We start from the raw sequence: 144179 nt of genomic DNA, 5'->3' as shown, positions 1-144179 counted from the left end.
ATTGTACCTCACTCTCTGTCTTAGATGCTCAGAGCAGTCTATGTTATAATTTGTTTTATTCTTTGTAGTCCACCCTTCCTCCAAGGACCTCAAGGCAGCACACACGGTTCCTTACCATCACAAAATCCCTGCGAGGTAGGTTAGGATGAATGACGGCCCTACAGTCAGTTCCAGGATGTGAACGCTGGCCTTAGATAAGTGGAGACTGGTGGCTCTGATGTCAGCAGGGCGGTGTATCTGCTCCAGATTTCAGACAGTCTACTCCACACCTTGGATAGCTACTTTAGAGTTCTGACTGGTTCTGACTGAAACTCTGAGCAGATTCACTGCCTCGTTGACATCAGAGCCACCAGCCTCTACTGCCTTAGTTCCAGGGTTCTAACCACTACACCCACATTGTTTCTCTTCTGAATGGCTCCCGGGCAGTGTCTCACCCAGACAGCCCAGACAGTGTCTCACCCAGACAGCTACGATGCTTACGAAGGGTAAGCATCGTAGGGCACCTGTCAAGGTGCACACCTCAGCAGGGGCCCACTGACAAGATCCCCCTGGAATTGCTCGTCCTCTTTGCCATTGCATCCTGCTTGTTCACCTGCCTTTCACTCTGGCCCAGACAACGGTAGCGGTGAGAAGGAGGAGCAGTAGATGCCACAGCCTACTTGCTCCCTGGCTGTCTGCCTGTCAAGCAAGGAAGCGGTAGCAATAATGAGAAAGAGGACGAGGAATAATAACAGCGGGTGACAATGGCAGTGAGAAGGTAGACTCACTGAGGGAGGGGGCCCACTGAAGGTGTCTTGCCCAAGGACCCTCCAAAACCTGAAACTGGCAACTGCATCTTGTGCTATTTTGGTCTGCAGGTACCTTATCGATTTTGGCATATAGCACACTCTGGGGTTGGGTGTAAAGAGAGCCCAGTGTGCTAGTTAGTGCTTCATTTCCCCAGGCGCTAAGAGGTTCTGGAAAGAGCAACATGGCTGAGTGAGTGGCAGGGTGCAGTGGACTCTGGGAGGTGTAGTTCATTTAAGACTCAATGGTAAGGGAGAACGAAAAGGCAGGGAGCGTGTTTGGGCACTGGGTATACGTGGGGACATGCTGTCAGGGTGGTGGGAAAGCAGTGGAGGTGTGGAACAGAGCCACGCCTTCCAAACAGTTTGCCTCAGGAACTTTCCCAGGTTTTCCCTGATTTTAGCAGGGGGTGGGGCAAGGAAGGAGCCCTGGGGAAGAAAACCCAGCCAAATCAAAGTGAGGCTTGGAAGCTTTGCCCATCTCTAGCTTTGAATGCAAGTCCCCATGTTTAAAGAACAAAACACAAATAACTCCAACTCCCTGAAAGTAGAAAAGTAGCCGATGAGGGAGAGATGGTCCAGCTTAGCCCTCTGCCTGCTTTGCTGGCTTTGATTTTGCAGCAAGGTCTTGATGTAAGGGGAGAATTAAAAATAACATGTCCTATCCCCAACACACACACGCACGCGCGCGCACACACACACACTGCAGTCTGAAGTGGTGTATTCCACTCTGCCACTTTGGTATTCTACCACCTCATTTGCGGCATGTCTAGACCAGGCCAGAGTCACCATTCAAGCCATTGTAGTTCAAATGGAAAATGTATGTAATGTGGTAAGGTTAAGCCTGCAATCCTATAACACTTACCTGGGAGTAAGTCCCACTGAATTCATTGGGACTTACGTCTAAGTAGACATGCGCTGTCAGCGTATGAGCCATAAATTAGGAAGTCCCTAGTTCAAGTCTTTCCTCAGGCATTGATTCAGTCGATGGCCTTCTGAAGAAAGCTATTTAGGCAGCCTCAGCTCACCCCGCCTCCTGCAATTTGCAATATAGTACTGGCCTACATTCCAGGGTGGTTTGTACAGGAGCAACTTTAAACACTTTGGGTAGTATCCTGTTGTGCCCATGTGCTCGTGGGACGCTTCTAAAAATAATAAAAAATGAGCAGAAATGCTTGTTTCAGGATTGGGGCAGGTCAGCGGAGCTTGCAGATGGGAGTTCTGCAGACCTGTTCCGATCCAGAAATGAGCATTTCTGCTCATTTCCAAGGTTATTTTTAGAGGTGCAAAAGCCCCATTGTGCAAGGTGTGGGTACCACAAGTGTAATGAAATCAGCAAAGGCAGCATGGCCCCACTGGATACTGCCCTTCGAAGGCCCTATGTAAGTACTAAGTGCACTATTCTTTGTAAGAACAGAATGCCATGCCAAGTGAATGAAAGATTAGGAAACGTGTGTCTGTGTGTTGCTGTGGGGCGGGGCATCACAGTGTCAGGCTTCTGTTCAGTCTTTGTAACAAATGTTCATAGGTCAGGGGGCAGAGCCTGTTGTCCTCTCCATGCACATTCAATCTATGCATATAATAATACCTGAAAAGGGCACATAAGGACAAAGAATTCTCCTCTTGGCTCAAGAGGGCATCATTAAACTTTTCGTAAGGTCATGCATTTGAGTGCAGATGGAAAGGAAAACATGGGTTCCTCCCACCGTTTCCCCCCTTAAGCCTTAAAAAAAAAAGATCACTGGCAACATTCTTAAAATAAAATATGATAGGTACCCAAAATGTGTATGTTGATCAAAGCGATGTTGCAAAATTGATCAACCCCTCTTCTTCAAAAAGCATCTTTTCCTTTTGGCTTTCTCCCCCTGCCCCTCCAGACTGCCCAGCCTTGTTCTTCTGTGTAATAAGGAAACATCCCAAAGGATTTCCCTTTAGGAATCCAGATCTCCACATGAAACTGAGTAACACAATTTATGTTGACATCACCAGCTCTCTTTTTCCTTTTCAGACCAAAAATGGCTTCATCTCATCAGGTAATGCCATCACGAAATAGTGCAGTAGAAATTTAAACATTTGGATGAGTTCATGGAGACAGATAGCCATGCACACACGCACGCACGCACACATACACAGAATCTGTTTCAAAGCATTATGCTGTCCTTAGACAGGAACAAGGGAAATGAATATTAAAACAACAAAGTATCATCAGGAGTTTTGGGTGTGACGGCTGTAATGGACATTCAGCTTTGGCCAATGAGACTCCATTTTAAGTTAGCAGCCATAATGAAATATAAAGAAAGTCAGTAAGACTGAACACTTATTGAAAGCTTAGCTTAATGCAGGAGGTGAAGAATAACAGGATGTAATTTGTGGGTTTCTCTAGTTTCCTATAAAGCTTATAGTTAAGCTAGCGTTTTCCTGTCAGCTGTTGTAACCTTTACGAAGCTACGTTTGATTTTAAGCAAGAGATGTAATACCTTAGCTTTCTTGTATGAGAAACCGCAATGATGAATAGCAAATGCAGGAGGGGGGAGCACGGAGGAATGTGGTTTAGCATACGTTGTTTATCGCCTATATCAGAGGGTTGGAACTTCCATTCTGTGTCACTCAAATGTTTGAGGTGAACCAGTGCGGTGATTCAATACTCCGTCCGGAATAAAGCTTTTTGCTTGTGCAGACCATGTTAGTGTGGTCCTTGAAAGTCCAGCTAAGCCGCTGACCACGATATGGGGCTGGGCCTCGGCACTATGCTGATACTCAGCTCCATTTCTCCTTTTCAGCCGATGCCAAGAAGACTGTGGAAATCATTCATTCATTCATTCATTTATTTATGACACTTATATACCACTCAGTATAATAAAATCCCTCAGCAGTTCACAATAAATATGTCTGGGTGCAGTGAGGGACTGGATACAGGCAAACAAACTGAGGCTCAAACCAGACACTACAGAGGTCCTGCTGGTCAATTGACAGGTCAACTCAGAGCATGACCTGTTGTGGATGGGGTAGCACTCCCTCTGAACAGTCTTGTGGTGCTCTTAGATCCAGTGCTGCTCCTAGATGGTTAGCTGACGGCAGTGACCAGGACTGCCTTTGCCCGCTTCAGTTGGTGTGCCAGCTGCAACCTTTCCTGGAGAAGGTGGATCTGGCCACAGTGATCCATGCCTTAATCTCATGTTTAGATAACTGTAATGCATTCTACGTAGGGCTGTCCTCGAAGAGTGTCTGGAAACTTCAGCTAGTGCAAAACACAACAGCCATACTTTTATCTGATGTGCATTTTATAGACCACATAACAACAGCTTTGAAACAGCTGCACTGGCTTCCAGCTGGTTTCCAAGCTCAATTCAAGGTGCTGGTTCTTACCTATAAAACCCTAAATGGCTTGGGGCCAGGGTATTTGAAAGACCGCCTCTTCCCATATGGGCCCACCTGAAATTTGTCCTCATCATCTGACGTCTTGTTGCATGTCTCACCTCATAGGGAGGTGAGGTTGGTGGGAACTCATAACAGGGCCTTTGTGTAACAGCACCCCAGTTGTGGAACTCCTCAGATAGGTTAGGCCAGCCTGCTCCTTAGTGCCCTTCATTCAGTTGGTGAAGACGATATTGTACCTCTGAGCTTTTAGTATTTAATGCCACTTTCTGGTTTTATCATTAATCCCCAGTTTTAAAATATGTTTCAGGGTTTTGTATTTATTGATTATTACATTTATACCCTGCTCGTTTTCCTCTTGTAAGGAATCCAAGGCAGCTTACATGGTCCCCCACCTCTCCTTTTTCCCCTCACAACAACCCTGTGAAGTAGATTAGGCCGAGAGTCAGTGACTGGCTCAAAGTCACCCAATGGGCTTCATGGCTGAGTGGGGACTAGAACCCAAATCTCCCAAGTCCCAGTCCAACACTCTAACCACTGTACCACAAGTACACTGGTATTGTAGTATGTGTGTGTCTGTGTATGTGTATGTATGCATGTGTGTGTGTGTGTGTGTGTGTGTATACACACACACACACACACATTTTACTGTACACTGCCTCAACATTCATTTTGTGGAGGGGTAATCCAAAAATATTCTAATTAAATAAATAAGAATACCAGGCATTCGCATAAATGGCATGAATCCGGCTCACAAGTGATTTAAGATGGGGGTGGGCAGAAAGTAGATCTCTAGTTTGGACTTCAACTCCCAGAATTCCTGATCAGTAGCAACATTGGCAGGGGCCTCTGGGTGTTGAAGTTCTAAACATCTGGAGATCTACCTTCTGCCCACCCCTGATTTAGAATCTGTGAAAATGCTCTGAGCCAGCAAAAGTCAGGGACCTAGGGTGGCCAAGTCTCCTATTTTACAGAGGATGGCCCTCTATTTCAAGGGCTGCCCTCTATTTGAAGGGCTGTCTTGTCTAAGTCCAGTTTAAACATAAAGAACCATCAGGGGGAAGAGCTGGGCCTCTAAACTGGCTGCCCATCAGCAACCCTGGGGAAGCTGACTGTGGAAGGCACACAGGTCACCTGGCCATAGTCTTCCACACTATGGTGAGATGTACTTTATTTCTATCTAAATTATAATAATTATTTCTAAAATTGCACATAAATTAGCACATGTAAATAATCCACACCCTTGTTTTGTGTGAACCATTTCTTCTTTTTGGGCGATTTGTAAGTGGCCACCCTACATACAACTCCAGTGGGTCTATGACTTGCATGCAGGCCAAGCATCACCACTGGGCATCCTGGGGCAGCTGCTTGGGTCCACTGATGTCTGTGGAGCCCTCTGGGCAACTCTGGCTACCAGTGGCACCATACCTGAGGGTCCTCTCAACCCTGGAGCTGGCTCTGAGATATACAGGCGTGACACCCTTTGCTTTTTATCCATAGGATAAGCAAAATTATTCCTTGCTCTTGTCTCGGCCCCTTCTAAAGGTGCTCTCCATCCCAGCTGGAGAAACACACTCGATAGTTTTCACTGCATACAAAAGTACAAGTGCATTTTAAATGGATATAAGTGATCCTGGCATCCCCAGCCCTTTTAACGTCTTGTTTGTGCTACCCTCTCCTTCGCGTTTCAGCATTCATGAATACATCCAATCATCCGAAGCCACATAAACACATAAATTCATGAAACAGCCCACGCTGCTCCTTTTATTTTTAGGAGAATGTATAAAATATTTATGACCTTCCCTGCCTATCCCGTCGCTTTCTTTTTTGTTCCAAAATATATATGAAAGGTGATTAAAAATTTACAGCACTACAAAACAATACGGTTAGCTTATACATCGTCACGTGCTCTCTTTGTGCAGCATGATCCTAACCACATTCACTCAGAGGTCCAGTGAGTTCAGTGGGGCTTACTTTCAAGTAAGTGAATAGGGTTGCAGCCTGGGCCAAACACACATTATGTCAAGAGAGCTGCAAGATAATCTAATTGAATCGAATCGATCTCTCTAAGTGAAGCCTGGGGGCTGCTAATTTGACTGAGGAAGCAACAGAGGGTGGGGGAAATCCTTTCCCGAATCTAAATTACTCCCCTGAAGCTGCTGTTTGTTCTGAGTGGGAATACAGGTATGATGCAGGCACAAAAAAACACAGCCATAAATATTCATTTTGTTATGTGCTTGGGGTCAGTCTATATTACCTCCACTCCATTCGGTGCTGCTGAGTACAAAGAGACTGAAGATTTCCCCCAATGCAGTCTTTTGGGCAAGTTACCCAAAGGTTATCTTGAATTTGTAACCTTTGTACTACAAGGCTTGAGGGGGTAGGAGGAAATGGGCTCTAGGGAAAGGTGAACCTAAGACAAAAGGACAGCAGCTTTTGTCTTGCAGAAGATCGCTGGGGAGTGGAGAGGAAGCAGGGATTGCTTGGAGTGGTGATGTTGTAGGCCTTCATCCTGAGCACAGTGCAAATAAACCTTTATAAAAGAAACACCACAAGTCTCGACTGCCCTCCTTCCAGGAAACTGAAGTCTGTGTAAGTGCTGAAGCCCCTGCAAGTTCTCCCCTCTCAAGACTGGGGTACATATATATGTATGGGTTGGATCCAGGATCTGCCTTCTGTAGGCAGGAGAGCTCTCCTCAGGGAAGATGTTTCTGCCCAATTTTCAGGGAGCCTCCCTCCCCCACCCCGTACTACAGCTCAGCCCATACAGCAGGGTCCCCCAACCCTCTGTGTAGAATCATAGAATAGTAGGTTTGGAAGGGGCCTTCAAGGCCATCCAGTCCAACCCCCTGCTCAGTGCAGGAATCCAAGTCAGAGCATCCCTGACAGATGGCTGTCCAGCTTCATCTTGAATGCCTCCAGGGTGGGAGAGCCCACCACCTCCCTAGGTCATTGGTTCCATTATCGTATTGCTCTAACAGTCAGGAAGTTTTTTCTGATGTTCAGCTGGAATCTGGCTTCCTGTAACTTGAGTAGTATTTTCAAGGAGCTGGAGAGATTGCAATGGAGAGAAGGGGGCAAGGAAGTCTGCTTCCACCAACCAAGTTGCACACCGCTAAATCTGGATCCAAGCATAAGAAGAGCCCTACTGGATCAGACCAAGGGTCCATCTTGTCCAGCATTCTGTTCACACAGTGGCCAACCAGCTGTCGACTGGGAACCCAAAAGCAGGACATGAACGCAACAGCACCCTCCCACCCATGTTCCCCAGCAACTGGTGTACATAGGCTCACTGCCTCTGGTACTGGAGGTAGCACATAGCCATAAAGACTAGTAGCCATTGATAGCCTTTTCCTCCAAGAATTTGTCCAATCCCCTTTTAAAGCCATCCAAATTGGTGGCCATCACTACATCCTGTGGTAGTGAATTCCATAGTTTAACTATATCTATATTTCCCTGAAAACAGCCAGACATGCAGAACCTCAGACCTGGGGGCCAAAAGTGGCCCTCCAAGGGTTCTAATCCAGCTCTACTCCTTCTCCTGGCCTCACCCCGTTTTCCCCAAACACCCATCATTTGGTGGTTTCCCGGCTTTTGTGCAGTTTTTTCCCATCCTAAAAGACTGAAATCTCCCTCTTAAGGCTCAGTTACTGGCAGTTTTAAGCTAAAATATGCCAAGGATAGGGGGTCTATTTTTGATTTGGGGGCCCGCCCCTTTTGCCTTCAGCCCCACCCACTACTGGAATGCACCTCCCCCCGCCCCGAGCTTCTCTGAAACTGAATTCGGTGCTGGAACTGAAAGAGATTCAATGCCTTTGGCGCAGGGTCTCCACAGAATTAAATCTGGGCCTGCCAAAATAGAGTAGCACTTTGCAGGGACCACTGGAGCTAATTGTTGCTTTCAAGCAAATATTTTCACATTGCCACTTGAAATGATTTCACAAATATTTTCCCTCCAACCCATTTACAATTAAAATTCAAATAGGTTCAGGTATCATTAGCTATTTATGGAAAAGAAAGAATCTTAAATTAAATACTTTTCTGCTTTGTCAACAAGCCAGGTAACCAAAGGGACCTTCAATTTCTTTTAATTGCTGCAAAAAAACCCACCAAAAAATGTTATAATGCTCCAGGTGGATAAAATAACAAAAACAATCACTATTCATTTGGGTGCCATTATTACACATAAAAATAAGGTGCTCTCTGTGTTCCCCAAGATACTTCTTTCTAATCCCATAAAAGCATCTGTCTTTGATTTCAAGTGGAATTCCTGCTGTGCAGGTTGCAATGCAAATCCAATTTGTGTGTAACAAAACCAAATGGGTTGAAATGAACTCTGCATTCCAAAGATGTTTTTGTTTAATCATTGCCTTCTCTTGTCTTTATAATGAATGCATAATCAAGTTATACTTCAAGGGGGGAAAAATAAGGAAAGCAAAAGAAAAATGGAGTGATGTGTGTGCGCATGCGCATAGGGTTGATATCTTAGCAGTATCTGCTACCCATGATTCTTGTTATAGCCTTCTGTTGACACGAAGGAAGAAAAAGGAAGAAAATCAAATGCATGTGAATTGTGTATGTCATTTCAAAATACCTGATAAGAGTAGCTGCTTCTTTCAGATGGGAACACAGCATAAGTGCAAGAAGAGGTGCCCATGCAAGCAGCCATGTTGCTGATGGTGCTATTGATGTATGATGGTGCTTTAGGCTACATTCTCTAGGTTTTCAGCATCCCAAAGCCTGAGACTCAGAAGGTAGAGCTTGGTGATGTCACAAGGCAGGATGTAGTGATATCACATGAAAGGGACTGATGATGAGGTCATGTGGCAGTGCCTGATGACGTCACAGTTTTCAACAAGTCTTGAAAGTCAAAAATCTGGAGCATGAGTTGGGCATGGGACCGTGACCCAGTGGCAAAAGGGACGGGGGTAGAGATGTGAAAAGCTCTGCCCCCCAAATGGAAATCTGGGAGGTGTGAATAGGGTGGCCACTTATGAATCACCAAAAAACAGAAAATGCATAATCCAAAAAGAGGATGGAATAGGACAAAGATCTGGGTAAAATTTGCATAGGTCCATTTATTTGTATAGATGCAAATTTAGAAATAATTACTATAACTTAAATAGAAATACAATACATAAATCATCAAAAAACCTGCTGGTTTAAAAGACGAGATGATAAGGCTATCTCACATTGGTCCAAACTCCACAAAGCCAGGAAATAGGAAGCTAAGGCTGATGCCTTATCTGACGTGCCCCGTGATCAGTCATGAGGTTGTGCAATGTCACAAATTCTGCTTGCTTACAACTTACCCTCCATGCACCCACATTTTTCCTGGGTCTTTCAGTCTCAAATCCAGATTGGGAGGATGGAGTGACTGGGACCAGCAAACACGTTCCATGTTGTCCTGGTCCTGTATTGTCTTATGAAACATCCGAGCCTCAGCATGACACTCTATTGTCATCAAACTGTCAACCATAAGCCTAAGGTCTCTGTCTTAGTCAATCATGAGTAGGGATGTACGGATTCCCCACCGTCCGTTCCGGTGGGGAATCCGCAGGGTGTGTGTGATCCGTTCTTCCCCTCCGGACTCATCGCGGAGTGGCTCTGCTCTGCGAGGATTCCTCAGAGCCGAGGGCCGCCCCGTTCCGCTGACCGCATGCCCCGGATTCCCCCATTTTTTTTGGCTCCCCAAACTTACGTAAATAATTCCACAATACTGCCGAAAAATCCTTTTCTTGCGCCCGCCGTCGGTCTCCGTAAGAGTAAAGCCCTTCGCAGGGATTCCCCACGTAACTTCTGGTCACCTGACCTCACCTCACCTGACCTCACCTTACCTCCACAGACAATAAACAGAAAAGATGGAGTATTTCTGTGGACTTTGCGACTCAGCCCCAGCGAAAGAAAGCCTTGGGAAAACGCCTCGTAAAAAGGGTAAAGCTGTTCGCATTCTTCTTCCTCCATTTCTGATTTACAGATTTCTTTTTGTAATTATTTTCGTAAAATCCACCGTTCGGTGGACAAAAAAAAAGGGTCCACGTGAGCTCCAATCCAGGTTGACCGGGCCGCCCTGTTCCGAGGAGGATTCTGCGGACCGGATTTGTCAGAATTCGATCCCATTTAAAAATCGGGCAGAATTCTCTGACATCCCTAGTCACGAGCATACAAGTGAAGTTGGGATTTCCCTGTCCCCCGACCCCAATGTGCATCACTTTACATTTGCTTACATAGAACTGCATTTGCCATTTTGATGTCCATTTTTCCACTACGGAGTGACCCTTTTGGAGCTCTTCGCAATCCCTCTTTAACTGCCCTAAAGAATTTGGTGTAATCAGCAATCTTGGCCACCTTGCTGCTTAGTCCTAGTTCCAGATCATTTATTATTATTACTATTACTACTACTATTATTATTTTTTACTTTTGTTACTATTTCATTTATATCCTGCCCCTTTTCCTCTTGCAAGTAACCCAAGGCAGCTTCCATTGGCACCCTCCTCCTCCATTTCATCCTCACAACAACCCTGTGAGGTAGGTTAGGCTCAGAGTCAGTGAGTGGCCCAAAGCCACCCACTGAGCTTCATGGCCAAGTAAGGACTAGAACCCAGATCTCCCGGGTTCCAGTCCAACACTCTAACCACTGTACCACACTGTCTTTATGAACAAGTTCAATATGTTTGAAAAGTTCAATATGTTTGAAATATATTTTAAAACTTAAGCAGGAAAACAGTGAATACACTTTGAAGTTATTAAACAAATGAAAGCATGCCACATGAGAAGTCTCAAGATATGAATGGTTTATAAAGAAAATTAAATGCAAAAGAACATCATATATGGAAGTAAAGTGTGAAACATGCAATGATTACAAAGAAAATACATGTGTACGCTATGCAAAAGGCCTATTAAAAAAAACACCCCAATGTTAGTAGGCCCAGTAGGCCCAAAACAATGTTAGTAGGCCCAAGTAAGCCCAGCAGCAGTTTCAGTGGTACTTAGCTGTGCTTAAACTTCCAGCAATCCAAACTAGTTAAACGCAGTGTTTGAAGCTTTCAGCTATATAGCAGTATGATCTAAACTTTTAGAGAAAAGGAAGAGAGTGAAGGGGGGGGGGCGGTAAAGCAATGTATAGCTACCTCTGCAGATCCCAAGCAGAGATGGACCCAGAGATGGCCTTTGTGGACCCAGAGGAAGGTTGAAAGAGACCTCTCCTAGAATCCAGAGTGTAGAACTCAGCAAAGTCCAGGTAGGGAAAATTAATCCAGGTAGAGAGTGAAGACAATATCTGAAACTGAAAAGTGTTGTGAAGCCCATGTTTCACCAGAGACTGAAATAAAATAGTGGACAAAAGCTAGACCAAGTTGCTCAGGTACCTGGCTCAGAGAAACTGACTTGGGAAAAGATAGCCCCAAATAGTCTCAAAGCCAAGAGAAAACATGTTTGAAAAGAGGACTTGTCTTCTCCCCAAAGGAAGGCAAGAATGAAAAAAGCTTTCAAAACAAAACAAAATTTGCTAATAAAGTTCAGCATTAAGCAAAGGGTAAAAACCAAGCAAGCCAGGTTGGAACAAATGTGGTTCTTGTCTTTTTCACAGGGCGCTGTTGCTTTCTTTAATCCCCTGGCAACCCTCAATTTTCTGTTTTTAGATTGGCTCTTTTCTGTAGTTGCTAACTGGAAAATTTGGTTCTGAATGACATATGGGGTGGGGTGGGGCCAGGCAGAAACCTGCAGGGACAGTTTTTCATTGTTTGGGGCAACTGATGTTACTCTAGGCCTTATCAGGATACATGGGAACAGTCCGAACTCATGGAGCTGCTAGCTGCAGGGAATAACAACTGTAACTTCTTCTCATACTGCTCCATTGTTCCATGGATTGACCACAGCTTTGGCTGAATCTACACATAGCAGTTATACCGTTATCATACCGTTATCATAACTATTGGTGCCCATTGGTGTCATGTGTACCAATAGTTATGATAACAGTATAACTACTACGTGCAGATTCAGCATATGTCAGCACAACTGCCTGCTTCTCAAATTCCAGGCAGCAAAACTTTCTGCCCTCAAGGAAAGAGAGGCCTGCTTATGAAGCAAAGTTTCACTCCCATTCCATGCCATACCTTCCTTCTCAGGCCTCTGTTCCCAGCACTTGAATCCAAAAAGGGACCTTAGTAACGATTAGGGGAAAGGTGGGGGAGCAGAGAAAGAAGGGGAACAGCTGGGAGTGCAGACCTGTAAACGGAAGCAATGGGGTCTAGTCATGCTGAGAGGATTGTTTGTCTGCATACACACATACAGAGGACCCAGAAACTCAGTTGGCTGCTGCTTTTTCTCTATACAGCAGTTATTCCCCTCCCCTGCTAGACATTCCGAGTGCTGCCTTATGAAATCTCATAGGGATTCATTATAGCAATAAAAATTATTTTTAAAATAAGAAATTTGAATTAAAAAAAAAATTCCATTCCACCAGCTACAATAGAAAGGGCATATGAAAACATATATGTTTTTCATATATAGCCTCCAGCTTTTTGGCAAATGATGGAAACAAATGGTTACCAACGCATGTTTTCAGTGCCAATATTGCATGACCGAGTTTTTATTTATCTTTTTCTGTTAACTTCCCTTTCTCCCTCAGTCTTTAACCAATCTTCCTGAAATTTTCAAGTTATGTAAAATAGACATGTCTGTCTGGCATGTGCAATTTTCAGGAAGATTGGTGAAACCCCTTCGATTTTATTAAGGTTAGAATAACCCACCCCCTGATTTTCATTTAACATGGCAGAATCCTTTTTTGACTGATCACCTTATCTATTGGAGGCACAGCTGTGCCTCCAGTAATCAACATAGCCAGGAAGCTTGTGGCCAGGTAAACTGTGTGCCTGCTCAGTCTTTTGATGGGCATCTTCAAAGCTCCTACTTGCTCTTCCTTCTTATGGTTCTTTATCTTTACCCTGGACTCAGTGGACTTTCCATCTTGGATAGTTCCCTTTAGAGTTCTGACTGAAACCCAGAGCGGATGTACTGCCCCACTGACATCGGAGCCACCAGCCTCCACTGCAACTAGACAGCTCTTCAGATGTCACCTTCAAAATAGAGGACAGTCCTTTGGCAGCCTTTCAAATAGAGGAATGTCCTTGGTAAAAGAGGACACCTGGCCACCCTGGACCTAATCTTGGTTCTGCCCTCCTAACAAGACAGAAGTGGTTCTGCTACATTCTCTTGCCTAATGTATCAATCACTGAGACTAATAAGTTATTTGTCCCTGCCCACACCCCAACAAAAGTCACCCCACCAGAGTCAACCAAAGAGGTCAATTTCCAAAGGTTGTCATATGATAGACAGATACTTGCATGTGCCCAATGAGTACCAATTTGGGATATTTTTTTAAAGCACTACAGACTCATTTTAAGTAAGCTGTCACAGAGCTAGCAGGCAGTAACTTGTACCTACCAACTGTCCCTATATATTCATATATTTCACATGCCAGAAAGAAAAAAATAGCTATTATTTTCCCCATTCTCTCCCTCTATATTTCTCCCAGTTCCCTAACTTGTGGTAGAATTATAAATTCAAATGTGTGCCCTGCAATCTTCTCCAAAAGGTTCCATTTAGAGATTTCATGTGTAGGCGAACAAACAGGCACACTGAAAATCTGAATGACATTTCATGGAACTGATGACCTGGTGAAAAATGGTGTTTCATAATACTGAAGAACGCAGCTGCAAATAATTAAACCATGTGACCACTGGATGTCCTCGCAGTTCTTCCAATGTAGCTTGGGCTGGAATGGATCCCAAAGATAATGGGTTGTATCTAGAATAGCATTTAGAGTGCTGCTCGTAATGGAGGAAGGGGTGGGGACAGTGCCACCTCTAGGTTTTGGGTAAGACACTCTCAATGGGTCCTCTCCCTCAGTGACTCTATCTTCTTCTCACCACCATTGCCACCTGCTGCTATTGTTCCTTATTCTCTTTCTCACCACTTGCTTGCATTGCTACGCCTTGGTTGCTTGACAGGCAACGAGCCAGTGAGCAAGTCAGCAGTGGTATCTACTGCTCCTCCTCATCTTGGCCAGGGTGAGAGGCGGGTGAATAAGGCTGCAGTAGTGAAGTGTCAAGCATCTTCAGGGGGTTCTTGTCAGTGGGCCCCTGCTGGGATGTAGTTCTTCAGCAGGTGCCCCACCATGCCTACCCTTGATGGCGGCCCTGGGTGGAGAGGCAATCTTTGCTATTCCCTCTTCCCTCGGCAGCTCCCTGTGCTTCCTGAAAGGTTGCCCCCGGGGGCTGCGGGACCCTCTGAAGCAGCATGAAAACGGCTGCAGGGGGAAGGGGGAACTGGTGAGGATCACTTCCCCACTCCCGTCTTCCAGCCTCCACTGGATCTGGTGCCTTTGATGAACAGAAGGAGCCCTCCCATTCGTGGAATGTCTAATATGGATCCAAACCATGGTTTGTGGCTATGACTTAGGCCACCTTCACACCTTGGTTTTTTAGCGTAGTCATTCTTCTTTCATCACTGGTTTTCCTAGGAGCTTTAAACACCGCCGCTGCTCTCTTCCTGCTACTATCTCACAACTTTCCCTCCCTCTGCCTGTGTTATCCGAGAACAGGGAAAACCTGGCATTTTCTGTGCTTGCCATTGAAATCGCCATTTCCCCCCGTGTATTATTTCCCCTGTAGCGCTTTGTCCCGCATTGTGTGGGTGTGTGCTAGGGGTTGTTGCTGGGAGGTGTTGAATAACATTGTCATGACAACAAATTGGCGGGAGGGACGGAGGGTGGGGCAGGTCACTGACTGCTCTTCAAGTGACCGTTTCTGCCTCTCTCCCATTCCACTACGGGCACTTTAACTGTAAAGTGGTTAACCATCCCAAATGCTTCTCCGAGATCCCCCTGAACACAGCAATGCTTACTTCTGAGTAAGCCCATTGGCTGTAAGGCTGTACTTGTTTTTTAAAGGGCACAGGGATGTCCTCTCTTTCTCCACAAACCTTGTGCTTTACTCCTATAGTCTTCAAACTGTTCAGCGGCCAGTGTAAGTTCTAACTGCAACAGGAAGAAAATCTACATTAAAAGATAGAGTTTTGCTGAACTGACTTGTAGATGTGAAGTGGAGCTCAGGCTGTGGCTTCGTAAATACTCCTGACCCTTTCCTTTCCTGTGAGTAAGTGTAATTGAAATCTGTGTGGCTTGCTTCTGAGTAGGCATGCATAGGAGCGCACTGAAAGTCTACTAAGAGTAGCAGTCTTAAGGTCACCCATCCCCTTCAATGCATTTACTTGGAACCTCCCCCTCCCATTGACTTCACTGACAGCTTCTTCTCCCTTTTGCTCACCAGTTTGATGGGATTTTTCCTCCAAGGGTGGATGGGGGAGTCTCCCTTCTCAGCCACCCTTCTCAGCCATGCAGGAGAAAGGCTTCACAGTTAGGCTTTCAATGGGTATTAAAAGTGCCCTTTCTCCTCCCCTGAATAAATTCATAATGCAGAGCTTGGAATGGGCATTTTTAATGGTTTCTTTTGTGTGTGCGGAGTTGTTTTAGATAAGGCAGAAATGCTGAGGTGGTTTTCCATAGTCCTCCCTCCCACCTACAGCAAAACACCGCAATCGCTGCCACAAGGTCTTCTGAGTGGCAACTGTCTAGGATGGCATGGAAGAAGGTGGGGTAGACATCTGCACAGGATTGGCATGTACGTGTATGCAGCCATTGAACTGACTTGCACTCATGCCTGTGAAAACATCCGTATGATTGGGAAGCCAGCCAGCCACTATATTTTCTTTTAGCCCACCTTACAGGGTCGTTGGGAAGCCAGAATAAGGGGGAAGAGCAACAACAGTGCAGTTTGGTGGGAAGCAAGCCGGGTCTAATGAAGAAGGTGTCCCCGTGAAGCGGTTGTCTGGGGGTAGGGGTGGGGCTGCTAGGGATGACTTGGTTCATTGTATATAACTCTGTTTGTAGATTTCTTACTTCTGTAGTTGGGAACCCGGAAATCGGTATATCTTTCGAACTCAGTAGTGCAAGCAATGTACTGCGTATCCATCACACACTGACATATTTAGTAGAGAAGGACTAGCATCACCAGCAACCTTGTCAGCTGCTATTGCAGCAGTCGGGGTAAGCTGCCAAGAAGACTCTCTCCCTCGCCACAAAGTCGGGGGCCAGAAGGGGGGGCTAGTTCCCATAGCCCACTATCCTGGTCACTAGAAGGGCTTCCGACTTCCCTCCTGCTGTGGAGGAGTGGAGAGACAAGTGAAGCTACCCATCATGTTATAGGAACCAGTGATCAGTAGAGGGGAGGGGGCAAGGGGCCAGCAGCCCCCTTCTGTCCTGATTTTTCCGTGTAGCTCCGCCCAGCCATGAAAAGGTATAGAGCGGAGGGACGCGCTGTGAGAGATGCCTACATACAGGGCCAGTCTAAATCCCAGAAAGGATGTGGAATCAAAAGGACTGGTTTGTAGTGGGATAAAATGCCAGGTGTGAAGAGAGCCTTATTTCCCAGTACCATTGAAATAAAGTAATAAAAAGTCAGAAAGCCAGGGGTGTGGGAAGGGGAATGAGAAGCCATGAATGCATGTCTAGAAGCGTAACAGATGTATCGGACAGTTTGCAAGTTCCAAAATAATTCATCCTTTTGAATCATTTTATGTACTGCCTTCTGAAATCACTCAGGCTTTGTCTGCAATCCTATGCATGTTTAGAAAGAAAAGGACTACAACTCCCAGTATTTTGCTGGCTGGGGAATGCTGGGAGTCGTAGGCCTTTTTTCTGTCTAAACATTGGTAGGATTGTGCTCTTAGGCAGCAGTGCAAGATTATTCTCATTTTCTTCACCTGTCCAACATCGTCCTCTGTAGTGTCATACTTGAATATACAGTGAAAGGGTTTACTTAAACTGCAACAAGCTGAAAGAAGGAAAACAGAGCCCATGGATATTTAGGGGCTCTTGACTCTCCTGTGGTTCATCTTGGCATAAACAATGACACTGCATTTTTCTCAAATAAGTGGAGGTAGATGGAGTTAGGGACTACTAATTATTCAGCAACTCTTTTCACAAATAAATGCATGCAAGCAGTTACCAAGATAAAATGGATTGCCTGCCCATGGAAACAAGAATGGCTAATTCAGGATACCTTTGAACAACAACTTCTGCAAAGCGCAAACTCTGTGATTTAGTGAAGGGTAGAGAAATGTATAGGAACAGCTATATGAACTGATGTTCAGATTGATCCTATGCATGTTTATTCAGAAGTACATCCCACTGAATTCACTGGGATTTCCTTCCAGGTAACTGTGTATAGGATTGCAACTTTAGAAATGTATCCCCAAAACTCAGTCTGAGTAAACACACATACTGTATGTTTGTGCTGGGAAAGATGGGAAACAAAGGGATGGGAAACCAGCCCCCTTTCTAACCTGATGCTGCGCAGGATCCGGTGATTGAAGGTGGAAGTAGTTACTTCCAAATGGCAATAAACCAAACATCAGAGAATCACAGCTCCAGTAAGCGCTTTACAGCCGTTAGGGAATTAGTGCTTTAAAATCTGCTATTTCAATTGATGGGGATCTCTGTAAAAGCTGGTGCGTGCATTCAGGGGACAAGCTTCATTGACCACAATGTGAGTTACTTCTGAGTAGACACTAATTGGTTTGTTTTGGGAAACAGAGGGACAGGAAACACCCCTTGACTGGGGTCACAGTGAAACCCCTGGACAGGACTAGCATACCCGAGGTAAATGCAGGGGTTGGAGCACACAACAACTATATGACAGAGAACCTAACTTAAGGAAAATAATTGGTCTTTAAGCAGTCTCAGGAAATCCGGTTTTTCTGTGACAAGCTCTGGGGTGGCTGCAGGACGGCCACGACATCCGTATCCCTAACGACCTCCACACGCAGCCAGCTCGGAGTAAATTGTTCATGGAGACACCTCCCCGAAGACTAAAAGTATCTGACATCAAACGTAAGTATTTTACATACATAAGGCCTTTTTACCCCTTTCTCTTCTTACACTTTACCCCGCTTTAATTAACATCTAACCCCTCCTTTGTCACAACATTATGAACCTCTCAAATTTGTGACATACTTAATGAATGACTGACTGAGATGCTTCATAAGCACAACTGAACATTCCAAAACTGTGTGTGTGTGTGTGTGGGGGGGGCTCTTCATCCACTATTTTCGTATTTCCTTAATTAATTTATATTCTGCACACATGTTGAAAACACTCGAGGCAGAGAGATTATAAATCCCAAACCTCAGTTGTTGTTTTTCAAATAAAAAGAAAACCACATTGAATTATGTACATACTCAGAATATCAAGGATGTTTGATGACGATGGGCTTCTGTTTGAAGCAGCTTCTTTAGAAAGTTCAGCAGGGCTAGATTAAACATAACGTTCAGCATCATGTTCAGGGCCAGATTAAACATGTTCAGCATCATGTTCAGGGCCAGATTAAACGTCATGTTCAGCATGCTATGGAATAGGGAGATTAGCTAAATATAAGGCCCACACTGTAGTGTGATTAACCATGTATGTCAAGGTGCTTATCCTGCTGTCTGTGCTGTGCTTTCAAACATTCAACAGCTCATAAAACAGTAGAAGTTCTCTCACCCTATCACAGAAAAGCCACTACTCTGCATCCCCATAGTGGTGAAATGTGAACCATTGGTTGCATAAGGGACAGAGTTAGACCCAGCACGAGAAACAGAATTAATGTGCTTCCTTCTCATCCATGTGGCATGTAGAAAGGGCAAGACATTTGGGTTTGAAAGGAGATGAGAGAAAGAGCATGATTCAGGATAGAGCTTGCATTTTCTTTACTGGCTTTCAGCACGAAAAGATGATAAGTATGTAGACTGGACTGCTGTAATGTTCTGTAGGATGCTCTATATAGGTCCATAGCTCAGTGGCAGAGTATGTGCTTTTCATGCCAAGGGTTCAGTCCCTGGAATTTTCAGTTAATAGGATCAGATGACATGTGATTTGGGATGTACAGATTTTGTTAAATCTGTTCCATCTATGTTTTGTGGATTGTCAGGCATCTTTCCCCCCTGTCATCCACTCATGAACAGCACTGCATTTTTTAGGGATGTATGTAAATGTTGTTCCTGTTTGCAAATGCATATTTGTGCTAATGCGCACTTGCACAAGCACGCATTAGCGCTAATGCTCATTTGCACAAGTGCGCACATGCGCAAGTGAACAAATGTGCACACACACCTGCAAAAGTGGGGGAAAAAATAGTCTGCAAGCCCATTGAATCTGCTGAACTTGAAAAAAGCCGGTTTGCTGTGGAATCTTTAGGTCGGATTCATAGAAATCTAAACTTATTTGAATCTGTTGTGGATTTCTCTGACACCCCTGCAGCAAAGACTGGAAGCATGTTAGATAGCTACAAAGGTTAGGGTCTTCTCAGCAGTGGTGCTGAAGTTGTGGAACCCCTGCTGCCCCCTGGGATACGCACCTTGCTCCTTCCCCGCACTCATCTGAGCGGTTGGCTAAGGCAGCATTGTTCAGTCCAACTTTGGGGGTTTTGTGATTATCCTGATTTTGTTCTGTTTTTTGTTCATTTGCTTGCTGCTGTTGCCAATCCTGATATTTTGAGTTGTCGCTTCCAGTGCTTGCTTGCATTATTATTATTGTTCTTGTTTTGAATATTTGTGTGGGATTTTTGTGATTGTTATCCATCCACCTTGTGGATTTTTTTAATAGAAAGGTGGGATATTGATGTAGAAATTAGTATTAATTGTAATAATAATGAAGTGAAGATGTTTATGCTGAGAATTGATTACCTTTACAGAAGCAAACAATCTCAACTTGTTCCTCCTAATTCTCTGCCTCTAAGAACTACTAATTGAGTGAGGATAGATTCTAGCTGTCCCCCACTTGGTTCATCTTCCTTCGTGATGGTTCTATTGCCTGGCTGGGGCTTTGAAGATTTGCCCAGTCAAGACATTGGCCTCATCCCAGACCAGGAAGTTCTGTGTTGGGCTCATCACATTCAAAGCCATTTTTGGAGGGCAGAGAGTGGTTGGAGGGAATAGATTGAAGATTAACGCTAGCGGTGCCCACACCCCATTTGTGTCGTCTTTGTTTAATTTTCCTTGGATTGTCAAAATCTTCACCCCATTTGGGGAATCTCATAGGACTGAAAAATGGTCCAGAAATAACCTAAATAAAACATAAATAATAGCTTCCAGAGGCACAGAGTGAAGTAAATGCATGGAGTAGATGGGACAAGGAAGTTGCCACTAGACCTTACCCAGTTCTTCACTTCTTTTTTTTTCCTCAAAGCTAAGATTTTAAATCCACTAGTTCTTGTTTAGAACATTTAGAAAATACTTATTTAGCAGTCTCCTCTTCATTTCTTTGAATTTATCCCATCTAAATGCCGTAACATTCAACCCAGTTAAGCCGGTAATGAATTTGGCCCAAAGATTTTATGGGATATTAGACGAAATATTAGTGATCTACAGTAAATATATCTATCAAATTGCCTACTTCTATTATTTTACTTTTTTTGAGGACAGTCCTATTATCCTGAAATGTATTGACAGAGCCATTTTTATCTAATAAACTCAAGGAAAGCTAGTCGGGCAGCGGAAAACATTTGGTTGCGAATTCAGCTCAGCCTTGGTATAAACAGATTGCTTGTTGGGTTGTGTTATTATTAGTGCAAGCTGGACAGCTTGAGTGTGAGAGTAATTTATTCCCTGTGCACTTCTAATTACAGCAAAAGAGGTTCGATCAGTGACACACTTGTCCATCTTGTTCTTTCTTGTCTTTCAGGCATGGCTGGTTGCAGTTAAGGAGACAGACCAGCGCAAAGCATACGAGAAACACAACTCTTGTCAGAAAAGGACTGAAGTGTTACCGTTAATTATTCTGGACCATGTGCTCGTTTACAACCCATCTAACATGAGAAATTGTCTCTGAGGTGTCAAACAGCATCACTTACGTAAGTGCAGGGGAAGCAATAACAAAATGTTTGAGTGACTGGATTTGGGTGACCTGCCAGAGACCCTCACCAGAAGCTTTGAGATTTAGCTCCCAATTTGTGTCTTCAAGTTTGAAGCAGAATTTAAATTGGGACTTTCTCTTGAAGTGTTTGGTTTTTTAAGGGGGGGAAAATCCCCATGAGGATTTAACTGATTCATTGTTAAGAGTGGCGAGTTATGCCTTTGCCATCATTTGCTTAAATAAAACTAAGGGACATTACTATCCCTTCCTCTTCATTTCTCACAAAACAAACAGAAGGAACAATTATCGTTTTGTAGCAAACCACTTTTATGAGCATTAAGTTAGCATATAAATGAAAAGATGCTAAGGAGGAAACTGAAGGTGAAAATACAATCTTTGTGGAACAGTTTGCCTTCTTAACAATGATACATACTTCTATTTCTCAAAAGCTGTGCTACCTGTTACACTTGCCTTATGAAATGCTCTCCAGTTCTGCCTGCTGAAAATGCTCCTTTCCTAGAAAGCAAGGATGGATGGATGGATGGATAGATAGATAGATAGATATATGTTATATATGGACTTATATCCCACCCTTCTAGTAGTTACACACCACTCAGGGAGGCTTACAACTATTAAAACCATTGTTAAATACAATAACCTTCCCTTAAAAATAACAATACAATAAAACAGAGAGTTCAGCAGATAAGCAAAGATATTGGATAGGTATGGGGGTGGGGGTAAGGCAAGCCATTTAGGAAGCAAGGTAATCATGAACACTTTACATTGTGTCCAGAAACAGATTATTAACCAGTGTGGCTGTTGCCGAGCACTTTTGATATGCTCTTGGAATGCTCACTAACATCGCCCCTGCCACATTCTGGACCAATTGAAGTTCATAAGTTTAGCTGAGTGAGACAACTTTCCCTGTTGGCTGGGGGAAGAGCAAAGAACATAAGCCATGTGACACATCTTCTTTCTGTGGTTATCGCTGGCTCTTTCTCTCTCTTCTGTGCTCATTCCCCTGTCAACAGGGAAGATTAGCTGGAAGAGATAACTGAAGGGAAAAGTCCAGCCAACAACTTCTTCCGTTTGAGCTTAGCTTCTAGCCCCATGGCTGTGGAGAGGAAGCCTCCAGAGTTCTGAAACTGGCAGGGAACAAATCAAGATAGGAAAAAAAGAGGTTGTCCTTATTAAAACTGGGTTGAAATTCTCACTAGTTTCTCCCAAATCTTATCCTCCTGTAAGAAACAGGTGCCAATTTTCTTCTAATTTCTTATAAGGGGGAGGGAACAGAATTTTGCCAAAAATTTCAGAGGGAGGTTGCTGTTTAATTTTATGAGGTGTTTGAGGGTTTTCAATGTTTTTCCTTGCTTTTGAAACTTAAAAACAACAGCAATGCATGCTCCTCACATAGGTGCAAGGCTCTCTGCAGCTTCCTGCCAGCTGTACTTCCTGGAATATCTTGCAAGTGATGCAGCAACATTGCATCACTCCAAAAACATTCCAGGAAGTGTGGCTGGTGGAAAGCTGTGGAGAAAGTCTCACACCACTTCCCACTGGCTGCTCTTCCCAGAATGCAAAGGGAGCAATGTCATGTGATATGATGGTGCCTCAAATGCATTCTAGGGCACTGCCAGTGGGAAGCTGCAGAGAGGGACTTATGCCACTGTGACAGGGACTTATGCCACTTATGCCCTTTTATAAGCTCAAAAGCAAGAAAAAGAAACAGAAAACCCTCAAGCACCTCGTAAAGTTAGGCAAGAGATAAATGGCAAAACCACCACCTGAAATTTCAGAGAGCTCCCTCACCACCTCCCACTACACACACGGTCTTTCAGGGGATAAATTCACCTACATACACCCAACAAATAAGCTAGAAAGAGAGAGACGTGTTTGGAATTTTCAACCCAGCCTTAATCCTTAGATTAATTTTATGAACGACACTAGGTACAAAACCAATACAAGCCAAATCAGGCAGGAGCTATGGCAACATTCTTCCCAGTGGCTATTATGCAATAGTAATTGCTACGTGTCACTGAGATACGAGGCATTTTGAACATCAACAGGACTTCTTGGCATGAATATATCCCAAATGTTATTACAGGTGTGCGGAACGGCCTACGGTCATTCAGGGAGCCTTGGGTTACCTCACTTAACCTCCTCAGCAAACTTGCAGCAACAGTAGGAGCTTTCTCGAAGCAAACTTTATGATAAAGAGGATTTGGGGTTACCCTGTCAACTTGCCACCCGGCTGTGTGGTGCTGTTGTTGAATGCCAGGCTGGAATTTATCATCCATGATTTAATCAAGGATGAGGTGGTTGACCTGGCATGTATAACTGAAACCTAGGAGGATGAAGTGGGTAGTGTGGATCGATCCCAGCTCTTTCCACCTGTTTAGCATTGCTTAGAGGGCCGGGGGGAGAGTGTCACTGGCAGCCCTAAAGAATCTGTCTCCCTCACCAGCAGACCAATCTGCTGAGCCAGAGAGACAGATCCGGGATTCTGCTGGTGTCCTGGCCATCCCACTGCCCATCAGTCTCTAGGGTTGCCACTTCGGAATTGTCAAAGAAGAGGTCACGCGTCGCCAAAAAAAGAGGGCACAATTTGCATAAAATTTGCATATGCTAATTTATATGTAAGTTTAGAAATAATCATTATAATTTAAATAGGAAAATAGTACATCTCACAATAGTGTGAAAGACTGTGAACAGGTGATGTGTGCCTGGCTCAAGCTGCTGTTCAAGTGCTGTTGATGGGCCCCTCTTCTCCTGGCTTCTGATGTTTCTTTATCTTTATACCAGACTTGGACTGGACAGCCCTTCAAACAGAGGACTGTCCTCTGTAAAAGAGGATGCATGGCCACCCTATCAGCCTCCCTGCCTGAGCTGGCTGATGATGTGGCATTGGAAAAATGCCAAGATGCATGCCTTGTGGTTCTGATCCTCCCTCCAGGGTCAGTTTCAGAAGGTAGTATTGAGAGACTTTTGCTGAAACCCCTGGCTTTTGGGTCCATGTTGAGTTCACTCTTGCTTTTTAACATCTATATGAAACCTTTGTGTGAGGTCACCTGTGAATTTGGAGTGAGGAGTCATCATTATGCTGATGATATCCAGCTCTGTTTCTCAGTATCATCTGAATTAGGTGAGGCTATGGAGGTGTTGAACCATTTCCTAGACTCGATAAGGGGATGGATGAGGGGCCATAAACTTAAGCTGGTGTTCAACCTATACTTGAGGGGGTTGTAATCCCCCTGAAGGAGCAGGTGTGTAGTTTGGGGGTGCTCCTTGATCCAATTTTGTCACTAGAGGCCCCCGTGGCTTGGATCACCTCTTTCCAATTTTGGTACCAAAGCAGAGACCTTTCATGAATAAGGAACCTCCAAATTGGATTATTGTAATGTGTTATATGTGGGGCTGCCCTTGGAAATGGTTTGGAAGCTTAAACTGGTTCAGAATTGAGGTGCTAGGATTCTAATGCAGCCACATTACACCAATTCTAACTCACATTGGCTCCCAATTTGCTTTCATGCCCAGTTCAAGGTATTGTTGATCACCTTTAAAGTACTAAATGGTGTGTGGCCCAGATATCTGAAGGAAGGCCTCCTCTTGAACCATCCTGACCATGCATTGGGATCATCAGAGAAGGGCTTTCTGTGTGCACCATCTTTAGGAGAAGTGCATCTATTAAACGCAGGGACCTCTCTGTGGTGGCACCCCAGCTGCAGGAAGCCCTTCTAAAGAACCTAAGATTGGTGCCAACTCTGTACTGTTTTTGTTACCAGATAAAAATATGCCTGTTTGCCCAGGAATTTTAAATTTTAAAACTTATACACTTAATACGATCTAAATGGATTTTAGATTGACTGAATGATTTTTGTTTGCTGGTTTTATGCTTTTATGCCTCTGTCTAATTTTTATTGTTATATGCTATTGCTTTTATAATTTTATGTACACCACCCTGGGATCACCTTTGGTGATGAAGGAGCAATATAGAAACATTTTAAATAATTAAATAAATAAATAAAGAGACCCATCTATCCTCTCCAAAAACAGCAGGTATCAGTAAAGAAAGCTTTCCTTTCAGCTAATTGGTATGACGATAAGACTACCCTGTTCTTATTTACAAAACTACAGATTTATGTCAAGCAAAGCCAATTATGCTTAATGTTTAAACTATTGCAGGTGCTGAATGACTTTGTTGCTAGGCACTGGGAATGAAAAATGCTCTTTTAACGCATCTCATTGCAACGGAGAGCATGTGCTCCATCATCAGTGCAAACTCAACAGATGGATAGCTTAATCCCTGCCGCTGATCTCTCTACACCCCTTCTTTCTACCCCCTCTCCCCCAGCATTCTACCTGAAACAATGTCCCACATGCTTTGTTTTCCCTGTAGTACCTGGAAAATGGTTCATTAAAAAAATAAAGCCACATCTTATGTCTTTCATCAAATATATTTAACTTGTTCAGAACATGCCTTGGCCATTTGCTGCGATATAAAAGGAAGTTTGCTTTGTCTGTTGCTGTGCAAACTAAAGAGGTTTAACGTCTAGTTACTGGGTTAAGATATCTTGATGGTGGATAATATATCTACGCTGTGGGGTAGTTTAGTCTCCCTTTCTCCAGGGAACTCTGGAAACTAGACCCCAAGATAGGAGCTAGAGAAGTGTAACAGAGAATTATCGGTACCTTCACCAAAGCTAAAATTCCCAGGACTCCTTGAGGGAATCTGATGAATTAGGCTCTAGTCCAGTCTTTCCCAACAAGCCACCCTCCAGATGTGTTAGACTGCAACTCCCATAATTCCCTGGTTGGGAACACGTCTGGAGGGGACTAGGTTGGGAAGGCTGCTCTGTTCCATGAATGCTTATGCTGTAATTCATTCCTTGGTCAGAAGGAATGCTGTAATTCATTCCTTGGTCAGGTGGCAGAAGACTCTGTTGCGTTTGCTGTGACAGATTAACACATCTACTCCTCTGGAACTTGGTATATGTTTGTAGCTTATGGCTAGTGAGAATAAGGCACTCCCCCAGACATTTTTGTGATCCAGGCAGAAAACGCAGAACATGCCACTTTTCATTTTCTTAAGCAACTTACTAATCTTGCTGGATAGTGAACATAAAAACCACTGTGTGCCAAAAGCTTAGAGAGCCTGTACAAATAAACACTGCTGACCAGGGCTCATGGAAATTGTTGTCCACCAACATCTGGAGTGCCACATGTTCCCTACCCTCAGCCTAGGGAGATGCTGTAACCTGCAGTTCAGTGACAGGGTGGGTATGCACAGACTCGTAGTTCATGTCTCAGCAGTTCCTGACAGAATGGTCCTTCTACTAGAATATATCCACTTTTCTGCCTTGATGTGGGACCCAAACACTTCTGATAATGACCTAGAATGACCTCAGACCAGCATCAGCTGCCCAGCCTGTCTCACAGACCCTGAATCTATCCAAAGTTGATTCTCAGGGAACTCTTTGAAAACCTCTCTGAAGAAGATGAGTAACTGGACACAGATCCTTATATGTGGAAATGCAGCTGTTTCAGACCCTTCATCCAAATAAATGCATAACCAATCGAAGGCTGTTTGCTCTCCTAAAAGCTATTCAACAGTGCATGGTTCCAGATCAGAGCACAGCCCCTTGGAGCTTGATGGAGGGGTGGGGCTCTGGCAATCATCAGTTCTCCCTAGGTGATACAAAGACTCAGCTAGTGTTTGGATGTTAGCTTCCTGCTGTCTCCATGAGCTACCTCAAGTCTTTCATAAGATTGGCATGGCACATTCAGCAGGGCACATGGAATGTCCAAGTCCAAATTTGTTACTGCAGTATAAAGCAAGGTTAGGGGTTGAGAAATTTGCAACTGAGACGTTATGGGAGTTTTGCTTTCTCTAGCATTCAGTTTTTAAACCTTTCTCTCCCAGATATGAACTGTGCAAATTTTTTTTCTCAAAAACACACTAAAACAAAACTCTCACTCATTTGCACCAGCCAAATTCAACAGGTACAGCTAATCCCAGCATGGAAAGGACGGTGATATATCTGTCTGACATACAGCTGTTAAAGATGAAGAGGCTGTCAGAAGAAAAAGAGGTGGCAACCCCAGTTCAGCACTAACATGGCTGAATATGTCCTTATATTCAAACCCAGGCATTTAAGAGCAAAGCAGTCAAAACCCTGGGCCTGAATGGACAAATCTGTCAGTTTTGGTTTCTCTCACATTTGACTTTTTCAGATCTCAACTTCTTTTTGTCCCAAATATGGGGAGTTTTGTGAATTTTGGTAAATTCTTATCAAAACCAAACAAACGAATTTCTCATCCATCCCTAGTGGGAGGGGGTTCTTTTCCCCTATCTGGACTTCTGGGAAATGTTTAGCAGGCAGTCAGGTAAAAGTCAAAGGACAGGTTACAGAGGGTGGGTGAAGCGTCAACTCTCCTCCTTCTTCCCAGTGCTTCTCTCATGCAACTGCACTCCCCCGCCCCCTGCTGCTGCTTTGCAAATCATCAGAAAACCACAGGATTGGGTGCTTGGTGCCAATACTTGTTGTTCTACACTAAATTAACCAGCGCATTACTCCGGGAGAGAGCGCAGGAGAGGAAGGCCTGGTGTGCTGTGGTCCATGGGGTCACGAAGAGTCGGACACGACTGAACGACTGAACGACAACCACCACCAGTGCATTATTCCTATTCCATGCTGCTGCCTGCTACCGCTTGTTTTCAGTTTCCCTGGATTTCACCCAGCACCCCACAGGTATCCAGACTGCTGGAACAGGAGACTTGTACAGCAGAATACAGGACTGTGTTTAAGGTGACTTTATTAAATACAAAAGTCCTTTTTTAGAATGAGTTCACGCATACATATGCAACAAGATGTTATAAGTGTTCCTCTTGCCCAATTAAAAGGTTCTGTCACTCATGGGGGTCTCATTAACAGTAAAGGGAGTTGAGACATATGGAACAGCTAAGGATCAGGGCCTAAGTCTGAATGATCTTGCAGAGATTTTAAAAAATATCAAGGCATGAAAAAGATAAACAACAATCCATTATTGTTAAGTCAGTTCATAAACACAGAAAGGAACATATCATTAAAATCTGACAGACAATACTCCGATGACTGACTACACCGAGTGCTCAACCAGTCATTTTCAGAGCAGGATTTCACAGAAGAGTCTCCACGGGGGACAAAGGCGATGGACAATCCAGGATACTGTCATAAAATTTAAGCGATTTCTCATGCTGTAAAAGCTGCTCTTGAAGAAGACTCCCTCCAAATCCTTCATCGTCATCTTGCTGTAGATTACTGAATCTGCAAAACAAAAATAAATTAAGCCTCCCTTGCAATATAGTGGAATACAATATTCAGGCTATCAACTATGTTTAATGTAATCAACGTCCAATTTTTTTTAAAAGTCACAGAGGAAGAGAGAGGGATACGTTGAACTGCCTTATAGGGCTGGCCCAAGACATTTCGTTGCCTAATAAAAAGGACAAGACGGCACCCCTCCCATGTCATACACAAAAGCCGACTGGACTGGCAGATGAATCTCTCCTCAACACTGATGATCGGATGCCATCCTCCACTGCACCTGAAAGCAGCAGGGTAACTTACGGGGTGTGGGGCAGGTTGCAGGGCACACAGCTCTCTCCTCCAACATCTTGCTGCCATCTCCCAGCATCTGCTGCTTGAGGCAACTGCTTCACTCTGCCTAACGATAGGGCCGGCCCTGCTGCCTTACATCATATCGAGCCAATGGTCCATCCAACCCAGTACCAGACATGACCCTGGGGATCAGACTCCCTGCAGCCCATGTTGGGTGATGATGCTATGGACTCAGAGGAGGTGTTGGGCTGAGAAGGAGTTCCCCCCCTCAATGTCAACCCAGAAAAAATGTCAGTTGCCTGGGAACCCCTCTGCATCAGGAGCCTGTCTTGATACCATCTCCCTGGACTGTGGAGGTTGTGCTGCCATCCTCTGGATCCTCTGGCCCAGAAGCTGAAACAAACCACGGTCTCCCCTGCATTATTGAAGTCAACAGCTCCTTGAACAAGTAAATTACCCCTTAACTGGAAGTGGCTTCTTCCAATGGAGTTGCATCTAGCCACCCAGAGTGAGCTGAACCCCTCTTTAGGTCTCTATCTGGGGTTGTCTGTTGCTGAAGGAACACAGTATTGCCTGCAGGTATGAAGCTCCAGGTGGAGCTCCACATCAAGCCACCCAGGGTGCTACTTGGAACTTGAACTTAGCTTTGCCTTGCCAGACCCTGAACTTTGCCTTCCTTTGCTTTACTTTGTGTTGCTGGAATCCAAACCTTGGCCACTTGCACTGGAACACCATCAGGCTGAAACTACCTGGGATAAAACCGTATCTTAGTACTCTTGCCTGGCAGATGCCCTCCAAGGTTTCAGGCTGAGGATTTTCCCAGCTCTGTGACAAAAGATGAAGATTCTACAGATGAAGCCTTTTATATGCAAAACATGTCCTCATTTCTGCTTGTTTAAGTTTCAGTTTAAAATATTTTGTTTAAGCCCAGCTATTACAGCCGTGTATTCTGAAAGACGCTGCTCTGTTCTCTCGTTCTTATCCTTCTAGTGCTGTGGGTCTCAGCCTAATTTCAAAACCCCTCTGCAAGCCATCAGTTCATACCTCTGGCAAGAGCAGTGTGTCCCTTCCCTGGAAGGGGAGAGAAAAGAGTGACCGAGAGAGAGAGAGAGAGAGAGAGAAGGGGGTAGCTTTGTAGTCCTGCAAAGGAATGCACACAGAGAACTTATTCCCCCACTGACATGAAAAGGAACGCCATTGCAAGCAGAGGATTCTTGCATCCGAACGAACACTGCAGCTGGAAGGCATTGGTGATTTGGGACTGGGAAAGGTCTCTGCTTTATTCGGTCTCTCCTCCCTCACCTTTGAGGGGAAGACTTACAGCACAGGACATAATTTGCATGCAGAAGGCCCCAGGTTCAATCCCTGGTATCTTTAGGTAGGGCTGGGAAAGACCCCCCTCTCTGAAACCCTGGAGAGCTGCTGCCAATTGGTATAAACCCCAGTGGGCTAACTGTGGCCCTCAGCCTAAGTCCATGCAGCCTTAGCCTAATTTCAAAAGTCCCTCTGCATGCGATCAGTTCAGACTCCTGGCTGCCCACTGGATGGGAAGGAAAAGGGAGAGAGAGAGAAAAGAGGGTTGCAGAAAGAGAAAAGGGGTGACAAAACACTGAGATGTCAGGTGCTGAATATCCAAGGACTCACCTGTGTGAAATGGTCCAGAAGCCCAAAGTATTAATCATCATCAATGAGGCCAAGAAGAAGTAAAATCTCTCCAATTTGCCCTCATTTAGCATATTTGGAAACCAGTCACCTATGTGAGGGAAAAATAATATATACTGAGAAGAATTCCAAGAAATCAAACAGTGGTTATGTAGCTGAATAGCCCACATGGTACTTCAACTTCCCTCGGGCATTCCTTGAACTGGAGTGGGAGGGGGTCGTCTGAATCCCTCTGCCAGCAAGTTACAAAGCACAGTGGCCAGAAAGCATGCTGTACAAGTCCAATAAGGAAAGAGAGGGGCAAAATGCTAGAATGGGTGGAGCGTTAGGACCAATGCACATCTAATATGTACATCAAGGTTTGTTGTTTAGCATGCCAACCTGTGTAGCCTTCCACAACCTGGCGCCCTCTAGATGTTTTGGACTGCAACTCCCATCACCCCCTACCATTGGTCATGCTGGCTGGCACTGATGGGAGTTGTGGTCCAAAACATCAGATGGCACCAGGTTGGGGAAGGCCTGCTGCAATGCTATTAAGGAGAAATGAGCATCTGCTCCAGGATGTGTAGACGAGGCACTGTGCATCCCTGTCTTTGGAGCCGCTTGTCTCCTCCTCACAGCTTAACGATGCTTAGCACTTTTGTACATATAAAAGCACACTTGCCAGGTAAGGTGTGAATTGGCCCTCGGAGTCGGGAGAGATTCTAGGGGTTTCCCCTGGCTGGAAAATGTATGCAAACTAATTTCACACAGCAGCTTACGATGAAGGAGAAACTCAAATGATCCAGTAAAAATAGGAGAGGAAAAAAGAGAAAACGCTTCTATCTGTCTCACAGGGGATTGCAAATATTCCTTTGTTAAGCAAATGTCTTCCTCTGGATCCAGAAGAATAAACTGTCTATTTCTAGCCAGCTGCCTGCCAGCATAATTTTCTCTCACCCATGAATTGGTTCCTCAGACAAAACCCGCTTTCATTTGTCAGCAAGCAGCACAGCACTGCCCACCCTCCACCCCTGCCCCTTCACTCCCCTTGTCCTACTTCTAAAGTATGGTTCAAGTCTGTGGCATATTCCCAGAGCTGGGTTGAAAACATATCATTTAAGACTGTCAGCTGACTGAGCTCTTAGGTACTATAAACCTCCATTTTAGTAGCTTATAAACTTTTAGAGCCATCATTCACAATCAAGCAGTCTTTCATTTTACACATCCCTGCAGCTGCAAGGACTCAAGGAGAGAGCAAGTGTATGTGATGGAACAGAAGCATTATATATGGGGCTGTGTGAACCCATCAGGGTTCAGTAGAAAACAGCTTAGAGTTTAAGAACGGAAACTAGAAGCCAGAACTGTATGCGTAGAACCGACAAGGTGAACTGGTACTATTTTCACACCTAGTTGTGAAGCCTGTTCCTATTTCAGTTCTACTTTTGTTTGGTCGGCAGGATGTAGTTACAATTCAGGCTCTGTTTCAGCCCAAACACTCAAAATTACTCCCAACCCTGTTAAAATGTTACCTGTATTTAAGAATAGACAAATGCTATAGCTAGAAGCGATTTTATAATGACTATTAAATATATCTCCTGCCTTATCATTGAACAAAATCAAGACAACCAATAAAAAGCTGAAGTGTGTGTACTTTGCTGATCCATCAGATTGGCAGTTGAGGCGCTCTTCCATATTCTCTCATTTACTGAGGTAAAAATTGTGAGGGTGTAGACACCCACTCTGTTGAATTTATTACCTGAAATATATGCTAGGCCTTTGACAATTTATTCACAGCACTGTCAGGTCAAAACATTGTTATTTAGTATGGCCATTTAAAAAAGAACACAGTCTGAATTGCTATTATTATTATTATTATTATTTTACAGCTGGTTTTAGCATTGCTTTAGTTTGTGTTGATGAAATATTGTTTTCTCTCAGATGTTTCATGAGTTGTACATCACTATGGGTATTTTTTTTTTAAGACTGAGAAATAAAACACAAATGTTCTAAATAAAATCAAGTTAAAAAAAACACAACTGGCTGATGGCCACAATAATAATAAAAAAACAATCAATACAGAAAGCGATAACTGGAAACCAAAAACTTAAAAAAAAAATATGAACAGACCCCCCCCCCAACCTTAAACTCAGCCACACTGAATGCAAAAGATTCATAACATTTCTTAAAGGTAGGGAGCTGAACATTGGTGATTCTCAAAAGGAAGTAAGTTGCAGAGCCCTAGAGCCAAGATAGCTGCAAGGCCCCTGTCAAAAATCTCATCATCTTCATGTCCCTTCAAAGGGCAAATGTTGAGCAAAGCTCCAATAGATAAGGTGAGATTATTTGGATGCATTTTCTGAGATACACATGACCTAAGTTCTGCAGGGCTTTGAAATGCCGATTCAAGGCCTAAGCCCATGGTTGCCGCCCATCTATATATAGGCTAGACCAGAAGTAGGGAATATTTTTTCTGTTGAGTGGCACATTCCCTTTGTGTCTATCACAGGTGGTGGTGTCCAGGGCCAAAGCCAAAACTGTGTAGGGACACCCCTTTGCTCTCTTTCTTTCACTCTCTTTCTGACACCCCTCTCTTTCACTCTCTCCCTTTCTTCCTAGCAGGATACCAGGCACTGGCACTTTTGCCAGTGATCTGAACTGATCACTCACAGAGGACTTCTCCCCATCCTCTTTCCTCCACTCCATCTGCTTCAGGTCTCCCCCTACTTTCACCCTCTGCTCCTCTTTCTCTCCCTCTAGGATCCCTACCACCACCTGCATGAAATCAGGCCAAAGACCACATAAAATAGGGCCAAGTGGGGGAAGTGGCATAGGTAGTCCACCTGGGCAAGACCTCTGAAGGAGATGGAAGAGAAGAATCATACATGGGTTGTCCCTTACGGTGACAAGATGCCCTACTTTACGGAGGACAGTCCTCTATTTTGGAGAGCTGGCAGAGGACAGTCCTCTATTTTGGAGAGCTGGCAGAGGACAGTCCTCTATTTGAAGGTGCCCTATATTTGATAGACTTCTAGTCAAACTCTGGTTTAAAGTCAAAGAACCATAAGAAGGCGAGAGCAGCAGGGGCCTTGAAATTGCTGATCCGCAGTTAGTACCTGAAGAGCAGACTGAACAGGTATGGAGGTCACCTAATCCAGTCTTCTTCACCATGGTGATATGTACTATATTTCTATTTGAATGATAGTCACTGTTTCTAAGTTTGAACCTATACACAGATATTCGCATATACTAATGTTATGCAAACCGGTGTCCTCTTTTGGGTGATGCATTTCTTTTTCTTTGGCACTCTATTTCGGCTGTGTCAGTCCGGGATATGCAGTGCTAGAACAGGGATATTACACATCCCTGGGATAACACTCATGGTAAGAAGTGTGTAAGACAAGATATCCACCACATGGAGCAACCACCTCAGAGCAATACTTTCCAGCAGCCTCCAGATGGGGACAATACTGTATACATTATCCAAACATGAGACAAATGGTTAAACACCCATTTTAATGAGGCACATATTTCCACAAGCCTTTGCCTAGCGGATGAACGACAAAGCATTCTCAATAATTGCTATGAAAGCTCACAGCTAGCGTATTTAATTTTTATTGCTTCCCTGTTTAATTCTCAGCACATGCCATAGTTTGACATCTGGGTTTTATTGATTACATAAGTATCAAGAGATCCCACCCACAACCTGAGGTGAGGTGGTGGGGATGGAAACCAAACAATCTTTTGCTGCTTTCAGGTTTGGTATTCATTCTAAGGGGCTTCAGCTGAAGAGACTTTGCACATGAATTACTCAATGGAGGGAAGATTTTAAACATTCTGCCAAAGTCTAGCTTGATGGGAACATAAGAACTGTAAGGCCCAATTAGTTCAGCAGTCTAACTATCTCCAGTTGGTGACTCTGCAAAGCTCACATACAGGGCACAAAGGGAATGACTTCTCCCTACAGTTTAAGTCCAGCATTTGGTATTTAGAGGTACACTGTTCCTGTACATGGTGATTCCATTTAGGTGTCAACAGAAATAGCTGTCAAAGAACCTGACTCCCATGAATTTGTCAAATCCCACACCACACAAACCATCTCACTTCTCTTTCCCTTCCTGTTCTTTCTTCTCCTTTCCCTCCTCTACCCTATTCCCTCCCCATGTCTCTCTTCCCCCTTAAGAATCCCATAATAATTAAATGGTAAATCAATGTGCTCCAAGTGAAATACAAAACTGTGAAACAGAGTTTGGAGTGGGGGTGAGTTGAGTTGTGAGTAGGGAGAGAAATTAGGGAATTTTAGTTAAATTTGTTAAAAAACTGAAAAATCAGAAATAAACTTTTAACAACAACAACAACAACAACAACAAAAAGAGATATCCAAGCTGGAAGTTACCAGTCAGTGCATATTGTGGAGAAGTAGTCATGGAGTAAATAGTGCTAGACCCACTACAGACACCACAGTTCCACTTAGATCTCTCTTCTCAGCAACTGCTACCATCACTGCACACTGGTAGCCAGGATCTACCTCATGATGAATGATACCACCACCACCAAGAGGGAGTCAAAAGGAAATGGGTTCAGGCCAGTCTCTTTCACTCTTAGCCACCAACCCAAACCTTGCGATACATATTTCCATTGCAACTTTTAGAGAAACTTATTCCCATAACAAGTAGCACAGGGGGATAGGTTTTGTCATGTGTCTCATTAAAATGTCAAGGGAGGTATAAAGAGCCTTAAGAAATCAGTTTTCTCCGCTTGTACTGAAAATATCACTGTCACCCGTCATCTGTTTGCACTCATCAAATTTCCAAGAAGTCTTATTTTATCATATTCACACCATCCTTCATAGATGCATTAAAAAAAAAAAAAAGATTAACGCCACTTAAGGCTCTGGGTGACTATCTTATCCACTTTGCCAGCAAAACGCAACTCTAGACGAACAAGATGCTACAGAATGCAAATAAGGCTTAAATAGTCTAGTTGAAACTTCTTCAAAATCCTGTTCCACTGTGGGTCTGGGAAATCTAGGTTCCAGTCCCCAGTCAGTCTCAGATCCAATGGATGGAGATACTGGGAAGCATTCAAAGGTGTCCATGTGTCAGCGCTATTGACGTTATGCTATAAGAAACCAACGTTTGTGCAACAATAGCATTTGCTAGTGTGACATGTTTCCTTGTGCCAGGCAAAGACCTTCTCATTTTCCCAGGCTTTTACTGCTAAACTTTAAAAATGTTTAATTCTTTTAATCTGCTTTGAGGATTTTATTAATTGGAGATTTTATCCTATGGTGATGTTTTATTGATTTATTTGTTTTATAAATTTGTATTTTTTAAACTCCTTTGTAATAGGATAAAATGCCAATTGGTCATTGAACGACAGGGTATACATTTTCAAAAATAAAATAAATTATTCTTAGTGCTGCTATTTAGCATATTTTGGGTAGTTTTTAGAGCTGCTGCCTGGACTGACTTCAAGGGAAAAAATCCAAGTCAAGCTTCATGCTAGATAATGGGCAACTTTACATTTACTTAGGTTTCAACAAATCTATGTAAATTTACTTGTTGCATTACATTTTTATCCCAACTTTCTTCCAAGGGGAGTTTCCAGGATTCTTTCCCATCACACACACACACGCTATTCTCACAATAACCCTGTGAAGTAGGGTAAGAGATGGTGACTGGCCCAAAGTCACCCAGTTAGCTTCATGGATGATTGGGGATTTGAACCCAATTCTCTCTAGTTGTAGTCAGCCATTCTAACTCAGTTTCCCCAATCAGGTGTTCTTCAGGTGTGTTGGACTGCAACTCTAGATGTGTTGGACTGCCAGCTGAGAATGATGGAAGTTGCAGTCCAACTCTTCCCTTTTTATGTGTCCCCTCAAGTGCCTAAAAATCCCAACACCTAATGGAAGGAAAAAATAATCTTATGACTTGACACATTTTCAGTGCAGTAAAATGATACCATACTACCTCACATTTAAAATTTGCAACACACACACTCCTACGCCCAAACCTACTGGCAGAATGCATCACGATTTCTTGGCACCCTGGGGAGATTTTTGACCTTAACATTTAGCAAAGAGGAGAGCAGTAAAAATGATAAATTAATTTAGAAAAAAGAGCATCAAGAACAGTCAGGAGCAACCAGGTATTTTTAATAAAAAGGAAAAAAAAAACAGGAAAAAAACGATGAAGAGTAAATGGGGAGCTTGACATAAATTCTCAAATATTTAAAAAGCCTGCCAGAAAATAGATTCAAAACAACTCTTCCCCCATAGTTACTAATCCTTCATGTCCCAGCAAGCACATTCCTTCCTCTTTTGGCTTCTCAGGAATAAGATCCACATATTCTAGGGCTTCTAAGGCTGATACCTTTATACAGATCTATGGTGTGACCACATTTGGAATACAGTGCAAAGTTCTGGTCATCACAGGTGAAAAAGGATACCGAATAGCCAGAAAAGGTACAGAAGAGGGGTAAACAAAAATGATCAGTAGGATGAAGCAACTCCACTATGAGGAAAGGGTATAATGTTTGGGGATTTTTAGGTTAGAAAAAAGACAAGTAAGGGGGGGACATGAAAGAGGTCCATAAAATTATGCATGGTATAGAGAAATAGAGAAAGGGGATAGGGGTAGGTTTTTCTCCCTGCTGGATCAGACCAGAGGCCTACCTAGCCCACCATTCTGTTGCCACAATGGCCAACCAGATACCTCTGGGAAGCCCACAAGTAGGACATGTGGTCAATACAGTTTTCTTCTTGTGTTCCCCATGTATTGCCCTTCTGATGTTGCATTTCTGCATCTCCTTAAGATGCTGGTGTGGTTCCAAAGAGCAGATTTGTGTCTTTGAACTAACATGAGAGGCACACCTGAGTGTACCTATTCTTCATATGTGGAACGCTAGAGGATACAATGCTTTAAGAATGCCAGGTAGTACTTAGAGCAAGGGATCAGTATCTGTTTATACATACCATTTTCTAAGTAGACATGAAGCAATGTGGTGCAGTGTTGACTAGAACTTAACCACCACCAACATCTTCCTCTTAAATCATTACCTGTTTGATGTTTGATCTAACTCACACTGCAAATTGTTGTTGTTCAGTCGTTAAGTTGTGTCCGACTCTTCGTGACCCCATGGACCATAGCACGCCAGGCCTTCCTGGCCTCCACTCTCTCCCAGAGTGTGCTCAAGTTCATATTCATTGCATCAGTGATGCTATCTAGCCATCTCACCCTCTGCCGTCCCCTTCTCCTTTTGCCTTCAATCCTTCCCAGCATCAGGGTCTTTTCCAGTGACTTCTCTCTTTGCATTAGATGGCCAAAATATTTGAGCTTCAGCTTCAGTATCTGTCCTTCCAATGAGCACTCAGGGTTGATTTCCTTTAGGATGGACTGATTTGACCTCCTTGCAGTCCAGGGGACTCGTAAGAGTCTTCTCCAGCACCACAGTTCAAAAGCATCAGTTCTTCGGTGCTCAGCCTTCCTTATAGTCCAGCTCTCACAGACATACGTTACTACTGGGAAAACCATAGCTTTGATTATGCGGACCTTTGTCGGCAAGGTGATGTCTCTGCTTCTGACTATGCTGTCTGGGTTTGCCATAGCTTTCCTCCCAAGGAGCAAGTGTCTTTTAATTTCATGGCTACAGTCACCGTCTGCGGTGATCTTGGAGCCCAAAAAAATAAAATCTGTCACTGCTTCCATTTCTTCCCCTTCTCTATGCCAGGAAGTGATGAGGCCAGATGCCATGATCTTCGTTTTTTTTAATGTTGAGTTTCAAACCAGCTTTTGTACTCTCCACTTTCACCCTCAACAAGAGGCTCTTGAGATCCTCTTCGCTTTCTGCCATTAGGGTGGTATCGTCTGCGTATCTGAGGTTGTTGATAATTCTCCCGGCAATCTTAATTCCAACCTGTGATTCATCCAACCCAGCATTTCTCATGATGTACTCTGCATATAAGTTAAACAAGCAGGGTGACAATATGCAGCCTTGTCGTACTCCTTTCCCAATTTGGAAGCGGTCGCTTGTTCCATGTCTGGTTCTTACTGTTGCTTCTTGACCCTCGTACAGGTTTCTCAGGAGACAGGTAAGGTGGTCTGGTACTCCCATCTCTTTAAGAATTTGCCACAGTTTGTTGTGATCCACACAATCAAAGGCTTCAGCATAGTCAATGAAGCAGAAATAGACGTTTTTCTGGAATTCTCTTGCTTTCTCCATGATCCAGCGAATGTTGGCGATTTGATCTCTAGTTCCTCTGCCTCTTCGAAACCCAGCTTGTACTTCCGGTAGTTCTCTCTCTGGCTGTGAGAGCTGGACTATAAGGAAGGCTGAGTGCCGAAGAATTGATGCTTTCGAACTGTGGTGCTGGAGAAGACTCTTACGAGTCCCCTGGAATGCAAGGAGGTCAAATCAGTCCATCCTAAAGGAAATCAACCCTGAGTGCTCATTGGAAGGACAGATACTGAAACTGAAGCTCAAATATTTTGGCCACCTAATGAGAAGAGAAAACTCTCTGGAAAAGACCCTGATGCTGGGAAAGACTGAAGGCAAAAGGAGAAGGGGACGGCAGAGGATGAGATGGCTAGATAGCATGACCGATGCAATGAATATGAACTTGAGCACACTCCGGGAGAGAGCGGAGGACAGGAAGGCCTGGCATGTTATGGTCCATGGGGTCACGAAGAGTCGGACACGACTGAACAACAACAACAACAACAACAATTATTTTCTTTTACCAGACCCTAAAGAATTGCTAAATTTCAATCTGCCTTTGGATAAAGATGGTTAAAAAAAAACCCTAATACTGCTCTTGATTGATTTTTTTTTTAATTATACTTTTGAGTCTGTGTTAGATCCTTGCTTTGATGTGTTTTACGCTGCCCTTTTGGTCTTTGATTTTTTTTAGTTTTTACTATTTTCATACTGATGTTATTGAATTATTTTTTGTTTAAAAATTGCTTACTGTAAATCACCTTGGGGAAAATGTTTTGTTTTGAAAGATGACATAAAAGTTTCTAAAAATAAATACATAAAACATTTTTCCTGGGCTTTGCCCACCCCTAGCTCAAGCCTATTTAAATAATCCCTTGGCAAATAATAATCCCTCTTTAACTCACCCACCCCTAAAAAAAGCTGTGGTCTTGGAGGATTCCTATCCCATTTCTAGAGAAGGACGCCCTGTAAAGACACCACGCACTAATTATTCCATCTTTTAGAATAGGAATAATGCATTACATTTTGATGAATCCCGCTGCAACATAGTGACCTATCTTAATCCTGAAAGAGAGATCAATAAACTCCTGGCATCTAGGCTTAGTTATATGCTTCTAATGGAAGTCAATAGGAAGAGGACAAAAATTCCTACTGAGAGAAAAATACACACACACACATACCTTCACTATGCATGAGTATTGCTTTACCTTGTGAGCCAATGTAAGCTGCTTGAACAAGAAAGGCCCCCATAATACAGCCAGCTCCACTGAAGAATGTCAAGGCTTGCATGGCAATCCCACGAATTCTGCCTGGTACAAACTTGAATATAGTGAAGGAACCTTAGCAAAGCAAGAAAGAAACTGGTATAATGGGGAAGAATAGCAGGGCATTTCCTGCTGCTCCATACATGTGATGCTTCACAATGCAGCATTCACATGGTAAGTGAAACTACATTATTTATTGCATTTTTAATAGAGCTGTGCACAAATAGTCTCTCAAAATTCTCCACCTGATTTGTGGGCAGAGACAATTTGGGAGACAATTTCACTCATTTTCTCCAGAGGCAGGAGAAATTCTCAACGGTTTCTCATAGGTAGGGCTCCCCATTGGCAGGGCTTGTAGCACAGCTGCTGCTTCTTTTTTTCATAAGGGCGCTTGTAGGGATGTTAGAGAATTCTGCCATGGACTCCAATGAGGCCGGATACTAAAGAATCCGGCCCCTCGGAGTCCGTGGCGGAACAGACCACCCACCTCCGCCACCCCACAAAGTTTCCCCGAAACGGATCCTACCTGCCACCAGCCGGGGCTGGTCCATCCGCTGCCATCCTCTGCCTTCCTGCGGAAGCAAATGGCATCTGGCGTAGCGAATGCCATTTGCGTCCCTTCTGTTCACCATGATAGGCTACGTAAATCTTTACGTAGCCTATCACGGCAAAGAGAAGGGACGCAAATGGTGTCCACTATGCCAGAGGTCATTTGCTTCCACAGGATGGCAGCGGACAGCAGTCCTGCTGCGGATGGACCCGGCCAGCAGCTCTGCAGACTTGCTGCGGAGCGGAGCCGGCCAGGGAAGATTCTGGGGGGAGGGACGGATCACCTCCCCCTGCGGACCCCCCCAGTGGACTGGTGAGTGGGTTTCGTATACCCCTAGGTGCTTGGTTTCTTTGTACTGCAACAGCATCAACTGTGTTGGCAGACTGGACCCCATTTTGCATTCACCACAATGCAAGTGTCTGTGGGTGGGCAGTGTTGTATCTAGCTGAAGGGAAGAGTTACTGCTGAGCCAAAATCTGTCCTCCAGTCTCTTGAAATTTTTCTTCCCCCATGAAAGAGGCTTCCATTGTTCTGCCTCATTCCCAAGGTGTTTTATAGTTCTTTTTTGTGGTGTTTTTGAGCTTACCTAATCACTCCTACCCTCCCAAGCTGCCTGCACCTCCTGATCTGAAAAGGTCCTATGGGAGGCATTACCTCATGATGCCTTCCCCTGGGCTTTAATTGAAGTGAAGGAAACCGAGGAGGCTACAGGCTGCTGGAGAGATGATTGTAAAACGGAACACTTGTGCTCACTCCTCAGCCACCTCCTAAATAAGGTAAGCCCAAGAAACCCAAACCCAACCCATGAGAATTTCTCTGAATTTTTTTCACCATTGAATTACTTTTCGAAAGCAATTTCATTTCTATCAAATTCAATGAGAATAGTCGAAAAAATGAGGGAGAAATTTTCGGCACAGCACTAATTTTTAGTCTATCAATAACAGTTTAGGCAATAACAAAAAGTACTCTGCACAGATTACACGATAATGTGCAATAATCCCCTGAGCTGATTGCATGTTATTGGTGGGGGAGGGTGCGGGGAGAAGGGTGAGAATATGTCACAGGGAAGTCATTTTGGTTGTTTGCTGAAACTTGTAACCTGGCCCACACCTGGGTTAATTAGAAGGGTTAATTTCAAATTAGGTTAAATCTTAAACCCTGTTGAGGCATTTTGCCCAAACAGGGTATGTAAATGCATGTAAGGGACCCGGGGTCATGCGTTTCGGCTGCATCCCCCAACATCCCTGCATGCACTGGCCCCACTTCCTCAGTCCCCAGGTGGGATATCTGAAGGGGACTGCTCCTTGCATTCACTTGAATGGGAGTGGAAACCCCTGCATGCAATGGGAAACTCTTGTTCAGGTAAACACAAGCAGAACTTCGCTTCAGACCTTGCCAGTTATTGGGGACAGGGTGGGCAGGTCTGGGGATGATGGAAGCAAGGCATGTGCAGCCCTATGCCCCTTACATACATTTACATATCTGGTTTGGGCTTAACATCCAAATAGTCTCTGTACCGTTTGATATGGGTGACCTGTCCTTGGGTGGGCCTCCATCCTTAAAATTGCCACTGAATGATCCTAGAAAGGAACATTTGGTTGACCACTGAGTGGTGAGATTGGCATCTGTGGACTTGCATCGCCCCCTAGGATGGAAGTCCTGTTTTGAGTGATGTAACGGATGGAAAGCCCCACCAGGGGTGGCAAAGTAGACATTCCTCCTAACCACAAAGAACATTATTATTCTGTGAGCAGTAACCACAAGGATGACAGATGAAGCTTTTTCTGTGTAAATGATGAATGAGCCTGTTCAGGAAAGACCACCAGGGGTGAAGAGTCTGATGAAAGCTACTCAAACCATCCCCTGTTCAAACAGATGTCATTCCATGCTCAAGTCAGTTTTTTAAGACTAGAAAATGAAATAAAGCAGTATTCTTACAGGTGGGAGTCACCAGAGCTTCTGCCACACCAAGCAAGATGTATTGGGGGGCCAGATGGAGGCACGGCATGGAGGAAACAAGGAGAACTTTGCCTGAAAGAGTCTGTTCCACCACAGGGAAATGTTTCCTGTGTACCTCAAAGAACCCAGCAACCATCACAGAGAGAGTGGCAGATGTGTAACCTACAACTGGGCACAAAAGGCACAAAACAATTAAAAATTGTTGATCAATTATATATCACATTCTCAATTACACCTGGTATGCTGGAGGAAAAAACAGAAACACTCCATTTATACCCTTGGACTCGACTGAATTTTCACAGTGTTTGACTTTTAGCCCGTAAAAGGCAGTTTTTCACCAAATATGCTGTCTCCTCAGCTTTTTGTTCAAATATCTTGTGCTGCCTTTTTAGACTAACATTTTCTAGAATTCGCTAGGCTTTCAACCATTTTCACAGGTATCACTTTTCAAAGCCTTTTAAGCTCTTCTTCTGCCACAACCAGTTTCCTTCTTCCTCCCACAAATGGGGTCTTTGTTGTTGTTAAGTCGTGTCCGACTCTTCGTGACCCCATGGACCATAGCACGCCAGGCCTTCCTGTCCTCCGCTCTCTCCCGGAGTCTGCTCAAATTCATATTCATTGCATTGGTGATGCTATCTAGCCATCTCATCCTCTGCCGTCCCCTTCTCCTTTTGCCTGTTTCCTGCCTCCCAGCTGAGCAGAGCAGAGCAGAGCAAGCTGCTCCAGCTGGTCCAGGGACTACAGAAGCAAGCAAGCTCCCAGAGAGAGCCGACAGGGGGAGCAAATAGGAGTTGGCCAGGGGAGTTCGGCAGGGGAGGTCAAGGGGGAGGCCCCTAACATTTTTTTTCATTTTTTATTTTATTTTATTTTTTAACTAACTTTTTTCCATTTATTTGTCTTGTAACACACACTTCCACACCAGTGGGACTCTGCTTTTAACCTCTACTGAGTAGAGGAGCAGGCACAGGCTAGTCTAGAACAATCACAAAGCTAGACACAAACAGGGAAAAGAGGCAATGGAAGGACAAGACTCTCCAGTGGTGGTGGCCTGCAAGGTGTGTGCAATGTTTGTTTTCTTGCCTGAGAACAACATGGCCTACACCTGCAACAAGTGCAAGTTGATCACGCTGCTGGAAGAAAAAGTAAGTGGACTGGAGCAGCGACTGCCGACCCTCCGGGGAATAAGAGAACACGAAGAGTTCTTGGACAGAATGGGGGAACTACAGCAGCAAAGGGCAGACCAGAAGCTTGAAGAGCAAAAGCAAGATGAGGCAGTGGGAAATGCTGAGGTGAAGAAAAATGGAGTAGAGGATACTCCTTGGAAAAGGGTGACAGTTAGGAGAAGAAGAACTAGACGCCACTCTGCACCAGTGGAAGCAGTGGAGCTGTGGAACCGATTCCAGGTACTTGCGGATGAGACTAGAGGACAGCCTGCAGAGGAAGAATCCCAGGGGAACCTACATGAGAGTGAGCAAGAGGCTGAAGGTCAGTCAAACAGAGGCGATGAAACCCAGGCCTACAACAACAACAAGAGAAGAGTGGTAGTAGTGGGAGACTCCTTTCTGCGTGGGATCGAGACCTAAGTATGTCACGAAGACCCGTGGACTCACCAGGTATGTTGTCTCCTGGGAGGACGAATTAGAGATGTGACTGAAAGGTTGCCTGCACTCATTAAGCCCACTGACAGGTATCCCTTTCTTCTCATCCATGTGGGAACAAATGATACCGCCAAGCGGAGCTATGAAGAAATCACATCAGACTTTGAAGTTTTGGGAAGGAAACTCAAGAACTTTGGGGCCCAGATAGTTTTCTCATCCATCCTTCCAGTAGTTAGAAGAGGGATAGAAAGGGAACGAAAAATACTCCGGGTGAATGACTGGCTACGAAGGTGGTGCCAACGAGAGAGATTTGGATTCTGGGACCACGGGCTATGCTTCCTGGAAGATGGGCTGTTGGCAAGGGATGGGTTGCACCTCACAAAGGATGGGAAGAATGTGTTTGGCCACAGCATGAAGAACTTCATCAGGAGGGCTTTAAACTGAATCCTACGGGGCAGGGAGATATAAAGTTGGGGGTAGCAATGGACGTAGGCGCATGCACTGCAACGGAGAGAACAGCTCTGATAGCGCCCAATAATAGTCTTCAGACACATGTAGGAAGAAAGCCAGACTATGAAGCACATGGTCTTCGATGTCTATATACTAATGCCCAGAGTATGGGAAACAAACAGAACGAACTTCAACTCTTAATACAGGACGGAAATTATGACTTGATAGGTATAACTGAGACTTGGTGGGATGACTCTCATGACTGGAATACAGCAATTGAAGGATATAACTTGTTCAAAAAGAACAGGAGGAACAGAAAGGGAGGTGGGGTTGCACTGTATGTGAAAAGTACATATCTCTGCACAGAAATACAGGAGGACGAGCTTGGTAGCCCCATCGAGAGCATCTGGATCAAAATAAACGGAGCAAAGAATAAAAGGAGCCTGGTGGTCGGAGTCTACTACCGGCCACCCAACCAAGGAGAAGACGAGGATGAAACTTTTGAAAAGCAAATAGCCAATGTTTCAAGGAAGCATGATGTAGTAGTAATGGGGGACTTCAATTTCCCCAATATTTGTTGGGAGACAAATTCTGCAAAACATGCCCCCTCCAGGAAATTCCTGACTTGTGTGGTGGATAACTTCCTCCTACAGAAAGTAGAGGAAGCAACTAGAGGATCGGCTATCCTTGACTTGATCCTAACCAACTTAGTGGATAAAGTAGCAGTTACAGGAACGCAGAACACATCATGCGATGTACTGGGCTTGATGAAGCCAAGGCTGGAGTTAAAATCGCTGGAAGAAACATTAACAATCTCAGATATGCAGATGATACCACTTTGATGGCTGAAAGCGAGGGGGAGCTGAGGAACCTCATGACGAAGGTGAAAGAAGAAAGTGCAAAAGCTGGGTTGCAGTTAAACCTCAAAAAAACCAAGATTATGGCAACCAGCTTGATTGTAGGGATGGACAAAAGTCCCTTACCTGTCCTCGAAGCTTGCTTCGCGGTGGGGGGGAGGCGCTTCGCTTCTCCCCCCGAAGTTCATGCGAGGGGGGGGAGGCACCCCGCCTCGCCCGGCCGAAATTCAGGCCGGGCGGGAGGCGCCCCATCCCTCGCCAGCGAAATTCAGGCCGGGTAGAAGCGCCCCGTCTACCCAGCCGCGAAAAAAACAAAAACAAAAACCACACCCGTGATAGGCTACGTAACGATTAACGTAGCCTATCACGGCTAGATTTCCAAAGTCAGCCGTGATAGGCTACGTAAATCGTTACATAGCCTATCACGGGTGACTTTGAAAAAAAAAAAAAGCGCGTACGCAAATGGCGGCCCCCACAGGGAGCCGCCATTTGCGTTCCTTATTTGGTCCCTGTAGTCTACGTAAAGATTTACGCAGACTACGGCGAAAATAAGGGCAACGCAAATAGCCGAAGGTAAGTCCCATCCCGGGGGGGTGGCAGACCGTTTCTCCACCAATTTCGGGGGGCTGAATGCGTTGGCATTCGCCCCCCCCGGAGATTCGTGGAGAAATTCTCTGATATTCTGGAGGTGATGGACTCGACCTTGAGGGAGCTGGGGGTAGCAACGGCCGACAGGAAGCTCTGGCGTGGGCTGGTCCATGAAGTCACGAAGAGTCGGAAGTGACTGAACGAATAAACAACAACAAAGGAACTCTGGGGGAAAGCGACCATGTTGTACTTGAGTTCTTGGTTCTAAGGGAAGCAAAAGCCAAGTGTAGTCAAACGCGTACCCTGGATTTTAGGAAAGCTGATTTTAATAAACTCAGAACAATGATCGGTAAGGTCCCATGGCAAGTGACGCTAACGAGAAAAGGAGTCCAAGATGGGTGGGAGCTTTTAAAAAAGGAAATTCTCAAGACACAATCACAAACAATTCCAACAAGAAGAAAAGGTGGAAGACAACAGAAGAAGCCAATGTGGCTTCACAAAAAGCTTAGGGATGACCTGAAAACAAAAAAGGACACATATAGGAAGTGGAAAGAAGGCCAAGTAACAAATGAAGAGTACAGGCAGGTAGCACAGAATTGCAGGGATGGCGTCAGGAAGGCTAAAGCTGAGAACGAGCTGAGGTTAGCGAGGGATGCTAAAAACAACCAAAAGCCTTTCTTCAGCTACGTGCATAGTAAAAGGCAGAGGAAAGAAATGGTTGTTCAGCTATTAAATAAGGATGGCAAAACGATAACAGATGACAAAGAAAAGGCAGAGGTGCTCAATTCCTACTTTGGCTCAGTCTTCTCCCAAAAGAGGGTCTATGATGCCCCTGGCAAAGGCGAAGTACAGGCTGAAGGGGCAGGATTGCAGCTTGAGATAGATAGGCATATGGTCAAGGAAAACCTGATTACCTTGAATGAGCTCAAATCGCCAGGGCCAGATGAACTGCATCCTAGTGTAATAAAGGAACTGGCAGAAGAACTCTCAGAACCGCTGTCTATTCTCTTTGAGAAATCATGGAGGACGGGGGAAGTGCCAGATGACTGGAGGACGGCTAATGTTGTCCCTATCTTCAAAAAGGGTAAAAAGGAGGAACCTGGGAGCTACAGACCAGTCAGTCTGACATCAATCCCTGGGAAAATTCTGGAGCAGATGATAAAGCAATCCATCTGGAAGCACCTTGAAAACAATGCCATGATTACTTGAAGCCAACATGGATTTGTCAAAAACAAGTCCTGCCAGACAAATCTGATCTCATTTTTTGATCAAGTAACCTCCCTTGTGGACCGTGGGAATGCTGTGGACATAATATACCTCGACTTCAGCAAAGCTTTCGACAAAGTGCCCCATGATATCCTGATGAGCAAACTAGCTCAAAGTGGGCTAGATGAAACAACGATCCAGTGGATCCACAGTTGGCTACAGAATCGGACTCAAAGAGTGCTTATCAATGGGACCTTCTCAAACTGGGGAGAGGTAATGAGTGGGGTACCGCATGGCTCAGTCCTGGGCCCAGTGCTCTTCAACATTTTTATTAATGACTTGGAGGAGGAGGTGCAGGGAATGCTGATCAAATTTGCAGATGACACCAAATTGGGCGGGATAGCTAATACTTTGGAAGACAGAAACAAAATTCAAAGTGATCAGGATATACTGGAGCGCTGGGCAGAAAACAACAGAATGACATTGAATAGGGAGAAATGCCAACTTCTGCATCTAGGAAAAAGAAACCAAATGCATAGTTACAAGATGGGGGATATGTGGCTCAACAACACTAAGTGAGAAAGATCTTGGAATTGTTGTCGATCACAAGCTGAATATGAGCCAACAATGTGATGTGGCTGCAAAAAAGGCAAATGCTCTTTTGGGCTGCATTCATAGAAGCATAGCTTCCAAATCCCGGGAAGTACTAGTTCCCCTCTACTCAGCACTGGTTAGGCCTCATCTGGAGTACTGTGTCCAGTTCTGGGCACCACACTTGAAGAAGGATGCAGACAAACTGGAGAGGGTTCAGAGGAGGGCAAGAAAGATGAGCAGGGGACTGGAAACAAAGCCCTATGAAGAGAGACTGAAAGAACTGGGCATGTTTAGCTTTGAGAAGACTGAGGGGAGATATGATAGCGCTCTTCAAGTACTTGAAAGGTTGTCACAGAGAGGAAGGCCAGCATCTCTTCTCAATCATCCCAGAGTGCAGGACACGGAATAATGGGCTCAAGTTAGAGGAAGCCAGATTCTGGCTGAACATCAGGAAAAACTTAGAGCAATACGACAATGGAACCAATTACCCAGGGAGGTGGTGGGCTCTCCCACACTGGAGGCATTCAAGACGAGGCTGGACAGCCATCTGTCAGGGATGCTCTGACTTGGATTCCTGCATTGAACAGGGGGTTGGACTCGATGGCCTTGTAGGCCCCTTCCAACCCTACTATTCTATGATTCTGTTCTATGATTCTATGCCTTCAATCTTTCCCAGCATCAGGGTCTTTTCCAAGCCAATAAAGTAACACACAGGAAATGTTAAGCCATCACATGGTGGCATCGCTACATCAAGGAGTGTCAGTACAGTAACCGCATGGGTCAAAAGAAGTTGCACACAGCTCTTATGCTGCTGTGTCATAACATTAACTATGTGATGACTGCAGGAGTGGACATACCATTCAAAATACAATTGAACAATCTGAATAAAATCCTAGAAACCAGAGGCAATTTTCGGCAAAGCTGAATTTTTTTAAAAAAAATCAAACATGGGCAAGTACTTTCAGCACCGCCCTGCTAAATATGGATATTATTAATTAAAAGATTCCTTTGTGATTATTGCTTTGAGGGGAGCACCTACATTATAAATTCAAACTGCTTTAACTATTAAGTTCTTTGTCCTCTACCATACATAGGATGGGAGAGATGCAAGCTTGATTGTAAGAGATGCAGGGCCTGATTGAAAGAATGAAACAAGAGTGTAAATAGTACTCTGTTTAGCTGTGAATTAACATGGTTTAGTGGTCAAGTTTTCATTGTTTAGGAAGTACATGAAAAAGCATTCACAGGAACAATTAAATCAATGATTTTAAATCAGCTTTTTTTCTTGCCAATTTAAATCAATCCACCCTGTTCTGTAGTGCTATGCCAGGTGCACATGCTATAAAGCTGAGAACCTTCCCCAGACATAAAAATGACTAATTTCATCAACTGATTCATCTCTCAAGCATTGGGTTCAAGGATTTCTCTTTGATGCTAGGCCACCATTTGATGAACACTGTCTCAGTAACCAGACCGGACACCAAGATAATTGCAGCAAGAAAAGAAACAGGATGCTAGGAGAGCAGATTACATTACTTCATATTGCATGTGACAGCATGCACCATGCCAGGAAACGTGGCTTCAAAGAACCAAGGAGCCAGTCATGAAACACCCACTGCACGACACCCGGTGAAACATTTAACCTTTCGAACTTTTTCAGCATCATTAGACGTCAGGATGTAACCAGAAGAACTACCAGCATCATTACTATCTGAATGTTCTTTTCTGCAGCTCAGTCGAGACGTTATTTTATTTTAAATCCTGAGTAATTGCCACCTGCTGTTTCATACGCTTCTACTTTGCACAAAGCTTAACAACAAACTTAATTAGGCTAATTCTACTCAGATTAATACTTCCTGTCTTTCGGCACTGGCTGTGCAACATGCTATGGGGTGCCAACTTAGCCTAAGAGTACAGGAAATGCTGATTTCTAAGTGTGTGCGTGTGTCTTAAACTGCACTGCAGGATGGGAGATAGTTTAAACTCGGAAGAGCACTCAAGTTGTTAAAGTCATGCAAATGGGAATTGATTTCCAAATAGAAAAATAGTAGACTGCTCTTTATTCTAGAAATATGCACTAACTAGAAATGAGGAGATTCTCATCTCTTCCCTGTGCTGGATTTCTCAATCTAGTATAGAGGCAAGTCAGACAACACAAATATTAGTCAAGCTCTTCAAATATATTCTCTGAGTAATCCCTATAAGAACCCTCTAAGTAGGTCAATTTTTTTAACTCCATACTGCAGATGAGGAGCTGAGGCCACCTACTGACTTTCTGGCATAGGCAAGTGTGAAGGTTTGAGGCCTACAGAGGCAAAAGGGAAAAAACCGTCAAGCTGAGAGGCCTGGAGTTTTCTCTTGGAAGGGGGTAACCCTGAGAGGAGTCGTCTCATTTCTCTGGCTAAGTGTCAGTTTCATTTCTCCAATTAAGTTTCATTTCTTCAGGTTTGAAGCAGTACTTTCGGTTTTGAGGGAGGAGGGTATATAAAGAGAGCGAGAGAGCCAGTAAGAGCAGAGAGACAGCCAGAGTCTGAAGTGAGAGCAGAGTCTGAAAAGTGAGCAGGAAGAAGCAGGCTAGAAAAAACCTAAGGACAACTAGGGTGCAGAAACTTGCATTTTGCAAATTTTCTTTTCTTTTAAGGCCTTTTGTATCACTCAGCTATATTGTGTAAATACCTTTAGTTGTCATTTGTTTGTTTTAAATCTACTAAGTAAACTGTTGTGGTGTGTCTTGTGTCTAGACTGTCAGTCACCTCACGTCTACAGTGTAAAACCCACATTATTGGGGAGGGGACTGTGTTGTTACTGGGAAGGGGAGTTTAAAAGAAGGAAGGTGGGACTCTTAAGGAGGCAAGAGATCCTTAAGAAGTTGCTCAGGGGGTCCAGGTCATAAGGGGAACCTTGACAGCAAGATTTGAATGAGGGGCTCCAATGCATCTGCACTGGAGGCAATTCTTTTTTCAGTTTGTCAAACCATTGTTTGGTTTGCCATACCACTGGATCAGATTGCTGTCCTCACTCATGCTTCTCCTCCAGAATTCAACAGAAGGGGAGGTGGGAACCCTTTTGTTTAGCTACACTGGATAACAATAGAGCTTTCAACTCAAAACTAGGAAGCTGGTCACAAGTATGTTCCATCTGACCGCACTCCCAAAACACACGGCTGTGCCTAAACAGTAACAAGTTCTCCATGGTGGCCAACTGCAGCAAACTGAAATAGCAGTTTGAGGGTGGAGGGAGCTCTGGAGGGGTTCAGTTTCCCTCCACCTGGCTAAACTTCATTTTTTAAAAAAAATAAATCACCCCATCCCAACATTTTATAGGGATTTGGTAGCGGATCCAGTTGTGCACATGAGTCTGACTTCATATCTAGTTTCAGCGTAGGTGGGGATTTGAACTCACGTCATCCCAGCCCAAGTTCAACACTACCCCACAATGATAGCTTACAGCCTGGCATGTATATTCTCAACATGGACCACTGAACCTACTTCTATGCAAAGCATAGCTGTCCAGATGTTATTTGTAAAAGTGCACTCTTACTTGATCTTGTTGAACATGACAGGGCATGGAGTAGGGGGAAGGATTGCCTAGGACCCAAGTTGCCTAAGACAGAAGGCTTAAGTCCTTTGGGGGAGGGACCTGTCCTCTTGCACTGTGCAAAGCACCATGAACAGTAATGGTATGATATAAAATAATATTTTTTAAAAAATGCGAACTCTAGAACAACCATCTAGAACAACTCTAGAACAACTTGGTGCCCTCCAGATGTGTTGGACTATAACTTCTATCATACCCAGCCAGCATGGCCATTGCTGGCTGGGGGTGATGGGGGCTGTAGTCTAACAGATCTAGCAGGCATCAGGTTGGGGAAAGCTGATTAAAAACCTATGCTTCTGGGAATGTTGCCCTACGTTTGTGTCTTGTTCAAAAAGAGAGGACTCTGTAACTCTTCCCATTTTAGACATATGTGTATCTTATGATACCAGTGCAATCCTAATGCACACATACTTGAATTTTAAAAGCAATGTGGGAAAAGGTGAAAACTTGTAATAGAGTTAACTAATTTTCATTCTGACACTATGACAGCCTTTACATTGCGCTACTAGGGCCGCGGTGGCTTAGTGGTTAAGACGCTGAACTGCAGACCAGAAGGTCGGCAGGTCAGCAGTTCGAGACCCGAGTGCTGCGTGACGGAGTGAGCTCCCGTCTTCAGTCCCAGCTCCTGCCAACCTAGCAGTTCGAAAGCAAGAAATTGCAAGTAGATAAATAGGTACCGCTTCGGCGGGAAAGGTAACAGCGTTCCGTGCACCTCGGTGTTCAGTCATGCCGGCCACATGACCACGGAAGCGTCTTCGGACAGCGCTGGCTCTTCGGCTTAGAAACGGGGATGAACACCGCACCCTAGAGTCGGACACGACTGGTTGGGGACACCTTTACCTTTTACCTTTTTATACCTCTGGCTTACAGCTGAAACTGCTGCAGTGCTCATAATTCAGATGTGATGCTTTTTAACTGTTACATCTGCGTTCGTTTCTATGGGCTCGATCTTTCAGCAGCATGAAGGACTCCCAGAGAATTAACATTTAAGGGTAAGGCAGACTGCTGCAAGATTCATAGCAATTTCTCTTACGCCCCATTCCTCCCCCCGCCCAAGCAGGAATGATTGGGAAGGGAGAGTTATGGAATGTGCAGAAGGCCAAGCAGAATTTTGCAGTTCAACCCATTACCCTGAACCACAGATTTCCATGGAAAAATCTGGGTAGTTTGTCAGTTTCCATCTCCTCCATTTGTTACCCTGCTACCTAGACTAGCAAGGAACTACGTTTTGTTAGTCCACAAGCCATAACAAAGGCTTCCTATACTGAACTATACAGGCCCCATATATTTTTGTGTATATATCACTCACTTACTTTCACATGTATTATAAGTGTTATAGTCTATCCCTGCTGCATATACAGATGGCAGCTCTCATACGTGCATGCAAAATAAGCATGCATTAAGACTATAGAAGTATAATCCTAGGACAGACTACAGTAACGTATAATTATAATTTAATGAGGTTCTATATATGGTCCTAGGTCATCCTTGAGCCACCTAACGCCCAGAGTCATAAACTGTGAAGGTGTTCTCCAAGTCACACATAAAGCAAAAGGTAGCTGTTTGCCATAAGCAAAATTCCAAAATCCGTATTAGTGTAATAAATTTATTAGGCCAACAAAAGCTCACAAAAGATGTGCAAGCTTTCAAGATCTCGTCATCAGGCAAGATGTTACGAAAAGCAGGTTAGGGCAGGGTCATATTTCTCTCTCTCTCTCTCTCTCTCTCTCTCTGCCCCTTCTTTGTGTAACGTCTTGACCAATGAGGAACTCTGCAGATCTCAAAAGCTTGCACATTTTTTAATGAAGTTTTGGTTGGCCTAAGTTATTACATTAGTATGGATTTTGGAATTGTGAAGCTTAGCTACCCATCCAGAAAGCCTGGAAATCAATTTTGACTGGGTCCACTTACAAACCTGGAGTGTATTAATTAATGTGTTTAATTCAACATATTTTTTTAAAAAAGAGAACAAAATTAGAAAAAAAAACAACCCACAATTCCTTCCCTTCCCCAAGATGTCCCAGAGTCTGCTATATTTCTTGCAAGTGAACAGCTGCTGCAATCCAGGTGGTAAGTCAGCAGGCTGGCTACTCTTAGAAGGATAGTCTGGAAAATGCTTGAAGGCACAGCCTGGGGTTGCATCTGGAGCTTTAGAACTGCAGCAGGGTCAGGATTTCAGTTCTTTCTTCTGTTGCAGAAACACAGTTCTGCTGGAGTTGTCCTGCTGCCTTGTTGTCTTCTCTCTGCAGGTAGTTTGCCCAGCTTCTGTTGCTGATCCTTGAGAAACAGTTATGTCCCCGAGCCATTTCCTGAAGAGCAACCCACATTTTGGCCTACTGATTCTTCTAATGATAGCAATGCGATTTCGGCCAGGAAGAAACAGAATGCTGCGAACAGAATGCTGGACTAGACGGACCCTTAGTCTGATCCAGCATGGCTCTTCTTATGTTCTCAAGAAGCTCTCAGCCCCTTTGAAGTTTTCAACAACTTTCTTGGGCTTCCAATGTTGGTTTAGTTATGCAGGAGGCCATTCAGGCCTTCCTCGGGCAAATCCCTCTCTAGAAAGCTGATCCACACTTAAGATACCCCAAATACATTGAGAACAAAGCCTTCTGCTCTGTAGCCCAATTCCAGCGGTTCTTTTGTGCTCCCTCCCAGTGTGCAAATAGACACCTTTTGAGGCTTAGCATTTGTTTATTTATTACAAGGGTGGGCAGAAGGTAGAGCTGGATCTACTGGCAGATTTCCAGGTGATCTGCAGTAGACAGGCAAGGATTTCTGGGCCCCAATAGTTTAACGATAGCAGCAACATGATTGCAGTGTGGTTAACAAGCAGCTCTTCTTCCTCGGTGTGTGTGGTGGGGTTTACTGGTCATACCATTCCTTTCCGCAAAGACTTACGGGGCTCGTTTTCAAATGAAGTATCCTCTCTACTTCCTAACTCAGTGCAAGGCAAAGCTGGTGTGAGCAAGGTGCTAGATCTGGGTATGGGGAACCCAGGCTCAGATCTCTGCTTGGCTCTGATTAACTGGATAGCCTCAGCCACTCCATTATTTCCAGTGGCACAGCTATTTAATTTTAGACCCTGGACCTAATGGTCGTAGCCACTCCACTTTTTAGATGGCCCTGTTGCATTACTGCATTTGTGGAGCACACACCTAACCTAATACTGCTCTTCCTTCCGACCCCCACTGCTATCCCATGCCTTACAACTTCTTCTACATTCCCGACATGTTAGAGCAAACGAAACAAAAACGTGCTTGCTAACCCTGATTAAGAAAACTAATACTTTCAGCACGTGCAGTTTCGCATTGTAAACTCACTTAAATTATAGCACCATCATGACCGCAGGAATGAAATGGCGCTTCGCTTCTGCTGCCCTCATGCTGAACACATGACTTGGGAATAAGCAGCATTTTGCTGTAGAAAGAGGTAATATATTTAAAAGGAAAAATAATAACACGAAGATCTGTATCCATATGCATGCCTGCCCACCCCCGATGATAATTCCTTTTTGAAATAAGAAAAAAGAAAGAATGCCGTGGCAAGCAGCATCAGCTCCGGGTTCTAGTCCCCACTCGGCCATGGAAACTCGCTGGGTGACTTTGGGCCAAGTCACAGAATCCCAGCCCAACCTACCTCACAGGGTTGTTGTTGTGAGGATAAAATGAAGAGAAGGAAGATAATGTAAGCTGCCTTGGGTTCCTTGCAGGAGGAAAAAAGTCAGGATATAAATGCAATAAATAAATAAAGCAAGCAAGCAAGCAAGCAAGCAAGCCCAGGCTGGCCCAGGTGTCTGCTAGCCCCTCTCCCCATCACCTGCTGCTCTCTGGGTTATGGGAGGGGGGGGGGCTGGACTGCAAGGCCTTAGTCTTTGGCCCCAGGGTGCAGCCCTACAGGTATCACTGATTATCTCTCCGTCTAACCTGCCTCCCAGGGTGGTTGTGCAGCTAAAATCACACCTCTGAGCTCCTTACAGGCAGGCAAGCTACAAATGCAATAAATAAAATAATCATAACATTTTCTCAATTGAAAATATATGGTGTTCAGATGCTGAAGAAGTACTTAACAATGTTGGTCCCCAAAAAGTATGCAGTCAGGGTTAGGTATCAATGAAGCCACACTGTCATTTAGGCCCAGTTAATTTAGGTAACAGATTCTCCACATCTCACCTCAAAACAATTAAGCAATTTACAAATAGTATTTTGGTGCCAATAAACACAAAGCAATAGCTCTTGCCTACAGAAAGTAGCATACATATATATATATATATATATACACACACACATACATATACATATACATATACACACATATAGTACTCACCAATACAGACTGTAGGGGACCGTCCACTAGTTTTGGCATTAAAGAGACAAGTGTTGAGACACTCCAGAATGGGAGCCAGAATTAAGAATGGCAGGATGCTTATCACATTCATGGCTGCTATTGGCAAGAGGAATCCATTCAAATTCAAATTCGAATTCATTGTCTGCAGATAATATCCTGAAGGTATCTAAAATGAAAGGGGAAATCAGTTTGTTTGCTGACCCATTGTGCTCCAGTTTATGGGAGGGAAAGGTTCACTCATAAGGGGGAGGGGAGCAGCACTCAGGGGAAGCCCCAACATTATCTCCAATCTAAGAGTGGAGATAACAGCAAGGATTCCTCCGGGGGGATTCCCCCTCCCACCCCCAGAGGAACCCAGTGAGGCTGGAGGTTCCACATCCCTGGTTTACACCCATTTTAAAGGTGCATGCTTTTTTCTAGGCTAAAACTGAAGAAATGGGAAGGTTCATCAGGAATGAACTGAGGGGGAAGGGGAACATATTATAATAATTTATACCCCATTTAAAAAAAAAAAATCCATAGCAGCTTACAAGAGGGGAGAAAATCTCAAGTATAACAACAATAAACATTTCATTTTATAAAATAAATATTTTAGCTGGAAGAATGCTGATTGCACAAAACTGGAGGAATGTGAAAAGTTTGTCTTTGCATGAGTGGCTTCATAAAACATGGTATAATGTTTATGGACAAAATTAGGGTGACTGTACATTACAGAATGTACAGAGTGCTTACAAAGTGCTATAAAGGCACAATCCTTTGCATATTTAGACAGAAAAAAGGCCTATAAATCCCAGTATGCTCCAGCCAGTCAGCATGTAGAGCTTAGACCTTAGGCAAATGTAGACCTTAGGCAAATGTAGAAATGCTCTGTAGAGAGCATCTACAGAGACCTTTGCCTAAGACTTGGGACAAGGGATCTGAGTTTTACTACTCTTAAATATAGACTCGCCTGTTTGTTTGTTTTAGAAGATGTATATACCGCTTTCCGTTGTAAAAATCCTGAAGAGGTTCACAACACATTACAAAACAATACATCATTAAAAGCATAACAGCATTTAGATAAGTTGTTGTTGCTGTTCAGTCGTTAAGTCATGTCCGACTCTTCGTGACCCCATGGACCATAGCACACCAGGCCCTCCTGTCCTCCGCTCTCTCCCGGGGTGTGCTCAAGTTCATATTCAATGCATCGGTGATGCTATCCAGCCATCTCGTCCTCTGCCATCCCCTTCTCCTTTTGCCTTCAATCTTTCCCAGCATCAGGGTCTTTTCCAGTGCATTTTCTCTTCGCATTAGGTGGCCAAAATATTTGAGCTTCAGCTTCAGTATCTGTCCTTCCAATGAACAGTCAGGGTTGATTTCCTTTAGGATTGACTGATTTGACCTCCTTGCAGTCCAGGGGACTCGTAAGAGTCTTCTCCAGCACCACAGTTCGAAAGCATCAATTCTTTGGCACTCAGCCTTCCTTATGGTCCAGCTCTCACAGCCATACATTACTACTAGGAAAACCATAGCTTTGATTATACGAACCTTTGTCGGCAAGTTGATGTCTCTGCTTCTTGCTATGCTGTCTAGGTTTGCCATAGCTTTCCTCCCAAGGAGCAAGCGTCTTTTAATTTCATGGCTGCAGTCACCGTCTGCGGTGATCTTGGAGCCCAACAAAATAAAATCTGTCACTGCTTCCATTTCTTCCCCTTCTATATGCTAGGAAGTGATGGGGCCAGATGCCATGATCTTAGTCTTTTTAATGTTGAGTTTCAAACCAGCTTTTGCACTCTCCACTTTCACCCTCAACAAGAGGCTCTTGAGATCCTCTTCGCTTTCTGCCATTAGGGTGGTATCGTCTGCGTATCTGAGGTTGTTGATAATTCTCCCGGCAATCTTAATTCCAACCTGTGATTCATCCAACCCAGCATTTCTCATGATGTACTCTGCATATAAGTTAAACAAGCAGGGTGACAATATGCAACCTTGTCGTACTCCTTTCCCAATTTGGAACCAATCCGTTGTTCCATGTCTGGTCCTTACTGTTGCTTCTTGACCCTTGTACAGGTTTCTCAGGAGACAGATAAGGTGTTCTGGTACTCCCATCTCTTTAAGAATTTGCCACAGTTTGTTGTGATCCACACAATCAAAGGCTTTAGCGTAGTCAATGAAGCAGAAATAGACGTTTTTCTGGAATTCTCTTGCTTTCTCCATGATCCAGTGAATGTTGGCGATTTGATCTCTAGTTCCTCTGCTGCTTCGAAACCCAGCTTGTACTTCCGGTAGTTCTCGGTTCACATACTGCTGAAGCCTAGCTTGTAGGATTTTGAGCATCACCTTGCTGGCATGTGAAATGAGCGCAATTGTATGGTAGTTAGATAAGTTACCTTTAGATTAAGTTAAGGTGCCTCACCTGATGGTATGATGACTTCCTTTGTACAACCTTCTTCATATTATATTTCCTTTAACTGTACCTCTGCCCAGTACCCATTCCTCCCACTCCCCTCCATACCTTATCCTACCCTTTTATTTGGTTTTTGGAACATTTATTATTAGATAGTGTGAAAGTTGTTCTAAAACTTGAAGACATATTCAATAAAAGGTATAAATAAAAATAGTCCCCCTTCCAACCCACATCCACAAGCCAAGGAGCCCTCTACACAGCACCACTTTCAACCCTCACTCTGTTGTAACTGCAGCATTGCAGCTGCGAATTAACTTCTGCTGCGGTAGAACATGCAATCTACTGTGGACTTCTCCAACAGGAAAATCCACTGTGCCCTGACAACATAGCTGTTGAAGCGAAGTAAACTGCAAAAGTCGTGCTATTCTTCTCTTTTTTTTACCATTATATTTAAATACACAGCTGTGCAGGCACATGAGGGCAGGGGTGCGACACTTTGGGTTTTTAGTGGCTGTTTTGTATTTTAGGGGTTCTTTTGTGTCTATCTGTTCCTCTGTAGGTAAAATGTGGGTGGTCTGCTCCTTTTTACCATGCCAACTGTTTGGCAGTTCTCCAGCCCAAGACTCTCACAGTGGTTTACACATGCCAAGTGTGTGCCCATGAGAGGTACTTGCCTACCCATCATTCCAAACTGGTGGCTGGAGTGAAGTTGGTCCTGGACCTTCTGCTCCCCTGTCCTGCCCCCTGGCCCTTGGCCACTAGGGGTGTACAGATTCCCCACCATCTGTTCTGGTAGGGAATCGGGGGGGGAGGCGATCCGTTCCTCCCCTCCCCCCCGGAATCCTCCGGAGTGGCTCGGCTCCACAAGGATTCCACGGAGCCGCACTGGCTATAGGGCCGCTTACCTTGCCGGCCAGAGCTGTTCGCCTCCTCCGCACCGATCGCCATTTCTTTCTTTAAAAAAAAAAAGGCCATCGGCAGGATGTGCCCATAGACTTTTACGCAAAATAGAGCCGTGAATCTTGCGCATAAGCCTATGGACACATAGGCTTATATGCAAGATTCACGGCTCTATTTTGCGTATAAGTCTATGGGCACATAGACTTATACGCAGAGTCTGGTCCTTACTGTTGCGCAGAGTCCTCATTTGAATCTGCGGCGGATTTCTCTAACTTCCCTATTAGCCACTGACTCCAAAGCAGCCACTGCGAAGATATGAAGGTGTGGTTGAAGAAATGAGCACGCTTCTCCATGCCTCTGTAACTGCGCAGCTGCGATGGAATGGGGAGGAGTGAAGGGGCGTCACAGAGTGACACAAGCACTAGGCACGCCAACCACACACCCACCACAAAATGCGAAGTTGGTTCGGGGAAGGGACAGACAGTTCGCACCCGCAGGAAACCTGCAGCAAAGCAAAAACATTGAAGCAAAACGCCTCTTTGGAAATCCACATTTTCCAGGCGAAAACCACAGCTGGGCTGCAACGTGGTGACTGTGTCATATGTCTAGAAGAGCAAAAGCCTCGAATCTCAGCAGCCCCAGAGTAAATGGCTCGTGTAGATGGGACCCTGCAGTCCAATCCGTAAGGACTCCTTTCATGGGAAACAAGAAAAGCAGGTGTGCAAAGCACTTGTATCTCTGCTTCTCACCACTTCCCATAATGTCCAAAGCTACTCTAAAGATGAACACATCCACACTGTAACTGACAAAAAAGAGCATTGGTTCCAAGTTTCCCTTAATGTTTGGTTTTACAGGGGGAAAAAAGACTGGGGGAAAGGTGGACAGAGGGGAGAGATGGAAGCAAGTATAATTTCCGTTCGCCCATGTGTTGGTCTCAGAAGTAAGTGCTTAATGAACCCACCCTATCGTCAGTGTATCAACAAGGCAAAGTAAAATCTGAAACAAAGCCAAAGCAATGTATAACTGTGTTTGCTCCATCTTCTCTTGCTTACGCTTGCTCCTCCTGTTTCCCTCCCTTTGTTGTGTTATTGCCCACTTTTGAAATTTAGTTTGCAAGCTTCTTGGGGCAGAGAGAGTTGTGATTTTAGTTTTTTTGTATTGCTTACTTTAGCCTGTGGAGCACCATGCACATAGATGTTGCTGTATAAATTATGGTACTTTAATGTCTGCAAAAAAGCTGATAAGAAATTAATATATCCAGGTGTAAAGATAGAACAGTTTCTTCTCAGGTTTTCCTAGCATTTCCTTTACAAATTATTTCAAGGTTCCTCCTGTCTAATCTTTTAAATAAGATCAGGTGTTACTGAATTGACCAAGGTCTACTCTCTCTATAGACTTTCGAACCGTAGTCAGCAAGACACTTCTGGGTATACACGATCAGGGGACGAAGGCAATGACTTTCTCTGGTTGTTTCCCCCACAACCTGGTATTTAGAGATGCACTTCCTTTGCATAGGGCATTTCCATTTAGCTTTCATGGCAAATTAAGTTTATATTGGAGTGGGCTAATATTGGCCAGGTTGACAAAAGGAGCTTCCAATCTGACACGATTAGCTTCCATTTTAAAGAAGGCACAACTCAATTTTGGAGAGTCAACAACAAGAGTGTTTAGACTGCAAACCTCTCTATCCCACCTTTTTACCCATGGCCTAATCCAGCCTTGTAAATACACTGTCTAAAGTTACCAGCCTGCAGAAAAAAATTATACTAGCCTGCTAAGAGGCTAGTAGTTTGCTTTTCCATGGTGGTTGCAGAGGAAAGAGCCTTTCTTCCTCTGTGGCTGTCATAGGCTGGTAGAGGGGCACAGAGTGATTTGTCTCTCTTCCACTAGCCTTCTCACTTGCCTGAACTGAATTCCTGGTCACCTACGGTGACCAGGTGGGTTGTCACATGCAAGACTGGCCTAATCCTTGTTGAGTATCTTGAATTACTTAAGATTTCTCAGGTTGCTCGATGGTCTACTGGGGAGAAGTGTCAGGCACAAATTCTTTTTCCTCTTCTACATGAGGATTATTAAGTATTTAGATTCAAATTATTCACGATTAGCATAGAGCAGCGGTGGGGAACCTTTGGCTCTCAGACCAGATGTGGCCTGCTGGCACAGCCATAAATCCCACCAAGGCTCAGCCAAGGCTCCATCCCTTCCTGAAGCTCCACCTCTTGGGAAAGGCAAGCTAGCTTTGCTGGGAACCACTTCTTCGACATGCCTGGAAAGCCTTGAAGGGGCAGCTCCTGATAGTGTCACTGGCTCCTCACGTTTCCTAGGGACTAGACCTCTGCACCTACCTACATGCATAGATGCTCCGCTGTACTATATACTACTAGTATGTGGATATTTTGGTTTTATGCAGAATTGAGGAAGTCACAAATGCCTAGATGGCAGAAAGAAAAATATTAATAATTATGACCCCTTCGGGGTGGTGGCAGCTGGTGATTGTAGCGTGTGTGTGTGTGTGTGTGTGTGTGAACTCTTAGTGCATATGGCCTTAAACTGAAGGACAATTCATAAGCTTTATACCAGTCATACCCTCCAAAGACCCTGCAAGGATAGTCCCCTATAAAACATATTGCCATGGTCACCTCCCAAGATGACAAGAGCATGAGTGAGTTGCTAGGGTTGAATCAGACACAGCATTCAGTTATGGCAGGATCCTGTGATACAATGGGCACTATAGGGCATGTTATAATAGTTTGCTCTGGAACATATTCTAAAATGCATTTAAGACCAGAAGAGTCGCTCACTCACCTGCATAACACACAATCTATAGAAGACTTGGAAGGCAAAGAGGGGAAAGAGACGGACAAGCGATTTTGTGCTTTCCACTTGACTTTCACTGTACTGGCCACCATAGTTTTCCTTGGCATGGTCTAGCCAGTTTGTGACATCCCCACTGAAGTATCGACATTTTACAAAACACACTTTCAGTGCATTAGCAACTATGCCACAGACTGTCAACAGGCAACTACCTGTGGAAAAGCAAGAGACATCAATGCACCACAACAGAGTCCATGCATGTGTGAAAATTACCGCCATATCATAAGGCACTCCATGCCATATAAGTGCTGGCATCGTCAGGTTCCAATAGCCGAAGAGGCTGCTGAGGAGATGGGCTGGAATGGAGTTCATAGCCCAGACAGGCAACCATTGCTGCCATTTCTAGGTTAAAGGACATAGCAATGGAAGGCTTGTAGCTCAGTGGCAGCACACATGCTTTGTATGCCAAAGTCCTGGGTTCAATCCCCCAGCATCTCTAGGAAGGGTTGGAAAAACTCCTGCCTGAAACCCTAGAGAGCTGCTGCCAGTCAGTGTCGACAATACCGGGCTAGATGGACCAATGGTTTGACTCAGTACAAGGCAGCCTCCTATTTTCTTGTGTCCCTAACAGGGTGCCTAACAGGAAGCAGGGGAAGGAGGCAAAAGGCAGAAGAAAAGAGACTGCAAGGGCAAAGCGGCAGCCTAGTAGCTTCCTTCAATGATACTGCCCAGACTGAGAGAATGGTGGAGCATGTTTTGCAGCTATACAGCAGGAAGTGCAGGACAGGAAGGCCTGGCGTGCTATGGTCCATGGGGTCACGAAGAGTCGGACATGACTGAACGACTGAACAACAAAAGTAGGAAGTGGCACAGGACTGGTTTTCTTGAGTCAACTTCCTCCAGGCAGGGGCCAGGAGAATTCCAGTCTGCAGTGCCTGTAATTCCTTCTATCAAACAGTGACCCTGGTGACAAGGAATGGACAAGTCTATCCACTTTGGTTTCTCTCCATTTCTCATTTGCCCAGTCTTGACTTCATTTTATCCCATTTCCAATAAAAGTTCGCATGAACATTTGTACACATTTTTGTGCACATTTTTTCTGATGTACACATTTTTGTACACAGTTTTATATAATATACACATTTTTGCCAGCAATTACCCCTATGCAATGCGTTTTTGTACATTATTTCCAATAATATATGCATTTATGCACACTTTTCTCTAATATACACAAATGTATGCATTTTTTAATTGGACAACTGCATCGAAAAATTGAAGGAAGCACACATGCTGAAGGATAACTGCATTTTGGCTCACATATTGGCTTGAGAAGTACAAACTAGGTCGGTTCGCATTAAAATGCAAACTGAACAAATTTCTCCCCCTTCCCTACTGGTGGCAAAGGTGTACGGAATTCACTCTCAATATTCAACTCTGCAGTTCCTGACACTTAGGCACCTGGCAATCTATAGAGCACCCGACATCAGTTCTCAGTTGATATTCTTTTGCATTCAAAACTTACAGAAACCAGAGTACAAAATACTAAGACCTCTTGTCAAGCGTAAAAGGAGCAGGCGTGCGGAATTTAGCACATCTTCCTTTAAGCACAGGCATAATAGTTTCCCAACCATCACTTGTATTTTAAAAGAGACACATCTCCAATTTTATATGCACACTAACTTCATGTTTGACAAGAGGTTAAAGTATTTAACATCTTAGGTATCTATACCCAGGCGCAAAGTGAGAATCAGGCCTCAGACATCTTGTACACATCAAGCATGCTTTAATCTGGGGAGGAAATAAAGGTATCTCCCCAAAAGCAAGGAGGCTGTGCAAACCAGGGCTATGAAATTACTAAAAAAAATCCCAGGTATATAGACCACGTAACTCACAATCATTCAGAGATGGTGTGTTTGCTTTGTTGAAGTTGAGACACAGTGGTAGGGCATGGTACAGTTGTAAATTTGTTGACTCTGGGCAGAAATCTGTACCTTTGCATGATGTAATGGCAATGCAGTATGGGAGTTTCCTTTGGTTTCCAAATTCTTGGCTGTCAGGTTGGGGATTATTTTCAGAGCACATTTTTAGACCCAGTCCTCTCCCCCTTACATGTAATAATTTCAAGAGTTTAGAGTTTCACTCTGATCCAGAGAATCCTTTCAGATAGCTCCAGTATACACATCGGAGGTTCTTAGCCTCCAATGGTTTCTTCATTCGCTTCAACCAAAGAAGCAACTCTGTGCAGACAAATGATTACAAACATGTACTTCCCTCCACTGAAGTGAATGGGAAATCCCATTTCATTGGACCTCCGTGAATACACTGGAGTTTGCAGAGGATTCCAGATTAGGTCATATATATTTTACATATGTACTCATGCACATACACAGTTACAGTCACTTGTTGGAATTTGGTGGCAAAACTACAGGAGTAGATTAAAACATGTTTTAGTAGCAATATTCCTCTCCAACCCCCACCTTTCTCCTTAAAATCTTGGCTCCGATCTTCTTCTCCTCTGACCTTGAGCTAATCTATGCTACTTAATTATGGTTCTTTAAAAGTCTACATGGCTCTCTAGATGACTTCCCCCCTCTCCCAATCTTTGGTCAACTGCCAATTGTCAAAATTATAGCTGGATGAATAAATGCAAATGAAATCCCTGCTTCACATATGCATGGCCCACATTTTTTTTAAAAAAGAGAGCTAAAAAAAATGCAATCATTTCTTTAAGGTCACCTACGGACTTAAATTATTGACTTGGGGGAGAATTCTAGATGACTCCTCTTATTGGAAGAGGCAAAAACAAAGTTATAAACTGGTTATTAAGAAGTGGGGAAAAAGAGTCCTGATGGAATAGTACTCAAGGCAGGTCCAAAAAGAGAAACAAAGAAGAAGAAGAAGAAGAAGAAGAAGAAGAAGAAGAAGAAGAAGAAGAAGAAGAAGAAGAAGAAGAAGAAGCAGCAGCAGCAGCAGCAGCACAAGAAGAGATGATGATGATGGAACAAAAATAATAGTGTATACCAAATCTGCCATGACATGAAGACCTATACTGTCCAGAGAAGATAGTATTGGATTCAAACTGGGAAACTTTGGCCCAAATTCCACTGCTTCCACAAACTCACAGGGGCCATTCTCTAACAGTATTATTAAGCACTTATGAAGTGCTAGAGGGAGCAATCCTATGGCAGCTAGACAGCGGCTAGACAGCCATAGGATATAGTGTTTTCCAGGAACCAATCTCAGAGCCTGTGCTCTGAGGTCCATTCCCAGAGAACCAACCTCCCCCCACTTCCGCGCTGCCTCAGAGGCAGCACGGAACAGCCCCATCCTCCGCGCTTGCAAGAGGAGTGCAGAGTGGCCGGAAAGGGACATGGCAGGGGTGTGCTGTGGTGGGGACAACGTAGCTGCCTGTACGACACAACCTATGTGTTGCACAGCAGCCTCCTTCCCTGCTCCATGCTCCCATGGCTAGACAGCTGCAATCGGAAAGAGCAGGGCAGGAGGAGCGCAGAGGGAACAATCCCCTCCATGCTTCTCCTGCTCTGCTTTGGATAGGCAGTCACCTCTGAGTTCGGAGGCGGCCGCCTATCTCGACAGGATTGTGCCCTAACTTGCATAGGGATGATGCAACAATAAATTGTAGTCTCAATTCATGGTCTCTAAAATGGGAACAACAGCACCCTAATTCACAGGTTCACTGGGGAATGCATATACAATAAACACTATAAAGGACTTTGCACACATATAACTGAGAAGTTGGATGGAAGCAGTAAAGAGAACTGAGACTACCGTCAAATTCAGAGGACAACCGCCAAATAACTGTATTGAACTAAACATTCAGCCAAATAATACATGCAGGCAGAGGGAAAATAGGAGAAGTTATCATTGTAACTGTAGTGTTCTGAAACCGTAGTTTTGTTCGAATCATGTGTAAACCTGAAATACGGCATTGACATCAGCCCTGTTCAGTCGTTCTGAAGAATGTGAATAGAGCAAACGTGTGCGGAGAGGGAGGGCTGCTGTGCCATCCTCCTCCTTCGTCATATGTGTTGCCTTCATGGAGCGTGACTTTCTAAAGAGGGGAGCCTCCTGTATCTGTGGCTGCTCTTGACACGCGCCAGAACACTGGAGAATTTAAGGCTGCAATTTTTACAACTAGGGTGTTTCCCCCTTGATTTAAAAACAACAACACATAATGTAATGGCTTACCTTTGGGGGGCTGGTAAATCATTTCACTGCGTGCCATGTGAATTGTGATCAGAGTCATCAGGACAGACACAAAGGGAATAAGAAAGCCAAGGTTTTTGGCCACCAACTGCTGGATGTACGAAATGCTGACAAAGACAACAGCTGAACTTAAATTTACCAGCCAATAAAACCTACAGGGAGAAATGCAGTGAATAGTCAGTTCTGGAGGGATATGAGGAACAACCATTATTCATTAGAAGAGGCCAGTTCATTTTAAAATGGAATTCATAGGGTAGCTTTGGACAGCCCAGTCCTGGACAGCCAGCCAAATGCATGGCTGCTCCTGAATTTGGTTGGTGGTGCTTCTGTTTCATGACCAAAAGGGGGGCAGTCTCTATACACATCTGGGGATGTATGTAGCTATCCAAGATAGGTAAAACTAGGTTGATAGATGTGGCCATTTTCTCTACATCTCTCCCTTCCTATTCTCTGGAGCCCACTTTTTTTGCATGGGGCGTAGCTGATCTGCATGCTGAAAACTACAGTGTGAATGCCAAAGTATAAACGTCCCACATGCAGTTCTAACAGAGTTCAGGTATCTGCCTATCCTGCCTGCTCATGTACCCTGCCCCTTGAGAAACTGGTTTAACTTTGCAACGAGCAAAGTCGGATGAAAAAGCAGATGGGAATAGACCAACCTGCTATGGCCCCCATGGTAGACACAAAGCACTGGCACTCAGCACTGGAACCACCTCCCATCCACTGGGAAACTCCATTCCCAATTGCCAAGTAAAAGCCCCCTTTTTCCCTGCAGAAGAATTTTAAGCACTCATGCCTTTTATTTGAGCAAGCCAGAAATATGAACTGACATCATGGTTACAAATTACAAGATTGGGATTAGTATTCTAAAACAGCAGGACCTGCAACAGAATGTTGTAGTGTAACCCAACTCCCTAAAAAACTTTTGCTGCTTGAGGCAAAACAGCCAAGCAGCCGCCCCACTTGTGGCCTCACTCACAGCACACCTACTGGTATGGACAGAACGTAGTGGGATGTGCACATAGCTAAAGCAGAAAACTCCTGATAGCATGGAAAGCTAATTGCAATTCTGCTTGTGGTTTACAGTGAAAGAGCAAGGATTGGGTAGAGGCATTTCTACATGAGGTTTTTATCCTGCACCTCTACCAGGGCTTCTGCTTCCAGTTTCTTTGCGAGATTAAGAGCCGCTCCTTTACATGAGCTTTTTTCTTGGCACTTTCCTTCTGTTTCATTATACAGCCCCTAGATGGGCACTGTGGTATAGCGGAATTGTGCAATTACACACTATAAATATAATGCCATTCAGAAAAATACTGCACTTTCCTTGATCTAACCCCCGCCCCCCTGCAATAATGGTTGCAAAGCACAGGGGACCCCTGGAGGATGACGATGTTGTGTAAAGGACCCACAAACTACCGTGAGTGCGCAATCACAAGCGCACAATAAAAGCCTCCTGTAGAAAGGCTCTAGCTCTAGGAGGTACCTGTCTGAAACCAGCCAGGCACACGACCACCCACCTTCACTATTAGAGGGAACAAATTGGAACTGAATAGGATGTCCACTTATGAATCGCCAAAAAAGAAGGAATGCTTCACTAAAAAAAGGGGACACCAACTTGCATACAATTTGCATATGCTATGTCATATGCATAGATGCACATTTAGAGATGATGATGGTTTAAATAGAAATACATGACTTGTCACCTTAGTAGGGAGCCTGTGGCCAGGTGACCTGTGTACCTGCTCAGTCTGCTGCTGTCTAGGCGCTAAGTATTGATGAGCAACTTTGAGGCCCCGACCTGCTCTCCCTTCTTACAGTTCTTCATCTTGAAAATTGGACTTGGATTGGACAGCCTTTCAAATAAATAACACCTTCAAAATAGAGGACAGCCTTTCAAATAGAGGACTGTCCTCTGTAAAAGAGGACACATGGCCACCCTAGAAAAATGTTCACCCTGTTAGAAGAATGCTCCTGTTCAGGGCTCCAGCCACCTTGGAACAGGAGCCTTGTACTGCTGTTCACACCTCTCGGGAGGGTTTCAGGAGGAGGGGGAAAGGAAAAAGAACCTCACCTGCTGTGCTCCATAGCACAAAGAGTTCAGGTTTGGAGCAGGTTCCCAGCCCAAACCTGATCCTTTTATAGTTATATGGCCAAGGTGAGGAGGGAGCATTCTGGAGAGTGGGAAAGGTATAGTTTTTCCTTCCCTTCCTCCTGAACTAGGGCTGTTGGAGAAATCCGATTCGGGGGTGGAGTTCAATGAGTTTTCCTAGGTTCAGCACCCTGGACTTTGTTTCTGAGCAATTTGCACAAATTGCTCAGAAATCTGTGTAAATTGCAGAACCTGCAAAAATACACAAAAAAAGTTCCCAGAGTTTGGGAAAAAGTCTGCAGCTCAGCTCTCAAACACAAATCAAGCCATACAGACCGCGGAACTCCACTGAGGGAAAAAAGAACCAGATTTCCCAGCAATGGACATCCCTACCTGAAATGACTCTATACAGCTCAAAGAAGTTGTGGTTTTTTAAAAACCTTGTGACATGCCCCCCGCAATCCTAATCTTCACCCCTCCAGGATGAAGCTGTTAGGACCTTAAGCAGACCAATTCACTCTTCACTCTCGCCTGCCCCATTTCTTATCCCCTCTCTCAACTGCTGCCTCAACATTCCATAAGTCCTGTAAGCTTCTGGGTCCTTGTCAAGCTGTCTGGTTTAGGCTTAGTTTAATTTACTTTAAATTGACAAACATACTTCTGTCCCTTGGAAGTTTCTCAAGTAGGTAGAAGTCACTACTTTATTTTTTGTGGGGGCTGTTTCAGTTCCAAACTGACTGGTGCTCAATCACCCAAGGGCGATGATGGGCTACAGTGTCAATTAATCAATTAAAAAGGTGCCCCAGATTTAAACTGAGGGAGCACATTTTTTTTTAAAAAAATGTTTAAACATAGAAGAGTTGCAAGTCGCAATTGCCACCTTTAGAAGAGTTATTCTATTCCACTTCTTCCACAAACAAAAAATGCCCCTAGCTTGGTACTTGCTGCGACACATCCATGCATCACCCAAGTAGAAAAAAAGCATGCTTATTTCCCTTCAAAATTATTATTTTATTCATATGGAACTGTATTTGGATTTAATCAGTTAAAATTCATACAATTCATCAACTAAGGGTACAATCCTATAGTCTCCATAGGGGACATCATAGGGGTCATAGGATGTTGCAGAAATGAAATCTCTCTCTGGCTGACTGTATGTTTCAAAGCCAGTTCAAGGTACTCGTCTTGACCTATAAAGCCCTACACGGCTTGGGACTGCAATACCTGATGGGGAGCCTTTCCCAGTATGAACCTACTGTGGTCAACATCTGAGGCTCTCCTCTGAGTGCCTCTTCCAAGGGAGAGGGTGTTTTCAGTGGTGGCCCCCCGGTTATGGAACACTCTCCCCAATGAGGTCTGCCTGGCACCAACACTGTCATCTTTAAGGTGCCAGGTAAAGACTTTCCTCTTCTCCCAGGCATTTGACAGCATATGATGGGGTGTTTCCGTTTCTTATCAGGTCCTGGTAGTTTTATTGTCAATTTTTAATTTGTTTGAAAACTGTTTTAAATTTCTGAGTGTTACAGGGTTTTTTTTTTAATTATGTTTTATCATGCTGTGAACTGGCCAGAGAGCTTTGGCTATTGGGTGGTACAGAAATCTAATAAATAAAATGAATATGGGTGGAGAAGGGGTTGCTCAATGAGAAGAAGAGTTGTGCCACTGGAGGCCTCCTTGTTCCAACTCCCTCCCCTCCCCCTGCTCCTCTGGAGCTCTGGAGGTGGATCGAGGGAGGCCTTAGATTTGCAGGATGCAACGCCCCTACATGCCCACCAAACAGGGAAAAAACTACAGCAGCCCTGAAGGTGAAGCAGTGAAACGGGCCCCTCCACCTCTCCCAGCACACACACATTCAGCCCTGGCTGGCATGGGCCCAGTGAGGCAGTACCTCCTTCACTAAGGTGGCCATTTATGCATTGCCAAAAAAGAAAAGAGGACAACAGTTTGCATATGCTAATTTATATGTATATTTGTGAATTTACAAATACTATCTCAGCATAGTGTGATCAGGTGATCTGTGTGCCTGCTCAGTCTGGGGTCCTGCTGCTAACTGAAGATGGGCAAATGTAAGGCCTCTGCCTGCTTGCTTTACTTCTGGTTCTTTATCTTTAAATTGGACTTGGACTGGACTGCCCTTCAATTAGAGGACTGTCCTTGGTAAGGTAGGACACCCGGCCGCCTTACCGCCACAGGATTGCTTTGCCTGATTTCTTTAATCAGGTTGACAGCCATAATTCTAAAGTGTTTTTAAAGGCCAGTAATTTAAGATCAAGAGCATTTAAGGACTCCAAAGGTCAGGGCAGAACCTTTATATCTCGGAGGCCCTGAGAGTGCAAGAATCCCCCAGTTGGTTTTAAACTCTGAACAAAATCATCTTTCATCTTGTTAGAGCAGAGAATGACAGTGGCAGAGCTGAAGCAGTACATCTGCACAGCATGCTGAGCAGAATACGGACAGCAGCCAAAGGAAAGAACAATGACAGATCCAATTTGAGTGAATTTAGTGCTGCTGAGAACCCTTTGGCGGCTGTCAAGGGTGCCAGCAAAATGTCTGAGTGCCAGGAAACCGAGCTTCCCATCCACCAAGGTCACCCTTGAAAGCCCTGAGAATTTCAACATTTTTCTTCTTCTTCTTCTAGCAGCCTGTTTCGGCTTCCCTTTAAAACATTTGTACTACAAGAAGCTGTGTGAGTTATCTGGCAATGTTTGGCCTTAAAGATTAGTAAGTCTGTCACAAAAAACAAGGGGAAAAAGTAACTGTTCTCCCTTGGCTCCAGAAATGAAGAGAACATAGCATACTCCATTTGTAAATAGCTGAGATTTTAGGGCAGAATAAGCCAGTACAAGAAACACAGGTGTGTCGCCAAAACCAGACTAGTTCCCTGCCCTGTCCCCTGTAATGTGAAATCATGAAATGCAGGATCCGATTTTATCATGCCATGTGCACCTCTTCCTCCCATAGCAGCCACTGGTGAAGAATGGTGAGAATCAATGTGATAATGTCACAGGTTATCTGAGAGACTGCCTTCTCCTGTATAGGCTGCCCCGGCCTGTACGTTCTGAGGGGGAGGGCTTGCTGACCATAGCGTGGCCTACTGAGGTTGATTTGGCTGTGGCATGGAGGAGGGCCTTTTCAATTGTGGCACACAACATGGGGGAAAGATCTCCCCATTGGGATCAGGCGGGCTCCTAGTGTGGACTGCTTCTGCCGACAACTGAAGACACGCTCGTTTGGCTAGGCGTTTCCCCATCTGCTAGCATTGTCAGGCACCCGGGGTCATTTTAATGAAATTGTATTGCTTTTATAATTGTTTTGTTTTAACAATTAGTTTTATTGTATTTTATCATGATTTTATTTTGTAAACCGCTTTGGGATTTATTTATTTATTAAAAAGAAAAGCAGTATAGAAATCTCAGAAAGAGAGAGACAGAGAGAAAGAACAGCCCTGCTGGATGGATCAGACCAAAGGTCTACCAAATCCAGCACCTTGTTTCCCCATAGCAGCCAGCCAGAGACCTATGGAAAAGCCACAAGCAGGCCACAAAAGCAATGTCCAAACCCTGAATGGTTTTCTATAGAACTGAGTTGAACAACAAGCATAGCTTGTTTACGTAGCTGCTTTTTCTGGGCAACGAAAGTTGCTAAGTATTTCACTGAAAAAAGAAACATGCTGGCCCTTCAAGTCAGTATCTATGATGGGAACACTGTGATGGGAACACAGTCAGTATCTGTGATGGGAACTACCTAAAAACACTGTAGTTCAATTACACAAAGGATCATTCTTTTTCTACAGCAACACTTCAGGCAGTTAAAAATTAATGTGAAGATAATGACATAGAGGTCAAAACCTGGAGTTTGCTTAGAGTGGATGGAATCCACAGTTCTCATTCCAGCAACAGTGACTCAGCTCTTTGTAAAAGGAGAGGAGGTGGTGGGGGAGAACACAGACAATTTAAGCATACTAGGAAAACAATGGGGGGGGGGTTCCCCTCCCCACAAGAAAGATGCTTGAAGATGGGAGTCAGAATTGTGGGTTCACTGAGTACACGACCTCAGTTTTAAATTGGGCTGCAGCCCAATTAAATACATTTTAAGTCCATCGATCATACAAGTTTTAGCTGATCATACAAGTTTCATGAATTGATGAAATTTGCATATGGGTAAAAAAATAATATTTCTGAAGCTTCTTTCTTAGAAGTTTGTGGATTGCAATCCATATGTGGATTGCAGAAGGCATCATGTTAGAAGAAGCATTCCCCAAAGGCATCATGTTAGAAGAAGCATTCCCCAAAGGCATCATGTTAGAAGAAGCATTCCCCAAAGGCATCATGTTAGAAGAAGCATTCCCCAAAGTGTGTGTGTCTGGGGGGGGGGGAGAAGGGGAAATCCAAGCATAGGGACATGCCTTATACTGAGTCAGACCGTTGGTCCATCTCACCCAGTACTGTTGGCGCTCAGCAGCTCTCCAGAGTTTCAGGCAGGATTCTTCCCTAGCCCTACTTTGGAGATGCTGGGTCATAGGATTGAGTGGAATTCCCCCTCAGAGGTCCTAGATGAAACTCCAGCCTCAGAAAGGGAGATCCAATCCCTGAGCCCCCCGCTGGCCTCTCCCAGCCACAATGGAGGTTTCTTTGGTGGTTCTCTGTATGACAGGGGTGGGCAACTGCGGGAGGTCCATGGACACTCCCCCCCTCAGACCACGCTGGGAGGGGGGGAATCAATGCCAATTCACTGCATAGCACTCAATCCAATCCCTGAGCCCCCTGCTGGCCTCTCCCAGCCACAATGGAAGTTTCTGTGGTGGTTCTCTGTATGACAGGGGTGGGCAACTGCAGGAGGTCCATGGACACCCCCCCTTCGGACCATGCTGGGAGGGGGGGGGATCAATGCCAGTTCACTGCATAGCACTCAATAGCACTAAAGAGGCTAAAATTAGCCTGCTATCAAGCAAAATGTGACCCTTTTAGCAGCGCCATCTTGTTCCTAAAAAAAAGTTCAAGGGGAAGCAGGAGCCCTATGTACTTCTGCTCTAGTAAGTCAGAACTCCAACCTCTTACAGTGGGGAAAAGAGGCATGTTCAGGAAGGGACCAGAGCCCTCCCCCAAACCTTCCGTCCTGCCGGCAAGAGCCCAGCAGGACTCTATAGATCAGAGGCTCTGAGATTGGAGCACTCCATTATATGTGCTCCTCACACTTAGGGTTGGGCTCTACAGGATAGAGTTAAATACTGAACACAGCTAAACCACAAACACATTCAGCTACCTGTTTTGCAGTGGTCCCGTTAGGCCCACCTCGCCACAAAATGTCTGGCTGTGGGCCTATATGTGGGAGCAACAGCAGATACCTGAACACCTCCCTTTTCCTTGGCGCCGTGAGTGTTAAGACAGCCAACTTTCTGGAATTAATGGTCAGCTTCAAGGCCTGCTTTGCCAGTAAGTTCTCTTTTCAAAGCATATAGATTATACACATTCTTGTGACCAACTAGTATCAAGTAAAGGAGGCATCACCTATAATTACACCTTACAATGACGCAGCCAAAGACTAAGCTTCATTCTGATAGATTTGGAATGAGTCATGCGCTCTTTTTTCTGACCAAATGCTGCTATAGAAATCAGGGTGTTGTTTTTATCACCTGCCTTTTCTGGTCTTGCCAAAGCCCCAAGCAATGCCCTGCTTGGATTACCCCAAGGATATATTTTATACCCCTTAATCTTTCCCTTTGTAATCAACACCAGAAAAAAATGTCACTTTGATTAAACAGAAACTCTGAATTACTAGGACTGCAGTACAATAAATTGTCCTGAGCAATGGTTCAGATTGGTGTTCAGCCTTAATTCTCTGGAGTCTTATTTAATCAAAATGATGTTGCTAATTAAGGATTAAAACCCAGAATTGAATTTTTAAAAAGGAAGACTTCTCTCTCTCATTCTCTCCTTTGGGTAGGTCAAGGAGGAAGAATTTGCTTCAAGAAACCAAACAATCTTTTCACCCTCAGTAAAGTTGCAATATTTAGGAATGTTCAAGTTTAATCTAAAAAGCAGATATATCAGCATAATTTGGGGTGGCGGGGAGAGAAAACATATTGAGAAAATTGGCCCCACAGGAACAGAGTTAATACATTTTCATTAACACTTTCATTACCAATATTAAAATATACTAAACTCCCATAAAGCATTTTGTTCTCTCAAGCTCCCCTGCCCCCATGCAAACACAGAATTAACGTCTTTGCTTTCCAGTGCTGAGACCAGATCACATGACCAATTTTGAGGCAGGAAAAAACAACCACAGAATTCGCCTTTTCTTCTACTTTTACATTGCAGGTCTTGCTGAAAACATTCCTACATGGTAAGGTTGCAAGTTGGTTACCACATGTACAGTTTTTCAGTGTTTTTCAGGATGTGGTAAAACCCACCTTACCAGATGACGGCTGAACAACTGTAGATACTAAAACATGGTACACAGATGGGGAGGTATTTGGGAAAGTTATTTTAATCGGAGCTAACTAAAATTATATGAGTTTTAATCAGAGTTACCTAAAATTATATGGACAGCCATTTACTATGGCTTCCCTAAGAAATCCTGTATGGAGCTATCCAGAGTTCATAAAGCATTGTAGCTAGACTCCGTTTACTGTCTAGGGACCCAGAAAAAAGCCAGAGTTAGACAATGTGATCATGTTTATTTATTTGTTACATTTCTATCCTGCCTTTTCTCCAAGGACCTCAAGGTAACGCATATGGTTCTCACCCTCCCCTTTCATCCTCACAACAACCTTGTGAGGTAGATTAGGCTGAGAGACTGGCTCAAAGTCGCCCAGACTTCCCCAAGTGGGGATTTGAACCTGGGTCTCCAGAGTCCTAGTTCAACACTCTAACTACTATACCACACTGGCTCTTTTCTATTCATATATTTCTGTTCTAATATGCTCCCTATTATGATGTATTTTCATAAGGGGATTCTCTACACCAGGGTTTTATCCTGCAGTTTTACCAAGGCTCCTGCTTCTGGATTCTTTGCAGAATTAAGATCAGCTCCTTTACACAGGCTGACACATGCTGGGTGTGTGTGTGTCTTTCTTTGCAAGTTCTGTATGTTTCATTATACAGCTACTAGATGGCACTGTGGTATAGTGCAATTGTAAAAGTTCACACAGCCATTAAAGAGCTTCAACACGCTCCTAGAGAAAATGCGGCACTTTCCCTGATCTTAGAAAAGCCGGGATAAAGGTCATAAAGCATAGAAGAGGCCCTAGAGGTTGATGATATTGTGTAAAGGACCCGCAAACTTCTGTGAGTGACCAGTCATGAGTACATGATAAAGCCTCATGTAGAGAAGGCCAAGATCTCATTGTTTAAATGTCAGAATTAGTGTTGTTAGCTCTTTTGCTAACATGTTTTCCCGTGACTTCTGGTTAGGCTTGCCAGGCAGAAGGTGGCCCTGAAGATCAGACTGTAAGCCTGGAAGAAGCTAGGAAGCCACAATGTTTATCCTAGATTTCCCAGAATGCCTAGCCATAAAGAGCCATTCTGAGGAAAGCAGCAGTAATGCCCTGGTGCATGCTGGGTACACGCTGAACCAGTCCTTCAAAACCATCACCACTCACCCAGATCTTCACTGAGCATGAAATAAATATACTGAATAGGAGTGACACAATATAACCACTACTTTTGGTACTATTCCTGCATTGAGCAGAGGGTTGGACTCGATAGTCTTGTAGGCCCCTTCCATAGAATCCTACTATTTTATGATTCTGTGATATGATTCTAATACCAAAAGTACACCTCTCCAGTTCTGATGTGGGCACTCACAGAGATCTGTGCCAAACTGGCTCTTAGTACTGCTCATATTTGTTCCAGCATCTCTTCCCCATCCGGGAATAGGAAAGGAGCTGGAAAGGGAAGGACTTGGAGGGGACAAATGACAGGAAGGCTAAGTTAAGCTTCCTCCACAGCTCTTGCTCAAAGCCCAAAGGATTCCATTTTAAAAACAACAACAGCCAAATCCACATAATACGCAGAAAGAAACACACAGCTGCATGCTATACCTAGTCTGTCTGGCAGAGCCTTTGTAATTGGCTAGGACAGGTTTTGAAATCCAAGATCTGTGTAGGCATTGTTTAGATTCACTCACCGGGGAGTAAGTCCCATCGAGCTAAGTTGAGCTAACTTCCGAGTAGACCTGTAGAGGACTGCACTATTAAAGACCTGCTTCGACTTTAAAAGCTTCCGCCTTAAAGGAGCAAGGAAAGAGGACAGAGAGAAAGGGAAGGCGACAAAAGGGCTTGCAGAGAGAAAACAGTAACTGTGATTTGCTACACCAGTGGATTGTAATGAATTACCCATGTCCTTTCCGCATGCTTTTTGCTTTTTAACAAACAAACAAAAAGCACCGAAGCAATCAGCTGAGGACCTAGAATCGTACTCTTAATGTTCAATGCATGTTTAGGCAGAAAAAAGTCCTGCGACTCCCAGCATTCCCCAGCCAGCTGGGAGTTGTAGGACTTTTTTCTGCCTAAACATGCATGGGATTGAGCCCTTAGGATCACAGGAAGCTGCCTTACCCTGAATGAGACCACTGGCCTATTTAGCTCAGTACTGTCGACACTGACTGGCAGCAGCTCTCCAAGGTTTCCAGGCAGGAGTTTTTCTAGCCCTACCTGGAGTAGGCAAAGCCTCCAGCTTTGCTCTTTCTCTTCCTTCTACCACTTTGCCTTGCTATTTCCTCCTCCCCTCCAGCCTCTAGCTCCCTTAGCTCACTTTCGACTAGCCTCACTGCAGTCATTATGCGACAAGCCACATCTTTTGCGGGAGCCATTTTGTAATGATGCCCACAGCAGTTTCTCAAATTCTCAAATAGTCTCACAGGTCCAAAGAAGGTTGGGGATGTCTGAATACGACCAAAGTTTCTCTAGGGGTAATATTGTGTTTTCAACTGTTGAGATCTCCCCAAAATGACACCCACCCACCCAGAGTTATTCTCCCACTGCAACGTTGTGGAGCAGCACTAACCAGTTGAAAAATGACAGAAGCTCCTTTTGTCCGTGTTCATCAAGATTGTATATGCTTAAGGGACACACTATGGCTCTTATTCCTCCTGAGCCCAGGCAGGTGGCAAACAGTCCTACATAAAAGAGAGCCTTCTGCTCCCTTTTAGCCAAGGTGTGAAGGACGTAGCGTTTATCTATGAAAAAGTCTTCAAAGGGGAAGGCAACGACAGGTAACAGGGCTGTACCTGCAACAAGAAGATGAGACAATAGCAGGATAAAAATGTAATAAAGAAAATATATCCTCGGAAGAACCTGCGAATCTGCTGAGTCTTTGCCTGTTGCCACCAGCATCCATTGCAGGACTACCAGTTACCGGCCATGTCACGTCCATGGCAGGTGATGCAAAAGTGGTGCCTTTGGTTATTGCAAAGCATCCAGTGTATTAAATTCCTGAAACTTCATTTTGGTACAGAAGCACCAAGCACAATTTGGAAAGCCATCTGAGCACACCCTACATTTTAAATGTCTGTCAAAGAAAATAACCACCCCAAGCCAAGTAGTAGTAGTACGAGATACCTACCTATAAAATGCAGGAATGCGCAAATATACACCAATCTGATCCGCCCCACCGGACATTCCGCAAGCCAGCCCATGAGAATGGGCGTCACCATACAGGCACCCACAAAACACAGATTGATCACGGCTGCCTGGTAATTGTGATAGCCAAGCTTGACGGTGCAGAAAAGGATCATATTGCAGACAATGCCATAGAAAGCGAACTTCTCACAGAGGTCCACCAGCAATAAGCAAATCGTCACCTGGAGTTCTTTCTTAAACTTTGAGCCAGCTTGGTTGGGTGTAGATTTTCTTCTCTCCTCCTTGGAGATGTGGTTTAGAAGTTGCTCTTCTTGAATGAGTCTTACATCTAAGAGAGGCATTGCTTGGTGTTGCTGGACAATACTAGTTTGGAGCAATACAAGTTGTGTGTGTGTGCACTTCAGTTACCCCTTTCTGTAATTAACACACAAGTAAGACCTTTGCGTTAAATTCCACACCTTGCCACAACAGCTCTCAGAACGTCTCTTATTTTCATGTTTTGAAATCCAAGACATCGATATTAACTTATTTGAGTGCACAACTTTTGCGGAAACCAATCTATTTTATTAGCTTGTTATGTGGCAAAAACAATCTTGCCCACCCTCCTCTGCCCACCCTCAAACAATTGCCTATTAAAAATATGTGAATCCAATACAATGTGCAGCAAACTTTATCTGCCTGTTACAGATAAAGGTTTAAATACTGAGGACGGCTAAAGCACCTCAGCAAAATTCAAATATTAGGATCGAGAAAATAATGTGGGGCTAATATTCCGATACTTTAATTAAGCAACCACGAATGAAACTGGAAGCAAAGAGATAAAGACACGAAGGATACATGTTAGCAGATGAACAATAGCTTATCGTCATTACATTTCTTGTTATTTTTTTGAGTTAAATTCAGATAAGAAAGTTAATTAGAAAAAAGGAGTATATGCCACTAGATTTAAGTGTAATAAATAGTATCTCCATCAACACCCCTCCCGCCAAATAACTGCAATGTGCTAATGAAAAGTGGCGGAGGAGGTTTTGAGGAAAATCGTCACGGAGGTCTCCAAGCAAAAACTATTTCTCTGTTGCAAGTATGCTCTAGTCTCAACCATTTGCTGGGATTCAGAAGAGAGAAAACACATTTTTGGTGGGTTTAACTGGAAGCAATGCTTGGTGTGAGTCAAAGATACAAGCAGAGAAAAATTTCTTGCACATTAAACTGGTACTGGCATTATTAGACCCACTACATCAAGGCCCATTTAGCTCCACCTCTTCCATCTTTGGCCATGCCTCCTCTTTAAAGAAACTGATATGAAGCAGTGTGCGTGTATGTACTTTGCCTCTGAGCTTGTACGAAGTATCTTTCCCTCCTTACTAAGCAACTGTTGCCTGTCCCAACATATTTAGAATTAAGTAGCAAGGCCTCCTTCCAGGCCACAACCTCCACAGCACCTCTTGTTTTAAAAAAATAAGCATGGCCCCATCATCCCATGACATAATATTGGCCAGGGCATAATGAAGAGAAGTCTATTCCATGTTTTTCTAGTAGTTCTAACATACAAGTATCAGGTTTTATGTAGGGCTCAGTCTCTCTCCCTCTCTTCACAAACTAGACCTGCTCAGACAGCCATGGTGGGTGGGGTGGGGCCAAGAGAGATTCTGGTAGGCCTCACTCTTAAGCCTTTGTTCATATTAAAATTCATTTTAATGACCTTTGACATCATCACTTGTCTCTGCTTTCCTGGGTCCCTGAAAAAAACACACACCTTTCTATTCCTTAGTGCATCTGAGACTGCAAAGTATAAGATTCTTCCAGAAACCCAGAAAAACTGCTGGGTTTTTCATAAAATTCTGAAGATGTTTTTATTTCAGTCTGTGCTTGCCTAATCTGCTTAGTGCCACTTCTAGTTTTAACTTAATGATGTTAAACGTCATTCACTTATTACATTTCTATACTGCCCAATAGCCAAAGCTCTCTGGGTGGTTCACAGCATGATTAAACACAATAAAAAAAACCCTTTAACATCCAGAAATTTAAAACAGTTTTAAAACAAATTAAAAACAATTGACAATAAAACTACCAGGACCTGATAAGAAATGAAAACAACACATCATATGCTGTCAAATGCATGGGAGAAGAGGAAAGTCTTGACCTGGGACCAAAAAGATGACAATGTTGATGCCAGGTGGACCTCACTGGGGAGAGTGTTCCAAAATTGGAGGGCCACCACTGAAAATGCCTTCTCCCTTGCTGCTCCCCTCCAAACCCCTCTTGGAGGAGGCACTCAGAGGAGAGCCTCAGATGCTGACCATAGTGTATGGGTAGGTTCCTACTGGGAAAGGCACCTCATCAGGTATGCCATGTAAGGTTTTACAGGTCAATAGCAGCACCTCGAATTGGGTTTGAAACATACAGGTAGCCAGTGCAATCAGGCCAGAATCAGTGTTAAATTTTCAGACCTTCTGATCCCCGTTATCAACCTGGCAGCCACGTTTTGTATAGCTTCCTAATGCAACCATCTTCAAGGGGAGCCCAGATAGAGTGCATTGCAGTAATCTAACTTGGAGGTTACCAGAGCAGAGACAACTTCATGGTTGACATTATAATTGTTGTGAGGGAAGTATTCCACGAAAGGCAGGTTAGAAATTCTTTGAATGAAAAAACCTAAACAGACGTAAATGAATACAAATACCTTCGCTTAAAAACAAATAAAAGAGCTTGCATGGATAATGCAAGTAGTACTAGTAATACAGCCTTGACTTTATTTAAGACTGGGCTTTGACCGTCATTAGAATTTCCAACAATGGCCTCAAAATCGCTGTGGGGCATTACGGGAAATTAAAATGGGGGCTCCGAACTAGCTGGTACTCATCACAGCTTCTGCCCAATGCCAGGTAATCTGGGGGCCCATTGAAGAGTACTATGCCAAGGGCTCCCTCAAACCTCATTGCCTAATCCCAAATGAGTGCAGGATGGCTGAAATGGCTGCCTTGTGAGTGAAAGAAGGACCCCTTGCAGATGCTCAAGAGCAACCTTGTTCAGAGGTTCTTCTCACATATTCCAGGGCAGAGCACTGGTATTTAAAACAGATCCCAGAACAGAATTCTGGCTCACAATAAACCCTAGCCTACTCTCTCATAATTCTGACTCTAAAGGACCACTTTCATCTGGAAAAGACCCTGATGCTGGGAAAGACTGAAGGCAAAAGGAGAAGGGGACGGCAGAGGTTGAGATGGCTAGATAGCATCACCGATGCAATGAATATGAACTTGAGCACACTCCGGGAGAGAGCGCAGGACAGGAAGGCCTGGCGTGCTATGGTCCATGGGGTCACGAAGAGTCAGACACGACTGAACGACTGAACAACAACAACAACAAAATCCAAAGAGGCACAGGAACCGAGGGCTTTGCAAAGCCAAGAAAGGAAAGAGGGGCATCTTTAAACAGTAATAAACAATGCAAAATGTCCCTCACAGCTTGCCTCCACTCTCCAGTGCTCAAATTATAGGAGGAACGGTGAGGGGGCTCTTAAGAAAATCTACAAGGCCCATTCTCGGGTTTCCTGCTGTAGCTGTCCAAAAACAACAGCTGAGGAGACTCACTAAAAAAAGGTCCGTCCGTCCCCCACCCCACCCCAGAACTGTCATTCACCTCTCATCCCAAGGAATTTTCTTCTATACATTTAATAATAAGTACTATTTCCCTGAAGAGAACTCAGCCTTCAGAAACCATGATGGTGTTAGCCCATATCTAATAAGAAAAGAAATAAGACAGTAAGAATCCTTGAATATTTTTGGGAAAACAGAGTCTGAGGCAGATATTTTGTTGGAATGGAAGCAAGGTTCTCATCCTGCTTCTGGAAATTTGTAGGACTGGATACTCTAATGGTAGGTACAGGCCGCAAATATGGTCTTACCTGTCTTCTGTTGTCAGCTTCTGACAACTGGAGACTTCAAAGCTGAAATGCTTCCTGGGAGAGACTCAGCCCTGCAGTGACTTATGTCCCAACAAAGGGAAGATTTAGGGGGAAATCCTTTGCACGCTTATTTGAGAGTGAACCCCATTGCACACAGTGGGACTTACTTCCAAGTAAACATGCAAAGGTCAGATCATTGTGACCAAACACACAGCATGGGACCTGAATGTCAGAGAGCTGTTCCAAACAATCTCCAAAATTTGCATTCCACATTTACAGGCCCGTTTCCTATGGGGTTTACTCAGAAGCAAATCCCACATAATTCAGATCAGGTTTACTCTTAGGTAGTGCGCATAGGATTGGAGTCTAAGGCTGCAATAGCATGCTTATTCATTGTTGTTGTTGTTGTTGTTGTTAAAGGTGGGACTTAACCATTTGAAAAAGGTGGGACTTAACTTCCAAATAAAAATCGAATAGAATTGGGCTGTAAGCACTCTGCACATATTTGCATTATTTATTGTGCTTTCAAGAAGAAGGATTTCAGCTGTTTTGCAATGTTCTTGGAAGATCTATGCAAACTGAAAGGGGAAAGTTAGGTATACCTGAGCTGGAAGGACAGGAGATAGGAACCATGCAGGGAGAGATATGCACTAAAGCCTTCCCCTTTGATTTTGAAAAGTCTTGGTCTCTTTGGCAACTTTGATCTCACTGAGAGGGCGCCCAAATGCTTTTGCATTTTCTTTGCAGCCATAAGGCCTAGAAACTTGAAGAGAAAGAAAGAAAGGCTGAGAGAGTCTCAACATGCCAGCTTCATAACACATATATACCGATGGGCAAAAGCCCATTGGCGTGATTTGTTTTTTATTTTTTATTTTATTTTATTATTACATTTATATCCTGTCTTTTCTTCCTCTTGAAGGAACTCAAGGTAGCTTACTTGATCCTCCTCCTCTCCATTGTATCCTCCGAACAACCCTGTGAGGTAGGTTAAGGTGAGAGTCAGTGACAGGCCCAAAGTCACCCCATGAATTTCATGGCTGAGTGGCAACTAGAACTCAGATCTCCTGGGCCCCAGCCAACACTCTAACCACTACACCACACTGGCTCTCTTTTTGCGATCTTCGAATCTTTTTTGAGCACTTGCAAGGAAAGACTGCAAAAAAGCAGTGGATTAGCTCTGGAATACAGCTGTTTCTAGGGAGGGGAAGCTCTGACTGGCACCTGGTAAGTTTGGGAGAAAGGAATGGAAGGCTGTGGGGGTAAATCAAATATGACCCCAGGTTCTGATTTAGAAGTATGTGGGCTTGCTGAATTTGGCGACAAGCCATTCGAAATTTCACCAATTCAGACTTTGGCCCCATCACTCACTAGATGCAACCCCCACTTTCAAAACAAACTTTTAAAAAAGAAGATTATAAACAGACTTTAAACATATTTACTCAGAACCAAATCCCACTAGGTTTAAAGATACTTACTTCCTAGTCAGTGTGTTTAGGACTGCAGTCTCAGAACGATTCTCCCCCAGTGACTTCACACAATGCAGCTTTCTAGCTGAGGTTGAATTCCCAGGTTCCCCCACCCTGGCCTTGAATACACAAGCTGTTTTGAGCAGGACTGGAGAGCAGAAGGGACTGGAGCAGGCAGGCAGAATAAATACTTTCTGCAAATTGATTGTTATTCATGTTTGCTCGGAAGTAAGTCCCACTGAGTTCAATAGGGTTACTCCCAAGTAAATGTGCATATTCAGCTTCAGTGCTCCATACATTTGGAGGCTATGTACACCAATCATAATTTCCAGTAGCAGCTTCCATAGTAAATCTTGTCTATCAGCCAAAACCATACAGTAAAATATTCCTTCCCATCAAGCACTTGTAGGCACACAGCTGCTGTGTGTGTGTGGGCTCCTGTGACTTTAACACCTACCTGACCTACAGCCACTGAAAGAATTCTCCATGTCAGGCAACTATTAAAGGAGGCACACAAAAAGCACAGATAGTTGTGTTGGTCTGTGGAATGAAAAATAAAACCTACAGTAGGACAGTGCCTTGATTAGGACCAACTAAAATGTCACTAAATAGTGAGCAAGCTTTTGAATTCTTCAGAACTCTTAATACAGCTGGATGAAAAGTTCTGAAGAACTCGAAAGCTTGCTCCCTTTTTTGTGCCACTTTGGTTGGTTCTAAAAACGGCATTGGTCTACTCTAGGGTTTGTTAAAAGGCACAGAAACCATGGAAGAATAAAAGCTGGCAATTCCATCTGGGCATGACATGACAAATTGTGAAACTGGACTTCGGGTTTTTGCCAGGCTTGAATGTTAGGAGAGGTTGCCATGCTAATGGTCTTCAGTAGCAAAAACTCCAAGCAAGACATTTTAAGCCACCCTTCCCCAACCAAGTGCCCTCCAGATGGGTTGGACTGCAACTCCCATCATTTCTGGGGTGGAGGAATGATGGGAATTGCAGTCTAACCCATCTGGAGGGCACCATGTTGGGGAAGGCTGTTTTAGGCAGTTTGATTTGGTGGGTTTCTCCACAACAACGGAAGGAGATGGCAGGAGAAACCTATTGTGGCTTATCCAAATTTTTCAAGGAGCCATCTTTGCTCTGCACAGGGCTCCATGAGCAAGTGTATCACACCAGTAAAAGTCACTTCACAGAACATACTTCCTGGAATGGGGGCGGCGGGGGGGGGGGAGGGTTGGAGTAAATATCATCTGACAGGCAAGGGCTACTCAACCAATAAGAGAGGCTCCCCCCCCAGGCTCTCCTCCCCCCCTTCACCTTTGATAACATCTCAGGAGGTTTGCTCCTGTGTTATTACATAAATCACTCTCCTTCTCTCTCTCTCTCTCTCTCTCTCTCTCTCTCTCTCTCTGTCTCCTCCCCCCACCCAGCATTATTTACTCTGTTAAAGAACAGTCACTAAAAGAACACAGTTTGTTCCTTCCCCTGAAACTGCCAATCCTGGGAACAACCCCCCCCCCCCCGTGTAATTTACTCTGTTAAAGAACAGTCACTAAAAGAACACAGTTTGTTCCTTCCCCTGAAACTGACAATCCTGGGAACAATCTCCTTCTCCCCCCCCCCCCCGTGTAATTTACTCTGTTAAAGAACAGTCACTAAAAGAACACAGTTTGTTCCTTCCCCTGAAACTGACAATCCTGGGAACAATCTCCTTCTCCCCCCCCCCCCCTGTAATTTACTCTGTTAAAGAACAGTCACTAAAAGAACACAGTTTGTTCCTTCCCCTGAAACTGACAATCCTGGGAACAATCTCCTTCTCCCCCCCCCCCGTGTAATTTACTCTGTTAAAGAACAGTCACTAAAAGAACACAATGTTCTTTTTGCTGATCAGCCAGCGATGCGATCAAAGCTTCAAAGCTTTGACACTAAGGCTCCTAAGGGAGCAATCCTATGAGGATTGACAGTCTCCTCCGAGACCAGGGGCGACAGCCTATCGGGTGCAGGGCAGGAGGAGTGGTGAGAAGCGGATCTCCTCCCCACTCCCGCCACCCTGCTTTTGTGACTAGACAGCTGATTTCGGTTGTCTAGCTGCAGGACCTTGAATGGTGGGAAAGGGTGGCCAGATGACACTTCTGACCTCCCCGCCCCAGCCCACCCCTGGGAACACCCCGTTTCCCCTGCTCCACGCTGCTTTTCCGAGCGCGGAGTGGGAGCCGATCTGCACTGCCTACAAGGTGGCGCGGGAGGGGGTGGAGGTCAGTTCTCTGGGAACCGACCTCGGAGCATGGGCTCTGCGCTCGGTTCCCAGGAACCGACCTACCCTATGGCCGTCTAGCTGCTGACTAGCGGCCATAGGATTGCGCTCTAAATGTGTTATTTTGATTCATGGGGATCTTGTAACTCTGAGATTGTGCATTTCAGGGACAAGCCTCACTGACTACAATGGGAGTTTGTTCTGAGTAGGCACTAATTGGTTTGTGCAGGGACAGGAAACACACAGGAAACACCCCTTGACCGGGGTCATGGTGAAAGGCACACCCCTGGGCAGGGCTAACATACCCAAGGAAAATGTGGGGGTTGGGGCACACAGGAACTATACTGAGGAGAACCCGACCTAAGGAAACGAATCGGACTTCTAGCAGTCTCAGGAAATCTGGTTTTGCCCAATAAGCTCCAGGATGGCTGCTGGTTGGCCACGACGTCATGTATCCCTAACGACCTCCAAACGCACCCCGCTCAGAGTAAATCGGTCATGGAGACACCCCAAGAATACGTGAAATCCAGGTTTACCTGCTCAGCCACGAAGCTAACTCGTCTCTTGGCCTAACCTATTTACCAGGGCTGTTTGTTACAACTGGAACAGGGAAGACTGCCATCCCATTGGAATGGAAATAAGTTCCATTGAAACGAGATGTACTTCCAGATAAATAGACATCCAATCAGGGATGGAGTTTTCCCTCTAGCTATCTTTGAGGGAGGGGAAGGATGCAAAGGCGACATGTTAAAAACCAAATTAATAAACCCCCAAGCTTCTCTTTATTTTTGGCTATATGGACAATACATAATCGTTGTGGTGTGTTTTTTAAAAAAAATAAAAAGGATGCTATTCGTTCTTATTTACCCATAACCAATCTTCGGGCACAATTCACAGGGGAAGGTCTATAGCTCAGCGTAAGAGCACTTGTATCCAGAAGGTGCCAGGTTCAATTCCTGGCATCTCCAGGTAGGGCTAGGAAAGATACCTGTCTAAAGCCTGGAGAGCCACTGCCAGTCAGTGTCAACAGTACAGGGCTAGATGGACCAATGGTCTGAGTATAAGACAGCTCCCTATGTTCCTAACCATGGTTAAATGATTGGGAGTGGGCTGTGGGATAGTGTGTTACTTCCTTCATGAATCTCTCTTGCATGTAAATTTCCCCCTTCTCCTGAAGGCTTTAACCATGGCTAAGGGTTTATGTCTGAACCAGCCTTAGCTGTGGTTAACACCCAGGGTTCCCATCTTAACCAGTGTTTGCAAGCTTGCTTAAAGCCCAGGTTTCAACTTCTGCTTAAATCCTTGTTAGGGGGTAACCACAATCTCAATCCTACAAGCCACAAACTGAATGGAGCCTTCTACATCTTGCCCTTTTGGGGTCTTTCTGTCTCGGGATGTTCTTATGTTCTATAGATCTGCTGTTCTGTGCTCCACTGGCTGGCTCACTCACTCACTCCTTTTTTTGGGGGGGGGGGGTCATCCCAATGCAAATTCCTCTTTTTAGAGGAGGGATTTTCCTCAGGAGGGGAGGGGAGGGTTAAAATCTTCTTCCATAATTGCTGTGATCCCATTCATTATTAGCCCCCGCCTAACCCAGCTGATGCAATTTCATTTTTTTAAAAAACTCTGGAGGTTAAATGCAAAGATGCATTTCACATCACACCTTACACAACTTCAGCCTAAGCACACACACACACTGGCATATCTGATCTCATATAATATGGCCTAGAGGCCATGCTATCACCTGCCCGTGATGGTGCAACTGGCGAGAGCAATACTGACAGTTCCTGGCCAGGAGCTGAACTGAATGGTGTTGTAAGTGTCAAAAGGATTTATGTTCTAGTGGGCCTCTGTGGAAATGCTGAGTGTTTGGGTGGAGGTATTTCAGGTTTATGTGATAATGGTGGCAGAGGGTGGCAAGGGGGAGAAAGGAGGTCTATGGGGCATGCATGGGCAGAGAGTAAAGTGATGGATGTGTGGGTGGCACTATTGTGGGTGGGTCTAGTTCCACAACCTGGTGCCTTCCACAAGAGTTGGACCACAATTCCCTTTCTCCCCAACCAGCATGGCCATTGGCTGGGGATGATGGGCATTATAGTTGAATACCTCTGGAGGCTGTTAGGCTGGAGAAGGCTGGTCTAGGGGTAGGATAAGGCAAATGAGTTTGAGATGCTCTTCCCTCCCAATACCCCCACTTCTATGAGATTTCATTGGGCCTTCAATAGATATTAAATGGATTGTAACAGCATTTATTTGTAATACGTATTACATTTACAGGAGCATAGGAAGCTATTTTCTACCAAGTCCCACCTAGCTCAGTATTGTCTACAGCGGGCCTAGTTAAACCATGGAATTTGTTACCATAAGATGTAGTGATGGCCACCAATTTGGCTGGCTTTAGACAGGGATTAGATCAATTCATGGAGGATAAGGCTATCCATGGCTACTAATCATGATGGCTATTTGCTACCCTCAGTATCAGAGGCAGTATGCCTCTGTGTGCCAGTTACTGGAGAACACAAGTGGGAGGGTGCTGTTGCACTCATGTCCCATTTGTGGGTTTCCCACAGGCAGCTGGTTGGCTGCTGTGTGAACAGAATGCTGGACTCTTGGTCTGATGCAGCAGGGCTCTTCCTGTGTTCTTCACACAGCCCAGGCCAGAAATTCCCCAAGTAGGATAGTGCAGTTCAGCAGTGCTTCTGTCCACCCACCCTGTAATTCTAAATGTCCAAAGCCACTTTCTACAGCTATAAAAAAAACCCAGGCACTTATGTTTTGGCATCTATCCATATTCACCAAAGGTTTAAGCCCATTATAGCATCCAGTGATTGTGACACCATTGTGCTTTTCCATCTACTGGCACCTGCTTTATTGTTTTATTTCTCTCTCTCTCTTTTAAGCCTTAACCCAAACATATATAATTACATCTGTGCAAGGCAGTTTTTCATATGTTCACAGGCTCTTGTCTTATTGCACCTATTTGACGGTTTTATAATTCAGAGGTAATTGCATTGCAATTATTTTTCATGATGCATGGTGAAGTTTTATATCGTGCGGTTGGCAGATATTCTTTACAACGTTGTTTTCTCTAATGGGTAAATTAGACCTAGTTCTATCATATAGAAAGATGGCTTTTTAAAAATCCTGTGACAAACTATAGATTGGAGAAAGCACTCAAGAGTCTTTCCCCACCCCCTTATCTGCCAAAAAGAAAAAAGAAAGAAAAAAAGAATATGTAATTAGGTGGTCAAGTAGAGCCTACAAGTGAAGTATTACGACTTCTGGATCTGATTCTAGCTGTTCTCTGATAATGATGGATAATGTCCATTCCTAGGCTGGACACTGGGGAAGGAAAATGTTTCCTTCATTGCTAAAGTCTTGCCAACCATGTCTTTGTGAGGGGAAGGGCTGTGGCTCAGTGGCAGAGGTCATGCAAAAGCTCCCGGACAGGTTCAGGAGAGATTCAGGACAGATAAAAGGAATGACTTTTTCATACAGCGCTTAGTTAAACTATGGAATTCGCTACAACAAGACGTAGTGATGGCCACCAATTTGGATGGCTTTAAAAGGGGGTTAGCCAAAATTCCTGGAGGAGAAGGCTCTCAATGGCTACTAGTCCCGATGGCTATATGCTGCCTCCAGTATCAGAGGCAATATGCCCATGTACACTGGTTGCTGGGGAACATGAGTGGGAGGGTAATGTTGCCCTCCTGTCCTGCTTTTGGGTTTCCCCTGAGCAGCTGGTTGGTCACTGTGTGAACAGAATGCTGGACTAGATGGACCCTTGGTCTGATCCAGCAGGGCTCTTCTGATGTTCTTACGTCCCAGGGTCAATTGCTGGCATCTCCAGGTAGGGCTGGGAAAGTCTCCTGTCTGAAACCCTAGAGAGCTGCTGTTTGTCAGTTTGGACAATACGTAGCTAGATAGACAAATGGCTTTACTTGGTTTAAGGCAGTTTCATATATTCCATATAACTACATTGCTTTCATTTGTCAAATACTCCCTAATTTAATTTTAGGGGTCAAATCTAGTGATTCAGGAAGGTGGCTAGATGGATCAATGGTCATTATCTGACCAAGTATAAGGCAGCTTCCTATGTTCCGACATGTGCACACAGAGCCCATTAACTCATGAGCATCACTGAGGGAGTTGGCTCCATGATCCCATTGGCCTGGTTCACACGACACCTTGCCTTAATTTACCCGTGGGAGCTGTTGCATTGTGCCAGGTGCCCATGGGCACTATTTTTGCATGGAGTCCAGCTTGCTGTGGCTTGTTGCATCATCCAGAACCAGGAGGCAGGGGTTGTTTGAGGGTTCTTTAACCCTCAAATAACCCATGGCTTGTTTTAGGGTTACTAAGCCATGGTGGGCTGCTGAGTGATGCGAACCGGGTCACTGAATCTGCACACTTTAAGTACAAATCAATGTGGCAACAGTAACACTGAAGAGGGAGGTGTTTTAAAAATGTTTAAAATGAATAAATAATAACCAAATAAATAAATATACTGTGCCAAGGTAATGCACCATATTCTGCCATTTTTATTATTTTGCATAATGTATTCTGCTTTTTAAAAAATCTTTATAAAAAAATCATGAGAGTTACAGCCATGTCTTAATCATGGGGGCAAAAAGATAGATAGATAGATAGATAGATAGATAGATAGATAGATAGATAGATAGATCTATTACCCTCTAGCTTCTGAGATTTCATCAGTCATTGTCACAGATATTTAACGCATATTTGTCAATCATAAGGCCTAGAAACTTGTTGGTGTGTTTTTAATGAAAGCTAAGATTCTCAAAGGTCTGAATTCTGTGCTCGATACCTTACTCTGTCCTTTTTCTACACTTAACTACATTCACATCATATACAGTGCCTTGGTAACACCTGAATAGGATATGGAATAGATATGGGGAATCCTATACACTATCAACTTGCAATATTTATCTTGTTGGTTCTCAGTATTTAGCTTCAGGCTTCATGTAACAAATATCAGTACATTCTCGAAATCATACTGTTTCCCAGAGCTTCCGTTTTATTTTGATGCATATGATTTCCAAAATAATAACAAAATGGTTTCATCCAAAGTGTGCATTTAAAAAAAATCCTGAGCCTTATTTAAAGGCAATTTAAGCCTAGATAAAACACAAGTGCAATTTATTGCTTTTAGCACAAATGCTTTATAATTGGTTATATGCTTGGCAGCTCTGTGTTTGATTGACTAAAATAGATAGATATATTTACCAACTGTCCTACAACATATGCAAGCAGATCCTATGCATGCTTACTCAGAAGTAAGTCCTATTCATTTGAATAGAACTTACTCCCAGCCCATGCAGAGGTCTACCACCTCAGGAGCACAACAGACGGAGGGGAGGGTTTGCTGGCTACTGGCAAATTGTTCTACTGACATCAATTGGGCTACAGGAGGGTCATTGGTAGGCTGGCTGCTTATGCATCACCAAAAAAGAACACAAAACAGAACACTGATTTGTGTAAAATTTGCACATGCTAATTGATGTCTATAGATGCACATTTAGAAATAATTACTATAATTTAAGCAGAAATATAATACATCTCATATAGTGGGGGAGATACTGCCTAGGTGTACTGTTTTCCTGCTCCGTCTGCTGTCCAGGAGTGAAGTATTGATGGGCAACTTCAAGGCCTCTGTTCTTACTTCTTCTGGTTCCTTATCTTTAACCTGGCCTTGGACTGGATAGCCCTTTCAAATAGAAGACTCACCGAATGTCCTCTGAAAAGCAGTACATGTAAACGTGTTAGTCATGTTGGGGATATTGCAACCTCGTCTCGTCTGTCAATTACTGGAAGGGGGCAGTGTTGCAGTTAACTAACACATGGGCATAGCTTAGGGATGTTGGAGAATTCCACCACGGATTCTTTAGAATCCGCCCCCCCAGAGTCTGTGGCGGAACGGACTACCCCCCCACCCCCCAAAATCTCTGGAACGGACCTACCTGGCAGCGGCTCCGGGTCGTCTTCCAGGCTGCTGCGGCCACAAATGGCATCCCTATGCTAGGCCGTGATAGGCTATGTATATATTTACGTAGCCTATCACGGCTAAAGCGGGGATGCAAATGGCGGCCACTACGCCATTTGCGTCCCTGCTTTTGCCGTGATAGGCTATGTAAATATATATGTAGCCTATCATGGCCTAGTGTAGGGACGCAAATGGTGTCCCCTATGCAGGACACCATCTGCGGCCGCAGCAGCCTGGCAGCGGATGGAGGCCCCACTGCGGATCGGCCCGGCTGGCGGCTCCGCGGACTGGCCATGGAGTGGAGCCGGCCAGGCAGGATTCCGGCAGGGAGGACCAGATCGCCTTCCTGCCGCTGCGGAACCGGGTAAGTGGGGTTTCGTACACCCCTAGCATAGCTAGCCTTAGGATCTCTATAGCCTACAGTGGTTTCCTGTTCCTCATCTTCCTTCCCGTCTCTCTCCCCGACATTCTCCATTGCTGAGAGCACATGCGTTTGCTCTCTTGCTCCTGCTGGTGTTATAGAACAAACAATATGGACTGAACAAACTCTCTTGAAACCCTACACCGTGCCTGCATTTGTATGTGCAAGAATACTTGTGAGTAAAGCCTTTTTAGCCTTTGTGTGCATGTGGAACTGGTAAACGCTCATTCTGTTCTGCCTTTCTCTCTCTCTCTCTCTCTTTCTCTCTCTCTCCCCCTGCCTCTCTCTGCTAGTGCCTTTCTTAATAGGAGGCAGCAACCAAATAATCCCATCATCTCAGTGGATCCTACTGGATCAACCCCACTGTTCCTTCCCTAGAAGCTCATAGGATGGAAAGGAAACCCAGTGAAGAAGACACAGAGAAACCAATTGATCTTGTTGGTATTAAAGGTTAGCATCAAACCATGCCCTTTTTGGCAGTCCAGTAAGGATGCACTGCATACATACTGCACATACACAATCTGCTAAAGACTCTATAATATACAGTCAGGGCCAGAAATATCGGAACAAGGATAACTGTTTTGGTAGTTGGCCTCTGTACACCACCACATTGAAGTTGAAAGGAAACACACCCAGATGGGAGCGAAGTCAGTAACGAAGTCAGGCTCATAAGTAACGGAACAAACCAACATCTTTTCAAACTTAAGGATCGCCTTTAATACCTGGATGAAAATCCTTTACAGTCAATGACTGCCTGAAGTCTGGAACCCATGGACATGACCAAATGCCGAGTTTCCTCCCTCGAGATGCTTTGCCAGGCCTTTACTGCAGCTGCTTTCAGCTGCTGCTTGTTTGTGGGTCTTTCTGCCTTCAGTCTTGTCTTCAGTAAGTGAAAAGCATGCTCTGTTGGGCTGAGGTCAGGTGACTGACTTGGCCATTGAAGAACATCCCACTTCTTTGCCTTGAGAAGCTCTTGGGTAGCTTTTGCTGTATGTTTTGGATCATTATCCATCTGCAATATGAAGCGGCGTCCTATCAGTTTGGCAGCATTCGGCTGAATCTGAGCAGAAAGTATAGCCCTATACACTTCAGAATTCACCCTGCTGCTTTTCTCAGCAGTCAGGTCATCAATAAACACCAGTGACCTGGTTCCACTGACAGCAATACATGCCCATGCCATAACACTGCCTCCACCATGTTTGACAGAAGATGTGGCATGCTTTGGATCATGAGCTGTTCCTTTCCTTCTCCATACTTTTCTCTTCCCATCATTCTGGTACAAGTTAATCTTGGTTTCATCAGTCCAAAGAATCTTATTCCAGAACTGGGCAGGCTTTTTGAGGTGTTTGCTGGTGAAGGCTAATCTGACCTTTCAGTTCTTGAGCATTACCAGTGGTTTGCCCCTTGTTGTGAGGCCTCTGTATTTACAATCATAAAGCCGTCTCTTGACTGTAGATGTTGACAATGACATGCCTACCTCCGCAAGAGCATTCTTGACCTGGCTAGATGTTGTGAAAGGGTTCCTCTTCACCATGAGCAGAATTCTGCGGTTATCCACTTTAGTTGTCTTCCGTGGTCTTCAGGCCTTTCGCTGTTGCTGAGCTTGCCAGTTAATTCCTTCTTTTTTAGGATGTTCCAAACTGTTGTATTGGCCACTCCCAATGTTTTTGCTATCTCTCTGATGGGTTTATTTTGTTTCCTCAGCCTAATGATGGCCTCCTTCACTTGCATGGACACCTCTTTGGACCTCATGTTGGGAGTTCCAGTGAACAGCTACCAAATGCAAATGTAACACTCCGAACCACCTCCAGGCCTTTTCTCTGCTTGATTGGTCATGGGGTACCCAGCAAACAGGCCACACCTGGCCATGCAGCTGCTTGTCAGCCATTCGTTCCATTACTTATGAGCCCCCAACAATGGGGGTGTGTGTATGCCACTGGCTGTACTTCCTGAATGGTTAGTGCCCCACTTTTGTCACACCCCCTGAATTACAGCTGGAAGTCCTGACTTCACTCCCATCTGGGTGTCAATGTGGTGGTGTACGAGGCCAACTGCCAAAACAGTAATCCTTGTTCCAATATTTCTGGCCCTGACTGTATAGGTCCTTGCTATGCATGTGTGCTCATACCCATCATATGGACATTTTGTTAGTGAAGTATATAAAAAATGTTCACCCATGTAGATAGATTGCTTTGCACATTTCCAAGAAAAACATAACCCAACCCTCTCAAGGACAAGATACTAAAGTAAGATTTAGGGGTTGTTTGTTTTAGCTTTTGAAACCCATTATTATCATGTAACCCCCAACAATTACCAGTGTTTCAGAGACATATTTCATTATTTCCCAACTCATCCCCAATATAAGGATGGCATCTGGTGTTCACATTCCCACATTTTAGTAGTAAGGTGTCCCATCATTCTGAAAGAATTCAAATGGATATCAAAATCTGATCATGTACAAGGCAGATCCACCATGAAAGATTATGTAGGACTGTAGCATATCATGAAAAGGAAGCAAGCTGGTGCATTGTATTTTGCAATGAATTGTTTCTGGAAACACAAAAGTGTTCCCTGAATTATAAAATGATAATTTGCAAAAACATTTGAGCAGCAATGTACAGTTCCTTTCATAAATGGTTTATGTATTGTTTATGATAATCTGTGCTTCTTGTGCTGCCTCAGAGTTAAAGCTACTGTGCTATTGGCTAATTTCAAGGTCAGGAATAGATGGTTCAATATTGCATTTGCTTTCCTTTTGGTGTTTTAGTTAGTTGTTGTCCTAGCCTTACACTTTAACTGTACTTTAGAGATGCAGTGAATATCTGTGATGTATGATTTCCAATGAGAATAGCATGTATCTGCATTTGTGGAAAAGTATCCTGGATATGCAGATGGGTTGGAAATAATTTTTTTAGAGCAGGGCAGTTTTCTCTGGAGCTCTCCTGTCTATCTGATACTGCTTTAAGCCAGTTTCGCATCATAAAATGTATTCTCCCCGACAGTGGAGCTCAGATGTACACTGCTTAGGGATTCACTTTAAATGGGTAACGTGATGCAACTTTAGGCCAATTTCAGATCATAGCATGCATCTATGCCCCTGAAAGGGATTTATTATTATACAGCTAAACAAAAGGTTTCCCAGTGGAGAACAAGATACAGCTGTAAGTTAATTTTAGATCATAACATCTAACATACATTCATGTTCCTCAGTGTAATCCATTAGTTAGAAATATGCTTCAAGTGGCGGATGTGGTACAATTTTTATTGAATGGCTTTCAGCTTAAGTGTGCATACATCAGTTGCCTGTTTAAAATTCTTGCACAATGCGCATGCACAACAGTTATTCTCATCTGCATGACGATTCAAAGTAATGCACAAATATCCATGTATATCTGAGACCAGCATGAGGAAAGATGCAAATATTTGTAGAAACTGAGAGGTTTCACACAGTTTTGGCATTTGGGTTGAAACAGTCTCTCTGCCAAGAAAACTGTACTTGTACATGAGCTACCTGTGATTTATTTATTTATTTTAACTTTTTGCAGGCTAGGCTGATTATGTGCAGTTCTGCAAAGTGTTTAACACTCAAAACGTGCTGATTGTCTTTCGCTTTTGCTATCTTCCTGGGGGATGACTTGCAACATAATTGGGATCCATCAGAGGCTGCTAATGTACATGATTTTACTAATGACACCTCTAAATGCATAGAAGCAGCACATTTTAATTTGGACCAATGTTTGCCAGTTAATGTATATAGCAGGTAAGCTTTCTTGAGCCTGGTTTTGTATCTCCTTAAAGCAGAATATTCATTTCAGGGCCAAATGTCTCTTTCTCCTATGCCTTCAGCTGCAAAATTGTCGTGTTGGAACTAGATATTACAGAAGATACATAGTGGCTACCGCTGAAAACAATAGCCCAGTGTCTTCCTGGTCTTCTGTTCTCAGAATTTCCTATATTGAGGGTCTCTCCATTTCCACTCCATTTCATTGGTTGCCCCTGGCAGGGGTGGGAAATCTCACAATGTGATGATGTCAACTCAACTCATGTAGTAACTTCCACAAGATGGAGGAGAAAGAGCACTAGGGATGCCATTTTCCATGGCAGCTCTGAGTCCCTCATAACATCCAGTTCTAGCATGAGTATAAATGTGCTTTTCATTGTGGAAGCTTTCAGATTAAAATCACATATGATCCATTTTCCCAACCAATTAAAAAGATACTTGAAATGTTCTGATTGTTTCCTCAGGATTGCACAATTGGCTGGCCACATTCGTTTTTAGGAAGGCTGTTGGGAGATGGCTATCTGCAAAGTTCAAGTCTTTAAAAAAAAAGTTTTGGGTTGAGCATGGGTGCCACAAATGTACCACAGTGGCATATAGTGGTAGAATACCTGAACATTCCATGCCAACTGTATGGAAAACACCAGTGGAAGCTGGTGACTCTGAGGTCAGTGGGGCTATGAATCCATTCCAGGCTTCAGTCAGAACCAGTCAGAACTCTAAAGGAGCTATCCAAGGTGCAGAAGCACCTTGGATAGCTTCTTTAGAGTTCTGACTGAAACCCAGAGCGGATTCACCCCCCTGCTGAAATCGGAGCCACCAGCCTCCACTGGAAAACACAAGTTTCAAGCAGAAGAAAAGCAGATGCATCTCCCATTGAAAGCAAAGGAAAGTTTATAGGATGGGTGCCTTTTTTAGTTCTCCCTAAAACAGGAGCCCTTGCTTGAAATTTGGCAGGCCTGATACTGGGAAAGATAGGGTTCTTTTTTAAGGTCTTATTTGGAGTGTTGTTATTTCTTGGAATCAGGGTGGGAAATCATATTGCTGAAGCTTATGCGTTGTTGCAGCAATTCCCACTGTGAAGCAAGCTGCAGATGAGAATGTAATTTGAGGAAGTAATTTGTTCCACAAATAAAAGGTCCAGAAGCCTGTTTCACTAAATTAAAACTTGAAATTCAGAGGATCTCCCAGGGGAGCAGGTGCCTATGGCCCTCCCTTCCTACTGGTGGCTACAGCCCTGCTGTGAGATCCAAGCCCAACGCCTGTTGTCTTGACCCACAGATTCTCACAGCTGAGCATCTCTCCTCTCAAGAAACATGCTGGGAAAATAGAGAGAGACAAAAGCTGAGAGCCAAAGAGCCACACCACTAGTTCCATGTGCTCAAGGAGGATTTGAGCATGTGTTGCTTGAACATGGGTTGCCTGTGCCCGCCCCCCCCCCCCCGTCCCCCATGCACATGGCAACCCATGATTGAAAGTCAGGGACATTTTCAAATAATTGTGATATGGCACTGGGGATCTCCTGTTCAAAGAAGGGTGGAGAGTTCAACAATTCCAGCAGATACGCCCAAACCTTTGGATGCCTCTTAAGTAGCTCTTTTGATCCCAGCCTATAAATCCATTTATTGAGTTATGATGATTAAGTAGTATGGTTAAGAACATAAGAATGTAAGAAGAGCCCTGCTGGATCAGACCAAGGATCCATCTAGTCCAACATTTTGTTCACACAGTGGCCAACTAGATGTCTGTGGGAAGCCCACAAGCAGGGCCCAAGGGCAATAGCACCATTCTGCTGATGTTCCCTAGTTTTCAGCTGACGCACAGTGCCTGATACTGGCTGCAGCATACAACCATCCGGACTAGTAGCCATTTGATAGCCTTCTCCTTCATGAATGTGTTTAATTCTCCCTGAAAGCCATTCAAACTGGTGCCATCACATCTTGTGGAAGCGAATTCCATAGTTTAACTTTGCCCTGTGTGAAGGACTTCCTTTTATCTGTCCTGAACCTCCCAGCATTCAGCTTTATCGGACAACCCCGGGTTCTAGTATTATGAGACAGGGAGAAAAATGTCTCCCTATCCACTTTCTCCACACCACGCCTAATTTTGTTCTCCTCTGTAATGTCTCCCCTTACTCGCCTTTTTTCCAAGCTAAACAGACCCAGACATTGTAACTTTCTTCAAAACAGAGTTGCTCCAGCCCCCTCAATCATTTTGGTTGCTCCTTTCTGCACTTGCCAATGCGTGTTTGTTCTTCTGGTCAGGCTCCTAGGCGTTAGCAGCTACCTGACAGGCAGTAATTCAGCAGAAGATGCTTCTTTTCACTTCCTCTGCATGCTGGGAAAGTCTTTCATGCTGGGAATGTCAAAGCTGTGTCATAGGCAGCAGTCGAATAGGAGCTGGGGAGTCAGACAAAGAGAAAGAGCCAGGAAAGAGCATTGTTGCCCAGGCAAAGACTCAATCTCAACAGGAAACTTTCATACTTCCTTCCTGTTGAGGACATCCAATGGCCAGCCTGGCTGGGTGGGCGGAGTCATTCCAATACCTGGAAACCCTTTAGCAGAGATAGGGAACCTGTGGTCCTACAGCTGTTGTTCGACTGCAACTCCCACCACCCCTGACTATTAGCCGTGCTGGCTGGGGCTGATGGGATTTGGTGTTCAAGAACATTTTGAAAGCCACAAGTTCCCCAGACCCTCCGTTAGTGCTTAGGGAAATGTCCTTACCTGTATTTAGGGATGTACGAAAGTCACTTACCTTTTCGAAGGGTGACATTCGCGGTGGGGGGGAGGCGCTCCCTCCCCCCGAAATTCTCTCCAGCTGGCTCTGCTCCACAGAGATTCCGCAGAGCCGCTGGCCGGGGCTGCCCACAGCCGGACATCCAGCCGCTGGGCAGCCTGCAGGGACGCAAATGACGGCTGCTGTAGCCGCCACCATTTGCGTCCCTGTATTTTGCCGTGATAGGCAAACCCCCCCCCCCAACAACAGCGGATGCAAATGGCGGCGGCTACAGCAGCCGCCATTTGCGTCCCCCCTTTTTTTATGTTTTAGCCTACGTAAATATTTACGTAGGCAAAAACGGCAAAAAAAGGGGACGCAAATGGCGGCCGCCGTAGCCACCGCCATTTGCGTTTCCTTAGTTAAGCCACGATAGGCTACATTAATACTTATGTAGCCTATTACGGCTTCCGCAGGGATGCAAATGGCGTCCCTGCATTAGCTGTGATATGCTACGTAAGTATTTATGTAGCCTATCACGGCTACATGGAAGAAGCGAATGGCGGCTGCAGACGCGGCCACCATTCGCAAGTCAACGCGGATGGCAGCAGGTAGGTGCTCTGTTCCAGGCCCATTTCACGGGGCAGGGAGGTGGGGGGACTTCGTTCCGCCACAGATTTCGGGGGGCCGAATGCACTGGCATTCAGCCTCACCGAGATCCATGGCGGAATTCTCTGATATCCCTACCTGTATTCCTGGTTGCTCACCACTAGGGATGAACGGATTTTGTTAAATCTGTTCCATCTGTGTTTCATGGATTATCAGGCATCTTTCATTCTGTCGTCTGCTCATTGACAGAATCTGATTTTTTAAAACCAGAAACGAATGCCAATTCCCATTAGTGCTAATGCGCACTTGCACATTCATTAATGCAAATTAGTGCAACCCCCCCTCCCAAAAGTGAAAAAATGGTCCACATAGTCTGCATGACTCAGAAACAGCCAGTCTGCTGTAGAATTTGCAGGTCAGATTCCTAGAAATCTTAACTCATTTGAATCCATTGTGGATTTCTTTGACGGCACACAGGGCAATTGTGTACAGAGCCAGGAGCTCTTGGTTCTACTCCTGGCACTGATTTTAGTGCATTGCGCAGTGGCTTTTGGGAGCCCTTCTGGAAAGACAGTTCCACCGGATAGATTTCTGCTTATCACACAGACAGGTGTTAAAAGGTGTAGGAGAATCACCAGGAAACAAGCAGGTAATCCTAGCTTGTAAGGTGATTGGGAATTATAGTCTCTCTTCCTCAGGGAGAGATGAGCTGGAGCCATAACCATCCTAGATAGTGAAAATCAACTGAATCCTTTTTTAAATGCTTATTACCTACCCAGTTCCTTACAAATCTCCCTTATGGGATATGGCTGAAAGAATGGGTATGTTTAGTGGAACAGGCTGCCTCAGGGGGTGGTGAACTCTCCTTTGCTGAAGGTATTTAAGGATGTCTGGACAGGACAGCCATCTGTCAGAGATGCTGTAGTTGTGAGATTTGTGCGTTGAGCAGAGGGCTAGACTAGATGACCACCAAGAAACCTTCCAACTCTTAATATTCTATGATTTTATGGCTGCCAAGTGGTTGGCTGCTCTGCAGCTTGACCCAAAAGTCTTCTGCAGCATTTTGGTTGATCCTCAGTTGTCATGTGGAAATCATAGATCTAAAGGACTTGAAGATGCCTTAAGTAGTTGATGACGGAAAGTGTTTCCCTGTCTCACTGGTTCAACAGCATACAAGGGAGACCGAAGCAGCATACATGGAAGACCGAAGCAATACCCAGTGTTATGACACTTCTTTCTAACAAGAAGGGAGGGGTGGGGAGGAAGAATTAAGCCACATTAGTAACACTAAATTTGTCTGCTTCTCTTTTTAAGTGTAGACAATGAATTGACATCACTGTCACATCCCCCATCTTAAAGGTTAGTGGCTGTAAAAAGAAAATTAATTTTTATTTTTAAGCATCAATACCTAAGGCTTGAACTTTCCATTTGACAGCAGGATGTTCATTTCAATAAAAATCATTTGTTATATTTTCATTACAGAGTTTCTTATTCTCTTCCCAAGATGATATCTTGGTTTTTCTTTTTATACACCATGTCAGCAGAAGAGCTGACAGCTCCCTGCTTTTATCTGAGCCCTCCCTCAAAATGTTTGTGGCATTCTTTGTTGTCATTGTTCGAAGGAGTTTGGTATGTCTCACTCAACCAAGGTTCCCTGGCTCCTCTCTCCACCTCTGTGATGACACACAGAAAGCTCCTGTCTTCTACTGAGTCAGATCATTAATCCATTTGGATCAGTATCCCCTACATCCAGCACTGGCAGCTGGTGACTCCAGTTCCACAGGGGCTGTGATTCTATTCAGGATTTTAGTTACCATCAGCCAAAACTCTATGATCCTGTCCACGAGCTGAAAGGTGCTATCCAAGGTGCTGGACCCTAGCCCCACAAAATGGGTTCAGAACCTTGGATAATACCTTTTGGCAGCCTGGATGGCACCATTAGGGTTTTGGCTGGTGGTAACTAAAACCCTGAATACAATCACAGCCCCTCTGGAATTGGAGTCACCAGCTGCCACTGACATCCACGTTCGCCATACTAATGCCCTCCAGATGTCTCAGACTACAATGCCTTCTCAGTGGTGGCACCCACGCTCTGGAACACTCTCCCACATGTGGTTTGAGAGGCAGAAACTGTGGCAAGCTTCAAACACCTCTTGAAAACATATTTGTTTACACAGACTTTCCCTGACCTGTAATGGGCTGTGACACTGCTCTGTTTCATTGTTGCCATTGCTGTAATGTTTTTAAAAGCATTTGCTATTTTATATTGTGTTATACTGTATATGCATTTTTGTATAGCTGCTTAGAGAGTTTATTATATTAAGCGGTATAGAATTATTATTTATAAATACAGGAGGGAGCAATCCTATGGCCCCTAGGCATTGTCTGAGGATAGTGGTAAGACAGCGCTCTGAACTCAGAAGGGGGAGTTGGAGATCCACCCCCCTCTCCCTTGCAGTCAGCATGGAAAGATAAAAAAGATAAAAGGAAATGATAAAAGATAAAAGGAAGTACTTCTTCAGACAGCACATACTTAAACTATGGAAATTGCTACCACAAGGCATAATGATGACCACCAATTTGGATGGCTTTAAATGGGGGTTAGACAAATTCCTGGGGGGAAAGGCTATTAATGGCTACTACTCCTGATGGTTATATGCCATCTCCAGTACCAGAGGCAGTATGCCTGTGTACACCAGTTGCTGGGGAACATGGGTGGGAGGCTGTTGTCACACTCATGATCTGCCTGTGGGTTTCCAGTGGGCGGCTTGTTGGCCCGTGTGTGAACAGAATGCTGGACTAGATGGACCCATGGTCTAATCCATCAATGCTCTTCTTATGTTCTTAACTGCACCAGCTGGCCTCCAAGGTTGGGATAGTCACCTCAGAGAGGGGGAATTTGCACAAATTAAGCAAATTACAGCCAGAATTTGTGCAAATTATGTAAATTGTGGCTGTAGTTTGTGCAACTTTCTACTTATGGGAAAACCTCCCCCCCCAGAAAATCCATGAGCTGGCCCGACTTGATGCAGATGTTGAGTCCCACCAGCTGAAGTCCAGGTGTGTGTGTGTGTGTGTGTGTGTGTGTGGCAAACTGATGAAAGCTCAGCAAGTTCTATCCCCTAGACAGATGCCTCCAGTATCCCTAAGTAAAACTTATCATTCACTTTAAAATAAATATGAAATGGCTAGAGATCCTGATGTGAACTTGGAGTCCATCTAGACTGATATCAGCAGAAGAGATGTTAAGTTTTTCCCTTTGCACCATGTTTTCAATTAAAATTGTGCCCACTCAGCTGCAATTTGTCCTGCGTATGATACCTGTATGTTTTCTTTCACAGGGCAAATACTACCTTAAATCCCAAGGGCAGGGAGGATTCATAAAGGGAAAATTGTTAAGGACAAGGCAGGCAACACATTCACCATACCACAACAAATTAATGCCCGGTTTTATAAGTTCCGTTCTGAGCTCTATAACGCAGACCGGACCCCTGATGCAGAAGTGGTTGAGGCTTTTTTCTCCCATCTGAACTTTCCTTAATTGGATATTCAGGAAAGGGAGCTCCTAGCAGAACTCCTATGAAGGGAAGAAAGTGAGGGCGTGATTAAAAACATGAAAGCAGGAAAGGCCCCTAGTCTGGATGGGTTCTCCATTGAGTGGTATAAAGCCTACTCTGAAATCTTGACACCCAGACCTTTGGAGCTCTGTCAGGAGGTTTTTGAAACAGGCACACGGCTGCCCACTTTGCAAAAGACCCACATTTAAGTCATCCCCAAACCAGGAAAAGATCATGAGTTCTGTGCAAATTATAGGCCAGTCCCCCTGATTAACATGGATGCCAAGATCCTCACTGCTGCACTAGCTAACAAAGTTCAAGAAATAATACCAAAATTAATTCACCCCAATCAGATAGGATTCATACACACCAGGCAGGGAGCTGGAAATCTGAGGCCATTAGTAAATCTAGTGGCACTTAATCCTGCCAGAAAGACCCCTGCTGCTATCTTATCGCCAGACACTGAAAAGGCCATTGATAAGATTGATTGGCCATTTATCACTGCCACACTTTCTCAGTTTGGCTTTCCTCAAGAATTTCTGGCCTTGGTGAAGATCTTATATGGAAACCCAAAGTCACAGATGTAGGCCAATGGAACCCTTTCCCCATTATTCCCACTTGAAAAGGGCACATGCCAGGGGTGTCCACTCTCTCCTCTGATATTCAACATCTGTCTGGAACCATTGGCATCACCATCTGACAAAACAGGGCAATATGGGGTTTTGTTCATCATACCACAGAATATAAGATCATCCTTTATGCAAATGACATGTTATTGTTTATTGATGATCCTGAAAACACTGTATCAAAACTCTATAGCAGATTAATGGACACATTCGGGTCAATATCAGGATATACAATCTATTGGGCAAAATCAGTACTTATGCTTTTAGGGACAGATGCCTTCTCTGACCTGTTTTCCAGATGGCAGTTCAAACAATGACCTAACACCATATTTTATCTGGGAATAAAGGTCCCCAAGGATATTTTCCAATTGATTAAATTGAATATGACACCTCTGTTAGCTGAAATTGTTTTGGACCTAGATGGATAGACCCCACTCACTATCAGTGTTTGGAGTAAAATTCATACCTTAAAAATGAATTTTTTGCCTCCAATAGTGTATGTTCTCTAAGATATACTTCTAAAGATTCGACAAATTATTTAGAAGGTTTACTTGTGGAACCTCCTGCACCGCCCCCATCCCCGCTTTCCATTTAGAAAATTATAGCTGCCCATTGATGGAGGTTTCAACTTCCCTGGTCTAAATCTATGTCACAAATCATACCCTCTCTCATGTGCCACTGAATGGGCTGCCACCCCCTCACCACAACAACCTCCTTGGATAGACCTAGAATCTGTATATTTGACAACAATTACCCAGTAGATGGTGAACAGAAAGGGTCTTATTCCACCCCCCATTCAGGTGCCTAGAAGGACATGGCAAGTGCCCCATCAGCTGCGCTTTGAATCTATCTTGCATGCCAAGCTAACAATCTGATGCAACCCAGAGTTGAAGATTGCTGGATGGCCTTTTCTCTGGAAGCGGTGGGCTCAGACAGGATCTCATTTTGGATCATGTAACAGTAGGGATGTAAGAACTCACCCTAGCTCGGTTTCTCCGGGCACTTGCCAAAGCAGCGCCCCTGCTCGCACCCCCCGGACCTGTGTTTGGAGCTGGGAAAGCTAAATAAGCGCAATATTAGAGTTATAATCCCTCTAATATTGCACTTATGTAGCTTTCCCAACTCCAAACTGTGCATATTTAAATATGCTCATTTTTTAAACTTCCTGTTTTACGTAGAAATCAAAGGCGCGAAAATGGCGGGCACTCACCAAACGGGATCATGGTGAGTCCTGGAGAGTGCGAGCGGGCACGAGCGGGGGGCAAACAAGGAGCATCTCAGCAAGCGCAGTCCAGGGGTCACGAGCGGGGGGAGCCCGATGAAATCCCGGACCCAGCGGGGTGCCTGCAACATCCCTATGTAATAGGCAAGGACTGTAAATTCCTCTCGTTTGCTGACTTACAGAGGAAATATCAGCTACCCCAAAATACATGCTGGCAGCACCTTCGAATAAAACATATGTTCCGTACTGGGCAGCATCCAGTGCTTCAGAACCATCAGCATTAGTAGAAGATCTGATTAGCTCTATGCAGGTGGCCAAACCAACAATTGAGATTTACACACACACAAAAACCCTCTTAACATATGGTAAGCTTGACATTCAGACATTCAGAGAAGAGTGGAATAGGGAACTTGAAAGCCACAACCAACCACAGATTGGGCAATACAGAAATGAAATAAATAAATAAATCACCCATGCCAATGGAAGGTAGCTGTATTTTCTACAGTATATGATCTATATCCCATGATCTAAAATTGCACCTTATACAACAAAAGTTGCTCTTCCAGGTATACTGGACACTACAGTGCCTGTTTAGAGATGGGAGAGAATTCCGCCACGGACTCCAGTGAGGCCAGATTCTAAAGAATCCATGGTCTGCGGCGGAATGGAGCACTCCCCTCCGCCACCCTGCGAAATTCTCCCCGGATGGACCCTACCTGCAGCTGGCCGGTCCGGTAAGTCCGCTGCCATCCGCTGCCCTGGTCTGCGGCCGCAAATGGCGTCCGACGTAGTGGACGCATTTGTGTCCCTGCTTTAGCTGTGATAGGCTACGTAAATGTTTACGTAGCCTATCACGGCTAAAGCAGGGACGCAAATGGTGTCTCCTACGTCGGACGCCATTTGCGGCTGCAGACCGGCAGCGGATGGAAATCCGGCTGTGGACGGGCCTGGCCAGCGGCTTTGTGGACTTGCCGCGGAGCAGAGCGGAGCCAGCTGGGGAGGATTCCGGGGGGAGGGATGGATCGCCTCCCCCCCTCCCCGCGGACGCCCCGGACCGGAACGGTAAGTGGATTTCATACACCCCAATGCCTGTTTCATCCCCCATAAATGTTGGCGCTGTGGAGTGATGGAGTCATCTTGGTGCATATGATGTCTACAGTGGTGGCTGCATTCTGGGCAGACTTTATTAAACACATCAGCTTTTTCTGGATACTCCATTATTGTTCAAGGACATTCATGTATTGCTTAATTCTGTTCCCATGGTCTGGAAGCTACACCTTAGCGATGGACTATATGAGCTCTCATGGTGGCCAAGAGACTCATACTACAGGGTTGGAAGGACAGTATCTCCCTTAATCATGCCATGGTCTGAAGACCTCACAAGAGAATATACTGGTGACAGCTGTGTCTCGATAAGCGTTCTGACATTTGACTGGCCTAACCTATGTGAGTGACTTAGAGCAGGAGCTTTAAATCATCATCATCATCATCATCTTAATGTGTTTTTAAATTTTATTTTGTAATATTTTACTGGATGTGCCTTTATGTTCTCCTTCTGGTTTGTGTCTTTTATATGAGCATGAGGAGTTTTCTTTGAAAAACTTGTTAAAGTTAAATAAAAATTATGAATATAAAAAAGATAATAAGGGGAAAATTGTATTTGTGTGTGTGTATGTAGGGAATTCTAGGGTGGCCAGGTGCCCTACTTTACAGAGGACAGTCCTCTATTTGAAGGCATCCTCTAACTGAAGAGCTGTCCATTCCAGGTCCAGTTTAAAGTCAAAGAACCATAAGAAAGAAGAGTGATCAGGGCCTTGAAGTTGCCCATCTGCAGTGAGCACCTGGACAGCAGACTGAGCAGGCACACAGGTCACCAAGTCAGTCTTCCCCCACTGTGTTGAGATGTCTTGTATTTCTATTCAAATTATAGCTATTATTTCTAAATTTGCATCTATACGTACACATTAGCATAACGAAATGTTATGCACATTGGTGTCCTCTTTTGTCTCCTCTTTTGGTGAAGCATTTCCTCTTTTTTGCCAACGTGTAAGTGGCCATCTTAGCTAACTCCCCCTCCTCAACTTCCAAGTCATTGACCTGATTTCCCCAACTGGGGCTGCTATTCACAATTTTGGGGAGTAAGCCTCACTGAAAACAGTGGGCCTTGCTTCTGAGTAAACATACACAATAAGGTTGGTGGCTGCAAAAAAGGCAAATGCTATTTTGGGCTGCATTAATAGAAGTATAGCTTCCAATTTACGTGAAGAACTAGTTCCACCCCTACTCAGCACTGGTTAGGCCTCATCTGGAGAACTGTGTCCAGTTCTGAGCACCACACTTTAAGAAGGATCAAGACAAACTGTAGAAGGTTCAGAGGAGGGCAATGAAGATGATCAGGGGACTGGAAACAAAGCCCTATGAGGAGATTCTGAAAGAACTGGGCATGTTTAGCCTTGAGAAGAGAAGACTGAGGGGAGATAGGATAGCGCTCTTCAAGTACTTGAAAGGCTGTCACAGAGAGGAAGGCCAGCATCTCTTCTCGATCATCCCAGAGTGCAGGACACGGAAGAATGGGCTCAAGTTACAGGAAGCCAGATTCCGGCTGAACATCAGGAGAAACTTCCTGACTGTTAGAGCAATACGACAATAGAACCCATTACCTAGGGAAGTGGTGGGCTGTCCCACACTGGAAGCATTCAAGATGAAGCTGGACAGCCACGTGTCAGGGATGCTTTGACTTAGATTCCTGCATTGAGCAGGGGGTTGGACTTGATGGTCTTATAGACCCCTTTCAACTCTACTATTCTATGATTCTATCATTTCCTCAGCTTCAGCATCCTTCGGGTGTATTCCTGAGTCCGGTGAAATATAAGACGGATACATCAGGCACTGTGCTGACAACTAAGAGATAGGTAATGATAGCAATCTTGGTGATAATGCTCTGACATCCATTTAATGCCTCTTGTTCTCAAAGGGTTGTAAATGGTGCAAAACAACATCTTTCTCCATATGAAAGCCAGCCTCCTTTCATGACACACAGGCCAGGGTCCATAAAACCTCACAACTAGACATCTTTTTATTTATTTTTATTGTATATATTTCTAGGCTGCCTTTCAAACCGAAAAGCCCTCCCAAAGCGGCATATATATAATTTCATTAAAATGTCATAATTTAAGACATTAGTTAGAAAGATCTCAAAAGTCCAGCCAAGGAATCAAGTGAAATTAAGCAAATAATTTGAAAACCCAATTTAAAACCAGCAATAATATAGCCACTGATAATCCAGTACCAGCCCAAATTCTTGATGAAAAGGTCTGCCAGCAAAAAACAATTTGAAACAACTGGATTTTCAAGGCCTATTTATATGCCAGAATTGATGGGGCCAACTGTATATCCCCCACACTTGGAGGTCACCACTGAATAAGCCCTCCCTGTGTTGTTTGCCAATCTAAATTAGGGTGCATCCCTATGCAAGTTTAGACCGAAAAAGAGTCCTACAACTCCCAGCATGCTCCAGCCAGCTATGCTTCCTGGGGAATGCTAGGAGTTGTAGGACTTTTTTTTCTGTGTAAGCTTGCATAGGATTGTACTGTTAGTCGAGTATTTTATTTATTTGATTGAACCACTGATACCCCACCGTTCAACAGGATCTCAGACCAGCTTACAGAAAGTTAACAGGATAAATGGAGAGGAGGAGGAGGAGCATGTAGGCCACCTTGAGTTCCTTGCAAGAGGACAAAAAGCAGGATATAAATGTAGTCGTCGTCATCCTCATCCAACAAACCAAGAATGTACCTATTTTCACCTGTGAAATATTGGGGGGCTTGCTTGTCAGCTTTCTAGTGGCATTTGGTTGGCCACCTTGGGAAGCATCATCATGCTGGTAACTAGGAATGTATGAAACGCTTACCTGGCTCCGTTCTGGGGCATCCACGGTGGGGGGGAGGCGCTCCGTCCCTCCCCCCAGAATCCTCCCTGGCCGGCTCTGCTCCATGGCAACTCTGCGGAGCTGCCGGCTAGGGCCGGCTGCAGCCACAATTCCGGCCGCTGCCGGGCTGCTGTGGCTGCAAATGGCCGCTATACCAGCCGCCATTTGCAGCCATGGACTCCGGGTGCTATCTAGTTAGGGATGTTGGAGAATTCCGCCACAGACTCCAGTGAGGCCGGATTCTTTAGAATCCCCCCCCCCCCCACGAAAATCCAAAAATGCAGGCAGCTGTGTTGATGCATATCAACAACCAGTGCTAGGAGTTTTCATCTCCACCGGCAGCAGGTCTTTTGTAAAGCCCATGATTCGTAACGGCCCATTTAAGACAAACCCGATCCACAATACTTCGTACTACAACAGTGAACAATGCATTTTGCTGGGAAAATCCATCAACACACCTCCCCCCCAGCTAATGTGAGGATTGCAGCTAAGCTCAGAGGGAACAGGAAATTCTGAGGAGGTGGCAGATAATGTCAGCCTCCCTGCTAATAAGAAAGGCCCAGGGCTGCGTCCCTGAGAGCCCTGACTCCACTACACCACTAGTTGGGTGTTTCTGTGAGTCCCCCCCACCACCACCCAGGTTCCCCCACTAAAGATTTTTTCTGCAGTCCTTGAGATTCTTCCTAGTCTGGTATCACCTCCCTCTTGTGTGCCATTGTGGTTACATAAGGCTCTACATTTGGAGAATAAATTCACTATTAATAATAATAATAATAATTATATATATGGAACTAATGGCAACATCAAGGTCTTCTCTGTGGTAGCCCCCTGATTGTGGAACAATCTCCCCAACGAGGCCTGCCTGGCACCAGCATTGTCATCTTTTTGGTGCCAGGTTAAGACTTTCCTCTACTCCCAGGCATTTGAAGGCATACAGTGGGCCTTTTAATGTCAGCTATTTAATCAAGTCCCAGTACTGTATTGTTACCTGTTTTTAATTGTTTTAATCTTTTTGTTGTATGTTAAAGATTTTATGCTATGCTTTTATGATGTTATATTTTGGCTTTAATTTTTTTGTGAACCGCCCAGAGAGCTCTGGCTAATGGGCAATACAGAACTCCAGTAAATGAAAGGAAATAAAGGAAAGGAAAGGAATAATCTACCAAAAATAGGCCCACCGTTTTAATGCAAGTTTTGGGTATTCCACATAAGATTCTTTCCGCACAGCTTTCCTTTTCATCGTTACTTATTTGAGAGGGAAGGGCCCTCCTATTCTTTCATCCTGTTCTTTCCCAATTATCCCAACCTGAGCTTAATAACACTAAGTGCACTTTTTGTAGCACCGGTGAGGATTGCACGGTGTCACTTCTGAAAGGCAGACAGTTCACTGGGGCTTCTAACATTCCCCGTGGGCTGGGATTCATGTTTGTTTTGAAAGACGTGGCACTTAGAACTGTCAGTCAACTAACTGGTTAGAAACACTGAGAGCTTTGGAAGAATAAATCTGCTGCCTCCTCCCCCTCCCACCAAAATATAGTAATAAGTGGAACATTGACCTGGCAAGGCAGCAAGCATGGAAGAAGGTCTCATTCGAAGTAATTAGCAATCCATCATTCCCCCACCCCTCCACCCCATCCTGGATTTTTATTTTGACCTTGGGCCAAATGCATCCCAGGTAGAGCAGCGAACGGTTAGTACTGAGTAATGCCTACACTGTCTCCAGCAAGGTTGGTCCCCGAAAAGATGAAGATGAATTTGGAAGGGTTCAGAAGGAAGCAAGTGAGATTATAAAAGCAGGGCAATGCACTCAAATACATCCATGTGTACGTCAAAACTCTGCAATGCAGCGATCCAAATTCAGCACCAAGAAAGTGGGATTTTTCAGCTTGCATAAATTATGCAAAGTATGTTTCTATAGATTTGCTTAATTTGAATAATTTCCTTTCCATAGCTAGCCTGCTTCTGAAAGCAATGGAGAGGAAAACAAAGCTATGCATAGCACTAACACCTTATCCACCCCAGGTCCCAAGCTGGCTTTTCTGATCTCATTTTACACACTTTTTCAAGACTGTCCTTACAGGACTAGAAACTTGTCTTTTAAAAATGTGCCAAACTCCTTACTTCTGGAAAAGTAGCATGTCAAAGGGAAGGAGGCCTAGAGTAGCATGCTAGTTTACTTTGTGCAAGTTTTTTTTTTAAAAATCACATGGGAGAGCATTCAAATGTGTAAAGCACCACCTGCAACATGAAGCAGTACATTCCTAGAGGACAGAACCACATGCTTTTTCTGCAGATTGGCTAGCAGTCCTGGATTTGAGAGCTATGCTCTGTGATTCTGTGCTCCACTATGTAAAAACAAAACAAAAACAACCCTCCCTGCAGATAGAAATCTAGGCTAGGCTTGACTCCTCTCTGACTTGTTACTCTTGGCCGTATGAATTTTATTTTAAGGATCCAGCATAGAAGCCTGATTTTCATATAGTTGTTGGAAAGTCTTGAATATTGTTCAGATGATAATGATGATGATGAGGAGGAGAATGAGGACATACCACCATTTACTGCGAAAACACAGGGCGGTATACAAAATTGATTAACACAACAAATAAGATACAAAGATAAAAACAGAGAAATCGACTAGTATTTTTCAAATTCAGCAAATGTTTGTGTAAACTGATGGGTTTTTAACAGGTGCTGAAACACTATTAAGGTTGGCAGGGAGAAGAGAATTCCACAGGAGGGGCACCAAAACAGAAGAGGCCCTGTCCCGGGTTGCCATCAGACATACATGTGTAGGCAACAGAATAAGCACGAGGCCTTCATCTCTCAAGGAAAGCCCTGAATAGAGCATGCCGCCTTCATGATTCATCCAGTCTTGAGGCTGGCAGTGCATGGAGCAGTGTGGCTAGATTATTCTTATCCAGGAACAGTCATAGCTGGCATACAAGCCAGAGCCACTAAAAGGCACTCCTAGTCTTCAAGTCCATCTGAGACTCCAGTGACAAAGGTGGTTCCAGGAGCACCCCCAGACGACGAATAGGGATGGACAATCCAGCAAATTCGAGCTCATTGAAGTTCTCAGCTTTCCACCTCAAAGCCCGCCCTGACTGATCTTTGTACCGGGTTGTGAGCTTTGTGTTTTCCTTTTCACGCAAAAATGTGTGTATTTTGGTGTGCATTTCCCCAAATGTACACATCAAGTGTGCTCATTTCTTGAAATGTACACTTTTTTCTCCAATTGACTAAAGTGTGTCTGTGTGCATTTCTCAAATGTATGCGTTTTTTATGTGCATTTTGCAAAAGTACACATAAACCAAACCAATTTGTTGCTGCTGCTGTTGTTGCATGAATTGTATTACGAAGTCAGAAATATACCGATGTCAGACCACAGATCACGTTTGGGTCCACGATCTGTTCCAGCGTGAACTGGAAAGTAAAAAACTAACAGAACAAATTTCTCAACTACATACTTGATCTTTCAGGGGGAGCACAACCCCATCCAGAACAGGTAACCTATATAAGTCACGGACATAAGAATCGTCCACTCACGGTGTCGTTATACACATCAGACAGTTCTCAGCCATTTGTTCTTCTATTGACAGTGCAGCCCTGTACGTGTCTACTCAGAAGTAAGTCCCATTGAGCTCAGTGGAACTTACTCCCAGGTAAGTGTGTATAGGATTGTAGCCCAAGGCAGTCAGCTGCAATATCACATCTTGTAGATCTGAAGCATTGATTTTAATGGTCATTGCTTCCATCACCGATGCAGTGCAGCACAAACTTTCACACCAAGATCCAACTCCTAAAAATAAACTTGTTCTGCTGAGAAAGTATACCCAGGTGACATAGGTATTTGCCTGATTTAAGTTTCCCAACTAGAAACTTTGACCCCTTTCTATTTATCCTGATAACTCATCCCCACCCCATGTAAAATAAAGTTAGCTCCATTGCACAATTACTATATTCTGAGATTACAAGGCTGCAAGAATCTTGTAGCATTTGAACGTTCACTGATCCGCTTGAGGGGATGCTACACCTACTCTGTAGCTGTATGAATAATAGTGTTACCACTCCTGGATGACCTTTGGACTGCATCCAATTCTGCTGTTCTGCCAGCACGAGGGAACTGCTGGAAGGACAGATTTTCCCCTCCTCCCAGCACCACCTTGCACCCCCCAAATCTGCTCCAGAGGTATGCAGATTTGGGGTGTAGATTTGAGGTGCATGTGGGGCGCTGCAGGGGGGAAGAGAGAACCTGGGTTCATGAGAGGGTTGGATGCAACCCTTCCTTAGGCAGATTGCTGGTGAATAGTATAGGGAATTGGCTAATGTCAGAAATAGATGCGAAATTCATTTCAGTTAGTTTTTGATAATAATTTAGCAAATTCGCAAATACCTTCTTATTCGGAACAAAAAGAACTTGAGATTTTAAAGAAATGTGAATGTTGGAGAAACCGAAACTGACAGATTCATCCATCCAGGCCCAGGGCTTTGAGTGCTTAACTCTTAAAAGTCTGGGTATGAATCCCCGTGTATTCAACCATGTTAGTGCTGAATTAAGGTCGCCACCTCTTTTTTCTGACAGGCTCCTCTTCTTTAACAGTTATAAGATGGCTAGGTACATCATGGTCCTTTCCATGCTGGGAAAAGCTATTGAATTTGGCTGGTGCACATGGGTGAGAATTTTGTTTCAGTTCCATTAGATCAGAATTTACCAAAATTTGCAAAGTTCATATCTGGGAGAGAAAGAACTGGAGATTTAAACAATCTGAATGCGGACAGATTCACCTATTCCTACTTCCCGCTTCGTGGACAGACCAGAAATGTATTGCATCTGTGCCTGTGCGTGCCTGTTCCGGCTGTCCTCTATCAAGTATTCTGTATGGTCAAACTACAGGGCTGATATCAGCACCCTGCATTCTTGGGCAGTTGCTGGCACCCCTACATGACCCACCACTGACACCCACCTAGGGCTTACCTTTAAAATGCCACTTGGCCCTGGCCCAAGACTCCAAGCAATGTCAGGTGGCTGGGTGTTACCACTGTTATCATTGGAAGCTGGTGGCTCTGATTTCTGTGGTGCTGTGAATCCGTTCTGTGTTTCACTCAGAACCACCCAGAACTCTAAAGGAGCTATCCAAGGTGCTGAACCTGGTTTGGTTCAGAATGGATTCGCAGCCCCACCAAAATCCGAACCACCAGCCTCCACCAACTGTTATAGTTCCACACAATACCCTGGAGAGATTCTATGGGGCCATTGTGGGAGATTCTAAGGGCAGGAAGAAACAGCCAATGGTCACGAATAGCGCTGTCTGCTGCAGCCAGGTAAGCCCACCTGGACCCACCAATGGAGGAGAGGGCCCACCTGAGGATTCTATGCCCCTCTGAAACCTGGAGCTGGCTCAATTTTAGGGTGGCCGTACATGTATATGTGCAGATGCAAATTTAGAAATAATAACCCTAATTTAAATAGAAATATAAGACATCCTACCATGACTAGGTGAAGCCTGCTCAGGCTGCAGCCCTGGTGCCAACTGCTAATGGGCGACTTCAAGGACCCTGCTCATTTTGAAACTGGTTTTAAAGTGAATTTATGATTTTATAGAATTGTATGGTTTTTTATAGGCTGCCTTAGGAAGACTGCAGCCTTGAAAGACCGCTAAGAAATGTATCAAACACATACGTACATATATAACTGGGTGGCATCAGTGAAAGGCCGGGTCTCTGCCCCAAAGTGCTATAGTCTAAACTATACAGGTGGTGGTAGGGGCCAGGTACAGGGCCCTGCATGGCATTTTTGAGATGTCTACCTTATGGGTGCAATTTGGAAAGGCATATGTTGTTAATCACCCTGGGATCAATTGATGAAGGGTGGAACGTACATCTCTAAAATACATAAAAAAATAAATGGGGTACACCAGGAGGATTTTTTGTGCATGTGCTTCTAGTTCAGCGTTTGTCCCGTGGTTCAGAAGAAACCAGCGACTTGCTACACAATGCTTCTTTTGAAATAATTGTCCCAAGTGGCTATTAATGTCTAGCACAGTCCCATAAAATCATTAGGAACAATCGTGCACTGCAGCAGAAAATCCTTACCAAAAGAGTCGACCCTGTAATAGAGAGTGTTATTGCCTTCAACAGAGGACGACTGCTACTGCAAGCCAGCAGAAAAGTTCAGGGTGACAAGGAACTTGCAAGGAAAAAAAGAGGTAGTATCTTGCACTTTTATCTTGCCTTTGCTGGCTAAGCACATTCTGATTATTATGACAACTTTAAATTGGTTAAGCAGATCCCTAGTCCTTGGAGGAGAGGAGGAAGAGGATAGAAATCCACAAGGGATGAATGAATTCCATGTTAATAGCTGTCTGGAATAAATCTTCCACCATTTCTTCTGATTCGGTGTCTCTTGCTCTTTAAAACTACATTTTACGCATTTGTAAAAGAGTCACTTTAGAGGATAGGGGTGTGTGTGTGTGTGGTGTTTTTTTTTTAAGTGGAATGAGAATGTGTGGGATAAGTGAGCCTGGTTCAGCGGCTAGAGCACTTGGCTTGCATGTGGGAAACTGGACCTAAAATTCCTAATCTCTCTCTCTCTCTCTCTCTCTCTCTGTGGCCTTGGGCAAGTCGCTATCAGCCTCTCCTACCTTTCAAGGCAGTTGTGAGGTACTGCAAGGGGCTCCTTGAAAGAACGGGAAGAATACAAATGTGAAACAATTCAAGCCAAGGAACACATGATTATCACTTGGGCTGTGAATTATAGAATCACAGGACAATCCACGGAGATCTGAAGAATCCCAGCATTTATTTTCTTTTAAAGCAATTTCTACTAGTCCTCAAGGTTTTGGAGATATGGTAAATTCAGTGGCCACACTGCAATGCACCATGGGCTCTGATGGGTAGAAGGAGTTCATATGTGCCAGGAGTGACCCATCTCTTTTATATTGGGGAATATTCTTAGTGCAACTTGGGGCATCTACTGTACACATGGAACATTTCCTGACTCAGAGAGGAGAAAGGGACAATCTTTTCAAGCACACAGTGATGTGCACATCAGACAATCTTCCACACCCAGACTCACACACATGTGCATTGGAGCTGCTGATGTTTCAGTATGTATCTGCTAAAGCTAAATGATATCTCTAAGGCTTGTCAGGAGCAAATTAGGATGGGGACATATTTGTAGGAATTTTTGAGGGAAGGTAAATTGACTTCTAATAAGATTTTTTTTTCACCATTCAGATGCTGCTTTATTTATGTATTTAAATTTATTTATTTATTACATTTATATCCCACCTTTTTTCCTCCAAAGAACCCAAGGTGACTTATATGATCCTCTTCCTCTCCATTTTATCCTTACAACAACCCTGTAAGGTAGATTAAGAATTTGTCTTTTTAAAAAACGTTTTAACTGTTTAAACCTGGTGTTTTATTCTTTTACCTTTGTTGTTCACTGTTCCAAAATCTTCTGATGTGGAGCGGTATATAAATATTGTAAATAATATAAATAAATACATAAATAAATTAGGTTGAGAGTCACTGACTGGTCCAAAGTTACTAAGCAATACAGTCCAAGAACAAATTAATATAAACATCCAGTTATGAAAGACAGGAGGAGACTTGACACAACTATTAAAAAACAACTATTTTCACAGCCTTTCAGGAGGCTAAGAAGGGGAATCAATGGAGCACCTCAGGGGAGGGAGTTGCAGAGCCCTGGCACCACCACTGGGAAGGCCCTGTCCAGCATACTCACCAATTTTAGTCTCAGACAGAGGCGGGACACAGATTATGTTAATGATTTTTTTTCACTCTTTCTTCACTTTTCTTTTAAATGCAATCCTAATTTCACACTTCTAAGTAGTGGAACGTTCAGGGGAGCTTTTTAAAGAGTGTGTTTCTTTGGAGATGAGGACACTGGAGACTTATACTGTGTGTATAATAATTTGTTTAATTTATGAATGTATGGGTTACGGAGGTGCAGCAACAAGCACACAGGATATGCTGGCAAAATCCACATCCAATTCTTGTTGCCTGGTTGCATTGCAGGTGCTGATTCAGACCATCTGGAACAAAGACATTCAGTCCCTCTATTGCTGATATCTATCAGAGGGTGACACCTTAGCCAGGGCTTCACGAGAAGATCCCAGAACAAAGAGCTGGACTGTCATAATATAACTGTGTGACAGCTGGCTTTATGAGAACCTCTAATTAAGATTTCACTTCCTCATGACTACATAGCACAGAAACCACTTAATCACTGGCAAATCATCTCAAGTCCATTGCTCCTGTAAGTAGATGTAGGCAGATCTCGATAGTGCTATCAGCACACAGCACCCTTTCGCAAGGGACAATGCCTATTAAAATCCAATTAGAAAGCCTTAGTCATAAACTTTGATAAATGATTTTGATTAGTCATGTTGATTACTTAATTAATGGCTTTGGATGTGGGGTGCGGGGAGGAGGTTGTGGTAACAAGGAGGAATAGGGGAGAAGAGGATCCTTAGGACCTTTTCTTTGCACTAGATCTGCAGAGAGACAGTGTAGTAATAGATTATAGTTTAGAGACATTCCCTTATTTGGGACACTGATCAGCCCCAGGGAATTTGTGGACATGTCCTAAGATCAGATGGGGCTGCTGCAACAGAGAGAAGCTTGAGCTTTCTGTAAAAACAGCAACTGTTGACTGACTTGGCAGGTTAAGTTGGTTTTAGGCTAGTCCCCAAATCTATGATTTATATTAATGGACCAAAATAAACACAAAAGAGGCTCAATAATCTGTAGAAGGGATAGCGTACTAGAGTATGAATGAGAGATGCTAAGCACCCCTGGTGTCATACTGATCTGATCATCAAAGTCATGGGGGTGGGGAGGGGTACCAATAAAATCCAGATTTGTCCAGGCTGTATCCACAGGGTGGCCGTGTGTCCTTCTTTGCAGAGGACACTCCTCTGTTTGAAGCTGTCCACTAATTCGGTGGTTCTCAACACGTGCATGCAAAAGTAGTCTAGGTGGGATGTGGGGTTTTCATAACAATTACTAAGTACTCACTCTCCCTCCATGTCCTCCTGCAAAGATGGCATGCCTTCTATGGCCAACTCTACCCTCCAACTCTATGGCCAACTCTATCTACCTGTGACCTTTTTAACTACTTACGGAATTATTTGTGTTTGGGTACATTATAGAGATTGCAGTAAAATTTATTCCCAATAATGCTACTGCTATTTTTTATTTATTATGTTTGTATTTGACAGTTACCGTAGCAGTAAAATTTATACTCAACAGTATTATTACTAGATTCAACTTCTAATGGAATTACTATTTATGTTGCTCGTGTTTTAAAGCCATAGCAATACAATTTACTTCCAATAATACTACTGCAATTTTTGTGTCCATAAAATTAACGTAAATGATGAATATAATAACAGAAGGCCTGTAAACATATAAATCTCTTTCTTGGGAAAAAAATGGCTTTTTGTTTCTCTGATGGTGGAATGCAGTTTCTTTGATAGAGTGACTGGTGGGACATAAGGTATGAAACATTGAGAAACGCTGCTCTATTTGAAGCTGTCCTCTGTTTGAAGGGCTGCCAGTCTAAAGATGCCACCTATAAAAGTTTGGTTAGATTAATTATGGGAATATGCAAATAAATAAATAAAGCAGCAGTTATATAGATGCTAAAGAAAAATGACAAACTAGATGCTTTCAAAACATATTGGACTCCTTTATTAAAGTTCGTAATAGTGTGTTTCAATACGCACATTTGCCTGAAAAAATATTTATAATAAAGTTAAAAACAGAGGGGGAAAAATACACACAATTTCTTTCTTTACATCACTACCATTACTTTCCTCCCACTTAAAAGTTATTTTCCACAAGGGGTGGGGTGGGGTGGGGATTTATTGAAGATGAAATAAATTTAAGATGAAACCATCATTTCTCATTTTTTTAAAAAAGCTTCAATAAAGGGATCATTTACAGATTTTGTAAACTCATTGTGGTATTTTAAATAAGAAAATGAAATTCAGGTTAACAGAGAAATCCATTTAGAAAATACATTCTTATGTATTCATAACCATCCTCACCCCACTAGGGACCTGATCCAGAGAAGGGTCTCCAATCTAGTTACTTTTCTTTCTTTTTTTTAAGCTATTCCCTCAACTGCTAATGCAGCTCAGATCTGCAGTCCAAGCTATAAGAACATCAACTGACGATCAGTCCCTAGCACCAAGCACCCAAGCAACACATACGCACAAGCGCACAAGATTGTCAAGAAGTTGCTCAAAACGGTAAGCAAATTTATTGATTGATTGATTGTATTTTTATCCTGCTCCTCATCCAAAAATGGCTCCAGGAGGAGCTTACAATCAATGAACAAAGAAGGCAGTCCCTGCCCGCTGGCTTACAATCTAAAAAAGACACGACACACAAGGAAAAGGCAATGGGGAGGGGAGAGAAAAGAATTAGGTAAACTGTCAGCAGGGCTGCGGGGATGGCCCTGTTCCCCCCTCTCATCTCACAAAGGAGGGGCAGTCCAGCTGGAGCAGGCCCTGATGTTCCCTTTTACTGCTCCCTCACTCCTTCTTCTTCCCCACAGGGCCATGGATGTCAGTTTACTTGGGGGTGTGAATATTTGGGTCAAGGGAATGGTCACCCTAGGTTGCTGCCTTCACCAAACTGTCAGGACCAGTACTGGAGTGGCAAATTCAGAAGTGCGGGGTAGGGATGGCGGAGAATTCCATCATGGATTTCAGTGAGGCCGAATGCACTGGCATTCGGCCCCCCCAAATCTGTGGCAGAACAGCCTGCCCCCCCGCCCCCCCATGGATTCCCCCTGGGACAAAGCTTACCTGGGGTGGATGTTCCGGACAGCGGCAGCTCCGGCGGCAGCTGGTCTTTCGACTGGCTGCCGCGGCCGCCATTTGCATCCTGGTCTTTGCCGTGATAGGCTACGTAAGTATTTACGTATTTACGTACTTACATAAATACATAAGTATTTACGTGGCCTATCACGGCAAGCCAAGCAAAAAAAAAGAAAAAGAAAAGGCGTATGCAAATGGTGGCGGCTACAGCGGCCGCCATTTGCGTTCCCTATTTTTCGCCGTTTTAGCCTACGTAAATATTTACGTAGGCTATTATGGCGAGGAAAAAAAAAGGGGGAGCGCAAATAGCGTAGTGGGTGCTATTTGCATTCCCCTTTTTTTTGCCGTAATAGCCTACGTAAATATTTATGTAAGATAAAACGGCAAAAAATAGGGAACGCAAATGGCGGCCACTGTAGCCACTGCCATTTGCGTACGCTTTTTTTTTTTTTTTTGCCCAGCTGTGATAGGCTACATAAATACTTACGTAGCCTATCATGGCAGCCTGGCTAGATGCAAATGGCGGCCGCTACGGCGGCTGCCATTTGCATCCGCAGCAGCCCGTCCACGGCCAGAACTCTGGCTGCGGACGACCCTGGCCGGCTGCTCTGCAGAGCCGCCACGGAGCAGAGCCGGCCGGGCAGGATTCCAGGGGGGAGGACCGGATCGCCTCCCCCCCATCGAGGATTCCGGGGGGAGGGACAGAGTGCCTCCCCCACCACCACGAATCAATTCCGCGAAAAGGTGACTTTTGTACATCCCTAGTGTGGGGTCCCTTCGTGACAGTCACAGCCACACCCCCTCACAGCCACGCCCCCTTCTAAGATTACACAACCTTGTAAGATATACAACCTTCAATGGGGATCCAAAAACAGTGGAGCTGAGAGTAAGGCAGGGGTATTTCAGTTGGACGTCTGAGAAAAAATTAGGGATGTCAGAGAATTTCTTCATGAATCTCGGGGAGGCCGAATGCCAGCGCATTCGGCCCCCCAAAATTGGTGGAGAAACGGTCTGCCCCCCCACTCCCCCCCCCCCGGGATGGGACTTACCGTGTGCGAATGTCCCTGGTGGTGGTGGCGGTGGCAGCGGTTCGGCGGTGGCAGCTGGTCTTCTGACCGGCTGCTGCCGCCGCCATTTCCAAGTTAAAAAAAAAAAAAGTGATAGGCTACGTAAAGATTTACGTAGCCTATCACGGCTACATTTTTAAAAAACACCGTGATAGGCTACGTAAATGTTTACGTAGCCTATCACGGCTGAGTGAAAAAAGAACAAAACCGCGCGTACACAAATGGCGGCACCCATGGGCGCCGCCTTTTGCGTTCCTTATTTTGGCACGTGTAGTCTACGTAAACATTTACGTAGACTACGGCGAAAATAAGGGGAATGCAAATAGCATTCCCCTTATTTTCGCCGTAGTCTACGTAAATGTTTACGTAGACTAAACGTGCCAAAATAAGGAACGCAAATGGCGGCGCCCATGGGCGCCGCCATTTGCGTATGCGCGGTTTTTTTTTTCTTTTTCCACTCAGACGTGATAGGCTACGTAAAAATTTACGTAGCCTATCACGGCTGACTGCAGGGACGCAAACGGCAGCGGCTACGGCCGCCGCCATTTGCATCCCGGCAGGACAGGATTTGCGGCGGGAGGGACGGGGCGCCTCCCCCCCGGCCAGAATTTCAGGGGGGGAGGGACGGGGTGCCTCCCCCCTGGCCAGAATTTCGGGGGGAGGGACGAATCAACTTTCGGGTTTAGGTAAGGGACTTTCTTACATCCCTAGAAAAAATGCAGGGCTGTTAAAATATTTTTCACTCACTCACTCACTCAAACACAAACTTTTTAGGTTTTCAAAATATGATACTCTATGGAAGCTTCACACTCTCAACTCAGCCCTCACGGACAGATCCCTTCTCCTTTAAACAGCCCCCTTGCACACTCCCTTAGCGCCCCAACATTACCCATTAGCCTTCCCCAAGCTCCTTCATTATATCTCCCCCTTCCCCCTCCAGCAGAAACATCCACACACCCAACTTGATTGAACCACACACACACACACACACAGGGTGGTGTAGTGGTAAATTTGGAAATGCAGGAGCTCATTGTGACAATCTCCAAGGGCAGTCCAAAAATTTCAGGCAGCTGTGTCGATCCATATCAACAAACCAGTTCTAGGAGTTTTCATCTCACCAGGCGCACGTCTTTGGTAAAGTGAATAGGTCTTAATTGCCCATTCCAGACCAAGTCATCCCAAAGACTTGCATTCCAACATGGAACAATATATTGTTGCTTGGAAAATTCATTCCCCCCCCGCCCCCCCCACACACACAGCTGCAGTGAGGATCGCAGCTAAGCTCAGAGGGAACAGGGAATTCTGAGGGGGGTGGCAGATGACATCAGAGTCCCTGCTCATGAAAAAGTGCCGCGGCTGTGTCCCTGTGAGCCCTGCCTCCACTACACCACTGGTCAGGACAGCGCTAGGGTTGCTCCCTCTTTTTCGTGCAGAGATCCTGCGCCTGTAACAGCTGTGCACCGGGTAGAAATTCAACAGGTATAGTTGTCCTCATCCTGGAGAGGCTTTGTTGCAGCAAAGCTCTGCCTGTTGAATTTCTGCCTATGTAGAAATATTGCCAGCATAGGAGACCTGCCATAAATCCTACCCTCCTAGCAATATAGTTCTCATGATCGTCTTGTTCCCCGTCCTGCCCTTTCCACTGCGATCACTGTGCACTGACATAACCCATAATTATTGCACAGTTGCTCAATGCACTCTTGTCACCTTTATGCCAAGAATGAAAATGTGTGCTGACGAGAGCTGTGAGTTGGGTGCTAGTGAGAGGATGAAGTAATCTGTCAACCACTTTGCCATGTGTCAAACTGGATGTAGGTATCTGCTCGGTCTATATTCTTAACTTGCCAGCTGGTTCCGTGACTTAGCTCTCTCTAGGCTTGTCAGCTGGCCAGGCCAGAAATTTACTGGCCTAGCCAAAATTTCAATCTCCTCCACTATTTTTTCTTCAAATGTGATTGCTATTTTCACTACTATTTCCTTACTAAGATGCAAGGTTTTAAAAACAAACACCCCCCCACGTACCCTTCAAAACATGACACTCTGCACACGTTCAAAGGCACTTTTTACATGGAGTTCTCCCCCCAAAGATGAATCCTGTCAGAGTGGAATGGCACTCTTCACATTCTCAGACGCACTTTTTAGGTTCATTGTTAAAAATTGGAGCTGGTTCCCTTCACAAAGTTAATACGCTCTGTATATGTGCATTGGCCCTTTAAAAATGTGGGGAATAATAATAAGTACAACAATAATATTTAATAAAAATCACTACCTTGTTATCCTACTGTCCGGCTCCAAGGAGCTCAGAGCTACGCACATGGTTCCCACCCCAATTTGATCCTCACAACAGCCCTGTGAGGTAGGTTGTGCAGAGGGAGAATGACTGGCTTCCCTCCCAGTGGGTTTGAAATCCCGGCAGAGCTTTGAAGGCAGGTCTCCCTAATCAACTTCGGGCGCAACCCTATGGATGTTTAGACAGTGAAAAGCCCTACAACTCGCAGCATTCCCCAGCCAGCAGGACCTTGTAGGGCCTTTTTCGGTCTGAACGTGCGTATGATTGCGCCCTTATCTTGGCTGTCTGCACACGCCCAGAAGCACCGAGACAGAGCGGCTGAAAATACAGGGGGCAACGCATCGTGGAAGAGGCGATCACGCGCGCACTGCCACCCGCGTTGTGGCTGCGCTGTCCTGCAAAAGGCCTCCTCGGCGCGCGAGGCCTTTTGGCAGGAGAGAAAAGAAAGACGCCCGAGCAAAGGCCGACAGCGAAGCGTGTTGCAACAGCCCGGGATCGAGAGCAAGCAGCTGGGGCGCAGCCAGGTGGGCGGGCCGAGCCAGCCCGAGGGTTGCGGCGGGGGGCGCGGGGGCAGGCGGGGTGCCGACCGAGACCTAGGCTCGGGGGGCGAGGCAAGCTTAGGGGCGGGCCGTGGGAGCAGAGTCAGGCCCCGTGGCGGAGCCCGTGAGAGCGGGACACCGGCACGGCCCGGGAGCGGAGGTGCAGGCGAGTTCTTCTGGGATTCCCCAAAGCGGGCAGGGCGCGGATCAGGACCTCTGAGGAGGAAAAAGAACAGGTGCGCTTGCTTGCTTGCTTGCTTGCTTGGTGCGCGTTGACGCGCTGCAGAGCGTTTTCCCCCTTGCGAAGAAGCCCGCGCGCTCGCGCGGAAGCGCCTCCAAGAGTTCCGCGGCCGAGCCCCGCTCCGCGCGCTGTCGCAGCCGGGCGGAGGCGTCTCCTTGGGCCCGCTGCGGGAAGCTGCCGGGGGCGAGCGGGGCGGCGGAGGGGCTTCCCCGGGCGGCGGGGGCGGAAGGCGCGCAAATGAACGCGCCAAAAGAAAGAACGAGTCAAACAAATCGGCGCAGGGTTTGCCGTTAAGCGGGAATGAAAGCTGCTCTGCCGCCCCCACCGTGTCTGCCCCATCCAATGTGCCCCCTGCGGCGTTTCGCCGATGCAAAGAGGTCGCTCCGTGTGGTTGGGGAAAAGCGGCTCCTCCAGGCCCTTCCCAGGCGCGTTAAGCGCCTGTTGGCAGCAAACGCGACGAAGCGTCTTGTGGCACCCTGGAGGCTGACCAGGTTGTTACGGCATAAGCTTCCGTGGATCACCGCCCTCTTCGTCACACATGCATCGGTGCCTCGGGGTGGCGTCCATAACAGCCGGGATGCTCCTGGGTGTGTGTGTGTACTAGTAATAACACAAGCATGGGCAACTTGTGGCCTTCCAGATCTTTTGGCCTACAACTCCCATCAGTTTTAGTCAGCATAGCCAATGGCGAGGGATGATGGGAGTGGCAGGCCAAAGCATTTGGAAAGCCGAGTTGCCCCCGCCCCCATGCCACAGTTGCGCAACTCAGTATTGCAGATTTGAAAAGCAATCTAAATTCTTTAGGTTGCTTAGTTTAGATTGGTAAATCTAAATAAGCCCCCATGTCTTTATTCAGATTATTTAAATAATTTAGCATGTAATCCTCTGCATGTTTAGACAGGAAAAATTCCTGTAACTCCCAGCGTTCCCCAGCCAGCATAGGACCTTTTTAGGATTTTTGTAGGACTTTTTCTCTGTCTAAACATGCATACAATTACAACCTTATTTAATTTTTTTTAATTACTTTTAAGTTTGGGGCATATTTGGAGCTAGTGGAAGATAGGCCAAGTTCTTTTACTATTTATTAATAAATAACATTTCTATATTGCCCAATAGCTGAAGCTCTAGGGAGGTAAACCGGTTTTCTGGGATGGGTCATTTCAGAGTGCAGGTCACATGCCTGAATGCTCCTCCATACAAATACAGAGATGTCATCCCTGCACATAGAAAACAAATATGTCAGGGAGAGAGCGGTTTTCTATATGCAGGGATGTGTTATTTTTTTATGTCTTGGTTTGGAAGAGCATTTGGTTCTGTGAGCCTCCTCCTGCACTTGGCGGTTCAGAAACAGGTTTCCACTTGTGAGACTAGCCTGTAGCTCTTTCTGAACCTGAAAGTCCCGAGTTCGAATCTTCACTGCTATAGGCATGCCTTGACCCTCCCGGCTTTCAGTCACAGCTCCCCAGGTTTGTCAGTGAGATTCTAGAAAGCAAAGAATTTCCATTGACCGCATGTGGTTATTTCTCTGGTCCTGTTCTGAAATCTATTTCATCGATTGCTAAATGTTTTCTTGTGCTTCAAAGAGAAAGTCTGTGTGTCTAGATAGGAAGGCGGTGTTTTGCCAAACTTGGCACTTTATAATCCCTCCTGGCATGGATAATACAAACGTAAAACAGGGCTGGATCTCCCACTTGAAATGTTCAGAAACTAGGCAGTGGTGTTTTTATCTGAAAATATCCAAGGTGTCTATGATTATTAAAATATAATAAAATGTAATTATACTCTTATCCGCACATTAGCAAATGATTGACTTATGGAGTGCTAAATAATTTTCCTTTTAAATGAATTACTTTTGAACAGCACATGCAGTTAATCTTTTTTTTTTTTTTAATGCATTTTGGGGGGAGGGGAAAAATACATCTTTCCAATTTGATGTGAGTAGGATTGAGTGAATTCATTTATTTTTATAAGCACACTTCAATCAAGCCTGACTCAATGTAAATTATTTGGCCTATCCTCCCCCATGCCTCATTCCTTCTGGAGCAGCACTCCCCTGTAGCTGCGTGAGGAAACTGACAGATAAAAAGTTTTGCAAGTTGTAAATGCTGTTATCGTGACCTTTAGCAAAGGAACTGGTGCATTTGCAGATAAGAAGAGCAAGTTTGTCTGGCGCCGCTCTAGGAGTAATTGCAGAATCATTTAGGCAAGCAAGACTTGCCTCATTGGAGGATGCTGTTGCTTATTGCCCAATAGTAGCTAGTAAGCCAAACTCAGGGTTGGCTGGTCGCAACTTGGACAGCACTGCATACAGGGGCAGAAACTTTGACTCCTGAGGCAGGAACTGCAAAATGTGAACCTCTCTACTGTAAAATTGCTAATAATTAACAGCTGACAATTTGCTGCCCTCTTATGACACCCTGAAATGTGCCATGCGGTGCGTTTTCTCATTCCGAAGCAAAGGGGAAAAGCGGTCTGAGCTTTGCTGACGGTGCTCAGGGATGCTCCTTTACCTGCTGAACTTCAAGAACGGGCTGCAGAGGCGATCCACTTGTTCAGCTGCTGTGTGTAAATGGCTCGCTGTGTGGAGCTAAGGCGAACATGGATACAGTGTCGAGCAGTCTGTGTGGCCATTTCGTTTGCAGCAAGCATTAGCCTTAAAATGTATTTGCTGCAGGCACGAAGGAACCCAGCGTAATTGTGTTTGGTGCCAGCAAATATATAGGCGTTCTGAGTTGGCCGATCCGCTGAGGGTGCAACCCTATGCGAGTTTAGACCGAAAACGTCCTATGGCTCCCAGCGTCCCTCAATCTTTACTATCACAGGTGTAGATCTTTGACCCATCAATTCCTTGCTCCCTGGCACATTCTCCAGGGAGGTGTGATCTTTTCAAACCATCCCTACAACAAAGTTTCCAGGGGGCCTTGTTGTTTGGCTCAACATTCAACTTCCCCCCTCTTCATTTTCTCCTTTAAAATGTGACAAAACCTGTTGTTGTTTTTTAAATGGTCTCAGACTAATCTGAGCTGGGTTTTGATTACAGGAACTTCACACCTTTTCCTCCTGCACTCTGTCTACTAACCTCACTGCTTCCAAATGTCCACATTTCACATTATGGAGAAGAGGTGCAGGAAAGTAAAAGTTCGATATTCTAACAGCTTTGTATTAAACCACTAGCCTGGTCGCCATTGGCGACCAGGAACTGCATGAGGCGAATGCATGGAATTGTAGGTAGGTGAATGGGTGTGCTGGTGGAAGGATGGAATGCTCTGTCTGTCCCCTCTGCCCAACATAGAAACCAAGGGAGCTGCTAGAGGAAGGAACCCCCCTCCTCTACACCCAACGTGGAAATGCAGCTCTCCATGCCACCTCTGCTAGCTAGCCCCCAACAGATTACTATAAAGTTTTGCAGGCTAGTAACTTTTGTGGGATTCTTGCAAGGCTGTAGACTCTTTTGAAAATCAATGTTATCTGAAAAGAATACAGCAAAACAATAATAATAAATAAAGAACAGCAATTGCACGATAAACCAGCAGTCCAAAATACAATCCAAGAAAAAGCCAACAAAAATAAGACAGTCTTGAGATCTCCAAAGAAGAGGTTTAGGGATGCAAGAATCCCTTCCCACTCAGAAATCTTGCTAGACTTATTGAAATTTCAGGCTAGGGTTTAAATGCAAAGCTGTTAGAATATTAGGATTTTACTTTCTTGCCCCTCTTTTCCATAATGTGAAATGTGGAAGTTTGGAAGCAAGGAGGTTAGTAGACAGAGTGCAAGAGGAAAAGGTGTGACTTTTTTGTAATCAAAACCCAGCTTAGATTTGTCTATGAGACGATTTAACAGTTTTTGCCACATTTTAAAGGAGAAAATATAAAAGCATCTAATAGGCGCTAGGCCACGCGTCCCCAACCTTTTTGGACCCAGGGGCACATTTAGGAATTTGATAATGTTGTGGGCACCACCACAAAATGGCTCCCACGGAGGATGTGGCTAGTCACATAATGGCTGCCATGGGGCCTGGCTAGTCAAAAGTAAGCTAAAGGGGAGGGGGAATAGTGAGCCTGGAGACTGGGAGGGAGGGGGAAATAGCAAGGCAAAGGGGGAGAGGGGAGAGAAAGAGCAAGATTAGAGGCTGGGAGTGGGGGAGAAACAGCAAGGTAAAGAGATGGGGAGAGAAATAGTGAGGCTGGGACGGGGAGAAACAGCGAGCTAAAGAGATGGGGGGATCATGAGACTAGAGGCTGGGAGGGAGGGGGAAAGAATAAGGCTAGAGGGTAGAAAGGGAGAGAAACAAAACTCCTCGAATGTTTTCCAAGGTTTTTATTAAGACATTTTTTAAGGAGGTGTGGAGTGGAGAGCTTTGTGGGTGCCATCGGAGGTGCTGTGGGTGCCATGGGGCCAATGAGTGCCATGTTAGAGACCCCTGTACTAGACACTGTACTAAAATAGAAAGGACAAGTCTCTTCCTACAGGTAAATGTAAATCGAGGAGAGGAGGTGCTGATCAGGGAGGAGCTGCAGTGAGCCCCTCCCCCTGTTGGGCTCCTCCCTACGGCCTGGAGTATTGCAGCATGGGAAGGAGCCACAGCGCAGCAGCTCCCATGCCACAAACGTAACAAAGAGTGCGGGCCCAAAGCTGTTAGTTTACACTTGATAGACGCTGGGTGGTAGCCTTCCATTTGTAGATAGCTATAATGGGAGTCGATCCCTAATGAGGCTGCCCTTGAAGACAGTCTGGAAGCTTCCCTTGGCTCCCCAGAATTGTGACGGAGATCAATTTTGTATCAGTTAGGTTGGTTGCTGGTTTTCTTCTGGGTTCAATTTAATATGCTGGTTTTAAGCCCTATGTCAGCCTCCCCCTACCTGGTCCCAGTGCTGGCTGGTGATGGTAGGTGTCCAACACACTTTGAGGGCACCTGGTTGGGGACAGCTGCCCTAGAGGATCTCGGAACAGAATATTTCAAGAGTTGCCTGGTGCCATATTAAGTGTGCTAGAGATCTTCATTCCTGGTCTGAGAAAATGCCTTGTGTAGAGTCGTCCCCCCCCCCCCACACACACACACTTGAAGTATGATAGGGATGGTAATCTGAGATGGGACCTTTTCACCCGTGGCCTGCAAGATTCGGGACAGCCTCACCAGGGAGGTTTGCTGCCTGGCCCCATTGCTGCTTGCTTTTAGATCAGGGTTGCAGAACCTCAGGCTCGTTGGCCAAATACAGCCCTCCAAGGTTCCCCCAAAGGCCACGCCTTTTCCCTCCAGCCACTGATCGTTTGGTGCTTTCCTGGCTTTTGTTTAGTTTCTCTTCCCCATTCTGAAAGATTAAAATGCCCCTCTTAAGGCTGAGCAGGAAGAGATTTAAGCTAAAATAGGCGGGTGTTGTAGCCCTGCCAACCACTGAAATGCGGCCCCTGAATTCTTTGAAATGGAATCCAGCCCATGGGACCGAAGGAGGTTCAGTATCCATTTTAGGAAGTCAGTGAAGACAGTTCTGTTTCAGCAAGCTTCTGCATATTATTGTTCTAAAGTCAATATTATATTGGTTCTCCTTTTCAGGCTTATTATTGTATTAATTTTGTTTTGGCAATGCCCAGTAGTTGCCTCTTTTGTGGAGGACGTCATGATATGGATAAAATTTGTATTGTAACATTCTTTAATATTTACTGATGTACATGTCCTTTTAAATTATCTATCTGTTTCCTGGAAGTTAATGCACAGTCAGCACAAATGGATTCTCCTTGCCCTTTGGCAGCTAAAAGACTGATACCACAACACTGGAAGGATAAACATTAGTCTCCTATAAAGCAATGTATTGAAGGCCTTATAAAGCTTTTAACATTTGAACAGGTGGTGTATAGACTCCACCTGCGAATGGATGCTTATTTGGACATTTCGTCTGCTTTTGTTGAGGTTTATGCATAATTCTTAGAAAGCTGTATTTCCGTATGTGTGTGTGTGTGTGTGTATCTACACACACACACACATACACATTTCAAATGCATGTTTCAAAACTGATATATTCACATTTATGTAGCTACAATCTTTTTCTTTCCCTCACTTTTTGTTTTGTTTTAAATTGTTGAAAATTTACAATAAACATTAATTTACAAATAACCTTGTTCTGTAAGACACCTTGAATATTTTATAAAATGGCAGGATTTTGAATAAGTAACATAATAAAATAAGAGTGTATATGAGTGTCCTCATAACTGCTGACGTCATACCATGAACATTTGATAACATTCTTTCCTGTCGATTACTGTCCCAGGTCTCCAAAGGATACCAGCCAAAATGTTGGATCTTAATGAGGTAGTGGACGGTGAGGTGGTTCTGGCCTTTGCCAAATATGCAGTCCTTGTTGTGGTAAAAATGATGCTGATGAGCGTTGTAACAGCATTCTTCAGAATGAAGAAAAAGGTGAGAGACTACTAACTCATTTTTCAAAACTTGAGGCCCAAGTTGTGGTTTCAAAGTCCTAGGCCAGCAAAGTATTTGTCAATTGTGATAGGAAGAGGGGAAGGGGGTCTGTGAGGCGGTGACTCTCCAGGAAGGATTGGGGCCCACTGCTGGCTCTTGGTAAGCCCACAATACGTTCCCTGAGTGGCACACGTGGTGGGAGTTTATTCTAAGCCTGGCCTGGCTATGGAATAGCAGTAGGCCTTAACTCTGCCTTCCCCAGCCTGATGCCTTCTAGGTGTTTTGGACTACAACTCCCCTCAGCCCCAACCAACATGGCCAATAGTCAGGGGTGAAGGGAGTTGTAGTCCCAGACATCTGGAGGGTGCCACGTTGGGGAAGATGGCCTTAATTCCTGCCGCCTCTCTTGTGCTGTCCTGTTGCCGACTCCTGATTTAGTAGACTAGAAGCAAAATGACACTTGGGGGGCAATCCCATGCATGTGTAGACAGAAAAATGCCCTACAACTCCCAGCATTCCCCAGCCAGCATATAGGCCTTTTTTTCTGTCTAAACATGCATAGGATTGTGCCCTAAAGACATAAAAAAATATTAAAACCAGCAGTAAAATTAATATTTAGAGCATTAGATGAAAGATTACATGCCTGCTGGAAGAGGAAGGTCTTGACCTGGCATCTAAACGTATACAGCAAAGACGCCAGGCAGATCTCCCTGAGAAGGGTGTTCCATAGAAGAGGGGCCACTACAGGGAAGGCTCTTTTCCTGGTTGAGTTCCCAACCTTGGAGGCCAACTGGTGCAGTTCTTTCCATGCTGGCTGCAAGAGGGAGAGGGTTGGATCTCTGACTCCCCTTTATGAGGTCTGAGCCCTGTCCCCAACCTCAGAGCAGGGACTCTGAACAATCCTGTGGTCCCTCAGAAGCTGTATAGAGACCATAGGATTGCTCCCGAAATCTGCAGAAATTTTCCTTTGAGAAAAAGTAGTTCTGAAGAAGAAACACACACTTTGTTTTTAAACGATGTACACATATGTCACAGTAAATACCCTCTTAGAGAAGGTGCCTGTTCTTCTAAGATGGCACTAGCCATTTGCAGTTAGCATAAGTACCTGTTTCAGTATATATGTTCAAAAAATCTGGAAACAGGTGTGTAGATGCAGTGCATCAACTAGATCTTAGCCTGTCTCCTCAACCCACCTCCGAAATGCCTGTTCATGTGCATTGGCAGGCACTAACTAACCTGTTCCTGTTGTGGGGGCTTAGTTTCTATATATTTTGGCGTGCGTAGACAAAGGTAATTCTGGATAGCACGCCAGAGGGTAGGGTGTAATAATCTTGACAGTTTTGGAACTCAGTTTCTGGGCCGGATTGTAATCTGAGCATTGTTACCTTGTAATGCCTGTTGCTCTGCGTACCCTTGTCTTGAATAGGCGTTTGCAAACCCTGAAGATACGGTGTCTTTTGGGAAAGGGGAGAATGCGAAAAAGTACCTGAGGACTGATCTGGATGTGGAGCGTGTGCGCAGGTAAACCAGAAGATTTTCATCAACGTTAGGTTAGGCTTTGTTTAAAAAAACGAAACTCATTTTTTATGAGTTGAAGGAGTACAAGAAGCTACATATACTAGGGATGTTAGAAAATTCCACCACGGATCCCAGGGGGGCCAAATTCCAGTGAATTCAGCCCCCTGGAATCCGTGGCGGAACACAGCAACCCACCCCACCACCCCACGAAAGCCCCGCGAAACGGCGTCTACCTGGCAGTGGCTCCGGTGATGAGGGCGGCAGCTCCGGCTGCTGCCGGGCTGCTACGGACGCAAATGGCGTCCTGAGTAGGGGACGCCATTTGCGTCTCTATGGTAGCCCATGATAGGCTACATAAATATTTACGTAGGCTATCACGGGCTACCATAGGGACGCAAATGGCGTCCCCTACTCAGGACGCAATTTGCATCCGCAGCAGCCCAGCAGTGGCTGGTGGCCCCGCTGCGGGTTGGCCCAGCCGGCGGCTCCGCGGCCTGGCTGCGGAGCGGAGCCAGCCGGGCAGGATTCCGGGGAGGAGGAACAGATTGCCTCCCCCCCGTTGAGGATTTTGGGGGGAGGGACGGAGCACCTCCCCCCCACCGCAGATGTCCCTGGACGAAACCAGGTAAGTGTTTCGTGCATCCCTAACATATACCTGCCTGCTCTCCAGCATTCCCACAACTCTTTTCCAATATCAGGCACAGAAAAAAATATGAAGAAGTCTCTTCCTCTCGCCATAAGTAGCCTTTGATGATTCCTTGTGATCCTAGCCATGTTCTTGAGGACCTGCGTTGATGTTGCGCAGCCTTCCCCAACTTGGTGCCCTCTAGACGTGTTGAACGACAACTCCCATCCTTCCCAGCCAGAATGGCCAATGGGGATGATGGGAGTTGCAGTCCAACCCATCTGGAGATTACCAGGTTGGGGAAGGCTGATGCAACGTTTTGCGTTCACACCTTTATTTTTGCAAGTTGTCACGCCATCTTGCTCACACGAGAAAGTTCTATCGGTGTTTCCAGGGCTGATGATTCCCTGAGCAGGATCTACTTTTCCTTCCTGTAGTGAAAGGACGCAGAAAAAGAGAGCCACCCTGCGGCTGTAGAAATCTTCCTGTTTTCTTCCTGTAGAATTAAGCAATTTTTTAAATAGCTTCCTTTTGGCTGGATTCATGAGTTTATGAACAGGCCTACTGGTGCTTGTGAATTTGATAGCTTTATAATACATAATCTGGGAAATTTAAGCCACCAGGGGGTATCTCTGTTCTTGAAGATTAACGTGATTTCCAAAAGCAGTTGTTAATGTTACCAGTTGTGAAACCCGTGGGTGGGCACTCAGACCTGGAATAATTGACAACTCATAGAAATGATCCAGATCAGCAAAGATTTTGTGGATGAGATGTCTAGGGTCCTTGTTATCCAGGGCTTGTCTGTTCCTGTGCCCAGAGCAGCTTGTGCTCTGAATATATGGTGCCCAAAGTCAGAGCTGATCTACACATTCAGAAGAAGCCCAAAGTCAGAGCTGACACGTTCAGAAGAAGCCCAAAGTCAGAGCTGATCTACACGTTGAGAAGAAGCCCAAAGTCAGAGCTGATCTACATGTTCAGAAGAAGCATGTGGTTATAGTCTTCTTGGATGGTAGAGCTTCAGAATGCTTGAATGTTTCCTGGTGTCAGAAACTGTCTGCCAGTGGAAAGCTAACAAGTCAGGACCTAGCCTTATCCCTGACATGGAGTGAGTTTCATTTGGAGGGGATTTCTAAAAAAGAAAGACAAAGTGGTAGAATATTAATACCCATGATTTCTCCGTCTGCATTCTGAAGTGGTACAGTCTCCAAGGGGCTATAACATGTGCTTTTAGAGCCATCTGTCCATATCCCAGGAATAAAGGGCACTCGGTAAGGCAGCCTGGTGCTTTCCAGATGTTTTGAATGGCAGCTCCCAGAATCGCTGACCATCGGCCATGCGGGCTGGGGCATATGGGAGGTGTCGTCTGAATCATCTGGAGGTCACTAGGTTGCCTACTCCTGCAGTAATGTGTTGCATGAAATTTCTCTCTTTCTTATAGGTACAGAGGAGAGAGCTGAGCTTATCACAGAGCATGCCCAATATCCTTTAAGGCTGGGGGAAGATTGGTAGTGGTTGGAAAGCTGGCTTTCCGACAACACTACCCCTGATAAGCTTCCAAGGTACTCCAGGACATACTGATGTAGTGTATGACCTGGGGTCTCTGTGGGTCTTGAATCTGGCCACAAATGCAGATCCTCTCCTCTGGGTCTACCATGTTGCAGGTGTGTACACGTACTCATGGAATTGAGGGAACAAGGACAATGGAACAAGGAATGGAGCAAAGCCTGGAGATTTTGAGATTTTGGCGCTCTCCATTGCTACTCTGAGATTTTGGCGCTCTTCATTGCTACCAGTGAATGTGCCAATCTCTGTTGCCTTAACTTGCCTGTAAGATGGTTCGAATCAAAGAGTGTCTAGTATGAATTAGGGATGTACGAAAGTCACTTACCTTTTCGCAGGGGTGCTTCGCGGTGGGGGGGAGGCGCTTCGCTTCTCCCCCCGAAGTTCAGGCGAGGAGGGGGAGCTGTCCCGCCTCGCCCAGCCGAAATTCAGGCCGGGGTGGGGAGGCTTCCCGCCTCACCCAGCCGAAATTCGGGCCGGGGAGAAGCGCCCCGTCTCCCCAGCCGCGAAACAAAGTGTTAAAAAAAAACTAACCCCCCCCCCCGTGATACGCTACATAACGATTAACATAGCCTATCACAGCTAGATTTCCAAAGTCAGCTGTGATAGGCTACGTAACGATTTACGTAGCCTATCACGGGGTTGTTTTTTTTAACACTTTACTTTGTAATGGCGGCGGCGGCAGCCGGTCGGAAGACTGGCTGCCGCCCCCGACGAAAGGCTGACGAACCACCGCCGGGACCCACCGCTGGGAGGGACATTCGCCAAAGGTAAGTCCCATCCCGGTTGGGGGGGGGCGGGCGGAGAATTTCACCGCCGATTTCGGGGGGCCGAATGCATTGGCGCTCGGCCCCCCGAAGATTTGGGGAGAAATTCTCCGCCATCCCTAGTATGAATGGATGATTTCGGTATGATGAAACCATGTTGTGCTTTGTCTGTGGCCTTTGTGGAAAGAAGTAGTGTGGGTGATAAGTCTGTGGGTTTTCTTTGATGGGCACCAGCTGCAAAAAAAGGGAGGGAAAAGAAGATGCCCCATTGCACTGTGAATCTCCTTTGCTTCTCTCCCCAGAATCCATCTCAATGACCTTGAGAACATTATTCCATTCGTTTTCATTGGATTCTTCTACTCCGTCAGTGGTGTTTCCCTCTCCACGGCCTTGCTGCATTTCCGACTCTTCCTTGGTTCTAGGATCTTCCACACCGTTGCCTATTTGGTACCCCTTCCACAGCCCTGCAGGGGTTTGGCTTGGATAATTGGTTACCTAGTTACCTTTTCAATGGTCTACAGGCTTGTGATGCTTGTTCTGAGCATGTCCTAGAAAAGACCCCCCCCCCCCCGCCACTGTTATTGCCATACCGGAGTGGTCTTCAAACTTCCTGCCACTCCCGACACTCTCCTGCAGCTGTGCATTACAGGGGAAGAGGGCTAAATGGTGAGCAAACTGTCTTCCAGGGAAACAACTTCTCCACCAGTACTGCTCTTCTCATTGCAGGGCTGTCGCTCGGTTGATGGAGCACTAGCCTCAGACGCAGGCAGGTTCAAGCCGTGACATCTTCAGGAAAAAGGATCAGGCAGCAGATAAAGGGATAAACGTCTGCCTGACACCCTGGAGAGCCACCATTAGTCAGGGTAGACAAAAGTGGGGTGGAGGAGCCAATGGTCTGAGCCAGTATAAAGCAGCTTTGTATGTTCAGGAGCTCTGTGATAAGCTGAGGAACTCCAGGGTCCTCCAGGACTCCGTTTAAAACCACTCCTGTCCTATACTCCTCAAATGCCCTTCAGTGTGGCCTGTATCCTATGTTAGGCATTGATCATTAAAGCTTCCCTTCACTGCCTTTGCTGTTGCTGTTACCAATATGGCTATGCCTTTCTATACTGGTTGCTGTTAGCACCAGTATAGAAAGGCATAGCCAGCTGCATTATACTGAGTCTATTCTATGATCCTATGAGTCAGCCCACTAGCCATCAAGCTCACTGTTGTCTACAGCCAGCTTTCCCCAACCTGGTGCCCTCCAGATGTGTTGGACTACAACTCCCAGCACCCCAGCCACCACATCTGGAGGGCCCCAGGTTGGGAAAGTTTGGCTTATTCCAGCAGTGGCCAACTTGTGGCCTTCCGGATGTTTTGGCCTACAACTAGCATCTGCCCTACCCAGCATAGCCAGTGGTGAGGGATGATGGGAGTTGTAGGCCAAAGCATCTGGAGGGCCATAAGTTGCCCACCCTTGGGCTGTGCTGACTGGCAGAAGCTCTCCAGGGTTCCAGGCGAGAGTTTTCCTTAGCCCTAGTTGGAGATGCCAGCAGTTGAACCTGGGACATCTCGTGTGCCAGGCCTGTGTTCTGCCACTGAGCTGTGGCCTCTGCCTGACACAGCCTTTGTTCAGAGCAAGCAAGACTTTGCTTACCATTGCCTACCCGTCTTCTGAAGCATTGCTGCTTTGGCCATCCTATTGTGTGCGTGCGTGCTGCTTTGCATTTTTAAAAGTTAGGGCTTGTTAGCCATGATAGCTAGATGAGACCTAAATGTACAGTAACAAAGCAGTATACCTTGGAATGCCAGACACTGGAGAGAAACAAGAAGAGATGGCCTGCACCTCTACACTGCTGTTGACCTTCCAGGCATAACTGGTTGGCAGCTGGTGGAACAAAATCAAGAACTTGATGGATTTTTGGTGTGATCCATTAATGCAATTCTTACATTTGTTGAGACAACTGACTTTCTCCAGAGGTAGCCATGTGTTTTGTTGTGGTGGCCATGTTTTTCCCACACAATGGGAAAAAATGGCCACCACCAGGAGTTGGCAGCTGCAGGACCAATGTAACCCCCCCCCCCCCAATGCTAGGGCATCCCAGGCAACCCACCATTATAGGAGAGAGGGCCCCCTCAATCCTAGAGCCGGCCCTGCAGCAAATAATGGTGGAATGCTCATTTTCTTGATACAAATTTAAGTCCTGTGAAAGTGCAGTTTTTCCTCCATAAACATGAGGAATGATATGCAGACCAGAAGAAACAACAAATGAGAAACAACTCATGCAGTAAACTGATAGAGTGGAAAAGTCTGAGATAGTTTGATTGTAGATCTTGTGGAGTAAACACTGTACCCGATGCATGCAAAATATGCTCTTGATTTCAGATTTATAGCCCTCTCTCCACTAACCTCTAGCAAAAGGCCATCCTATAGGTTATAAACCAGTAAAAAGAATTTGCCCATTTAGTATAGCCTTTGAGAAGTCCACTCCAACATTCCTTGCGTCCCATTCAACATTCCAAATGTTTAGGGTGAATTTAGGTTGATTCTCTTGTTCTAGTTTGTGGTTGCTAGTTCTGGGTATTGCGAACAACTTTTAAAATTCTTGTTAAAGGGGGGGGGGAAAGTTCTCCTTTCCCTTTCACATATTGCCTCACCTCAAAATGATTTGGAATGACTTTTACAAGCCTTAAGATTTTTAATGTATAACAAGTCTCTATTGATGGCATGTACGCATGGTAACTTTCTACAGATGCTATTTTGGGATGTTTATTTTTGAAGTATAAATAATAAAGACAACAGCAAAAAGGAAAAATGTGTTTGAATTTTGGGGGCTGTTTTTTCCCCTCGACTTCTTTAACTGCAGTCAGCAAATAGGATGTCACAAAGAATCAGAGATTCAAATCATGGAGTTCTTTGAAGAATATTTACCTTAATAATAAGATATCTCAAGCAATGCCAAGCCTTGTTGTAAAGGAGACTTTGATGCAAATAGGTGTTTGTAACCAAGTGCTGGAATAAACACAGGGAACAGTATTTTGCTTAGCTTAATATATCCCTAAAAAAAGAAGGTTTGGTGTGTCTTTTACCACAGCTTCAGCAGTGTAGCCTTTGTAGCAATTTTGAACAGAACTGGATTATCAGACTCTTAATTAATCAAATCTCACTGCTGTCCAGATTGTGGGTGTGATCAACAGTTATTCCAGTGGCTATTACACTTAACACGTCTACCATCCTCTTCTTCCAAGACACTCAGCGTAGAAGGAAGCTTACAAGGACAAACATATTTAACTTCAGCAGTAGGACTGAGTTATTTTTCTTCAGACCATTCTCAGGACATAAATGCCACTCTCGGTCTATTAATACAGCAGGGTGAATTTACTTCAATATCACATTGATATAATGGGACAGTGGAATTATCTCTGGTGAGGAGGCCAAGATACTTGTGGGACTCAGCATCTTCTATACCTCCTGGGTTGGGTATGGCAGCAGGTGAAAGTAGCACAGTCTCCGGCTTGGTCTCTGGATGCAGGCCAGTTGGCATGTATGATTCCTTATCGCAGGGGTGTGAAACCTCTTTCAGTCTGAGGGCCGAATGCCAATTCAAAGAAGCCCTCAGGGCCCACATTCCAATGTGGGTAGAGCCAAAGGAAGAGGAGGTGGGCCAAATGACAAAAAAATGCCGGCATACTTTAGCTTGAAGCTCTTAATGCTAGTAAGTAAGCCTTAGGGGAGGCATTTTGACCTTTTAGAATGGGGGGGGGGGATGCACAAATGCCGAGAAACTGCTAAACAATCAGTGGTTAAGGAAAAGGGGTGGGGCTAGGAGAAGGGATTGTGGCCACCTGGGGAACTCCAGAGGGTCAGATTGTGACTAGGAGGGAGGACCTTGGGCCTGAAGTTCTACATTCCTGCCATGCCCTGTTGTTCTGTGCTTTATACTGCCATCTGACGCCTGACACCCTGCCCTCGAATGCTTCTGGGTGTCCTTTTCTTCAAATAAAAGTGCCTTAGGGGGCTTAGTTCCTTCCTATCAAATGTTGGACAGGAGGTCAACAGACTGGTGTGTGTGTGTCTCGCTTTCTGTAATGCAGTATTCCTAGACAAATGGTATCCATTTCTCACTATTCCAGTCTTTGCCAGCCTGGTGCCCTCCAGATATTTTGGACTTCAACTTCCATCAGCCCCTGCCAGAATGGCCAGTGTTCAGGGATGCTGGGAGTTGTAGTCCAAAACATCAGTATTCAACCTTTTCACACCACCAACTTGTTTTTTCACTCCAACCTGCAGGATAGACCTTACTTTAAAAAACAAATGTGTATTTCCATTCTCCTCTCCCCTCTTGTGTACCCCCCACACATAACTTCTTAAATCCCAAAGAAGGAAAATAATAGCGATGCCACTGTTGTGATCCATTTTAGGTTGGGGACAACCCAAAGGGGTCTTTTGGATGTTTTCAAGTCATGCAGGATGCACTGCTCTAGCTGCTTTCATTGAGAATCAGGGTGAGGAGAGGTGTAATAATTTTAAGAGTTGGGGAGATACGCTCTGGGAAAAGCAGTTTCTGGAATGGTTCAGCTTGAAAAGGGAAAACCTAGCTGTGGGGAGGAAGCTGTTGGCTGGCACCTGTGCCATCACCAACATATCTCCCCACCACCAACCTCCAGGGCAGTTATGCAGCTTTTTTAAAAGAGTTCATAAACTTTTGGTAAGGTTTAGGATGAACGTATATACAAATATATGTACAAGTGTCACTTAAAAATCATCTTTAAAAAGCAACTAGGCATTTATATAAGAAATTATACAAAGTTTTCTCAAGGCGACTTGTGGTTAAGATCACAACATCGTTTAAACCAATGACTAAAACATTTCACTAAAAGCAGAAACATAAAAACAATTTGAACTAGACCAATATCAATTACATTTCCATTACCATTTTGGAAAACTTACAACCAGAAAAGCAAACTAAACTCCCTTCCCATCCACCACCCACCCCAATCACTGAATGTGCCCCAAAACATAATGGAAAACATGGCAAAATGATATAGGTGCACTTGTCAAGTTGTCAGGAAGACACCACTGGCATCCATTTTAGTTCCCACGAGGCAATCATAGTGTTCTCCTGCAAGAGCAAAAAACAAGGAAGAATCTTGTGGCACCTTACGGCTGACACATTTATTGTGGCAGAAGCTTTTGTGGCCCAGAAGCCACTGCATTGGGTGCATGAAGCTGCCAGGTACCAAGACTGCTGTTCCATGTAGTTCAGTATTGTCTGCACTAATGTGCAGCAGCTTTCCAGGGTTTCAGGGCATTTCTACATGAGGCTATTATCCCACACCTTTACAGGGGCTTCTGCTTCCAGATTCTTTGCGGGATTACGATCAGCTCCTTTACACGTCCTCTATTCCGGCTTTTTTCTTTATCTGCCTTTCTATATGTTTCATTATATAGTCACTACATGGTATAGCTGTTGTATAGCAGAATTGTGCACTTAAACATTATAAATATAATGCCATTCAGGAAAATACTGCACTTTCCCCTATCTACCCCCCCCCCCTGCAATAATGGTTGCAAAGCACAGGAGAGGCCCTGGAGGATGACGATGTCGTGTAAAGTATCCGCTAAGTACTGTGAGTGAGCAAGCAGGGGCACACAATAAAAGCCTCCTGTAGAAAGGTTCTCAGACAGGGGCTTTTCCCAGCCCTTCCTGGAGATGCCGGGATTGAACCTGAGACCTTCTGTATGCAAACCATTTGCTCTGCTACTGGCCCTTCCCCTAGTGATCACCTACAGGCTGAGCACAGAAGAAGGTGAAAAGTGTGTTACAAAGTGAGGCCAAAAGACATTTTCCTTGCTACCATGTGGGGAGCAGCTGTAGCTCAGTGGCAAAGCACTTGGTTTGTGTGCAGAAGGTGTCAGGTCCAATCCCTGGCATCTCCAAGTAAGGCTAGGAAAGATACCTGTCTAAACCCTGGAGAGCTGCTGCCAGTCAGTGTATAGACAATACTGTGTTAGATAGACCGCTGGTCTGGCTTAGTATAAGGTAAGTTTCCTCTACTTCATTTCGGGCGCAATCCTATGGTTGTTTAGACCGACAAAAGTCCTACAATTCCCAGCATTCCCCTGGCTGGGGAATGCTGGGAATTGTAGGACTTTTGTCTGTCTAAGCCTGCATAGGATTGCGCCTTTAATGCATGAAATGGAGTTTAACGTAAAGCATTTTGTCCACTAAACAAGGCAGCAGAAATAACCATGATCTGAGCTTGAATAGCAACCACGAATCCTTCTTTTTCCTCCATATGTACCATTTAGTCGACTCATGGTTTTATCATTATTAGCTTTTATTATTATAGTGTTCGTTCAAATATTGTATGTGTGATTATACTTGACTCTTCGCAGACATGGCAGGCTGTTTGGTCTCGCCGCCCTCCCAAGCTAGCTATAGTGCTCCTTTTCATTCAAATGAAATGAATGATTTAGAGTCACCACTAGATGTCCCTCTTTGGCTTTTCTTTCTTTGGGGGGAGTCAAGCAAGCAGCTTTCCCTGCAAATCGTTCTGTGCAGAGCAGAGTAAGTGTTGGGTTTCCCAGTGTGGCATCAAGAAATGGGCTTACGCACAGGCAGCACAAGCAGGACACAAACCCTTCAGAGAAAAGCAATTTAGGGTGCAATCCTATGCATGTTTGGACAGAGAAAAGCAATCCTATGCATGTTTGGACAGAAAAAAAGTCCAAAGCATGGCTGGATGGGGAATGCTGGGAGTTGTAGGGCTTTTTTTCTGTCTAAACATGCAAAGGGTTGCACCCTTAATGACAGTAGGGGAAATAAAAATATACCATAGTCTCCCCTCCCTGTCCCCTCCCCAAGAGTTCATTATGGTATGACAGAGCTGTTGCTGCCCATGGCATATTCCACTGTCATCTCTTTTGAAGCAGGTGTCACAGGTTTTTCTACTACTTCAGAAACCTGCACAATTCGTTCATGGTCGGCACCAAGGGTAGGCATGGCCGGGCACCTGCCAAGGGCCCACACCCCAGCAGGGGCCCACTGACAAGAGCCCCCTGGACCTGCTCCTCCTCTTCACCATTGCAACCTGCTTGCTCACCTGCCTCTTGCTCTGGCCCAGACAACGGTGGTGGTGAGAGGGAGGAGCGGTCGATGCCATGCTCTCCTTGCTCGCTGGCTGTCTGCCTGCTAAGCAAGCAAGTGGTAGCAATGATAAGGAAGAGGGGCAATAGGAGCTGGTGGCAATAGCGGTGAGAACGTCTGACTTGGCACAACAACAGGAGAAATTATTTTGGCTGCATAGCTCCAGCAATGATAGCTCTATCTTTGGTTTCCAGCCTAAATAGGAACCTCCGGGCTTCTGCTGGGGTAGTATCTGGAGTTGCTGGATCCGTTTGTGGTTGCCCCCATGTGATGAACCACTGGTGTAGGTGGCAGCCTTCTCAGTGAAGTACCTTCAGGCTCTGGATTGCTTCCACCAATCTGGCCTGCCGTTGGGTCCTCAACAAGTATAAGAGGGCTTCCGGTTATAGTTGAGCCTTGCTTGAGCAATGAGGTCTTCCTGCATCCTTGATTGTTTCTTGATTCTGTCTCCTGGTTCTGTCCTGACTACTGGCTTGTCCTATGGCTTCTAGTTTCCGGTTCCTGGCTGTCCTCAGACTGCTGCCAGTGTCCCAGCCCCGACCGAAGGCTGGTTCAAATCAGTATCTGAAATTCAACTTCGTCCTTCCCCTTTCCATTGCTTGGCCCCTTGGTTCCCTGGCCAACAGTTCTTTGGACTCTTGTGGTCTTTTGATTGACCCAGAACACTTCTTGCCATTACCACACAGCCCCTTGTGTTATTAGACCCTGTGGGAAGACATGGGTCAGCAATGACCACACTTTTATGGTACCATGTAGTTTTGTGTCAGCAAGGGAGAAAGGGGAAGATATATCCAACTGAATGCAGAGTTCCAGAGAATAGCAAGGAGAGACAAGAAGGCCTTCTTAAATGAACAATGCAAAGAAATCGAGGAAAACAACAGAATGGGAAAGACTAGAGATATCTTCAAGAAAATCGGAGATCTCAAGGGAACGTTTTGTGCAAAGACAGGCATGATAAAGGACAAAGAAGGCAGGGACCTAACAGAAGCAGATGAGAAGAAGAGGTGGAAAGAATACACAGAAGAACTATACAGGAAAGATCTGAATGTCCCTGATAGCCATGATAGTGCGCTCACTGAACTTGAGCCGGACATCCTAGAGAGTGAAGTCAAGTGGGCCTTAGGAAGCATTACTAACAATAAAGCTAGCGGAGATGACAGTATTCCAGCTGAGCTATTTACAATCCTAAAAGATGATGCTGTTAAAGTGCTGCACTCAATATGCCAACAAATTTGTAACACTCAACAGTGGCCACAAGACTGGAAAAGGTCAGTTTACATTCCAATTCCAAAGAAGGGCAACGCCAAAGAGTGTTCGAACTACCGTACAATTGCTCTCATTTCACATGCCAGCAAGGTTATGCTCAAAATCCTACAAGCTAGGCTTCAGCAGTATGCAGACTGAGAACTACCGGAAGTACAAGCTGGGTTTTGAAGAGGCAGAGGAACTAGAGATCAAATCGCCAACTTTTGCTGGATCATGGAGAAAGCAAGAGAATTCCAGAAAAATGTCTATTTCTGCTTCATTGACTACGCTTTGATTGTGTGGATCACAACAAACTGTGGCAAATTCTGAAAGAGATGGGGGTACCAGACCATCTTACCTGTCTCCTGAGAAACCTGTATGAGGGTCAAGAAGCAACAGTAAGAACCAGACATGGAACAACCGATCGGTTCCAAATTGGGAAAGGAGTACGACAAGGCTGCATATTGTCGCCCTGCTTATTTAACTTATATGCAGAGTACATCATGAGAAACGCTAGGTTGGATGAATCACAGGTCGGAATTAATATTGCCGGGAGAATTATCAACAACCTCAGATACGCAGACGATACGACCCTAATGGCAGAAAGCGAAGAGGATCTAAAGAGCCTCTTGGTGAGGGTGAAAGAGGAGAGTGCAAAAGCTGGTTTGAAACTCAACATTAAAAAAAACGAAGATCATGGCATCTGGCCCCATCACTTCCTGGCATATGGAAGGGGAAGAAATGGAAGCAGTGACAGATTTTATTTTCTTGGGCTCCAAGATCACCGCAGACGGTGACTGTAGCCATGAAATTAAAAGACGCTTGCTCCTTGGGAGGAAAGCTATGGCAAACCTAGGCAGCATAGTAAGAAGCAGAGACATCACCTTGCCGACAAAGGTCCGTCTAATCAAAGCTATGGTTTTCCCAGTAGTAATGTATGGCTGTGAGAGCTGGACAATAAGGAAGGCTGAGCGCCGAAGAATTGATGCTTTCAAACTGTGGTGCTGGAGAAGACTCTTACGAGTCCCCTGGACTGCAAGGAGGTCAAATCAGTCCATCCTAAAGGAAATCAACCCTGAGTGCTCATTGGAAGGACAGATACTGAAGCTGAAGCTCCAATATTTTGGCCACCTAATGAGAAGAGAAAACTCTCTGGAAAAGACCCTGATGCTGGGAAAGACTGAAGGCAAAAGGAGAAGGGGACGGCAGAGGATGAGATGGCTAGATAGCATCACCGATGCAATGAATATGGACTTCAGCACGCTCCGGGTGAGAGCGCAGGACAGGAAGGCCTGGCGTGCTATGGTCCATGGGGTCACGAAGAGTCGGACACGACTGAACAACAACAACAACAAGTTTTGTGTCTGGGTCTGATTTGCCACTCTGCCTAGGAGGCTAGCCACAGTCTTCAACTGCTCTTGGCTTGAGCTGCCCCACTGTCAATTATGGGCCTTAGACAGCTGCTGATGAAGAGCCAGGAGCCAGAAGTGTGAAGCCTGGACTCAGGAGTCAACAGCCAGGAGTCACAAGCTGGGGAATATGTAGATGCTATTTTTGCCCAAAGTCCCAGCTTTTACCATCTTTCCATGTAACAGAGAAACAATAGCTGGCTTGGGTGTGCAGAGTCCCTGAAAAGCCTAGGAACATTTTACTGCCTAAGAAATACTCTTAATATGCCATAAAACTGATACAGGGCTGTCATGCAAATCTACAATAAAAATGAATTAAAAGAAAATCTGGGTCTCCAGCATTTTCTTCTGTTCATGCATCTGATAAAGTGAACTGTGCCACAAAAGTTTATGCCATAATAAATGAGCCATATTTAAGATGCCACAAGACTTTTTGTTGTTTTTGCTGCAAC

At 44.8% G+C, this 144179-nt stretch overlaps 2 protein-coding genes across 5 annotated transcripts; one reads left to right on the top strand and one right to left on the bottom strand.

Annotated features, from left to right (window-relative positions):
* Window positions 1–27900: 27900 nt before the first annotated feature.
* On the bottom strand, window positions 27901–83025 carry SLC15A5 (solute carrier family 15 member 5). 2 transcript variants are annotated; one of them, XM_084809221.1, is made up of 12 exons: window positions 82960–83025; window positions 82373–82459; window positions 82087–82247; window positions 77561–77991; window positions 77003–77225; window positions 65888–66057; window positions 61670–61890; window positions 55558–55744; window positions 42321–42509; window positions 39776–39907; window positions 30354–30462; window positions 27901–28415 (listed from the first exon to the last, which is right to left on the bottom strand). In XM_084809221.1, the coding sequence occupies exons 4-12, from the start codon at window positions 77916–77918 to the stop codon at window positions 28268–28270; spliced, it is 1737 nt and encodes a 578-aa protein (XP_084665347.1). In that variant the 5' UTR covers window positions 77919–77991; window positions 82087–82247; window positions 82373–82459; window positions 82960–83025; the 3' UTR covers window positions 27901–28267. The 2 variants fall into 2 exon arrangements, with proteins under 2 accessions (XP_084665347.1, XP_084665346.1); XM_084809220.1 differs by lacking the exons at window positions 82087–82247; window positions 82373–82459.
* A 39545-nt stretch (window positions 83026–122570) lies between these two features.
* On the top strand, window positions 122571–136738 carry MGST1 (microsomal glutathione S-transferase 1). Of its 3 annotated transcripts, XR_014784236.1 has the most exons (5): window positions 122898–123053; window positions 129322–129470; window positions 130897–130991; window positions 134243–135179; window positions 135245–136738. XR_014784236.1 is itself a non-coding variant. In XM_084809219.1 (4 exons), the coding sequence occupies exons 2-4, from the start codon at window positions 129345–129347 to the stop codon at window positions 134490–134492; spliced, it is 471 nt and encodes a 156-aa protein (XP_084665345.1). In that variant the 5' UTR covers window positions 122571–122802; window positions 129322–129344; the 3' UTR covers window positions 134493–136738. The 3 variants fall into 3 exon arrangements, 2 of the variants coding, with proteins under 2 accessions (XP_084665345.1, XP_084665344.1); XM_084809219.1 differs by lacking the exon at window positions 122898–123053 and adding an exon at window positions 122571–122802 and having other exon boundaries at window positions 134243–136738; XM_084809218.1 differs by having other exon boundaries at window positions 134243–136738.
* The last annotated feature ends 7441 nt before the right edge of the window (window positions 136739–144179 follow it).

The sequence above is a fragment of the Heloderma suspectum genome, chromosome 7, assembly GCF_057233095.1.
Source record: "Heloderma suspectum isolate Gila_16-S chromosome 7, 16-S_ref, whole genome shotgun sequence".
NCBI classification, from domain to species: Eukaryota; Metazoa; Chordata; class Lepidosauria; order Squamata; family Helodermatidae; genus Heloderma; species Heloderma suspectum.
Note: the sequence above shows the minus strand (reverse complement) of the source record. Positions and strands in the feature narration are given on the sequence as shown.

Coding starts and splice junctions, on each gene's coding strand:
- SLC15A5 (XM_084809221.1), bottom strand. CDS start 77,918: ATGCCTCTCTTAGATGTAAGACTCATTCAAGAAGAGCAACTTCTAAAC. Junction 61,891..65,887: donor GATTTACCAGCCCCCCAAAG/GTAAGCCATTAC, acceptor GCTTTTCCACAG/GTAGTTGCCTGTTGACAGTC. Junction 55,745..61,669: donor ATAGATTGTGTGTTATGCAG/GTGAGTGAGCGA, acceptor CTTTCATTTTAG/ATACCTTCAGGATATTATCT.
- MGST1 (XM_084809219.1), top strand. CDS start 129,345: ATGTTGGATCTTAATGAGGTAGTGGACGGTGAGGTGGTTCTGGCCTTT. Junction 129,471..130,896: donor TCTTCAGAATGAAGAAAAAG/GTGAGAGACTAC, acceptor TGTCTTGAATAG/GCGTTTGCAAACCCTGAAGA. Junction 130,992..134,242: donor GATGTGGAGCGTGTGCGCAG/GTAAACCAGAAG, acceptor TTCTCTCCCCAG/AATCCATCTCAATGACCTTG.